Raw genomic sequence first — 142,836 nt, 5'->3', positions numbered from 1 at the left:
TTTAACAACTTTCAGTATATTATCCTTTCAGTGTGCTAAACTTGTTCACTCTTATTCATCGGAGATGATCAGTTTGTATTACATAACTAAACTGAAGTGTGCAGACCTGTATAACAATAAACTTTTACTCTACATTGCAGTTTTACTCAAACATCACTTTTAATGCCTTTCAATATTGTAGCCAATTTAAATATTTTGACAGGGAAAGCCTGAAAACAAATCAGAGTTCATTTACTCATGTAAATACACCAGAGATTCTGACAACAAATTGTAGAAAAATAGAAAAAAGCTTACTGGTAGAATCAGGTGGTGACTGTATGGTGGGTCTAATTACAGAAGGCACCATACATGAGCAACACTCTTTGGTGTGGAAGCTGTTCCTGAGTGAGGAAGACCTAACCAAGCCCAAAATTATTAATACTCATGGCAAATGTTTTCCAAAATACTCCTTGTACATTGCTTTATTATATCTTGAGAGATTCCTCCCCCATTTCCTACCAGAAACAAACTTCTTGGCAGAATAAAAAATAATAATAAATTAAAAACTCCGTCAAACCATTTCAAAATGAAATCAGAGCACGAACACTGATGTAGGAAGCTATTTGAGCGACAACTATTTTATGAGCTGTTGAGACATTTCAGGCTGAGAGAAAGCAAGACTTATAAGAAGGATAATCGCTTAGCTACTGCAAAGCCGCTCCATTTGACCCTTGATGTGGGCCTTTTTCTAAGATGTTAGATTCAGAAATGTTGGCTGCCTTTCTCAGAGTTAAGCTGAGATCCTCCTGGGAACATGCACATGGAGATTGCTGCTTTTGTAATGCTAGCTAGATTTAAGGTAGTCGAAATGTGTACCCTCCTCCATGGGCTGCCACCTTATCGTGGTGGAGGGGTTTGAGTGTCCCAATGATCCTAGGAGCTATGCTGTCTGGGGCTTCATGCCCCTGGTAGGGTCACCCAAGGCAGACAGGTCCTAGGTGAGGGACCAGACAAAGAGCAGCCCAAAGACCCCAATGATGAAGGAAAACTTTGGACTTGGTGTTCCCTCGCCCGGACGCGGGTCACCGGGGCCCCACTCTGGAGCCAGGCCTGGAGGGGGGGCACGATGGCGAGCGTCTGGTGGCCGGGCTTTTACCCATGGAGCCCGGCCGGGCTCAGCCCGAAGAGGAAACATGGGCCCCCCCTCCCATGGGCCCACCACCCGTGGGAGGGGCCAAAGGGGTCGGGTGCAGTGTGGGATGGGTGGCAGCAGAGGGAGGGGACCCTGGCGGTCCGATCCTCGGTTGCAGAAACTGGCTCTTGGGACGTGGAATGTCACCTCTCTGGTGGGGAAGGAGCCGGAGCTAGTGCGTGAGGTCGAGAGGTTCCGGCTAGAAATAGTCGGTCTCACCTCGACGCACGGCTCTGGTTCTGGAACCAGTCTCCTTGAGAGGGGCTGGACATACTTCCACTCTGGAGTTGCCCAAGGTGAGAGGCGTCGGGCAGGAGTGGGCATACTTGTTGCTCCCCATCTCGGCGCCTGTACGTTGGGGTTTACCCCGGTGAACGAGAGGGTAGCATCCCTCCGCCTACGGGTGGGGGGACGGGTTCTGACTGTCGTTTGTGCTTACGGGCCGAACGACAGTTCAGATTACCCACCCTTTTTGGAGTCCTTAGAGGGGGTACTGGAGAGTGCTCCTCCTGGGGACTCCCTTGTTCTGCTGGGGGACTTCAACGCTCACGTGGGCAATGACAGTGAGACCTGGAGGGGCGTGGTTGGGAGGAACGGCCCGCCCGACCTGAACTCGAGCGGTGTTCTGTTGCTGGACTTCTGTGCTCGCCATGGATTGTCCATAACGAACACCATGTTCAAGCATAAGGGTGTCCATATGTGCACTTGGCACCAGGACACCCTAGGCCGCAGTTCGATGATCGACTTTGTCATCGTTTCATCGGATCTGCGGCCGTATGTCTTGGACACTCGGGTGAAGAGAGGTGCGGAGCTGTCCACTGACCACTACCTGGTGGTGAGTTGGCTCCGGTGGTGGGGGCGAAAGCCGGTCAGACCTGGCAGGCCCAAACGTGTTGTGAGGGTCTGCTGGGAATGTCTGGCGGAATCCCCTGTGAGACGGAGCTTTAACTCCCATCTCCGGCAAAACTTCGAACACGTCCCGGGGGAGGTGGGGGACATGGAGTCTGAGTGGACCGTGTTCCGTGCCTCCATTGTCGAGGCGGCCGATCGGAGCTGTGGCCGCAAGGTTGTCGGTGCCTGTCGCGGCGGCAACCCTTGAACCCGCTGGTGGACACCTTCGGTGAGGGATGCCGTCAGGCTGAAGAAGGAGTCCTATCGGGCCTTTTTGGCCTGTGGGACTCCGGAAGCAGCTGATGGGTACCGGCGGGCGAAGCGGCATGCGGCTCGGGCGGTTGCTGAGGCAAAAACCCGGGCGTGGGAGGAGTTTGGAGAGGCCATGGAGAAAGACTTCCGTACGGCTTCGAGGCGATTCTGGTCCACCATCCGGCGTCTCAGGGGGGGGAAGCGGTGCAGCACCAACACTGTTTATAGTGGGGATGGTGTGCTGCTGACCTCTACTCGGGACGTTGTGGGCCGGTGGGCAGAGTACTTCGAAGACCTCCTCAATCCCACCAACATGCCTTCCACTGAGGAAGCGGAGCCTGGGGACTCTGGGTTAGGCTCTCCAATCTCTGGGGATGAGGTCGCCGAGGTGGTTAAAAAGCTCCTCGGTGGCAGGGCCCCGGGGGTGGATGAGATCCGCCCGGAGTTTCTTAAGGCTCTGGATGTTGTAGGGTTGTGTTGGTTGACGCGACTCTGCAATGTCGCATGGACATCGGGGGCAGTTCCCCTGGATTGGCAGACTGGGGTGGTGGTCCCCCTGTTCAAAAAGGGGGACCGGAGGGTGTGCTCCAATTATAGAGGGGTCACACTCTTAAGCCTCCCTGGCAAGGTCTATTCAGGGGTCCTGGAGAGGAGGGTCCGTCGGATAGTCGAACCTCGGATTCAGGAAGAGCAGTGTGGTTTTCGTCCTGGTCGTGGAACGCTGGACCAGCTCTACACCCTCGGCAGGGTCCTGGAGGGTGCATGGGAGTTCGCCCAACCAGTCTACATGTGTTTTGTGGACCTGGAGAAGGCGTTCGACCGTGTCCCTCGGGGAGCCCTGTGGGGGGTTCTCCGGGAGTATGGGGTACCGGGCCCTTTGATACGGGCTGTCAGGTCCCTGTATGACCGGTGTCAGAGTCTGGTCCGCATTGCCGGCAGTAAGTCGGGCTCGTTTCCGGTGAGAGTTGGACTCCGCCAGGGCTGCCCTTTGTCACCGATTCTGTTCATCACTTTCATGGACAGAATTTCTAGGCGCAGCCAAGGTGTTGAGGGGATCCGATTTGGTGGCCTTAGGATCTCATCTCTGCTTTTTGCAGACGATGTGGTCCTTTTGGCTTCATCAGATCGTGATCTGCAGCTCTCGCTGGAGCGGTTCGCAGCCGAGTGTGACGCGGCCGGGATGAGGATCAGTGCCTCCAAATCCGAGGCCATGGTCTTGAGCCGGAAAAGGGTAGAGTGCCTTCTCCGGGTCAGGGGGGGTGTCCTGCCCCAAGTGGAGGAGTTTAAGTATCTCGGGATCTTGTTCACGAATGGGGGAAGAAGGGAGCGGGAGATCGACAGGCGGATTGGCGCAGCGTCTGCTGTCAAGCGGGCGCTGTACCGGTCCGTCGTGGTGAAGAGAGAGCTGAGCCAAAAAGCGAAGCTCTCGATTTACCGGTCGATCTACGTTCCCACCCTCATCTATGGTCATGAGCTTTGGGTCATGACCGAAAGAACGAGATCGCGGATACAAGCGGCCGAAATGGGTTTTCTCCGTAGGGTGGCTGGGCTCTCCCTTAGAGATAGGGTGAGAAGCTCAGTCATCCGGGAGGGACTCAGAGTAGAGCCGCTGCTCCTTCACATCGAGAGGAGCCAGTTGAGGTGGCTCGGGCATCTGGTCAGGATGCCTCCTAGACGCCTCCCTGGTGAGGTGTTCCGGGCACGTCCCACCGGGAGGAGGCCCCGGGGAAGACCCAGGACACGCTGGAGGGACTATGTCTCTCGGCTGGCCTGGGAACGCCTCGGGATTCCCCCGGAGGAGCTAGAAGAAGTGGCTGGGGAGAGGGAAGTCTGGGCCTCCCTTCTGAAGCTGCTACCCCCGCGACCCGACCTCGGATAAGCGGAAGAAGATGGATGGATGGATGGATGGATGGAAATGTGTACCCTGTAATTGTTTAGTTGATAAAGAAGCAGTATTAAGTAAAAATTAGTTTCTGAGCTTTACAACACGTTATCATGTTATTCCATCGTCAAAAACATTCCTGTAGTGTTGCCTTGATTCTTTCCTGCATGGTTAAGAAAGCCTTTAATCTCCATGGCAACCATTCGGATGTGCCTAAATGTTTGATCTCACGTTTGATCTTTCTCTGAGATGCAGTCTCAAAGCTGAGTTTCTGCCTCACAGAGCAGCCCTCCTCCACCACTCCTCCACTCAGCTCCTTCAGACTAGCGGCAGCAGCAATTAGCAAACACCTGGTGCACCTGCTGAGCTCAACATACAAGCTGCTTCTCGTGGAAACACTCCTAAAAACGGAGAAACGTTATTGTGATTATGTCGGAAAGAAACAGAGGCCCAGTTTCAAGGCGTTAGATTGTGAAGTCAAATTTCTAACAACTGAAGGTGACATAGTTACTTGATTGTGCTATCAAATGGCATGTATGTGTCTGGAAAATAAATAACACCACCCCTTTAAAACTTAGTGAAGTCCTATTTTGACATCAACCGATCTTTCTTGTACACACAGCTCAGAGTCAGTATCCTGCGGCATTAAGAAAAAAGCTTCAACGTTTGCGTAAATTCAACACTCAGCCAACCAAACTTCACATTGCTGTCGCTGCATCTGATGGGGCCCAGCTGAAAACACGCAGCTTGAAGTGAATAAAGTCGGCTCACGTCACCACCGTGAATAAATGTTCGGCAGCACACTTGTCAAAGAAGCTTTGTAAAGGAGTACCGTCTGCCATGTTGTGGTCAGAACATTTTATGCTCCATAAAAACATCAGTTGATACTTTCAAGGGCGCAGTTAGCATCTCACTCCTGTTCGTTCGTATTATCTCACAGCTAATATACGATGGACAGTCGTATTAGTACTGCTTTCGAATGCAGCTGTGCCTCCTCAAATACAGCTTCAGCAACCTTCTATAGTCACTCGTCTTTTTTTTTTTTTTTTGTCTGCTGTAGGTCGATGATTAACAAACCCTTAAAAAAACCCAGATGAACTAGTTGCTGTTTTGATCCGCTCTCAGATCAGCACAACCGACGCCGCGTGCAGTCATTTGTTATCACGCACGCGGAGCTCCGGCGGTGCTCATGAGCAGGCGGGAAGACGAACAGAGCTCTGTAATTAATATGTCACAGAGAAAATATTTTAATAGCTTACAAATGGGGGTGACTGTACGCTGCCCAGTGCCATTTACATGTGCTGAGGCTGAGACTTCCTGGCATGAGGCAACACATACAGCAAATTCTTAGACATCTAAATTACAGGGGACCCGGAGTGTCGCGGCTTCGGATACATGTGTGTTACCCCTGTGGTCCTCAAGTACCCCCCACACCTCCGACCCCCAAACCCCTGCTTCCAATTTGCGTCTTCCCTAATCAGTGCCAAATGCTGCTCTTTTTCTTCTCCGTCTTGGAGGATACCGCTGCACGGAGTGGAAGGAAGCGTCTTCCATTTTTGTTTTTCTCCCCGCTTCCCCTCCCTCCACAACCTTTCGCATAAGGAGCCCTTACAATTGCCAGCGCTTTTATGTGTCACAGTCAGCGGTTGGTGGGAGAAGAAGGGCCAATTGGTTATAATTAAGAGGTATTTGTTTGGAAGCTGTGGGGTGTGAAATTCTCCATGCGTATGGGCTCTTTTTCTGTCATTTTTTGTCGGTGTTCACTTGCAATGTGTGTGTGTGGGGGGGGGGGATAACCCCAGTCTGAATTAAAATGGGATCTTTTTTAAATGTGAGAGGAACAGATCTTTGCTAATTTACGGCAAAACATGCAGTCAGAGGGCCTGAGTTGCAACAGTTGGGGCACTTCTAATCTCATTTGCACCTAATGCCACAGTAAAAGAATTCCACTCTTCACCCAGCATATGCAAGCCATTATTAATGAAGTGTTTTTTTTTTGCTTGCATTTTTAATGAGAGGGAAAGCCCGTAAAAATACTCTCCTTCATACCCAAGGCAAATGCCTCGCAATTAAACTTTACTATGTGTTTGTTTTTCGATAGATTTTTAATGTCCGGCTGATGCAACAGCTTGGCAGACGTACACACGAACGAGTTAAAGTTCCTAATGCGAAGCAAACCGAGCAGCAGCGAAAGCGAAGAGGAAAGAAAAGGTTTCTTTCTTCTCTTTCTTTGGAGGAAGATAAAGCTCATGTGTTTCCTTGTATATTTTATTTATTTTTTTGGCTTATTGTGGTTTTTCTTGTCTTTTTATTGCTCTTTTAATTTGGTTGGAGCTCAGGATGGGATGTCAGCTGTTTGCCAGTTTCTAAATTTGCTGCCAGATATGTTAGTGGCTCAAATCGTAAAGGTTTGTACCTTTTTATGGCTTCACTCGTTGACCTTGATGTGTTTTTATTACAAGACGAATTGTGTATTTAAAGGTATCCGGTCAAGATGTATTTTCTGCTCAGTAATGGCAGATGACTTAATATTCTACTTAAAACAGTAGTTTCAACTTTTTTGAATAAGGTTCTGTTAAAATATCCAAATTCAAAAATACTTTATTGATCCCGAAAGGAAATTAAATGTTTCTGCAACTCATATTATTCAAGATTCTTCAAAGAGTTATTGTAAATAAGCAGGAAAGGGCTTCTGTAGCAGTCTGTGTTGCAGTGAATTTGAAGAAGCCTCTGACTGAAGACTGTTTTCCTATGATAATCTCATGAAGAGGCTCTTCAAGGTTGTCCAAAATGTTCTTAATTTTATGTAAAATCCTTCATTAAATTCCACTTCCATTAAATAACTCACCTGCAGTAGACAACATTCTTGGCATTTTAATTTTGTGTAAATCCAGATTAGTTAGTTCCAAAATGCTAAAGTGTTTTAAACGCTTGGTGAGGGATGGGCAAACACCAAAATGGACTTGTGTTACCATAAAACTATTATCTCAGAAACATCACAGCTGTTTCTGTGAACATCATTTTATGAATTGTCATGTTTGTTGTTGCTCTTGTCCTGTTTTGACAGGAAGTGGTCGTTGGAGTCTTTGCATCACCAGTGATCCTCCTGCGTGAAACAAATACTAACAACAACACTCAACAACAATCAGTAACTATCTGATATAAAAGTAAAGGAGTTAAAACTACAAAAAATATTGCAGCAATAAAAGTGAATACAACTGATTTTTTATTTTTTGCACTACTTGATCAGGTTTTTAATGTTCTGCGTTTCACACAGGAAGATTTATGGCGGTGCACCGTCTCCTCCTTCCATTTTCTCTGTAAACAATCATCGACTTGTGTGTAATTACCCATCCAATGCATACATGGCAACAATAAAAAGTCCACAAGAAGAAGTTGAGAAAGTGGAAACACTTCAGGACGACCATTAAAGGTGAAAGGTCATACGCCTGTTTCTGCTCCAGTTTCTCATGATCTGTTTTACAACTAGTAAACGAAACGCAACACTAGAAATAGTAGTGAATTTTTACTCTGTTCAGTAAAAATCTGAACCTGATAGTGCAGTAGAGAAACCTCTTCATGGCGTTGCCACATGCCTGCAGGCCACAAACTGACAACAGGTGAAACGAAGCAGGTGTCTGCTGCAGCATCTCAAACAAAACCCAGCTGGAAACTCTTTCATTTTCCTCTCAATCAGCATACAGGCGACGGTAAGGATGATGCTTCGACACTCTACAACTTTAAAGTACATTATACATTTACAAAAAGCGTTGATGAGTTAATTTGCGGAAACCCCAATGATTTTATTGAAAATACATAATCCTTAGTGCAGGGATTTTATTCCCCTCATAGAAGAAATTGTTCAGTTTGTTGCTGCAATAAATGATGAATATGTTTTAAGTTGTTTTACACACCTTTACCTGTAGTGCCGTAATTGTTTTATTTTGTACTGCTTAAACTAAGTTTGTATTAAACTCCGTCCCATTTCAATCTAACAATTCAAAGAATAAAACAACAATTATTAGCTTTTTTCCCCCTTTTTTTGTAGCTCTACGTGTTTCTGTTTTCGACTTATTTCCATTTACCTTGTTGGAGGTTTTCCCTCAGCAAACTTTTGTTGCTGCCGTCGTCTCTTCCTGATGGCGCAAACAACAGGCTCGCTTCTTCTCATCTCCAGGGGAAGTTACTCAGATCAACAGAGCAGTGCATCTCTGCAGTGATGCTCTGCTCGGTGCAGTATTTGTGTGTCAGAGCAGGGGGGAATTACTGCCACAGTGTCATTTTGGTCCCGCTGACACGGCAGAAAAGCGTCTGGGTCACAGAGTCAGCTGGCACCAGAGCTAATGGGCCTCTGTGCATATGCGAGTGTGTGCGTGTGTGTGAATGTGGACACATGAGGGTCTTTTCTGTGTGCGTTTGACAGAGAGGCCCTCCCCGGACCCGTCCTTTGCTCCTGACTTCATGCACAATGAGCTGCGTTCTGAAACATGGAGCCGCGCGATGACAGGCCGATCGGCGGGAGACAATGTGCTGTAATTTGTGAGGGGCCCTGCAGCAGGAGGAATGATGGGTAATTAAGAGGAAGACACTGAGGGAGGCTGCAGGGGGGCTCTGTTACAGGCGAAGGGCTGTGTGTAGCGACAAGCCAACAAACCCTCCTCTGGTTCTCCGGTAACACGCCGCTTCGTTTCACACTCAGATACTAACGCAGCTCTCAGGCTCTTCTCCGCTTTTCCCACAAACATGACTGTGAACTTTTACTATGTTTTTAGAGCAAAGTTATAAATAGAAATACCATAAACATAAGGGGTTTTCTGCAAAAAACAAAGTTTATTTTTGCAATACTAGTTTTTTGAGGCACACATTTCTGCATTTATGTAAGACCTTATTAGATGTTTTCTTAGAACATTAAAACTTTTTTGCCAGCAAAAAGTGAAACTGCTCTGCGGCCACTGCCGTTTCTTTTTAAATAAAGGCTCAAAAATATTATTCTGCTCAACAATAAATTAAATAAAGCATGTTTAAATTAAAAAAGTCATCTTATTTTTATAGAAAAGTGGTCTACAAATCATTGAGGATCTGTAACAAAATAAGAGGATCTTTTGCACTGCTAGCAGAAAGGCTGCGTCCAAGAAAGGGTCAGTTACACAATGGAGCAATAGGGCCACACTATGAAACTAAGAAAAATTAAATTGTTAGAACAAAGTCATAAAATTATGAGAATAAAGTCAAAATAATACAAGAACAAAGTGTCACAGCTTTACCCTAACATAAATTTATTCTTGTAACATTGACTTCATTCTTGTAACGCTCCGACTTTATTGTCATATTACTTCACGACTTTATTCTCATTATATTGACTTTGTTCCCAAAATTTAAATTTTTTTCTTAGTGTGGCCTTAATACTCCATCGTGTAATTGGCATCATCTTCATCAAATTCGTACCATTTTTTAATTGTACCATCAGGATGCAAATGGCCGACAGGCCGCGCGTTCAAGAGGTTGAGCTGAAGGAAAGCAGCATGACCCTGAGCTTTCTTTGTTTAAAGATTCCTTCACTTACGTGAAAATATTGGACTGCATTGTGTTATCAAGTCACATTTACATACTATACGTATGAAAACGGCCCTATTGGTTTGTCTCCTGCTTTGCACGTTAGCAGTGCAGTGCAAAATCTTTCATGAACTTCCACTCGTCTCATCACATTACAGCCGCATACATCAGAAGATTTTATCTGGATTTTACTTTATGTTGACAATAGGTCAACATAAAGCTGAATGGTAAAGAGGACGGGAAAGGATACGTGATTTTAAAAAATATTAAACCAATTAAAATCTGAAAAGTGTGGCGTAAACTGCCCACCTGGTTCAATACTTTGTAAAATCAATCACAGCTGCAAGTTTGTTGGGCTTAGCGCTTGTGCAGGCTACACTTTCTGCCTATTATTTCTCACAAATAGCTAAAGATCAGTCAGAATAGAAGGAGAGCATCTATGATAATAATCCACTTTTGGACTGAGAGTGGACTGTCACACTTAACAAAATAAATATAATCAGTTATATAGCCAATACACATTTCTGTGGACTGTAAATACAAGCTACAGTTTGACTGACACAGACTCCGGCTCACAAGACCCAAAGAACGACTTAAAGAACGGTTTCTGTGGCACTTCAGAAAATAAGAGAACATTTTACCTGAAGGTTTTGAGGGCCAATCCCAAAGCCAATACGCTGAGTGACGATATTGGATACAAGCCAAACTGAGATAACCTTGAAAACACACTGGAGAAATGTTACTGTGATTCTCCTCCTGCTGGTAGATGGTGTTTACCATCTACTGACAATATCCAGAGTGGTAGATATTGATGCATAAAATTCATGACTTCTGCTGGGTTTCCCGTCTTATCATCTTATGTAATTTCATCCATTTGAACACCAAATATATCCTCAGCCCAGCACCAAACTGACCCAGAATAATAAAAAAAGCAAATTACCATTGACGTAAAAGCCAAAATGCTGTGAATGGACAGCTGAATGCTATTTAGACTTCCAGCTCAATATTGGGATAATTTAATGTTTTGTGGAAACCTGTTTCTGCTTTCATATTTTTTTAAAATTCATATAAGTTTCATATGGAGTTTCAAAGTTTGTCCTCTTTCTAATTAAAAAAAGAAAAATCACCGCTGTTATGGCTCCTTCCTGCTTTAGTGTCTTTCAGCACCTTATCATTTCCAGTTTTATTTCAACAGAAAAGTCAATTAAATCACCTGGACCATTATTATAATTGCTTTACGTTTGTTTCAGAACCTCAGTAGAATTTCATGTTCTGCTGCACGTTCTGCACTCAGTTTATGTTCACAAAATCAATGACGGCACGCTGCCTCCTTTCCCCGTTTCCATTGGAAATAAACATCGACTATGGTTTATAGTTTCATAAGACGGCGTTCCCATAAACCGCTTCGATGTTTTTGAGGTTGCAGTTGTTTTAAGATGGTGGAAGTCTGCTCTGGTCCTGGCCCCTCCGGGACTGGCGCTTAGCTTCAGCCTCCAGCTGATCTGAAAATGTTTTAAGGACTTCACTTCAGCAATTCACAATTACCCATAAATCCTGACATCTGACTCTCAAAGGTCAAATGAAAAACAGTCAAATCTTCTCCAAAGATTACAGAAGTATAAAGAAAATGTTCTTTTCAAATGACAACACGCTTTTCTATGTTTCACAGTGAGGAAGTTGTTACCGGCCACAAGTGAGTTTTCACCAGTCACTTTTTGATTAAGCTGGGAAATGGCAACATTTTAAAACTAAAAGTACTTTAACTGCTTTAGCTTTTCCTTTTATATGAATGTATAGAAGTTTGACAGTAAAATGTTTGTTATATTCATTAAAATGCAAAAGTTACCTCAAATGTTTTAAATTTAGTTAGTGTGCTTTTACTTCAGAGTGTTGGCTGCAGCAGTCAGATACTTGGTGTCGATATTATCAATATTTTTGATTGATCCACCCATCTCTAGTGGACAAATAAATCTATAACAAACTTCCAGAAAACCGCAAAACAACCGACACACTCACTTGCTTTAAATGAAGGCTTAAAGTTTCCCTTGATTCACAATTCATGGAACATTGATCAGCATATTATGAGGATGATTATTATTGATGATTCTGTTGACGGCATTTGACAGAATGTGATATCCATCGCTTGTTTCACAAGCGGTTTCTTTATGACGCCCCGTTGCTGAAACGTGTGTCAAGAAAATCCGAGCTCATCCCACTTCCCCATGCTGGAGATTTTAGTTTAACAGTAATAATAAATAAAGTTATCTTTAAAATGAATCACTCAAGTGACTTCTAGGCCCAACAGTATACTTAGGTGTCAATAAAATAAATCTGGTTGTGTGTGTTGTTTTTGTCTAAAGCAAACTTTGCTTTAATTCTACTTTTTTCTATCTAATCATAAGAAATCATAGTCAGACAGAGAGAGTCATGAAACAGGAAAAGCAGGTTTCCTGGAAAAAGAGGAAGTTTCCAGCCTGTAGATTTATAAAAAATAGCTGAGACTATTTCTTATTTTAAAGCATGAAAGTTTAAAGAATTAAATCTAAACATTTTGAGTAATTGGATAAGATTCAAAGTAAAATACTTATATTAATATTGGTTTACTTGTAATCATACTTACACTTATATTTGTGGGAACACTTATAAGAAAAACAAGTAACTGTAAACGTGGGTATCAAATAATTAGAATCATGGATTATTCTTGGTTTCTTTTCAGAAAAACATCTGTAATAACTCACATTAGGATTATAATAAGGATAATTAATAAGTTATGGTTATAAAATCATAAATGAATGATAAATCAGAGAAGCTGAAGAAAATAAATGTGATATGTTATGGTTATAAAATTATAAATGAATGCTAGATCAGAGAAGCTAAAGAAAATAAATGTGATATAAATGTGATTTTGACATTGAACTTGAAATGGTGTAAAAGGTGTAACTGCAATTAAACATCACTGATATGTTGGAGGTAGAGAGTAGGTGAAAGGTGAAAGGCAAGGAACTAACAGGAGAGCAGAGATGATCAACGCCTTATTTAGGTAAAAGGTTGTGCAGGCAATGGACAGGAGGTTGAGCAACCCCGAGACAAACAAGCACAGCAACAGTACTAGCCAATGAAAACGCACCAAAAGGTGGATAAACCCTATATAAGGTGGGTGCAAAAGAGGAACCTTTCGTTGGATCCTCCGGGCAGCTTCGAGCCAAGATCGAGATGGACAAAGAACTCTGCAGCTGAAGAAGAGCCGGGGCCACGGAGCCGAAGACTGTCCTGCCATGGGGACCAACCTGTCTGGCCCACAACATGTGGCTTCGAATCGCACTTCTCTCATCGGCTGGGTTCAGACCCCAAAGACAAAGATGAAGACAAAGGCAAAGACAAAGAAGAAGAACTGGTGCCTTTTTTCCTGCCAGCACCAAGTCCTGTGTGACCTCACCATCCATGCGGAGAGGAGGCTTATCAGACCTGCGGAGATCCTGACCTTCATCGATCGGCGTCTTCCTCCTGCTGCAGCACCTTCTTCATCATCAGGCCAGGTCTGGGGTTCGAAACGTCAAACTCCGTCCGTCTCTCTCAAAGGTTCTTCTTTTTTAGTTCTTAGTATCAGCAGTAGGGAAAGATAGACTAGATGATTGATTTTACTTATTTGATTATTTCTGCTACTGAATTAAGCTGTACTGACCCTTGCAAAAATGCCTTACTAATAAAATATTTAGCATAAAGAAAATCTAAAAGATGTTGTGGACATTCAGTTAATGAGTCACCTTAAAGTTCTTTGATGGTTGTAAAATAGCTGTGATGTTTGATTCTGGAGAGGAAAAAGTTTAAAATGTTTTTAGGTTGCTGGTAGCCCAAATTTAAAACGTCATCCTTGGGACTCGCCCGAGTCACTAAAACCTACCTGGTTCAATAAGAAATGCAAGTTGTAAAATAGAGAACGAGCGACCGTTAACAGGTGTGCTCTGTGAAACTAGTTGGCTGTAGGCTGCTCAGTCTGGCTAATTCACAGGGGGAAGAAGGGTGGGACACCTGGATGTAGGCCGTCAGAAAACCAGGCGAATCGTTTCTCGAAACCAGCTTAAACAGAGTTTACTTCAGTTCTGGACAGGGTAAATCCCAGCAGATTTAGGAAACTCAATTAACCCGTTAGAAGGAGAGCTGGTAGCACATCTCCCCTCTCAGAAGAGGAAGTAGAGAGTGAGACAGTAGAGATAGAAAGGAGGGGGGGGGGTGTTGCGCAACAACACGTGCTACACGAATAAACGTGACTTGACTTGATGGAGGTTCATAAAACCTGGTTTGGATGAAATGCATTGACCGTTGTGAGTGGAGATGCTTTAACAGAGCGGCAGGCAGTCTGCTTTCGTCTTGGCCCGGCGTTGATTTGCTGTCAGCACTAAACTTCATCTCCTTCATCAAACCGCAAGATGCTAGGAGAGTCATCGTGTTCTGACAGAATATGAACGGGTCTAAATCTAACGGGACCGCACTCTACAACTGTATGCTCAATTTTGTAATATGGAGCTAAATGCAGTTATTTCAGAACTTGGTGAGGCTAATCTGTGTTCATGTTATTGACCAGAAATTCACTGAGTAAGTAACAGTGTTATCACATGGAATATACATTATCTGCTTGAAGAATGTTTTATGTGTCCACTAGAGATGGGCAATCGATCCACAATATCGATAATATCGACACCAAGTATCACTCTCATGATAAGAGATACTTAAGTTTTTGATTCAATCTTGAAATTGTATTTTTTTTTTATTGTAGATCCTCAACTCTACCTCGAAAAGATTTAGTTGTGATTTACTCTCCAATTAAATAGTTTTTTTTTTACTTTTGCAGACAGCTCTAAACTTTATCCATATTATTTCACAGGTTTGAAGAAAACAATTCGGGAAAAAATACACACAAAAAACCCCATAAAGGTCAGAAGTTTGATATCAAACTTAAATAAAAAGTATGGGCGTCTGCATCAGATTTGGCGATACTGGTCCTGTATTGACTTGGTATCGGATGGATCCCAAAATATTCACTATTTTGGGATCTTTTTAGTTTTTTCCTCAAAACAAAAAGCAGCAGAAAGCAATCTTCTCCATTCATCAGTTAATATGACAGTCTGTCCTGAGTCACTTCATCACACCAGGAGGTTGCTCTCGTTTCGATATGAACACGTACGTGCTGCACTGAGACCTTCAAAGCTTTTCTATGGCACATAAAAACCTTTAGCATGTAAAAAAAAAAAAAAAAACTGGTTGAAACCAAACACTTACGAAAAAAGTCCAGAAAATCTCAAACATTCTCGTCTCCCGTTGCATTTTTTTCTCTTTCTCTGCAAACCTTTTCATCTCAGCGCATTACTGCAGAGACCTTACACCACAAGACCCGAGCCTGAAGGTGCACAGAGCATCGGCTCCCTTCCCACACACACCCACAAAACAAAAAAAAACAAAAAAACCCACGTCGGGCATGTCAGAACATCCTTCCCTCACATCTACCTTACAGCCTGTCAATCAGCAACGCTCTCTTTTCTCATTAAATAAATGTGCTGGAGTCACTGACTAATTGATGGCGTTACAATGTGAACTGCTTCGTAGCAGCTTTAAATTAGAAACACCCAGGGAGGAAGACAGGGCCGCGTCGGTAGTGGAGGAAAGGAGGATGGGGGAGAGAGAGCCCAGTGGAAATGTGTGGAGGAGAAAGAAGACGAGTGGAAATGAATGTAGTAGACACAGGAAAAAGAGGGGAAAATGATTACTTTTAGAGGTTTACCTGCACTGAATGAAAAGACACTTTTTTTCCCCCCCTCACTGATAAATCAAAAATAATTTCTATTTGCTAAACGCCACAATAATGAGAGAGCGAATATGTCAGATTTATTTATTAATGTTTTTTTAAATCAAGAGTTGAGGGATTACTGTCTCGTTAAACAATGAGGGGAAATCCTAGATGATGATGTCATCACGTTGGAAACTTCTGATAGGTTGACTGAGCCATTTGAGCTAATTGAAGGCACACCTGTGTCTGTGTTTCAAGGCAGAAAATTGATTATGACTCGCTCCGTTTTCCATTCCTACTGTCTGATGCAAAAAGTTTAGAAATAACAAGAACTAAACCAACTAAGGACAAGAATCCTGATCCGTTATCTGGACCCGATCACACAGACAGGAGGATGAAAAGAGAGGTAAGTAACAGACCTTATTTGGTCCATTTACAAGCTCATCGCATTATTCAATTAATCAATTAATCGCATGATAAATTAAAATGAGCTCCAGAACTTCCATTGTGATTATTAATATTTATTGAAAGTCAGTTTTTTTTTTTTGTTTTTTTTTTTACAGGCACATCATAATCCATTTTTTATGGTTTTGGTTGTAAGTTGTTTTTCTTTAGTGTTTTTGGTTGTTGTATTTTAAAATATCTTCCAGTTCCAGCATGAAGTTTTCTTTACAGCTGGCTTGTCAAACTCATTTTTGCTTTGGGCCAAATCAAGATCATAAAAGCTCTTGAAGGGCCAGAATGTATTCATAAAACCTGTTCACAAACTGTTAAAATATCAATGAATCCTTAAAATTAAATAATATCGTTAAACATCTTTTCAGTTCCTCCAGGATTTTTGTGATTTTTTTTTTATATAATAAAATTCAAAGTGTTTGTGGTACTAATTTGGAAATATTTGCTTTATCTGTGCTCATTTATGACGGTAAATGTGACTTTTTCAATAGATCATGGACTGACATTAATTAAGACTGAAGCAGCTCATTAGTACAAATCAGAAAGTTTTTGAGAAAAATCCCAATTATGTAATCCCAGTACATAATTGGGAATAAACTCCCAATTATGTATTGGTGGGAAAAAGTATGTGATTTGTTGATTTTGCATGAATTTCCACGATAATTCTTAAGAAACTGAAGGGACGGATTGATATGTTTTGGCAGTAAACCGATAGAAACTGCGTTGATTTGATTGATAACATAATATTTAAGCACACTTAGTGTTTAGTCTAGTATCTACAGGGCCACATAAAAAGCTGTGGTGGTCCAGATTTGGCCCACGAGCCTTGAGTTTGACACGTGTGCTTTACAAGATTCAAGTTTATTGGTTGTCAAAACACAACAAGAATATTAGTGTTTATTGTGATATTTACTGGGGCAATTTATCATCCAGCATAGTTTGTCGTCGTATTAATGACCCTTGACATTGTGACAGATTATTGCTGCACGTGGAGCTCGATGGCAACAGATGCCATCTGAAACTAAGACGTAGATTTGTACATCCAATCTCGACACTTCGAGAAAACAAGAGCCAACATTTATATATCCTGTTGATTTCTGCCCAAAATGTTTCTGTGTTGGTCCGGTTGAAGATTTAGTCGGACGGAGAGCAGCAGAGACAGAAAGCTGAACGAGGAGAGGAACGGTGAGCAGGGGGGACGGAGGAGGAGGAGGAGGATGAAGATGAAGAGGAGGAGGGGGACGGGGACGTTGTCTTTGATCTCTCTGCATGTCTGCCATGCTGCTTTCCTTCAAGGCTTCCTGGTAAGTTTCAGTAGACACCAGCGGGTCCGGTCTCAGCGACTGGACGCTAATGGATCAGTTAAAGGGGCCTATTCTTTATGGTGGGGCTAAGCGTTATCATCTGGGGGTTAAAGACGCTGACCATGGGGCAAACTCCTGCCGGATAGCCACTCCTCCGGGGATTACAGTAGGCCCAAATGTAGAGAGCCCAATGACAGAAACCCTGATTCTTTTCGTCTATCTTATTTGAATCTCCCATTCTTCATCTAATTTTTCACCTTCCCCCCCCCCTTAACATCTCTTCCCTCCTCACTTTTCTTTCTTCACACACCCACCAGGGAATACCTCTCGAAAGCCCCCCGAATGCTGTTTGAAACCATTTGTCAGCTGCTGGAGACAGAAAGCTGACGATGGATTCCAGAGGTTGAGCCGACCCCTTTCATACGGCCGTTTATCCGTGGGACCTGTCAGGGCCGACCGGTCCCAATACGGCGCAGGCAGGGCCCGCCAGATAACCATCACAGAGACGGCGACGAGCCTCCTGAAGAGACCGCTCCCGGCCCGTGTTTTTGTTTATCGAGCAGGCGAAGGGCTGCGCCGGCAGCTCACAGACTCCCTCTAATTGAATGTGATAGCTTGAGTCATTTAGTTAATTGGCAGCTGGTTTTGATCACGACCTGTCACACTCGCTCAGGCGCTTTACGGCATTATTTCTGCAGCTATGAAAGAGCTCACGTCTCCCAAACCCGGCCTCGACGGGGAAAACCTGACCTTTCACTCGGGTTTCTTTGTCGTCTCAACTCGTCGTCTTCCACTGACGCAAACGCAGCTTCGCCCGTTGCTTTCCAGGCCTCCGCCAAACAGGAAGAGAGATTTTGTGCTGAATTTATCTACGTGCAAACCAGCGAAGATTTTGACAGCGAAGTGGTGATTTACAAAACCAGACGCAAAGAGATATTTAGTGTATCACTTTTGGTAAAGTGAAATTTTTAATTTTTTTTATGTAGAAACAATGACGTAGTAGCGGCGGCTCGCTTCAAGCATGCCCGCTATCGATTTCTCCACTGCGAAACCACAAGAGCACTGGAGCCGATTTTATGGGCTTCTCCACATCAGTCTCACCTTATCTCAACTCTGTTTTCAGTAAACTTCAAAGGCGTACTAAAAAAAAAGGTAAAGACTGAGAGGAAATGGCAACCGGTAAGAAAAAAAAAAGCAAGAATCTGGGAGATTCTTTACTTCAGGGATTGTTTTAGCCATTAGATCTAAGCATGAGTTTTTCACAGCATGATAACCTTGAGTTAAAAGAAAAAAAACAAAACAATTTAAACAAGAAAATGCATACATGATCTACATGCTTGTATTTATTGCAGAAAAACATTTATTTGCACCAGTAGCATTACAGATGCTTAGAAATCTGATTTTTCACATATTCAGATGCAAACTCCGATCTTACGACAGCTTCAGAGCCATTCTACGAAGGAAACTACACATTTTAAAAGTGAAATGATAAGAATAAAGTAGTAAAATTCTGAGAACAAAGTTATAATGCTATGACTATATTCTTGCAAACGTTTTACGTTTCTCGTAATTTTGTTTTTTAAAATGTTTCTGAGCGCGTGCCCAATACTCCGTCGTACAAGCCAGACTATTGAAAAAAAGTCTTCACCATGCCATAAAATTAACTTAAAATAATATTCTGTTTCATAAACCTCGCAAAGCAATTATTTTTCCTCGTTAATCGCGAGGCAGAAGAAATAATTGGTAGACGAAGACACACAGAATCATTGAAGAAGTTGCGCCTTTGCCAAATTGTAACTCTTGACTTGATCAGCATAAGAATTTGGTTGCATAGCTTGCATTCAATGAGGTTTGTTCACTGTTCTACCTTCTAGGAAGCTGCTTTGCCTTCATGCACCTGCCACAGAAATGTCCAACAAGATAACAGCTGTTTTATCTAGAACTCACTCCTGAATAACAAAGGGAGGAGCCAGGACAATCTTACGCCTTCGCCTCCCTATGGAGAAAACCTTCAGGCTGAGTTGGACCATAGCTGAAGCCGTTAGTTTACACACACCGACTAAAACTGACACCTTATTTTTCATTGTACGACGTTAAATCAGACCATATTTCTCTTGCTTTAAGTCAGTGATGATTACCTGAATTATTTCTATTTACTAAATGCCACAATAACGACAGAATATGTCAGAGATTTATTTAACACCGTCTTCAAAGTCAGAAATGTTCATTTCCTCAGTATTTGACAGCAGTGCCTTTGAACTGAATGAAATGGGTCAAACCTTTCGGGTTTCCGTCCTCGAGTTTCTCAGAACGGTTTACGGGAGTTCTGGACCGTTCAAGCTGACAGAACTGGTGGAACTGAGTTCATTTTGCCGGCTGCCTCGCTCGCACGCGACTTTTCAGATCTACCCACAACTTCTCCATTGCACTGAGATCTGGGCTCTGTGATGGCCACACCAAAACATCGGCTTTGTTGTCCTTAAGCCACTTTGTGACCTGATTGGCTGTATGCTCAGGGCCACTGTCCATTTGGAAGATCCACTTGGGCCAGAACTTTAACTTCCTGGTTGTTGTTGTTAGAAGTTGCTTCAATATTTCCACATCATGTTTTTCCTCTTGATGGCGTTTATTTTATGAGGTGCACCAGTTCCTCCTGCAGCAAAATAGCCCCACAACATGATGCTGCCACCCCATGCTTTACAGTTGTGTTGATGTTCCCAGGCTTAAGGTCAAACAGTTCCACTTTAGATTCATCAGACCATGGGACATGACTCCAAAAATGACCGTCTTTGTCCCAGTGTGCATTTGCACACTGCAATCTGGCTTTTTATGTTTCTTTTGGATTACTGAAAACCTTTCATTGTGGGTAGTCACCCCGTCTTACCAACTTCGTCCAGCTTTGACAACGTCTTTGCCATTTTTCGGGGATTGATTCGCACATTTCGACTCTGTGTCTCTGGGAACCTGACTCCCTCCTGAGCGTTAACGGTGGTAGGAAATTCCCATCATCCCAACATGTGTATCACCGTTTGAACAGGCGGCACCTTCAGGCATCTGGAAATTGTTCCCACGGATAAACCGGATTTGAGCAGCTGCACAATTCTCTTCCTGATATCTCGACTTATTTTCTTTCGACTTTACAGTTGTGTCAAACCAAAAAACAGTGCGTCTCCAATTAACTCAAACGTGTCAGCTAACTTAAGTAGCTGTCTTGGATGATGGAGCTTCTTCTCGCCATTATTCTTGAGGTGTTTGACTTTTGAAGCCTTTGTGGTCTCCCGTAACGTCTCGCGGCGTCATCCTGGAACAGAACAGACGTCGAGTCCATTACTGAGAAATCACAACTAAACTTTAAGAAGGATGGAGTCAATTCCTCACAACATCTCCAGAGAATCTTCCAGAGTTAAACTCCTCAAAGCACTTTGATGAACCCTAAATGTGAAAATCTTTCTTGTAATCGTATCAAAAAAGTTACATTTGGGGCTCATTCAAAGCAGAGTTCTTTCTTCCACATGTTTTCTGTTCTCTATGCGCAAATCTGTGTCTATAGATTATTTACACTCAGGAGTTTTCTGAGGCTTAGTATTACTGATGATTTTGCTACTCTGACTCCAGTTTCATTAAAAATATATTACACAAAGATACGAAAAACTCAGGTATATTAAAATTAATAACATTTTATGATGTTCTGAAAACAATTTCCTCAGACCTGCAGCTTCCAAGCTTCTGCCTCACAGAGCAGACCTCCCTATGACTCCCCCTCTCAGCTCCTTCAGACTAGCCAGCAGCAATTAGCAAACACCTGGTGGACCTGCTCATCTGCTGAGCTCGTTATAGGAGCTACTTCAGTGCAACTGTGATAAAAACATTATTTAAGGGCTAATAAAGGAGCAATGTTGTGATGACATCCTGAAGGTGGAGTGTTGTTAAGAGCAGGAGCTTCTTAAAGAGACAGAGGCCCAATTCCAAGGCATTAAATTACAGAGTTAAATTTCTTTGAAGTCATGTTTGACATGTTCGACTCCCGGACCCAACGACGTTTACCGCATGCCTTCCCCCCACTCTCTCCCCCTTTCCTGTCAGTCTACTTTGAAAAAGGGACACTAGAGCCCACAAAATGTCCCCTTGCGGGGCGACAAAAAACAAATAGAAAAAAATATATACTGCCCCTGTAAGCCTGTTTTAAACTCTTTCACAACTTTCTCGCTGGAATGTCAGCTGTGCTTTTTGGTCTTTGTTGCATTACACATAGGTAGACTCTAATGCAAATCGGCTGACTTCTGAAGATGGCAAATGGTTATTTAGGGTGACCAGATTAGAGGTAGCTGGAAAAAAATGCACACTTTTACATTTTTATTTGTTAATATCAAAAACATGTACTCATCTCGCTTTATGAGCTGTTTTAAGCAGGTCACAAAATCCTAATCAAATACATTTAAATTTGCAGTAGCAATGTCACAAAATGTTTAAAGTTTCGTTTCCTGTCACGTGTCAAGCTGAAATGTGATGTTTTATGAACAAAACAAGCTTAAATCAAGAGAAATTGATGAACTATGATATAAAAAAAACCCAGTAACCTGTACTTTGAACTGGCCGTGGGTTATGGATCGGTTTAGAAAACTGTCTGATTATCGGCCCGGTGGCGCTTCCCTGTGTTGATAAAGCCCATGAAGCACCAGGGAATTGTGGGTGAATTAGTTTGCTGGGGCAGAAACTCCTGCAGACACCCAATTAAAGCTGCTGGCCTGCAGTCATGCAGCTTGCTCTTCCTGTTGACGGCTCACGCAGTTATTCGGAGCCTCCGGCGGCTCCTCCTGAGGTCTGCCAGAGTAAAACGTTTTCTTTTTTATTCTTTTACATCCAGAGCTATTATGAGAGCGTTTTAGGAAATCTCCATGGTTAGTTGGATTTGACCTGGGGGGGAAAAAAAAAAAAAAAAAAAAGCCAAGCGTGTGTTTTTGAAGATTGTACAACGCACTGATTAAGTTCCGTTTTGCTTCTTTTTTTTTAAGTCGCTGGAAAGTTGTTTATGCTCAATGTAAACATACATAAACATATGAGGCAATAAGTGAAATCAAAAGAACAAAAAGGTACTCAAAGCAAAATGGGTTGATTGGAGTGAAGGCTAAAGTGGTGCAAAAGATGACAGGAGATGATTGCAGGGAATCAAGCTTTCCATTCGTCTCTGTCTCTCCGTCTCTGTCACACGGCAAAACCTACCGTCTACAATTTCCAGGATGAACTTTGCAAACTTTTTTTGTCCCCCCCCTCCTCTCTTTCTCTCTCTCTCTCTGTCTTGTTGCTTTGGAGTGCCACAAGCTGTTATTACGGAGCCCTTTGTTCACATACGGGGCTGAGAAATACAATGTTTGTGCCGCTCTGCAAACGGAGCGTAAGAGTAAACACTGTTCCGCGGTGAGATGCCCGTAAGGCTCGCTAAGCGGAGTCAGTCGCTTTAAAAACTGCTGAGAGCTGAATTGTTCAGCTGTGCTTGTTTTCCCATCTCTCGTGTTATCTTCTTGACAAACGGCATGCAAAAAGTAAGAAGAAAAAGAAGAGGGAAAAAAACCCAGAAAAAGTTTAGAGCAAAGAAAAGCCAGAGCGTAAAACTTCAAAGATGAAGCATATAATTTAATCAGGTTTGGTCAGATGTCAATCAGAGTGTCTGTCTGTGTGCCGGAGGGGCTTGAAATGAAAGAGAGGGGAGTCTGGTTCCGTGGATCGCTGTCATCCCTGCAGCTACACGGCTACATGCATACCCACTTAGGATGATGGCCTGGAAGGAGTCGACAGACGCGGCGGGCGTCAGCTGATCTGTGCCCGACGGCCACAAAAAGTGGCAAACCCCGCAGAACAGCTCCTTTAAAACCCAATTATTACAAAAGGCCGACATAACAAGATTCCCCCACCACCACCACCTCCCATCAACCCTGCCACGATAAGGGACACATGGGTTCCATCACTCTTAATTGAAGCAGGGTTTCCTGAAGAAGAAACAACCCTGCAGCAGAGTCACAAAACAAACAGCTTTAAGAACAGAACAGCTGGAGTTGTGATACAAACATTTTTCACGTGGAAGTTGCTTCTTGGGGAGGCATTCGTCTTCAAAAGTCTCACGGCGAAGCAGCACAAAACGTGTGAGATTCTTTTCTTTTCTTTTCTTTACTGGACATCGTTCTGTCTTGGAGAGCGCGCCGTGGCGATAGGCTTCCAAACCTTCCCGAATTTAATTACAGGTCTGCGAAAGCGCCTAACAATGCCGCGGCGAGCACGACAATTACAGTCGCGAGCCAAAGGTCCGTCTGTCTTGCATGTCTTTCTCTCTTCTTCTTCTTCTTCTTCTCCCTCTCTCGTTCTCGTGACCTGAACCTGAAGACGTACAAGTCTGATCTTTCTTTTTTTTTTTTTAAACTGGAAACACGTGGAACAAATTTACAGTAAAGGCAAAAAGAAATAAAACAGTTAAGAGGCTGATTATGCGCACACTCAACAGAAGAAGACAGACGTTTGAGTGCAATTTCAAGAAAATCCAAGAAGCAATTTGTTTTATTTTGTTTTGCGAATAACAGCGTGTAGAAAATAATTTCTTGCCCTTTCTGAAATGGTGTGGAAACCTTTATTGGTGTCATAACAATCACACTGTAACAATTGCTGACCAGCTTTTTTTTTTGCTTGATTTCGTTCCATTTACCTTCAGCAACGAGCTCCATGGTTCAGAGCTGAATCCTGTTGCAAAAGACTTGAGATTGGAGAAGAGGTTTGCCTTCCAGCACTACGATATACGTTAGAATGGCCTAGTTAAATTCACGATTTGAATTTGATTGTAAATATGCAGCAAGACTTCAAATTCTAACTGCTGATTTGCAGTAAAAAGAGTTTAGGTTCTTTTGACGGTTTTGCAAAACTGGTAGAAATACATTCCAAGAAGTTTGCTGCTTGCAGGAAGAAAAACAAATCAATTTAATAATGCCCCAAAAAAGAATGAATTGCCAATGCTGTAACCAATTTGTCATTTTAAATTTGATAAAGCCATTAATGCATTAAATGGTAAAAATGATTTCAAGTCAGCGGAGTCTGAAGTGGGCGTGTCTGAAAGAGTAGGAGGTTCTTAAAGAGACAGAGGTCAGTTTTATGGCATCAGATACAGATATGATGTGGACTCAGATGTCTTACATATTGTGCTATAGAAAAATACATAACACCTCCCCTTAAAATCATTTCAGAACATTTACGAATATAAGCTTTTCTTGTCATTTTTTTAGTTTGTTGATTCATAAATGTTATGGTGGATGTAATACTCATCATATTCGCTCATCTAGGATACGGACTAGGCAGTTCATTTCAGTGATTCAATCAATTTCTGTTAGGTGGATTTAATAGATTGATAACTGAACATGCGATAATTCAGGAAAAGAACATAGATCATGTGACTGATGCGTCAATGTTAACTAGCCAATAACGTAACACATTAGTTACATTATTGGTAAAATGTCCTGTCATTGGCTGGTAAAACTTGAATACATCACTGGAAGTTATTACATGATTTACTTTATTATATTTAAAATGAGGGCTGTCCTGATCTGATATTGATATGGGAAGTTGGTCTGATGTCAGAAAAACAAATGGAGTATCGTATCGTATTGACCTGCATCTAAAATCTCAATATAAGCAGCAGATGGCATCACTCTGCTGCTTACTCAGTCACTCAGTATTTAGTAAATAATTTATATCCAGCAGGTTGTATTCCACCATAAAACCCACTGGTTTATAAAAAAAAATGGGTCGGTTGTTCTATTGTTCTCTGTCTGAGTAATATCATTTGATAAAGCCTTTTCTAATGTTCCACACTACGAAATAAGTCATAAAATCATGTTTGATTTGCGCTGACATCGTATCGGGTCAATATCGGTATTGGTCAATACTCAAAGCAGCAATACCTGTATTGTATCGGAAGTTATAAAGTTGTTTCGGGACACTCCTAAACATTATTTGTTGCACACACCTGTTTGCATCAATAAGTTATGACACAAAAAGTACAAAGTTATGATCCAGAGATGTCATATAAAGTGGTTTGTAAAAAACAAAAAGAAACTGAAATCCACGTAAACTTTTCTGTCCCCTTCACAATTAACCTAAAATTCCCACAAATCACATTCAGGTTTTAAAGCTTGTAACATGACAAAAAAAAAAAAGAAAAACCTTCAAGAGTTATTAATACCTCTGTGAGGCACGGTATTTATGTAGACCTGGATAAAGACGAAGGCCAGTCTGAAGTACAGTAGTTCTCTACGTCTGGGCTCATACTGTTCCTGCCAATCGTTTTCATTTTACAGTTCCTCATTTATGGGGGTATCATTACCTCCCCGGCTCCGACCTCGCGTCTTCCGAACTGCGCCGCTTTAATATTAAGTCATGTGGACGTTAAAGTCTTTTCCTTGACTTACAAGACATGACATCCCTGGAAACCTACGACCCGGGTCAAAGATGGAGCTCATTAAAGGATTGCACACAACCACAAATTTACAAGAGAAACGGTGGGGGGGGGATAAATGTTTAGCTAAGTGAGCTTCATCCACCGGGGTGGGGTGGGACCAGAGGATGAGAGACGAAAACGGTGCCGTACAGCCCGCTCAGTGGGTCTCCCCTGTCTTAGTCACTTTACAACAGGCCGGTTGTGTTTGATATCAACAACGGCTTTTAATAAGCAATAAGAGGATATGACTAGCAGGAGATAAAAGTTCGAAACGACGCACATTCTACTCTTCCTCCTCTGATGTTTAAATTAAAAGCACATTCCTCTTAAAAGGTCATATATGATTAGAAGCTGGTGCAGCTGTTTGTACACAAACGGATTTCCTCTTTGTCTCAACGGCACCAAGCTGATGCAACATTTTCCAGCATTTGCTTCTGGCATATAAAAGAAAAAAACAAAACGAAAACATAATCCTTCAAGGAATTTACCAAGCAAATCTCCAATAGAGTTGTTTGGTCTTTGCCGCAGCTACAGCCATGGGCCAAGCAGGCAGAACTATTTGTCTCATTAACTGCAGTTTGTAACTCATTAAATCAAGCCAGGGTAAGACTTAAAGACCCCCACTGACTTGCAAATTACAGAGTCACCATTGCAAACTTTAATTAGAGTTTACTAACTGCCATCAGATTTGGCGAGTTATTTTAAAAGTCAGATTTTATTATTTTATTTTATTTTATTTTTTTTCCCAACGGAAATCCCACAGAAAAAAAAAACGCTTTAGCTCCAGCATGCAACTTTACACGTTCCCCCATAACCGGTCAATAATGCCAGTTGCTTCATTTAGCAAGAGGCTTTTTATCGCACTCCCCTTCTCCTTCTCCTCCCCCCGCCCCCTCCCCATGCTAAATTACCCAACATCATGATGCAATTTGGGTTTTTTTTAATCACCATTTTAGCAGTTACAGCTCGGCTGTCCGATTTCCTGCAACAAAAGAGTGTTGAGCCATTAGCGCGAGTAATTCCACACAGCAGGCCTCCAGTTGTGGATGTGATGGCAGCAGAAGGAAAACAACAAGCTTCACCATGGAAAACCTGAGCTAATGTCCTCAATCAGCCGACCTTGTTGTGGTTCTCTCTCTTTTATTGGGGCAGTTGCATTCCGAAAGCATTATGAGCGAGAAAGATCTGCAGATGACGACCAATCCTCTGCCTCCTGTGCTGTTCTGTGCTGCGGCGCCCTGCGCACGATGGCACGCCGCTTTTTCACATTTTGTCACCTTACGAGCTAGCAGACAATCGTCAAAGGGCTTGTCTTCAACAGGTTTCACACACTCAAATTTAAGACTTTTTAGTACATTTGTAAGACCATTATGAACGGAATTTAAGTCCTATATCATGTATATTGCATATATCATACATGTACACCTCACCCTAGACACATGAGAGTCTAACGCTAGTGGGTGAAATGGCTCAGGGTTTATTTCTTTATCAAAGACAAAAGAGAAATCCAACAACTTCTAAAATTTGATGCAACTCTATTTGTGTTCACATTTTGTGAAACAGAAAGTCGCGCTCTTGTTTTCTTTGGGAAATTTGGGTGCCGTTTCCTTCAGTGTTTTTTGGTGCAGCGCCCCCACAGGCGAGGGAGTGAACAGGTTTTTCAAAGGGTTTGGATCATTTGACAAAGTGAAGTGTGAAACCAAACCACACTAGCTGAAAATGTAACAAATGTTGCAGTTTTGGTCCCTAATCGAACCGAGTTTTCAGGAGTGAAACCTCTCCATCAGTTTGTCGGCCACAGACAATTTTTTTCAGAGAATAAGTTTTCTTATTTTCTTACTACATTGCAGAGGTGGGGACTCGAGTCACATGACTTGGACTCGAGTCAGACTCGAGTCGTTAAAATCACGACTTGAGACTTGACTTGAAAAAATGCTCAAAGACTCGGACTTGACTTTGACTTTCATGCCATTGACTTGGGACTTGACTCGACTTGAAGCTGTTTACTTGAAAAGACTTGATATTTTTTACTCAAAGTCTTAAAATTTAAAACACATTATTTATAAAGTGGCGTCATTAATTAATTTCACTCATTCCGTATCAATATGCGCAGACCGTCACTATGGTTTTCCTCTCTCCTTATGTATGTATGTGTACGTAGCTGCAGCACAACCAATCAAATTAACAGGATTTGGACGTTTAAAAAAACGCGGCAAAGCTACAGAGCTCAGGGAACGAAATACGAAATAACAGCTCCAATATGCTTCCGCGAGTAATTTCTTTTGGCTACGTAGGTTATGAACTTTCGACTAAAAAACGAACTGCAACTTGTAAAACATGCAAGAAGAGAATATCGGATGGAGATGCCACGACGTCCAACTTTGTCCGGCATTTGAAGCTTCACAAAGATCGGTAGGTGGCACTTTTCTTTTGCTGTAAGATAGTTGACTATAGCTAACTTCGTGTTAGCATGTGTACTCCGGGTTAAATTGGTGATGATTTACCATAAATCCGGTCCTTCAAATGCCTCCACAAATAATGTGCACCGTGTTAGCTCAGGAAGCCGGTGGATAGTGAGCGGGGCTCCGGAACAGAAAGCAGATTCTGGACCTGAACACAGGGAACAGAGTCTCTCTGTCCCATCATGATGATGAGCCGGGTCTAGTATCATCTAAGGATGGTTGGTGTATTTGAAGACATCTACGTTGGGAAATTATATTGACAATATATTGTTTACTGCAGTCAGTGCATTAAGTCAACTGTTTTTGACTTAATGCACTGACCGGCGTGACTGTCACATGTCGCACAGAACCCATTTCCAAGTAGTATAGCTTTGCTGGGGAAAAAAAAAAAAAAAGACCAAATACAGTGACTGTCCCAAATAAATTTTGTGTTTAGAATATCTGTCCCATATTTACGGAGGACTGAAACTAACATACTTAGAAATAAAAGCAGAAAAAGAAATGCACCAGACCTTCCTGAGTTTACTTGTGATAACTTCATTTATACTTATTTCATTTTTTGAAAACTATGATTGTTGTAGTGTGGTTGTTTACTTATGAATAAAAGGAGTAAACTGAAGTCAAATGTAATGCATGAAAGGCGGTAATTTATTTTCTGACATCTGTTTACTTCTGACAGATTTGAAGAATACCAGATGAATAAGAGGATCACAAATGAACCTCAAATACATATTTTAAAAAGAACAAATGGTCTATTATTTGAATTTTATGTATAATTGCAAATTATTAAAAATAAATAAATAAAAACGACTCGAAATGACTTGAAATTAAAGGTTCCTGACTTGAGACTTGACTCGACTTTTGCCTGTCTTTACTTGAGACTTGACTCGGACTTGAGGACAGAGACTTGAGACTTACTTGAGACTTGCAACACAGTGACTTGGTCACACCTCTGCTACATTGGGTAGGCCTGTCACATAAAACCCCGCTGCGCTCCTCTGAAGTTTGTTGTTGCAGTGTAGGGAAACGTGAAAAAGTTCAAGGAGCACAAAAACTTTTATTACGCTGTGTGTTCAGGTGTGTTTACACTCTGTCATGTGGAATATAGAAATCCATTTCCCTAAAGATTTTCCAAATGGGTCTGGAGGAGAGCTGGAACATTACAGCAAGGTCAGCGGTGAGTCATGGAGCTGATGGCGGGCCGCAGGGGAGTGTGGTGCGCCGCTGGGATACTTTGCTACCGTGTCACTGTTGCACCAAGAGATGTCAGGGTCAGACTTTTTAAGCACTTCCACAAAGAATCCCCGATTCTTTTTGTTTTTCCTTCGCTCTGGTCAGCAGACGTCATTATGTTGACAACTCCTAAAGGTTGAGAGTATTTTTACATCCATGCGTCTCACCACAGCGACGTTCTCCTCCACTTCAGAATGACGCAGAAATCAAGCAAGCAAAGCCCCTCAGCGGGGCAGGTATTGAACACGGTGTGCACCTCTATGTCCCCCCCCCCAAAAAAAAAGCAAAACAGAGAGACGTCTTGTCCTGCTTAAACATTTTCTTACATAAACGCAGCCGGGGCTGGGGTGATATCTGATAAAACAGATCAAAATTACATTATTGGCTTTTATAGCCCACTGAAAACATAGCCCAAAGGTATGCTATTTGGCAGAGAGCGGCTCGTAATATGTCGAAGAATTGTTACCATCTGGCTCGACTGCGGGGAAGGCTTCTCTCTTAAAAACCTCAAAGTCAAAATGATACAAGTAAAATGCAGCATTCATAACCAGGTTGGCTTTTTATGGATGCCTGTCCACATTGATTTGGCTCCATGGTGTCTTGAGAATCAACTCGTGCACTTTAGGGATAATCATTTTTACCCCAAAAAGCAGGTCTTTGATGCCGCAGCATCCGAGTACAGTCAAATATTTCAGGCATGACAGATACTCTTTGTTTAACTTTGTTATTCTTTTTGTTTTTTCTCTTAAAAAGTGACTTCCAGTAATCTCTTTAGGCTGCAGCATTCCAGATGGATAAGGAAGAATCCAGCAGCCGACTGTTATCGGTTTGTCTGCATCAACATAACCCCCCGAATAAGAAAAAAACGTCGAACGCAACCCTTGCAGTCTGACATTTTCACCCATTTTTGCCGAGCTACGCCCTTCTAATCGCACTTCTGTACTCGGTTTCAACCCCCCATTACCTCATTATGAGATTACAATGTCAGTGTGGTCAGAGTTGTGACAATTACAATAAGTGCTGGAGTAATTTTCGGCGTTAAATGGACTCTTTGTGCTCCACGTTGCTGTGTGTTTCCGCGACCCGTCACAGGTTGAAAGAAGGCTAGTCCAGTACTTTCTCATGTGCTCAATGAAGGAAGGAAACCAGATGCATGCGTGCGTGTTTGTGTGTCCACATTGTGTTTCTTTAATCTCTACTGTCACAAATGTCATATTTTATTTGGATTTCATGTGATGGATCAACACAAAGTTGACCAAAATTGTAAAGTGGGGGACAGCGTCACAAGTTTTCTTTTTGTCTTCGCATAACTCCTAGATAGTTGCTGCAACTCAATGGGCTTCGTCTCCACCACTAGAAATTTAGCTCTATTCGTCTTCAACTCTGACCAGCCACCCTGATCTGAGCAGACCTCAAACTTCGATCCCCAATGTCTGCTTTGATGCAGTATTTGGCGTGTAACACCTTTTCAGGTGCCATGCATTCAAATTCTGCACCCTGACAATAGATTTGGTTTGTCAGATGGATTTTCACTGCCTTTTGTGTCCACATGCAGTCTGGATCCTTGTCACCTTATTTCAAAAATGCTTCCATTTTCTTTTTTTTATCCCAAAGTTATTGTAATTCATATCATGCAAGAACTTGAAAAGAGTCACTGTAGATGGTGATGATGTGGGCAGAAAAGATGCAGTAGCAGTCAGTCTTGCAGTGAATCTGGAGAGGCCTCTGACTGAAGACGGTCTCGTCATGACATGACAACCCGGTGACAGTCCACAGCAACACGTCCTGGACAACACCATCGATCGTCATCAAGCACTGCTAATCCCCCTCCTTTGCTTTTGCCTCTCCCCTTTGTCTGGTCTCAAGATTATGATTATGAAAAGAAAGAGAAGAGTGAGGAAAATGCTGATGATTGCCATCGATATTGTCACAGCAGTACTGAACAATAATTCCACGTTTTCCTACCGTCATGCAGCAATAGCCTGCATTCGCTCTGCACATTTTGCATTTTGAGATAAGGAACAGAATAGTGTTCCTTGAAATGCTCAACGATTGGTGTTTTTATTTTCTACCCCAACCTCGCTTTAACTAAACATCGCAGTATCTTAACCTCTGACCTGTCTGCTGTGTTTTTTGTGGTGTTGTTTGTTCATCAGTGTTCACTAACAAACCTCTCAGGCCTTCACAGAACAGCTGTGTTTCTACTGACACACAATAGGACTCTGCTGGAGCTAGTGGGTTGAAATTTGGTGCTATCAGATTGAATTTTTTGTGAGAACGTTGATGACCATGCAACACTTTTAATTAACTTCACCAGTCTGAGCCAGTTTGTGTTCATTTGTCACCCAAAAACCACAAGCTTCAAGGTGTTGCATTGGGATTCTAAGTGTCAAAATAGGGGGAAGTTTAAACTGCAGATTACAAGTTATTCCCTCATATTAGCAAATATGAAGTCAGAGTCACACCGATGGGTTGCCATAGGGTTGTTGTGCGTGTCTGGTAAATGGACCAACCTTACATTGCGCCTTTCCAGTCATTTTGGTGCTTTACACTACAGCCACATTCATCCAGTCGCACTCATAAACGAACACACTTTTATATTCCTATACACAAGCTGCGTCTCCATTGACCATATAAAATAAATACATTTGCTTAATGAAAACAACAATTTTGGGGGAAAAAACAAGCTCACGATTTTCACTGAAACACTTTTGCACTAGGATGAGGTGGATTTCTTTGGCTCCATCTAAATTAGAGTATTTTGCATCAGAGACCCTTTTTTTCCCGCATCACACGGGTCAAGTGGTCAACAACGGGATGTTACAGGCAGAAAAGACAAGTAGTAGGAGGCATGTTTCTTAATGACTTACCCCATGAACAAACTTATTCATATATGATTTTAATCGCATTTCTTGTTTAACAGAAACCCTGCAACTGCAAATATTTTTTTTGGGGGGGGGGGGGGGCTTTCCTCGACATTAGCAGAATATTGACAAAGTTTTGCGCAAATTTGAAGCAGAAAGGCAGCTGCTGATCGGTAGGCCTCAACTGTAATGTTCGCATGAAGCCTTTGGCTGCATGGACCAAGACTCTGGGTGGAGCGGCGCGCCCCATTGGAGGGGACAGTTTTCTCAATACCGCTTGGACCTGCCACTATTGATGATGTGTGTGCATGTGTGTGTGTGAGAGAGAATCCAGCAGACATCTACAGAAAGGCAACCCCCTCCAACCAACACCACCACCCTTCCTCTACCCTCTCACCCAACCCTTCCCCTCTGCCTCCTCCTCCTCCCCTGGCGCCCTGGTATGAGAGAGAAAGCTGTTGTTAATAAAAAGTTTTCAAATAATAGGATGAAAAGGGAGGTGAAATTGAGCGGCCCTAGCCGTATTATTTCTTCTCCGTATGGGAGCTGGCCTCTCGCGGTCTCTCCGACGCTCCCTGACCGGGAGGGGGTCGCCATAGGCACGGTGACCATTCCTGCCCCGGGGCTAGGGCAAATGATTTGCCTCTCTGAGGCTTCAAAGGGGAGCAATTACACTTAAGTAACCAAATGAATAGATAGCCCAGCTTGGCAGCAGTTTGGTGGGGTTGAGGGTGTGGGTGTGTGGGGGTGGGGGTGTGTTGGGGGAGACAGTGGAGGCCTTTGAGGGAAGAGGCACCACACCTCACGGGTAATGTGGAACAGCTCGCATCCCTGAGAGCACAGAAGAAAATAAACAAGCCGATGGTCTGCTGCTGAATTCAGAAAAAAAAAAAAAAAAAGCTGCTGAAACGTTCCAAAACCAAAACAACAACATCACCGAAGATGGTTTACCAATGCAGCCGATAGCTTTTAAAGTAATTATTGCCTGACAAAAATAGAGCGTCTACCGCTGGCCTCTGTGGCTGCACAATATCACATAAACTTATATTGTGTGGAGCATCCCATAATGGCAAACTTGGAAGAAATTAGACATCTTCTCCTGCTCCTCTGATGAGTCTGTACTGCGTTTTCCCCTCCGCAGGTTTGTTTTTCTAAGCTAATCATCTAGGCCAATCATGATCCCTCTGTTTGTTTACAGTGTAATCAATGCCTGAGCGGACTTCAAAAACTCTCAAACAAGATGTGAATCATTCTGAAGCCAAGTCAAACTGAACCAACGTGGACCGCAGGTCCTGAGAACATTGAGTTGCGCAGTCTGTGTGAGTGGCACACATAAAGTCAGCCTCTGCCCGGCCGATAAAAGGGCTTGGTGGGGCCCTATTGAGTAAAAGTGGAGACTGGGAGTTGGGTAGGGGAGCTCACCTGTGGAGAGGAGTCTATAGCTGCATAGAATGCCCAACAGCTGCCAGGGTTGTAAGTCTAGGCACCTAGCGGAGCCACAGAATGGGAAATGCAAGGGGCTCTTTGAATGCACTGCCACTTAGTAACAGAAGGCATGTGCCAAACTTGCAGAATGAGAATGAAAACTCCCCCTTTGGAGTTCACTAAATATCAGCAGCGACTCTCTTTTCATCCAGCCCCCCTGCCCCAGCCCCATCCTCTTTCTTCCTCTTTTGGTCTATTATAATTCCTCCATAAAAGAACAATGGCTGACTGAAAGACCCCCAAACCACAGAGATATACCAACAATCGGCGGGGAAAGTGGGGAGTTTGCGGGGGGGCATACTCGGCTGAAGTGTGGAAGCCATCAATTACAGAGGGCCTAAAGTTAACATCCCAGCAGGGTAGGTGCATTAGAATGCAGATATGGACAGGCCATGGGCAGCAGATGCCAAGCGGAGCGGTCAAAAGAGCAACTCATGACTCCTGACAGGACATATGCAATGTGGGAGACTCCCACCTCTGCTGCCGCCGCTGCTGCTGCCTCGGCCTGGAATCCGCAGAAGAATGGAAAATTAAATTGAATGATGATTGTAGCGGTTGTTCAAAAGAACCATTGTTCGAAACTAACCGGAATTACGGGTTCGAGAAGTGACAAACAACCGACATCTTGCAAAACGGTCGCCAGCTCGCACGGCCGCAGTGCGAGTCCCAATAAATTTCACACATCAGCAGCTGACACTGATGTGCGAGACTGCAACAAGTGTCCCTTCGAGTCCAAAACATGCCAAGATCCCCCTGCTACTTGATTCCCTCACCCCCCACACTCTCTCTCTCTCTCTTTCTCCACATCTCTCTCCATTCTGATCGGCTCAGCAAGACTCTGCCCTACAGGCTTCCTCACTCCGCTAATTTACATTAGCCTGCAGGCTATCTTCACAGTCAGGACAGTGCAGTTGTTTTTTCAGTCTCATTAAGCAATAGCACAAAAAAACAAAAATAAAGAGGGGGATCCTTAAAACCTACCTTCCTTCCCCACCCCCTTGCTAACTTTCCCATCCGAGGTTCATAGGAGACGTAAATAATGCCATAAAGAACTGGAGGAAAGTTCTAAATTATGGTTGTTTGTGTTTTCTACATCAAATAGTTTGGTATCTGAGGAAGAGGAGGAGAAGAAGGCGGAGAGGCCGCGGGGTCTCAGCCCTTGAGAACCAATCCGGCTGCTCCGTAGCGACTCTATTCAGGGTCGACTCATGCCTGTTTATTTGAAAGAAGCCCCGCTCTTTTAACTTCCCACCCTCTCCATTGTTCGGCCGCTCACGGGGAGGACTTTGAAATTGTAATCTTGGGATATTCAAACACACACATTTGTTCGGACCTTTGGTGCCTGCAATAACATTATTACTGCCAGACAAGCATTGTCAGCCTGAGCCTACAGTGCGTTAAGCCGCCGCCTGGCTTAACGCCGTCCGCCCTTTGGCGTTTTATTGGCTTGCGAGCCTTTATGTGATGAGCGAGTTTACATGGCGGGGCTAATTAGAAGAAAGTAAAACTTCAGAAAAGGAAAAAAATTATAACACTGCATTTTGTAAACCTTTGTTCAATTCAGTTTATTTATGTGGCACCGAATCATAACAAATGCCTTCTCAAGTCACTTCAGGAATAAAATATGCCAGTAATGTAACAAGTTTTCTTTTTTGTCCTTCTATCTCTTTTATATATTTTTTAAACATTTTGCTGGTAGATATTGTATTTGATGTTTTAGGGTTATATGTAATTTCTGTTTTTCCTGTTTTATGATTTACCTGTTTTTTTGTTGTTTTTGTTTTTTGTTTTAATGATGCTTCTGTCGAATGTGGTTATGGTTTCTGTGTTTATTGTGTTTTCCTTGTTTTGCAAATGTTGTTGATGCCGTTTCATAATGAGCGGTTCCGGTCTTTTCATACCCAACTTTTACAGGCCTGTTTCACTTAGTGCCTGCTTTGGAGATATTTTGGTGTGCTATTAAAATCGATCATGTTTCATATTTTTTCAGTTTTACATATTGCCATCTGGAAGGAAGGCTGTTACGAGGTCCAAATCCACGTCTTACAAAAGTATTTATAGTCTTTGAACTTTTTCAAACTTTCACTGGGATTTATTTGGATTTTATGCAACTGACTGACAAAAAATTACAGAGGTCAAAAAACTAATTTTGCTGCAATTATATAGCTGCAATTTTTGGGTGTTTGACATTTTTGTGACGCGAACATCTAACGGATTCCCCCCTCCACCTGAGCTGTGGATCTCTGCAGCTTCTCCAGAGCTGCAATCAACCTCTTGGCTGTGTCTGCAATTAATGCTCAGTTTATTCAACCTGTCAGTTTTGTTGGATGAAGAGGTCTTGGAGTCAGGGACATTCACAGATAGACACCAGGGTGGCGCTAGAGCACTTGCCCTTTTTCCTCTGAACACAAAAGTGCCCTTCTGAAATCTTTCACTTTTTCTTACTGTGTATTGTGTGTGGCCGAAGACAGAAAATAACTATGAAATTGAGATAGGTATTCAACCTGTATCATTCTGTATATATATATATATATATATATGGCCACAAGAAAAAAATCGATGTGTCACTACGATACGTAGGTCCCAATTTCCAAACAGCTGAATTGACTTTTCATCCTCTGTCAATCTGGGTCGATCAATAGTATTTTTTCAATGTAAAAATCCCGATGAGTGTGCGGTTGTGCTGCTGTGCTTTGAAGCTTTTAGTTAAAAGAGAACAAAACCAATTAGAAACCTCACAGGCAGTCAAATATGGCATTTTATCTGCTGTTTGGAATGATGCAGAAGTAACCAGGAAGAAAACTGACCTGTGTTTTTATTTTTGCAGGACTCTCACACCGTGTGTGTGTGGGGGGTGTGTGTGTGCGTGTGTGTGTGGGTGGGTGCGTGTGTGTGTGAACGAAGAATTTACCTTGGCATCCCAAAAATGTTCATTTGCTCATTTAATACATGAAGTTATTTGAGTTTTTTTAAGGACATGCTTTTAAGTATTATTGAAGTCCAGTAGAAAAACTACTATACTGTAAAGCCTTAAGTAGAACAGTTTTTATAGGAAAATGATGATCTCGTTTACATTAAATTACACACGGTGTGACAACAATGTGACACAAAAATAAGGAAACGACTCGAGTTTTACTTCATAAAGTCTTAATATATATTATTTTTAATTAAGAGTAAGGTGGAGTAAGCACCAAATTGCAGTAATTTAAACAATAGTTGCTGATTTTTGGTTTCAACCGTGCGGTAAAAAGGAGAAAATTGACGCTGCTGCCTCTCAGATGTGCTCCATTACATCTTTGGCTGCAGGGAGCGTATGAAATTGTGGTGACATTCTTGGGTTTTGCGAATGAGACCACGGAGTAGCCGCACAGAGTTCCTCGTCCCAAGCGCTCGGCCTAACTCGCCCACTCGCATTGTCTCTAGACTTTCCTCAAGAATGTGGATTTCTATGGCCGATGGCAGGCCAGATGGAGCTGCCAACTGCATTGTCACCTCTCGCGGTTTTTCTCCATAACGATCTCCGCCGGCAGCAGAGGAACGACTCAATCAGTAGCAGCAAAAGAAGAGAAAAGGAAAGAAAAAAAGAAGGAGCATCAGCATGTGAGCAAACATTAGTTTAAGCTTGAGGTCAAAATGTAGATTCCAACACCACTAACTAATGGAACCCACCCTGTTGTACGCCCGGTTTGACTCAAAAAAAACAAAAAACGGGGCAATTGTAAAACCGCAGGACACTCCATCCCCTGATTGCTTTTTTACAGTCCAAAAAAGAAGCTGTGATGGAGGCAATTTGCTTCCCCAGCTTTCGCACGGCACGAATCTTTCCCTCATTACCCGGCGCTCAAACACAGGGCACTGGGATGCCACAAGAGGAAGTGGCTTTGGCAGAAAATGTCAAACCGGCGTTTAAGTGCAGGAGCCGAGCCAGTCTGATGTGGACGGAATCAACTTGTTAAGTCAAATGAAAGGTCAAAGATATCTCCCACAGCGCTAAAAACATAAATAACTGTAATTTGAGCTGCTGGTAAAACAAAAAATTTAAATAAAATCAGGAGCTCCACGTTGGTCACCTAATGTGATGAAGGCGAAGAAATAAAAGCGTTCAGAGATGACGAAAATAGAAATAGAAGACGTAGATAGAGCAGAGTGTTGCTTTGCCACGACTTCTCTTCCGCAGTTTAGGGGAGGGAGAAAGAAAGTAAAGTAAAAAGAAAATACATCGTGTTTTTTATAAACAAAAAAAAAAGAAGAAAAAAACATGGACTACCTTTACAAATAAGCATAAACAGGTAACCTGTTTGGTAAATACAGTCCACATCTCTATATTTCAGTCTTATTACAAAGTCAGTCAGGCAGGAATACTTGCCAGAAGCTCCAAAAGACTTCAAGCAGGAAGGAGGTTTCACCTCCCAGCCAACCATAATGTTAGTACGACCTAGTCAAAGTCCAGACCCAAATTCATCGGAGAATCTATAGCAAGACTTGAACCGATCCCAGTTTGACTGAGTTTGAGCTACGCAGTAAACAAGTACTGGCAAAAACATGAGCAAATATTGAAATAACCTGCAGTTGTGACACCAGCAGGACGTGGTTATAACATATTTTGAACTATTGAAGGTAAATAAAGCAAGATTTTGAAAATTTTTTAAAAATATTTTTGAAAGCCATCTATCCATTTTTTGTCTTCCTCTATTTCATGTCGGACTATTGCATAAAAAGACGTTGGAGTTTGCAGTTTAAGAGTGAGGGTAAAGGTTTATGGCCTATGAATGCTTTTGTAACGTATTTCACAGGGATTTGGTTCCAAAGTTTGTTCTTTAAATAATGTTTATTTTTTCTCTGCAGCAGAGTTTCAAAAAAAAGCCCATGAACCATAAGTGAACATTGGCACACCTTTAAACGCACTATGGAAAGCAACAGAAATGCACTATTTGCAGATGGTTTTGATCAAGTGGGTGCTTTTGTTTTTGTTGGGAGACCTGAGAGAAGAAGAAGAAGAAAAACAGCAAGAGAATCACATGAAAAGTGTGTAGTCTAAATCTGTTTTCTCACACCACGCTACCACTTGGCCCTTGAACTTTACGGAGCAGATGAATAGTTTCATCAGAACTCCTCTGCTGCGGAGAACAGCTCATGCAGAACCAAAACGTTAAAAAAAAAAAAAGTTTCATTTTTGGAGCCAGCTGAGGGGGGGAAAGTGCTTCCCATCGAGCCCGCATCGACCTTGAGGAGCAGATCTGCTTTCAAACTCCCTAACACCTTCTGACACAACTCACTCGCCTGCATGCTGTTATAGAAAATGTCTTTTTGGGGCAATGGAGGGAGGGAGGGAGTAGAGGAACGGGGGACGAAGCTAAACACCGCTATCTTTGGGCGTACCTGTATCAGATGGATCTCCACGGACTCCCATCCCACGCTCTCTTTGCGTGTCGGGACGCACTTGCTTGGCATTTAAACACAAACCAGCTGGGCGACGAGAAGCAGCGGGGAGACAGAGGGCTGGTTTTGTCTGATAGGAAATGAAAGGAGCAGACTCGACATCAGGACTTACTCAGGCCTGACTCATTGACCAAAAAAGCTGCGCCTCTCACCTGACGCAGGCTAAACTGTTTTCTGCACCTGAGGGCTTTCGAGAGGTCAGCCATCCGTGACCCCTGAGCATAAATTCTGTCAGTCAAAGGATCGCTTGTTCTTTGTCTTGTTGCGGGAAAATGGCCGTCTCACGTCGTGAGTCAGACGTTTTCCGCTCAACGGTTCTTCCATTCAGGAAGCGCGACCATACAGTGGACAAATGAAGCTATTAAAGTGGCGAGGGAGCATCGAGACATTAAAAGGCCCGATGTTTTCCCTTCGCACCCCGGTACGCCTGGGGAGTGTGTTTAGAGTGTTGACGGCTGCTAATGCTCCGTGGAATCTCGTGTCGGTTCGGTGGCCGCAGTGTGCTGCTGCTGACACGCTTAATGAGACATCACTTTGGAGGTGCTGAAAGACAAGAATTCAGATAATTAACAAAGTGTCTTCCTGTGTTATTGCATGTTTCCTCTTTTGGAAAATGAGCTTTTTTTTTTTTTTTTTTTTTTAAACAAAGTATCTATTATAACACTTCGTCCTAAACTGCTGGAGGAATGAAACCTTGTTTGTGAAGGCTTGGGAAAGTGAGGGGAAAAGTCCGCCTGTACGCTGAAAATCTATTGGTTCGATGCTACTTCACATGCTACTGGCTGGCGTTTGCAAAAAAGCCAATCCTGTAAAGCCATTTATTTTCCGTGATACTGATTGGTTGCATGCCCAAGAGCGGAGGTAAGTAAGGCTGTAGATATTAGCTAAGAGCTAAGGCGGTTTCCATTGTGTGTATTAATGCGCATTAACATATTTTGTGTTTGAACAAATAAAATGGGCAGTTTTTGTGTTTTTAGATGCCTTCTCAAGTATTTGTGGATTTTAGCTATTTGTGTCCGGTTGTGGTCCTTAATGTCCACTATAGAAATGCACCAATACGAAAATTTGAGCCAATATCGATACCCGATATTAATATGGCCGATAACTGATATTTACCAATATTATATACATTTCGTTACCTTTCAGCACCTTGATAAACACGACACGCCGCTAACTTCACTGCTGCTTCAGTTGAACGCCCCAAAATCTTGCACTGCATCACTATCGCTGTCACATGACCAAACAAAAACCCCATGACCAACTTCCTCTGGTAACCAATGGCAACAAGATGGAAATGAAAGTTGATTATTAATATTGGGCCAGTTTTATTGATTGGACCGATACCGATATGTTAAAAAAACTGACGAATATCAGCCGATACCGATGTTAGTGCTGATATATTTAGCGTCCCTCGTCGACTGCGGATGTCTTTACGACTTACAAACATGGAGCATTACAAAGAGTTGCAGCCAACAAGCCCATTGTACCTCTGGAGGAGCTGCAGATATCAACCAGTTCAGGTGTGAGTATATCCAGACAGAACACGTGAAATAGCGTGATTTGGGGAGAACAAAAAATGCACTTTTATCCAACAAAGTCATTTGGAAAACCTGCATTTTTTTTTTTTTACTCACTTCCCATTTCAGTGCTACATGAGCTTGTCATTGTAAAGTGACAAAATATAAAAAGGTTTAAGGGGTCAGAATACTTTTACAGAGTCTGTTTGGACTGTTGACATTGATTGCACAAGTTCAAATATGTAATATGTTTTATTTTGGTTTGTAACGCGGATAAGTCGTGTAACTAAAAAGTAGAAATTCTGCAGAACAGTTGTTTGTTGTTAATTGGGGGGCCCAGAAGAACTGGGCTTGCCCAGGGCAGCATTCACACAAGAACCGCCACAGGAATCCAAAAATCTTCCCCCCACCCCCGAAGACTTTTTGCGGCGCTAGTGGCTCGTATTTTTTCTGACAGTAGGCAGACAGGAAAGAGGGCGGAAGACAAAGTCTTCGACCTTTGCCGGGACCGGTTCTCGAACCCGCGACGTCCGCGTCGAGGACTAAGGCCTCCAAGCGTGGGGTGTGCTAACCCCCTGCGCCGCCACAGCACACACCCCAAAAATAATTAAAAAAAAAAAAAAACTCTCCTTGAACTGGTCTAATTCTGCACTAGCGCGTTAGCTGCTACTCAGATCTGTAATACGGGAGCTTATCACAACAAACCATTTCCATACTCACACACACACACAACACCTTCCTGCTGTTTTATCTCCTGCTTTAGTTTAAAAAAAAAAACACATGAAGCTCTCCAGCATGAACCGCAGCAGCCTTGCCTCCTTCTTCTTCTTCTTCCTCCCTGCTCCACGCGGCGGACTATGAAATATTCTGAGGACAATTGGTTAAGTGGAGTTACCCAGTTGCCTTTTTCTTTCCGTCTTTCTTTCTTCTCCCCGAGGTATCTTCCGGTTTTTTGGGGGGTTTTTTATCCTGCCGAGCCTGGCGCCTCGCAAAACGCAACTTTGTCTGGCTTATTAAATAGTATGACCTGGAGAAAGAAAACGCCTGTTGCTTCTCAGCCGAGGCCATTGTGAGCGAGAGGAGCTGCTGACAGGCCTTAAATTGCTGTAATGCTGTGTGACCAACAGTCATACCTAATCAATTTCTATTCGAAGTGTGGACGGATGTTGTTTCTTCTTTTGCTTCCCCTTCTTCTTTCGGACAATAAAATTCTCTCCGCGCTTTAATTCATTTGATGTTTTATGGATTCAATTTGAGACTTTCTTATCGACTCATCTTACTCTGATATTATCAGTTTTCCTGATCATATTTACAGTAAAAAAACAAAACAACAACAACAAAAACTAACTCAGTACAGTTGGAAATGCGCTGTTAATGGATGTAAAATGCGCAGGGACGTCCTCCCCACTGCTTAATTGCGCTAAAATTGGTCAAAGCGACTTTGTGAGAGGCATCAATAACCCCCCGCTCTGCAGGGGGTCTGTATGATTAAAGTCCCCTCGCTTTCTCGCAGGCCTCTTGATCTGCTCCCCTCCCTACCAAACAAAAAAAAGGCGAGTGGGCCAATCGAAACCGCACGCAGAGACGTCACAAAGACAGCACGAGAAGCTGATTGGATGGCGCGGGGAGACGGGAACAGCCCCTGTCCTTTTATAGGCGATCCCCGTCCCACTTGTGCGCAAAAAAAAAAAACAACAAAAAAACTCAACTGGGCACCGCTGACAGGCGCAAAAACTCTCACAGTGGAGACCTCACGCTCGAGCCGCTGCGTTTCACCACACGGGCCACGCCGACGTGCATGGCCCCCAGCCTCTTCTGTCATACGATGAATCCTGCGCAGCCTGGGTCACCGTCTCTAGACGCCAAACTGCAGCTTCACCAAATGGAGGAGAGCGCGGAGGGCGCGGAGAGCGATGAGCTCCAGCCGAAAGACATGACCACGGATAAAGGATACAAACTGCAGCGGAGCAGCCTGCCCTTCAGCGTCGAGTCGCTGATTTCTAAGAAGAGCACCTGTCGGACTTCTTGCCCGGCCTTCGATTCGGCGCCGACGACGCCGACGCCCGGGGCCGGTCAGGGCGCGCAGTTCTCTCCGAGGACTTTTTACGCGGAGAGGAAGCTTTCCGGGGAGAGTTCGCAGGGAGTTGCCAAGAGCTCCGGGGAGGACTGCGCGCAGTTTTGCGAGAAAGAGCAGAGCACTTGGTTCCAGGCGTCCTCCTTCTCAACACCTCACCGTAAGTCCGTCCAGTCCGCGTTATGAGAGGCGCAGCGATGCTTCGTTTATTGTTTCATCAGAAATCCCCGAGTAAATTTGTAACGAGTGGGACTGAGTTGTCAGAAAAGTTCCACTCTGTAATCCCTCGTTCCTCCAGCCGCCTGTGCGCACATCCTCTCTGCAGCAGATTTTATTTTCTTTACTCCTAATCGCAAAAAAACTGTTCCAGAAAAGAATGTTTTCGTTACTTGCTTTTGCTCCAAACCCAACTTCAAATGCGTAATTTGCAGACCTGTGATGAGTTTGAGGCACAAGTTAAATTAACTGGATTAGCATCAATTAATGACAAAATAGCCAGCCCAGGCTGCTGTAAAGTACAAACAGATCGATCGTGTCAATCGATACAATCCGTTCAATTCAGTTGCATTCAGTTTAATTTGACAATCATTTACAGTTTAATTATTTTATCAAACGGTTAAAAAAGTAAATTATCAAAGGAATTCAGCTGATTGCATCCTCAAGAGCACCTTACTTCATTTATCAATAAACCATGTGTTGATTGTTGCGCACTGTTTTGCGCATTTTGTGTCTGATCAGCTGCTCAAACTAACCTCATATATTTTCTTGTTTTGTTTGTTTGTTTTCTGCATCAGGGAGCTCTAGTCCGACTCAGTGTACCCTAAGGAAGCACAAAAACAACAGAAAACCTCGCACCCCGTTCACTACCTCCCAGCTGCTGGCGCTGGAGCGCAAGTTCCGCCAGAAGCAGTACCTCTCCATCGCCGAGAGAGCCGAGTTCTCCAACTCGCTCAACCTTACGGAGACTCAGGTCAAAATCTGGTTCCAGAACCGCCGAGCCAAAGCCAAGAGACTGCAGGAGGCCGAGCTGGAGAAGTTCAAGTTGGCCTCCAAGCCCGTCCTGCCCGCGTTCGCGCTGCCTTTCCCCCTCGGAGCGCACATGAGCTCTCCGTCGTGGGGCCCCTCCAACGTCTTTCCGAGGCCCAGTCTGCCGGTCCCGGGACTGTTCAGCGGACCCGTCACCTATGGGATGTACTATTTGTCTTAGGATCTCCGGGAAGACTGCGCGAGGGGATGAGAATTTTATTTTATTTTATTTTTTTTTCAAACATGCGCGCATTTCTGGGTCTAAAATGACCTAAATTTATGTCCACTTCAGTTTTAAATTCCCAGAAAAAAAAACAAATCCTTGAAATGCCTTACCGTCAGGTGATCCACTGTGGTTCCGCAATAATATAAAAGTGGACGCTTAAATTAGTAAAAGAGAGAAATAAAACAGCAAAGTACTTATTATTCGGTGTCTGTGCCTTATGAAAGCGTCCTTATTGTCACTTGAAGTATTTTTTTTCTTTTTTGTTACCCAAAATTACCTGTGTGGTTCTCCGGCGAAGCTGCAGATAGGATTGATATTTTTAACAGCAGCTCCTGTCAAGTTTTATATTTTGTAATTAAAAATGATAATAATTTTTAAAAAAAATTTTTTTAAAAAACATAAAAAGGCACCAAATTATATTTTAGTAAATGGTATTAGTTTTTTAAACCTTCACAGTGTGGCCTTAATGGGTACTATAGTTTTTTTTTCTTCTTCTTTTTTCGCTGTAATTGTAAATAAAATGTGTAGCGTTCAAGAAAAAAAAAAAAAAAAACATTGCAGCGTCGTTGGAAGCGCAGGGAAAGTGGTATTTATTGAATGTCTTTGTATCTGTACTGTGTACATTTCTTTGTAAAGAAAACTGACTTTAGTAAATAAACATTTAAAGACTTGAAAATAACTGCGTGAACTATTAACTGTGACAATTAATTCGAGTCGGAGCGTTTGCTTCTGCTTTTGCACATCACACCTTAACAATGGCTTTTGTTTTTGTTTTGTTTTTTGGAAGGGGGGGGGGCTGTCTTTTTTTTTCAGTGGATGTTTTTTTTTTTCTTCCCACAGAGACACACAAGACATAAAAGTTTGCCAAACCTCGACTCCTGATTGCTGCTGTCAACTTTGAGGAATGCCAAACAATTGCATTTTTTTCCGTAGTGCTAGTTTTTTCTTCTTCTTCTTTCTTTTCTGAAACTTGTGTCTTAGGATCAGATATCCTCATTCCGTGTTCTGATGCGCAAATTTGAATCCTGAATGTTGAAATCTGTTTTCCTCATGTGTCTTTCGGCACTTTTTAACCGGAATCCAACAAGACCCGTCATGTTTTCTCGGGTCTTTTTCCGCATAAAATTTACTTTCAAAGCAATTAACGTTTTCATTCAGCGTTGAAATGTATTTTTCATGCAACATATGTTGTGTGAACATGTCAAAATTACAAACTTATTCGAAGTTGTCTTTAAAAATATATCCAGTGAAGTGAAAACACAAACATTAAGAAAATAAAACCTGTAATATAAAATGTTGGCAACAAGCGGGGCGTTTAAACCCACAAAGTTTCCCGTTTAAAGACGTTAGAAAATTTGCATAACTTTTTTTCTAAACGTTTAAAAGTTACGTGGTATTTAAACGATATTGGTTTTACAGCTGCACTTTCAGGACATGTATTATGGAGGACTAATGGTGCCATAATTCAACACATACAAATATGTGGCAACTGAGAGAAAGAAATACAGCAACTTAAATGTGTTAAATGTGTAGCAGATTGTGACAAAATATAATGAAAAATATGATGCATTTGTTTGCGTAAAGCAGAATTAAAACGTTTTGGTCTACAGAGAGCCAAAGCTGCCACTTTCCTAAAACAACAACAACAACAACAATCTGCTGAATTTCTACATAAATTTTAAAGGAAGCCAAAAAAAAAGTACATAAAAAAAGCGATTCAGTGTTCTAAAACTGCTACAATTTGTTAAATTAAAAGAAAAGTTCAATTAGTGTCTGTGATAAATAAATGCATTTTATAGTTATTATAATTTGTCAATACTTAATGGAATTGACAAATAATTATTTATGAAATCAATAAATTAGTATTCAAAATGTGGATTTCTTATACTTTACAAGTTATACAATCACTTCAGCATAGTGTGATTTCATGATAGTTATTCTCGAACTATCATGAAATATTTCAAGTTGTCACTTTGGTCCATCAAGCTGAACTCACAGACTTTGATAGAAGAGCAACAGCACAAGAATGAAAAAAAAAAGATATAAATGGTCTAATAATTATGAATATTTCCTTATATTTGGAGATATTTTTGTACCCAGTTTTAATTTTCTTACTCAGCTTAATAAGCTATTGGCACATTTACAGCACAACATATAAGCGTATATTCATTTTACTTTCATGTGTGTTTCCAATTGTATTTGAATGACATCTAAAAATGACTTCTTTACTTATTCAACCGTGCTACATTTAGTCCCTGATACTTGACATGATATCAGGGATTAAACAAAAACCTTTAGGAAGAATCCAATAATCTGACATTTAGGCTTATTATTCAAATTCTAAGCAAATGCTGAACTTTAATTCCAGGAATGTTGAAAACAAACATACACTATCTTTTAACTTTGATTCTCTTTCTTGTGCCTACTTAAATCGAGCCTTCAAATCTCTATAATCAGATATATAATCTGGGGTCACCTTGTAGCTGACGCCTTCCAAGACTTTCTGGAAGAACCAAGTGTGTTAAATCAACTGTAAGTGCTCAGTCGGTCCCCCAGGGGGCAGTAGTGGATATCCGCTTCTGCTCTCACTACTTCTCATGAAAAAGGACTTCCGTTGCACTGATCCGTCACAGTTATCTGCAGCGAGGTGAGTACACAACTGTATTACAGATTGAAGGATTGACGCGGAATAATTGTGTAGAAACGGTCGTGTTTTTTTTCCACGGCTGTATCTTTATACAGAAAACAGTCGGGTGAACATATTTGTTTTGAGACACGGCTCTCGTTTTAAATGGAAACGTCTGACCTTGGCTAGCAGGCTAACGGAACGAGCTAACGTTAGCCTGTGTTAATGTTAGAAAATGTCAAGGACGGCGACTTTCCTACAAGTGTAGTTCTGCATTTCATCTTTTTAAACGGTTTAGTTTTAATGTATTAACAGACACTACTTTGAGTAGTTTAATTTTAGGTTGTGGTTAAACGGCAAAAGATTGTTGCTTTTCGACCACGTAGATTATAAACATAGGTTTTATTTTTGCGACAAAAGCTAGTTAAAAGGTCCTAGCACATTTTATTCTCACTGACTTTATAGTTCTAAGTAACAGACAGGAACACACGCTTGATGGTCTTACAATACATGGTGGAAGTGGATGCATTGTTCTTTAGCCTGTTCGCACAAATAAGCACAATTATGACAGGCGCACTGTATTCCAATATGGTCGTGCGATTTAGGAATCATATTTCCTATTTATTTGTGCAAAGTTATTTCGATTAATATCGTTTTTTCTGCAGTGTACATTATTTTAAACTGTTATAGTTTGTATTTTTGACGAAGGTCGTGGTGTGCTTTTATTGGATTATCACTATGCTGCTGTTCAATTGCATTATTTTAACGAGAGACGCATTGTGTCGGTGGCCAAACCAGTAGGTTTCCAAACAAGATATCCTCCAAATATAAAACTATAGTCACAATTGATGATTTAGTCTCAAAGAGCCTTAAAGCACTTACAGAGGAAAATGAGATTCTTTCCATAGATCTGAAAATAAAACTCTAAATTTTAAGAGATGACGTTCTACGAAAATGTATTTCCGAATACATGTGAAAAATAAATAGTCTCAATAAAATCAGTCTAAAGAAGTAGTTCAGACAGTGTTTTGCTTTTAATCAAAAGATATTTTACTTTCATATATTTAAGGTAGGAATTTAAGATTAAAACTATTTCAAATATTTTGGTTACAATCTGGATCTTGTGCGGATTAAGTAATTGTGTCAGATCTGGTGATTGATTTATTTTAGTATGTAGACCTGAAAATATTAACACGCATACTGTTTGGTTTTTCTAACATTATTTACATATCTTCATAACAAATCAACCCTGTCAATGTTGCAAACGAAAAGCGACTGCAAATGGCTAAAATGTCTTTTCCAAGTGGAAATCAGGATATTCTACAATCTAAAGAGAATTTCCTCTTCCAATAAGTTCAGTTTGAGCTACACGAGCCTTATGTCAAAAAAAAAAAATGTACCCTGAGTTTTCTATGGTTATGTCTTCTCAATTTAGTAAATTTTTCCTAAGTAAAAGTATAAACTCTAGAATAAAAAAAGCTTTAAAAACTCCTAGAGACAGATTTGAGTCAATTTGTGGAATCTGTGTGAAGAACAGCTGACCTATTATAAATACAGCAACATTTTAGAGACTTTACAGTCACCTCAGGTTTAACTGGGTAGCATAACTGAGGAACATTTCAATTTAAAGAGAAGATAATGGCAACGGCATGTGTGCGACTAAGGAATCTTCTTTTTCAGAGAGTGAAGATGGCAGGCCGCCGTGCAGCCCTGAAGGCCATTGACTGGTTGGCGTTTGCTGAGCGGGTTCCTCCCAACCAGCGGGGCATGTTCAACGCTCTGAAGACTCGCACCGATGCCATCTCTGCTAAGTATGCCGCCGCAGTGGTTGATCTAATTATGACTGTGACTTATTTTTCAGAATGGGGTCGACGAAAAGTTGTTGTTTTTTCCGAGGCATGACAAAACACATAGTGCACTAAGGAGATACTTTGTGAAAAGCAAAGCAATGAATTTCATCTTACTCAATACATTTCTCAGCATGCAGTAAGAAAATGGCCCAGGTTTCTGTTTCTGGCTGGGGTGGAAGTTGCTAAAAAGACAATTCTGCTCATAGAGATGGAAAGTTTGATCTTTCAAAGTAAAGCTCACAGATACTTTTATAAGTAAGATGATCACTGTCCTAATGGGCTTAAGCTGGCTGGCAGATTAGAATTTCTTCTTCTTTTCAAAAAGTTAACAGATTTAAAAAAAAAAATTAATAATTTGAAAAAGTGGCAATGAAAATTGTTAATCTTTACATTCAAAATAATACTCAAATTATTCAGTCAATAACATAATAACCGTAGGGTCCCATATTACTACATTAAGTCAAATATTCTTGACTTTTTAATAAATAAAGCCAACGTTCTTCCAAATAAAACTGTTTTACATTCTATATCTTAACGCAAGTTATAGTCTCTCAAAATCTGGTGCTCATTCAGGAGCAAACGCCACTTTTTAGTTTCATTTGCGTACATTATAACTATTTTTCTTCTTGCTCCCCGTAAGGTTTCCATACATTTAATTGTTTACAGTTGTGTCTGCTCACTGTTCCTTCCTTTTAATCTGTTGAAACGGATTCTTGTGTTTGTTCCAGACTAGCCTCCCTGCCTGAGACTCCTGCAGCCATCGACTGGAGTTACTACAGGAGCGCTGTGGCTAAAGCAGGCATGGTCGACGAGTTTGAGAAGAAGGTAATTTTCCTTTCTAAACACAATATCGGTGTTACCACGAAATGACTCGCTCCAAAGACTAAAGAAAAAAAAGTGTGTACTTTCTGGTAAAATCCATCTAGAAATATTTTTTTAGACCTTCTATTTAAGGCGTTATGTATTTAAAATGAGATAAACGGCTTATTTTATTTGACTATATGATCATCCGGTTGAGGTACAATTTTATGAATAATCCAAACCAGCTTGTGGATTACATAGTTAAGACATTAATTGTTTTATTTTTGCAGTTCAAAGCACTGCAGATCCCTGAGCCCGTCGACACGCAGACGAGCAACATCAACACACAGGAGGCTGAAGCCGTAAGTGGCTACTTCAGAGATCTCAGTTTGGTTGTACATAAACATCTGTATGTATCTAGCATTTGAAAATTGGGACACAAGAATTTAAAGCCAGGATGTTTTTTGCAGTATTGCTAAATATTTATTTTTCAGTTTGTAAAGCGTGATCGGCAGTTTATTTTCAGACCTGTTCTTTCACTTTCTGCAAACAGAACAAGAGTGCAGTGGCTTACATTGAAGCTTCAAAGGCGCGCGTCACTACGTATGAACAAGAGGTGAGATGCTAGTTGATATAGGGACTTGATACAAGAGGAATGTCACCAGGAATGTTATTAATAAAGTTTTTCTCTGCTTTTTTTTTTTTTTTGTTCAGCTGGAGAAATTTAAGAACATGATTCCCTTCGATCAGATGACCATCGACGACCTGAATGAAGCCTTCCCTGAGACCAAGTTAGATAAGGTCAAATATCCTTACTGGCCTCACAAGCCCATTGCAAATCTGTAATCCCATTACCTGGCACACATGTCCCAATAAAGTTTATGTATTTTAAGGAGAATCATTTATCGCCTCTGTTATTTCACAACATGGTGAAAACATTTAGAGCACTGCATTGTTTGAGGAGATCCAAATTATGATTACTCAAGTACACATGTAGTGCAGGGGTGCCCAAAGTGGGTCCTGGAGGGCCGGCATCCTGCATGTTTTAGTTCTCTCCCTGATTTAACGCACCCGGATCAAATGATGGCTCGTTAGAAGGCCTAAGAAGAACATTGACATGCTGAAAAGGTTGTTGGTACCACCAGGGAGAGAACTAAAACGTGCAGGATGCCGGCCCTCCAGGACCGACTTAAAGCGCCCCTGATGTAGTGGAAAAATTGTCTGTTTTCATCTTTGTTTTGAATGTAGTCTAACAAATATAATTGGAAAAACTCAGTAGTTGTGCAAACATGAACATAGTTAAACGTTTGCGGCTTTGCAAGCCGTTCAAATGTGGTAACTTTGTGATGCAACAACATTGAAAAGTGGCTTTTCAGGTGAAACTCAAGTCCTCTGCTTTTCCGCAAAGATAAATAACTCCTGTTAAAAAACAAACAAAAAAAACTTTCTTTTTTATGGTAAAACCTTTTATTTTGCACATTTTTGATCACGTAACCAGTGATATTGAATGATTCTTATTGATCACATTTGAGTTGCTTACACTCCTTGGTAGTGCTTTCAGAACTAGTGATCCAGTTACGCTTCATTTTATTACATCTAGTGTTGGAGAAAAATAAAGATATGCAACTTAACAGTAAAAGCAGACCATTAGGCATTTACTATTTAGCCACTTTGGCTGTTTTCATAACAAAGTATTATTGACCAAAACTTAATTTTGACTTCTTTCTTATATTTAATAATTATAATTAATAAATTATAATTTATATTTCTTATATTTAATATTTACCCATGTTTTTCCAAGCTCCTCTAAAAAAGCTAGCCACTCTCCCTACAAAATGTTTATTCATTTTATGTTTGAAGTTTATAACCAATAGATTATCGCATGCAAGGTAAATTTTTAATATTATTCATGCACAATTTCAAGTGTTAAAGTGACAAGAAAGTACAGAAACAGATTTACATAAGAAACAACGGATTACATCCAAATAATGAGTTTAATTGAATTTAAACAGTCCTAGTTTAAAGGAGTCAACAGTTTCTTCTCGTTCAGGTTTCAGGCAGTTTGTTTGAGAACTGAGACCAACTTTGTCGCTTTTTGGTCAGTCAAGTGGTGGCACATAAATATAAACTTGTCATCATTTTAGATATTAGAGAGGTCATTTAGATGTTGAAGAAAAAAATGGCCTGAAATTAAAGCCTTAAGGAACCCCACACGTGATCTCTGTTTGCTTGGTGAGAAACGACATGTTATTCTGGGTCTGCTAAATAAGATCTGATTGAGTGGAGAGCAGCACCAGGAAATGCCTCCTTTGTTTCCAATATATCAATCAAAAATGTTCAGTGTATCAAAGGCAGCACTGACATCCAGTAAAATCAAGACAGAAGTTATCCATACTTCACTACCAAGATGGCCGTTAGTCAAAACGCTTACCAAAATTCTCAGTGCTTTGGTGTTGCCTAACCTGACGGGAAAACATTTAAACAGACTTTTTGTAATAAAAAACGAGTAAATTACGAAAGTCAGTTAAGTGTCCACAAGGGGATGCAATGACTTTAGTTGCAGTAAAAATGTTTTTGCAGTAGAATTAAATTGTTTTTCACCACGATTCAGTTTATCTTCAATCTTTCACTGAAAGCTACAACATATTTCTCTCGAAAAACGTGGTTCTTTAGTCTCACACCGTTTAAAGGTACCTAATAGATTACTGAATCAGGACACGACTGTTTTTAAGAAAAAACCTAAAAAGAATACAATATAATACAAATATAAAAGTTAAGAAGACACTGTTCGACTTTTTGCTCTTTTAGGTACTGTCTGGTGGCTAAATATCAATTACAGGTAAGCGCAATCTCAATAATTTCCACCGCCGTCCAATCAACGCCTGAGCTGTTTGTTTCTCTTTAAGCTCATTGGACACAGCGTCTATCTGTAACATACATGGGCGGGACATTACTGCTTCGTCCCTTTCCGTAGTTCCGATTGGTTCGGCGTCTATCTCGCCGGTTGTTGATTGGATAGATGTATTGTGGAAAAGGAGGGACTTCATATAACATAATTTCCGTTGTATTCTTCGCTTGAAAGTCAGTGACGATTGACGGGAGTGCATTAGCTTAGGTAAGTTCGACAGAAAAAAAAAAAAAAAATTATTCAATTAGCTTGTGTTCACTGCATGTTTGAGCACACGGCGATGTAACTGTAGAAGCGTTTTGTTTCCGTGTTAGCTTAAATCGGGTCTAGTGTTTCAGTAAGGTTCTCTGTCAAAATGATCTCGTGGAGGTCAAAGAGAGTATAAAACATGATTGGAAGACGAAGACAATTGTAGTAATGGTTATTACATTAACATACGTGTTTGTGGCCATCCCCAAGGACTGCCATCGACACTGACTGCATGGACACTGTTAGCCATTAGAGGTAACGTTAGCCGGGACCGGGATTGGAAGAGTGCTGCCTTTCCCCTCTGAGATGTTGAATTTGCCTGTTTTTCCTCAATGAATTAAAAAATAATAATAAAACAATGGACCAATCGAGATGCTAGAAGTTAAAATAATAAATCGATCTCGTTTCTGATCAACAAGGCCTTATTTATGTATAGGTTATTGTATTTGAGTAGTGTATAATTCTAGTTGGATCCACTTTATTCAATATTTCGCAGTTTATGGAATGGAAAACTACAAATGTTGTCTTCCTGCTTAGTGTTCCTGGACTCCCATGTTTACAACACAGCCAAACGGCCCTGCCGAGGAAATTTCCAGAGGTCAGGAAGAAAACGCCATGAGAGGAAAATATGCAAAACTGTTTTGGTTGAATGAGAAGACGAGCAGAGGGCAGATATATATATATATATATATATATATATATGCACACCTTTAGGGCTGGAAGATATGGCGGAAAAATGTATCACTATATAAGCCACAGGTGTCAAACTCCAGTCCTCAAGGGCCGCTGTCCTGCAGTTTTTAGATGTGCCACAGGTACAAAACACTGGAATGAAATGATTGAATTACCTCCTCCTTGTGTAAATAAGTTCTACAGAACCTTGCTATTGACCTTATTATTCTATTCAGGTGTGGTGCAGCAGAGGCACATCTAAAAGTTGCAGGACAAGCGGCCCTCGAGGACTGCTCGAGGGCCGCTTGACACCCCTGATTATAAGCAGGAGTTTGACACCCCTGATTATAAGCATTTCATTTCAGTCGATATTGATAATTATAGATTAGGTTTTTTTGTTTTAAATATTTGAAGTACTAACAAAACACAGTTTTTGCTCCACTATGTTATGAGGCAAGGTGGCAAGCAATTGAAACTGCTGCCGGGCAAGTTTATCAACAGGTTGTTGCTAGGTAACCAAAGGGTGAGTTGATGACACCCATCTTGTTGGCGGGGCATGAGAGGCTGAGCAGCTAAAGTCTTTCCTCTGCCTACATTCCGAAAATTTGCTGTGTAGTTCCTGATCGAAGTTTAGTGAAATTATTGAACATTCTTTCCCATAAATTATTAATTGATATTGGTCTTGTGTCTGTTGTGATATATATTGTTATTGATTTATTGTGCAGCCCCAGTTTCCTACTATCTATGGAATCTACTTTTATAAGGCCAAACACATCTTAAGGACCTGAAACTAAACGTTTGACTCTGTTGTCGTTGGTCTCATTGTTAGAAAGGTTGTTTTAAAAAAAAAAAAAAAAAAAAAAAAATCCAGCTGGTGGTTTGCGTGGGCTTGACCCTGAATTGTGTGGTCAACACTGGTTTCATTGTTTTCAAGAGGACAATGGAAGCAGGCCTGTACAGAGGGAGGCTGATGGGGGGCACAAGGGCTTGGATAATGTATTGTCCCTTTGCTGCTACAAGTCTGTGCAAAACTCCAGTGTGAAGAAACAAAACGACAATGTTGTGTCGTAAAAGGTTTCTTATGCAACTTTGTGATGTTTTTGCAGCACCTCCTGCACTAAATACTGTTTTTCAGCTCTTGTGACAACAGTGTCATTCTCTGTTTACAGTTTATCTACTGACAGTTCACAAGAAAATTTAAATGTAAACAATTTACAAGACAAACTGGACCAATTTCTATCTAGTTATTTTACTTCTGTTTGACTTAAGTTATCTGTCTGTTAAAGCCCAATCTGCTTTATCAAGTCGTTGACATCGTAGCAACCTCTCCTCCCATTCAAGCATTTGGTAAAACAGGAAACCTCAAACTTTTAAGCAGAAGAAAACTACAGCAGAACCAGGATCATTGTGAGAGCCCATTGGGCTGAAATCAACTGGGGACTGGGTTCAAGTTGTACAAAACCAACAACAGAGAAGCAACGGACCTGGAATAGAAGGTCTACACAAAAAGTTAATGGCAGCAATAGTTCCATCAGTGACTTTATCTTTGGAAAATACACAACCAAAGAGAAATGCTGAACCAGAACAACTTTCTTAGCGGAAGGGGAAAAAGGGCGCATGAAAAATGAATGACAAGCAGATTTTGTATTCATGGTACCTGAACTAAAATATATATCCGTCCTTTTTGATATTTTCTTGATATTGATTATATTTCTTGCGGTGTTTTTTTTTGTCATTCATTAAATCAAAGAGATTTGTATTGTATATTACTTGTACTATACCATCATATTGGTTATAATGTGAAGCCCTTTATTGTACACTTGTATAATAAATAATGGCTGGACTAAAGAGTACATAAAATGGCAGTGGCCTTCAAAGCCGTCCTTCAAAACAGCATCCTGTTCTATGGTTTGTTTATGAATTACAGGGTTACTCCCGTGTAACACGACCCTCCGTCCTCAGCTGTGCACTGATTGAATTTCATCCATACAGCAGCTCATTACCCCTTCCCTGCCTCCCAGTCACAGACATGCTGTAAAGTACATTAAGCAGGAAATACATCAGAGCAGACCTGACCAGAGTGCTGGAAAGTGTGCCAGTATCAGTGATGAGTACGGCATGTTTAGCAAGTTTCAGTCTAGTTTCACACAGAAACAATATATTGACTGATTGTTACTTCAGTTGACATACTTATTTATTACTGTGTGTTTTCACCTAACCATAAACTCAAAATCTTAATGTTTTATCCTCATAGTGCTGCTAAAATGAGTAATTAAAGATGTACTCTGGGCTTTTGTTTACATTGAATACGGTTGAAATTAGAATTGCTGGTAAGCTAAGTTATTAAGATGCTAATTAACTACAGATCTCTGGTTATAAAATCTTTTTAGAAATGAGATTTTGAAGGTTTAGTGGTGACATGTTTGAAGCAGTCAAACTTTTGTGGCTGGTTTCTGATAAGCCTTTGACTTATTGGTACCTATTTTAGCCATTTAATGATTTTTTCCCCCCAGAACTGCAATATAAGATATAAGAAAGAGCATTGAAACAATTTTTTATTGCCCTTCTGCAGTAACTATTTATATTATAAGAAGTAGTGTAATTATCCTGCATTTTTGTTTCAGTTGAACTATTTTAGAAGATATCTAATAATTAAATTTTTTTTATTTAAAATGATACATGGGACATAAAACAGGAAAACTCACACTAATACCTAAATGGCATATTCATACAAATTTCTTTCAATAGTAATAGAACTTGTACTGCAAAAATATTTAACTGTTTATTGTTATTTTAAAGGTTTCAGATAATAAAAAGAAGATAATATTAAAGATAAAAACAAGAAGTAGTTTCATATGGTGATTTCAGTTTCTACAAGAATGTAGCTGCTCAAACCAAGTAATTGCCCTCTTAACCACACAGTGTGTTCAGCGGCAACAAATGCCCTTTCTAAGCTATTCAGGAGTCACCTTACTAGTGTGTTTAGCATTATTGTCTCTTTCTGTAACCTCAAGTGCACTTGAGCTTACGTTCTCAATCCTGGACTTTCTTCTACAGGCTTCTCTGATGGAGAGCAGAATTTATGATTACACCAATTAAAATAATTTCACATGGTCCTGATGAAGCATAGCACACAGAGACCTTTGTACCACCACTACACTGTCATTATTCTGTTGTTTTTCTGAAATAATGTATTGATGTTCTGTCAGGATTGTAGTGGAATACACACTTTCTAAAAAGTTTCAGTTTTGTCCCGTCAGTCCACTGAAAACTTTCCCTGAAATCCTTGGGGATCATCATGTGTTTTGGCAAATGTGAGATTGGTCCTTTTTGGTTTCCACCATTGAACTCTCCCACGGACGCCATTTTTGTGAATGTCAGAGTTGTTCTTATTTCCCCAAATGAGTCGTCAGTGTGGTCTTGACGTAATTCTTTTAGATGGGCCACGCCTGGGAGGGTTCAAAGATGCTCCATGTTTCCTTCATTGGTAGATAATGGCTCTCACCGAGGGTGGTTGGAATCCCAAAGCCTTACAAATGGCTCAGATTTGTAACGATTTGGTCTCTTATTGGTTGTTGAATTTTTGGTCACGACATGATTTGTTTGTTTTTGAAGCATAATTTATGTTGCCAGACAAAGGATTTCTCTCAGAGGTTCTGGCAACATTTGCACCAGCGTGTAGCTAGTAAAATTGAACGTTGTTTTGGGTAGCCCCCCAAACACTCCCACCAAAAATAATTGCTTTTAAAGTGTCTTTATGTATGTCTTAAGAATGCTGTATGGGCAACAATTTTTGTAAGGGAAAATCCCCAGGCTAGCTTTGCTAGCTAGCTTGCTAGAAAAGCTACCAGCTAGCTTTGGGTGCTGACTAGCAAGCTAGCTCCCTGACAATTCCTTTTTGTATTTCTTCAGCTTTTCTTTTCCTAACAGTAAAATTTATTTGATCAGAAACACTTAAATGTGAAAGGGTAAGATGGAAGTAATCTTCTGGCACAAATGTTTTCTCACTGCTTTGTAATTGTGGTTTATAAATGAAGTGAAGGAAGCAGAAACTGGCAGTTGCTTCATCTTTTGTCAGAGCTTGAACAGGGAGGTAATATTTGACCCACTTTATGGGAGGAGGCTTTTGCATTAAATATAGGAAGAAAAACATTTACCTTAGGAGGTGTTGAGCTTTAAATGGGACTAATTTGTTAGTGAGATCAAGGTTTGGTTTGTGGGAAGAAAAGAAAATGCAATCAATCACCCAGTGGCTAATATGCAACATGGATTGCATCATATCTAGCAGATTTAGTGACTTTCCACATTCATTTCAAAGCACTCTGTTGCCTGCCATCAAAATAACCCCATCAGATTCTGACTCTTCAGGCTGACTCACTGGAGAGGCAAAAAAAGGCTGTGAAACACAAACAAAAATGAAATCTGAAATGAAGAACTATCTTGAGCAAATGTCTTTAAAGTTAAATCCCTTACTAAAGCGGTGCCAGCTTGTTGCGACAGTGAAGGTCGTTCCTCCTCCTCAGGAAGAGGACGGTAGTGTGAGGTACACAACCAAAAGCAGTTCATTTGTTTTATGGCTCACCCGAACAATTGATTAGATCAGCAACAAGGTCAGTAGGTCATGTGCGTTAGCCCCTGCTGTGATGCGTAGCTATGACATCCTCCTGTTTGTCTGCAGTGGCTGTTGATGGACCATCCTTATGAAAACACAAAGCTACAATGGGACAGAATACCTCAGAGCAAGAGGACCAAGAAGGACCCTTCCCGGTAGGTTTTGGACTAATGCATGTGGTTACGAGTCCAGATTGATATGTTAGTGAGTTGAGTTAGAAGAGACTGGTAGTATTCTGAGGTGATTCAGTTGTGAGGCGACAAGCATGTCATGTGACCCGTCATGATCTACAGCTTACCCAATCCTGTTGAGTCCTTGGGCAAGGCACTTCACCCGCTTTTTCTGTGGCGCTGATTGAACGGCAACCTCACTGATGATATGATTGAACAAATGATTGCAAAGTCCCCTTTAGTCCTCTAGAGAAAAAGATAGTTGCATAAATGCAGTCCGTTTCTGTCTTTTTCCCTTTCTGCCAGATTGCTTTTTTTCTTTAAATTAAACAAGATACATGTCACATTAAAGCTGAGTTTTGGCAATGAGTTAATGTTTTTTGGTGTCTGGAAAATGAGTCTTTTCAAAAACTTCCAGAATGTAAATTCACAAATCAGCAGGCAAATCAGCTGGCCCTCATCTAGCAAGCCCAGTCTGTTACCTAGCAACTGAAACTGAGCTCCAGGATGTTTGGTCAGCTGGTTTTACCGCTGTATGTATAATGGCTGCTGGGAAAGACAAGTATTTTGTTACTGACTTGCCGTCCAGAAACCACTTGCTGCATTCTTGCTGGATGCACAGGAGGCTCCACTTCTGCTTTTCAAAGACGTACAGTTGTATAATTACGCATCTGTGTGCAGCCATTCTCACGTGCCAGTGTAAACTTTGAGTTGGGGGGCGTGGCCAGCAGCAGGTTATTGGGATTTAAAGTGACAGAGGCCCTAAAGCGGCTTATTCTGAAAGGAGCCGTTTTAGGAAAGAAAACAGGCAGAAGTGAGCAGAATAATGTCTCATTATCTAAGAATGAATTTATGCAAAAAATGTAATGAGCATGTTTTGTATCGATCTATCCTAACCTGTTCAAGGAAGCATAATAATAGGTCACCTTTAACTTCACAAAACCTGGGTGTGTACTTGAGAGATCCAGAGCATGTTGCACTCCTCTCCATTTCTGTTGTACCTTTGTCCCATCCAGCCCATTTACTGCCAAATAACGTCAAGCTTGCTACAAACGTATAGATAATTGCAGATAACACTGATAAACATCCACTGGCTCTCTGCCAAAACTCTGAAGACAAATTACCCTCACTTTTAATCTTATGATGTTAAATCTTATGCTTGACCAAACACACACAAAGCAAACAGTCTTATCTCAGATCTCTGCGCTCTCAACAGACATGCTTTTCTGCTTTTTAAAACTTTTTAGTGATTGCAATCGTTTTAATCAAGATCATTTTAACCTTACATTGCCTGGAAACAGGGAAGAAAATCTCTATGTATTTTGGTGATTTTTTTTTATTTGAATTATGTCCAGCAAAAAAAACAAGAAAAGAAAGTAGATTGAGAAATATTAGATGAAATGCAAATTTCCCCCTTTCTGCCGGGCATTGCTGCCTCCAGGGTGAATTCCTGATTCCCACATGCTTTCACAGCTCAGGCAAAGAAAGACCTCCATTGGGTCCACGTTTCATGCAGCAACATTGTAGTGTGAAACCGTTATCTCGTCGGCTTATCGCGTGCACTAGCATGCCTCTGCGTTTCTCTTTTTGTCTTTCAGGACAGATTTGAAAACCTCAAGACGTTTGTGGAGGAGGAGCTACAGACGAGCATGGTGAGAGCAGTTTCATTTCTGTCTTCTTTCAGCTGCTTTTACCACTGCAGCAGATTTTATTACCTTAAGCTAAACGGTTAGTCCACCACTCTCTGTGAATTCAAGCAGATTTAATGGAGAACCTGGTGCTCTCATTTTTCTTTTGCCACACACAAATATATATATATATATATATATATATATATATATATATATATATATATATATATATATATATATATATATACAGTACAGACCAAAAGTTTGGACACACCTTTTAATTCAATGAGTTTCCTTTATTTTCATGACTATTGACATTGTAGATTCACACTGAAGGCATCAAAACTATGAATAACACATGTGGAAATATGCACTAAACAAAAAAGTGTAAAACAACTGAAAATACCCCTTATATTCTAGTTTCTTCAAAGTAGCAACCTTTTGCTGTGATTACTGCTTTGCACACACTCTGCATTTTCTTGATGAGCTTCAAGAGGTAGTCACCTGAAATGGTTTTCACTTCATAGGTGTGCCCTGTCAGGTTAATAAGTGGGATTTCTTGCCTTATAAATAGTCATGAAAATAAAGAAAACCCATTGAATTAGAAAGGTGTGTCCAAACTTTTGGTCTGTACTGTATATATATATATATATTTTTTTTTTTTTCTGTTCTCTCTCTCCAGATGGTGGGATTAGTTATTGGCGCTGGCGTCGCCATAGTCCTCATCGCCATCCTCATCTTCTTCATCTTGCGGAGGATCCGGCTCCGAAGTCAGTAAAAGCAGAGTCCCATTTCTCAGCCTGCTCTGAAAAGTAGTCATGGAACCGGCACATTATACAGCTCTGGTTCATTTTGACGTTGACCTTTATTTCGCAGACATAGAGGTTGAGGAGGCACCGAAGTATCGCTTCCGCAAGAGAGACAAAGTCATGTTCTACGGACGAAAGATTATGCGGAAAGTGAGTGGCGGGCTGGAAATGTTTAAGTTTTTTGCGTCTGGTGGCGTTCCATCCACAAACATCCATCCACGTACTTAATTCAGATTTCATGTGCTAGATTAATTCAAAGCAGAAAATAGTTGAGATGTAGAAGAAAACTGAGATGGATGTTTATTTGTAAGATTTTTTGAAAATCATGCATCTCTTTTAGTCCACTGAAATCTAAGTTTCCATTTGGGTTTGTGGGTAAAACACAACAAAACATGTAAAAATTCTAGATAAAACACTTTTTAAAAAAAAAATTCTTCTTAAAGCAAGTTTTGCAAAAACAAACATTAGCACTGGAAGCCATACTCACATCTGTTTCCCCACAGGTTTCCCAGTCTACCTCTTCGCTGGTGGGGGCTTCCTCCTCTTCTTCTCGTCCACGCCTAAAGAAAAAGCAGAAAATGCTCAACATTGCCAAAAAGTAAAAGGCTCTTCAAAAAAATTGCCCTCCCTTCTTTATCCTCCCCCTCTTTAATCTTTCTTTATGACATCGTGTGTTGCTCGTGCAGGATCCTGCGCTTCAAGAAGGAGGTGCCCATCCTGCAGGCGAAGGAACCCCCTCCCTCAGTGCTGGAGGCAGATCTCACTGAATTCGACGTGGCCAACTCCCACCTCCCGTCCGAAGTCCTCTACATGCTCAAAAATGTCCGGTAGGTTCGCGCGACGAGACACTTTTTCGCTTTTGTAGTCGCCCGCTCGTATTCTCGTTTCCTTACCTTAGCCACTTTTTGTTTTGCTACTAACCGTAGGGTTTTGGGTCACTTTGAGAAGCCGCTCTTCCTGGAGCTGTGCAAGCACATGGTGTTTCTGCAGTTCCAGCAGGGGGAGCACGTCTTCAGGCCAGGACAGCCTGACAGCAGCATCTACGTGGTTCAGGACGGAAAGCTAGAACTGTGCCTTACAGGGGTGGTGAGGCTGCAGTTCATATCGCTTCACTCTCCTTGTTCATCAGCTGTCATTTATCTAAGCTTAGCACAATTTTAGAGTTAATTTAGCCCTGAGAAATGGTAGTTTTATTTTGTTGAATGGGTTTGTCCAGATAATTAGTGTTTTGATCGAATCGACACTCATTTGCGTATAAATCTGAAGACGGGGTTTGCATGGGTGCTTGGAATCCTTGAAAAGGCTTGAATTTCAATGTGTTTTCCAGGTTTGGGACTTGCTCGGTTTCTGTATGAAGTCCATGCAAGTGCTTGAAAGTAAAACTGGACAGTTTTGTATTAAAGTTAAATCTAACGCTTGATTAAAAGCCCAAAGCTTGGAAAACATTATTTGCATTTATCACCAGATGTTTTCATACATCTAATAAAAAGAGACACATATTTTTCTTACTAAATGAAGTTAAATCAGACCAAACTTTTCGTGTTATAGGTCAGTTAGAACACTATATATATTCCTTTATTTAATCAGGTAAACCCCGTTGAGATCTAGATCTCATTTTCAAGAGGGACCTGAGCAAAATATTTGCAATACATAGCAACCTGGTTACAAGATAAAAAACTATGCCACACTATGGGAATTTTAGTTAAATTACAAGGATACATTTATAATACCAGCATAAAAAAGATGCAGTTTTACCAGGAAAACATCTTAAACATCTTAAAATTGCAACAACAACAAAAAAGTTGTTTTAATGATAAAACGGCTTCAATAGTTATCAAGCGTGATCGTATTCGCCCTGTGAGACAAAGCTACAGGCTGATGGAAACTTCTGGTCATTTTAGATTTTACATTTCTTCCATTTCTTCATAAACACACCCAAAGCTACACAGCCATATCAATCACCTTCTTACTAAGCTTTATATAGTTTGTCTTGTAATCCATTCCAGGTTTTTGTAGATCTGTCTTGTTCCTGAAGTCAGCTCTCACCCTTGGTAGTGGAGAAGTTGAGATTTAACCAATTTTTGTGGAAAAACATGCTTCCTACAAATACGTTAGGTTTAGGGTTATTTGTAAATTACTTAATAGCTTAATAGCTTTTCACCCATCTTTGGGAGTCAAAGCCTTTACAGTCGCAGAGGATTAAATCCCGGGTGTCAGCATTCTTAAAAAGTCTTAAATTTATCTATCTAAAATCAAGGCTTTAAAATGGCCTTACGGGGTCTTAAAAAGTCTTAAATTTGAGTCTGTGAAACCGGCAGAAACCCTGCAGCCTCTTTCACTTACAGACATGCAAATTTATTAATAAAAAATACAAATCTGAGATTGATTTCATATTCAGCATTTGTCCTGATAAAAATGTCTTTTCAAATCTAAATTGGTAAAAAAAAAAAGAAAAAAGAAAAAAAAGTAATGGTTAAATATCTTGTCTTGCCCCCCCCAACCTGAATCTCTCCTGTTTCTCCTCCAGGATGGCAAAGAGAGTGTGGTCAAGGAGGTTTTTGCTGGAGACAGTGTTCACAGCCTCCTCAGCATTCTGGATGTCATTACAGTGGGTCACAATGCAAACACACATCTGCACACAAAGGCGTTTCTTTCCCCCAATTCCCAGAGAAACTTTTAATTATTACCCTTAAATGAGATAAAGTACTTTTATAGCATTGATTGTATATTCCTGATGTTGTTGATGTTTAGCTACTGACTCACAAAACATTCTTCCTCTACCATGAGTCACACAGACATGCCTGATTTCATTTCAATCCAAATCTAGTTAGGCTTTAGTGCTTAAATGATGTCGGCTGCAGTAACTCTGTTGAACGTCAGCAGCATCTCTGAATAGTGAATAGTGTCTGAATAGTGTAAGAATGAAGCAACATTTGTTTCCAGGGCCATCAGAAGCCTTACAGAACAATGTCGGCTCGAGCTGCAGAGGTCACCACTGTTCTCCGTTTGCCCGTCGAGGCCTTCCTCGCCATCTTTGAGAAGTATCCCGAGAGTCTGGTGCGAGTAGTTCAGGTGAGTTTAGTACTTCTCATTGCTTTATCAGCAACTAGTAGATAAGTTTTCTTTACCTGAGTGAAGCTGCCCCCCTCCTCCACCTCCTTCAAATTAGAAAGAATTGTGCAGCAAAATGTTTTGTTTGTGCCGCTATCATTTTAAAGATATTAAGAAACGTTTCCAGAGGTCATGACAGGTCAACCAGCCCACCCACCTTCTTTACATTAGATAAAATTGGTGTCAATCAACTCGACTACGTTTGTGCAGCAAAATTTTTTGTTTGTGCTGCTATGATTTAAAGATATTGATGAAAGTTTAAGGGTCATTTTAATTTAGTAAAAGTGGGGGTACTGGTTGACCTTTTGACTTTTAAGCTTTCATTAATATCTTTAAAGCCAAAGGAGCACAAGGAAAAAACTTTTGGTTGCACAAATGTAGCCGAGTTGATTGACACCAATTTTATCTGATTTGAAGAAGGTAGGGGGGGTTGGTTGACCTTTCATGACCTCTGGAAACATTTCTTAAAATTATAGCGGCACAATCAAAAATTTCTGCTGCACAAACGTACCACAAACGTTTGAAGGTGGTGGGGGCCTCATTCGGGCGCTTTCTTTATATAGCGCCTGTCACAGATGAAAAAAATCTAATTGCTTCTCAAAGATGGAGCATAAAAATTGAAAAAATAAATGAAGTAGATAACATAGAAGAATAGAAAACAATATTTGAAAAGATTTAAGAAAAAGCATGACTGAATTTGAAATGAATCGAGACTCTTTTGGTTTGAGAGTCTCAGTTGGTGTGTGTGGCGTTAAGTATTTAGCCAGGCAGCGTCCTGATAGATAAAGTCACCATTTTAAAATAAATGTGTAGCCAGTGCACGGACGTGAAAACAACAGTGATCTAAGCTCTTCTCTTTGTTCGTCTGCTTGTTGAAAATTCGTTTAAAGAGCTTTTGAAAATTAAAGGTGATTTTTTGTTGTAGAAACATGTGATAAGTGTGTTACAGTTGTCTAGACGAGAGGAAATAAGGGCATGAATAATTACCTCGAATTCCTGTTTTGACATCCAACTTCTATTGTCAAAATTTCAAATCTCAAGGTGTTGTGAAGGAGATTCAAGAGACATTGATTGGTGGAAAACAACACCTAGATTCTTTCAGTCTGGCTGGACAGACATCTTTAAATGTCCAATCTGTTGCCTGATCTCAGCAGATCAGTTGAAGAGAGTAATTATTTTCATTAACTTTAAAAAAAAAAAAAAATTTCAGAAATCTAGTAATTCAAACAATTTTAAGAAGTCAGAGTAAAATAAGTGGGCCTAAAACGGAGCCTTGAGGTACTTTTTTTTCTCCTGCTTGTTTCAAGGTGATGCATAAATGACTTTCCGTTTCCTTTCTGTTCAGATTATCATGGTGCGCCTCCAGAGGGTGACAGTCCTGGCCCTGCACAACTACCTGGGGCTGACCAATGAACTGTTCAGTCACGTGAGTTATTTGAGGCACAAAACACACTCAGTGTAGTGTCTGTTATTTTGTATCTATATCTAGGCCTGTCGCGGTAAACAATAAATCAATTTATCGCTTGATAAATGAAAATTATCATTTTCATTTGTCGGCTTTGTCGTTCCTGCCTTTTTCTCTTTCTATTGATGAAAAATGTGTCATATGTTGTGTTTAGTTTTTATTCAGGTGCATTTTTTGTTAACGGAGCCTGAGAGTCCATTTTATTTTTGTTTTTCAGTTGTTTTGTTTATTTTGTTTACCAGTTCCAGTGTTAAGTGTTCTTTTGAAAACAGGCAGGATGCGCTTATGTCCTTATCATTACATCCGCTTAAAATGGTCTTCAAACAATGTCATCGTTTATCGCAATAATCTTTGAGGCAATTAATCGCTCAGCAAAATTTGCTATCATGACAGGTCTATCTACATCTGATGGAGGTAATTTTAGTCACAGGTCACTTAAAAAAAAAAAATCTTACCAAGTATTTTTGGTATGGTTTCTATTGTAATATCTCAGTACACTTGAAGTAAGACAAAACTAACAAGTAATTTTTCAGTAAAAGATAGGAGCTTGTTTTAAGCCAACAATTCCTAAATATTGATGAAAAAGTACAATAAGTGAAATAATCTACCAGTAGGACAAGACATTTTTTTTCCATATTATAAGTTACGGTAAGTCACAAATGGTATTTTTTCATCAACTTTAAGGAATTGTTGGCTTAAAATAAGCACCTATATCTTAGTTTTCTTATTTCAAGTGTACTAAAATATTTAGAATTTAGACCAAAAATATATATGTATGTTTTGAGATAAACATATACTGCACATACACTGTATAGAGTAGACATATAATAATTTTTCCTCACTGTCTGACATTAAATCACACTAAGTGAATGTAGAAGAAATTGTAACTTCAGGGCTTTTCAATGGAACACATAATGGAACCTACATGAGCCATACTGTATTAATTTCCTCTTTTGATAGGTTCTAACTAAAAGATTTTATGCCTCATGCATGTTTTCCATGTCCCGTGGTTTCACAGGAAATGCTTCCTTCCCGTCTCCCGCCGACGTCTCCCCACGCGCCTCGCGCCAGCCCCATCCGCCACGGGAAGCGATTCGGCAGCCTGAGCGTTTCAGAGGAGCATCGGGAAGCTGCCGTTAAAGGTGAAGCTTCAGGTAACGTCGTTATGCTGAGATTAGCATAATGCCACCGTGTTGGGAGGGGTGGATCAGTAGCACAAACTGCAGCAGTTGGTAGAAAACAAACTATTTAGAAAAACAAAATGTCCGTATAGTTTAGAGATAATAAAAACTCATGCTGTAGGTTACCTGTGTTGGGAATTTCTTTTCGAAATGTTAATTTTCCATTTTCCTCTTTTTCTCTTACTGTATCCTTCCACTGCAGAAAGACAACCTGCCGCAGCAAACAGACAATAGGGAACTAATGACGTGTAAAAATGAATGAATAAAACTAAAACCTCTCCCACTAGGAATCTATTTATTATTTTGACAAAAATATCTCTGATATTAAGAAAGAACTGGCTATTTCTGAATAAAATGCAGCTTCTAGCATGCTTAGTGCTTACTATATTTTTCTGCCATAAAATCACTGGAAATCTTTTTACTTCGCACTTATAAATGGACTAAAAGGACTGGAAACGCTTTTAAAAAAATGTCTGGAAAAGTTATTTCCCAGAATTTTTTTTTCTTGTTGTTTTCTGTTGTTTTCATGCTTTTTGTTTAATCACAGGGGCGGACCAAGGAAAAGAAGGAGGTCCACCAAATCTCAGCAGGACAATTTCCATGCCGGTGGACATCTCTGGTGAGAGATTTTTGGTCATTATTTAACGGTTTTCCAGTTTCACCAATAACAAGTTTGAATTGTTATTCACTTTTGCAGTTTTCTCCTTGACCTATTAACAGGTCGGGTTGTTTATTTGCAGTCTGCATGTTTGAGATGTAACCCAGCTGAGAAAAATTAAAGAAAGAGATTAAAGATGTCTCTGTGTAACCATGGAAACATCAGGTCTGCTTTGCTTGGTGGTGTGGTATGTTTAACCAATCTCTGGGCCTTTTTATCACATGTATTTAAGCCCTAAAATCATTTTTAATTTCCCCTTTATGGACTTTATAAGATGAACTGATTGCTGCTCAAAAGACAATATTTTCAATCCAGATTGCTTTTTTCTAAACCGTTCCAACTGCAGTTCTCTCACTCGGTCATTAGCAAGTAATGACTTGTAGTTTTATGGTTTTATGACTAAACAGATGGTGAGATATGAAGATCGGCAGAGCGAAAAGCTTAGCTTGGCAGAATAAAACGAGACGACTGTGTGATGTGCTTTTTGAAGTTATGACGCATCACAATAATCTTAATTTGTTCGCAGCAGATGTGCTGGACAAAACGTCAAGAAAGCAAGCATCGATGCTTTCGCTTAGATGGAAACTCTTTTTCTTATGCGTGTTTGTGTGCAGAAATGACTGAATTGTTTTACTTTTGTTTTTTTTAACCAACATTAAAACAGTTTTCTTGTTTTTTTTGTGCAGGTATTCAGAAAAGTGTGAAGTCAGATTTTGACATGGCGTTCGAACGAGGACGGATTTCTGCCTCTGCTGAAGACGGCAACACACCTCCAACCTTCAGTCGGGTCGGTGCACAACCCAAATAAGATCATAAGCTCACTTCTGGCTTCTTCGCATGAGTAAAAGTGTATTCAGTTTCGCTTGACAACAAAACCTGAAGCCTCTTTTAACTTGTGGTAGCGAGGAAGCAAAGCGACTCATCCAAATGTAGCATTTTGAAACGATTGTGTTTCTTTGCAGTCCGTTTCCCACGAACAGCGTGAGAGGAAAGTGACGGTGGAAGAAGTTCCATCAGGGATCTATTTGTATCCTGAGGAGGAATCGGGCGTGGACAACATCTTCACTCCGTCATCCAGTCGGTGCAATGCTTCGCTCTTTGAGGAAGCTCAAAAAGAAGTTCTCAGACTCATGCAAATTGAGGTATGGTTTAATTTTTCATTCAGTCACAAAACACTATTTCTTTTCTTTTTTCTTCTAGAATTTCTAAAATTTTTTGTTGTTGTTTGACTGTCCAGTGAGTCGCCACGATAAAAGCGAAACCAGATCCTGGTACATTTCATCCTCAGTTTTATAAGTAGCACCTGAGGGTCTTTCTTTCTCTGCAAAAAGTAAAACTGTACTTAATTCAGGGTGTCCGTGCATCCTTAAAAAGTCTTAAGTTCATCTATCTAAAATTGAGGCCTTAAATTGTCTTAAATCCATTCAAGAAAAATGTAAGTAGGCCTTAAATATGTTAATAAAGTCTTAAATTTTGTCGTGGCAGGGCTCTACGTAGGTTTTTTTTATCACTGGATTTTTCTGTCAAGCAAAAGTTTGAATTGTGCAGACGTTTTCACTCACTGCTTTCTGCGACTCAATACAGTTAAGGCTACCGGTAACAAGCTAGACTTGCTTTCCAGCTAGCTAGTTAGCTAGAGAGTCATATGCCATGTGAGAATAGGCACAAAAAAGACCCAGAAATTTCTCAGCTTTGGTGCCCTGCGTTTCTTCTGCACAGCTCTGTTGTGATACAAGTCTTAAGTTTTATTCATCATGGTCTTAGAAAGGTCTCAAAAGGTTTGAGTTGGTGAATCCTTCATGAACCCAGTAATTACTCATTGCTGTAACATCATATCTTCATTTAAATAATGAAATAATTGCCTCGTTTGCTGTCGCATATTGTTGCTTGTCTGACTGAATTCAAAGTCCAAATAATTAGAAGCTGTAAAATCTACTTATTAAACAAGTTGATGGGTCCTGGCTGTACTGAAATCACTCTATACTATGGAAACCCAAAGTGTGCTTTGGTGACAAAAAACAATCCAGATTTTTCTGAAATTAAATATTCAAAAACAAAAAATTTGATCAATGGATAAAACTGAATTATATGCCAGCCCTAACATTTGCATATAATGTGTAAATGCTTTTATTTTGAAATGTTTGGACTGAAAGAGGCCATTCTTACTTTGCCTTTGCAGTTTCTTCTTTTTATGGGTGTAATTTCTTTTGACATTCAACCCATACCACTTGCTAACATTTCCTATGCAGAGACTAGTTTGTTTACCATCACATTGTCTAAATTGTTGTTTGCAACCAACCAACCAATGCACTGATTAAAATGTTTGCTTGGATCCAAAAATAAAACTTGTTTTTTTCTGTGTGTGGCCATTCATGTATCTGAATAATGTGTCTGCAATCAGACTCCCATGTGAAGCGTCTCCAAAGTGTCATGCACGCGCATTTTGTTCGACTTTATTTTCCTCCATCTTCGTCTTGACGCCATGTCTCCTCTCTTCTAGGATCCAGGTTTGTTACGTGGGAAAGCTTCTATGCACCACGCGAAAGCTGGAGCCGTTTTAGCAAGACAGGGAGACCAGGTACTTACCCTTCCAGACTCCGTTTGATCATGTTTGGTAACTGGCACGAAAACAATCTATTTCCGTTCGTGGTCCCGCAGGATGTGAGCCTGCACTTCGTCCTGTCTGGTTGCCTGCATGTTTACCAGCGAATGATCGACAAGCAGGAGGCTGTCTGCTTGTTTGTGACCCACCCAGGAGAAATAGTAGGCCAGCTCGCGGTGCTCACCGGAGAGCCCCTTATCTTTACCATTAAGGCTGTCCGAGACTGTACTTACCTGAAGATCTCAAAGTCAGATTTCTATGAGTGAGTTTTTTCCTCTTTTCTGTGGCCAAAGTAAACATGTTTGAAAAGATGCTAGTTATGAGCTTGGTTTAGAATCATCAGCATGTTTTCCTCTGAATTAATCTTCTTAGCCAAAGCAAATTGTCTTTTTATTTGTCGTTGGTGTTCACTATTGCCCTTCGTTCAATCACTACTCCGCCTCGTTTCTGCCACCTGCAGGATTATGAAGGAACAGCCCAGCGTGGTGCTGAGTGTGGCCCACACTGTGGCCACTCGAATGTCAGCTTTTGTCAGGCAGATGGACTTTGCGATCGACTGGATGGCTGTTGAAGCTGGCAGAGCCCTCTACAGGTTTGTCCAGGTTTTCCTCACACAGACGCACAGAGACATATTTGCATTTATTTGCAATAAAGAAAAATATTACATAAACATATTTTGCTTGCTGTTCTCACAGAGTTCAGCTGCATGTTTGTACAATCTTTACTGATGGATGATGCTTCTTGGTAAACTAGAATGAAAGCTTCCATTTTTAAAAGAAAAGTGGAACTTGGGCAACTTTGTTACAATATGAAGGGATATATTTACTTTCTATCACTTTAAGGATTATGATTTAAAGCTACCGGTAATTAAAAACTTTCCAATTTAGTTTCTCAGGGAGTTGCCATATTATCTGTCTCTTTAAAAAATTGAGATAAATTAAAAGGAAAAAAGTATTTTTATTTATTTTTTGGTACAGAAATCTTAAATCCACATTGTGGATTTAAGATTGACTTGCGAGTTGTCCAGCAGACTGTCACTATTGCATTAGTTTGAAATTTCCCCTGTCGTTTCTACCGCACTTTTTCCACCCACTTAACTTTCCATTATTATGGTTAGAAACAGAACTTGATTAACTTCTTTTGTGGCTTACCTGTGATTATTTAAAAATTATTTTGCGGTTCTAATTAGATGTAAGCTGTTAGCATGAGGTCAAACAGTTCCACTTCATCAAACCTCAGGACGTGTCTCTAAAAATGAATATCTTTGTCCCTGTGTGCATTTTTGAACTTCAATCTGGCCTTTTTGTGTTTCTTTTGGATTACTGGCTTCCTCCTCGCTGAGTGTCCTTTCAGACAATATCAGCACAGAACATGTTTTACTGTGAATAATCACTCTTACCAGCATGAGCCAGAATCTTCACAACATCTTTTCCTTTTTTTCCCCCTTCTGAGTCAATTTGCACACTTCAGACGAAAATCAATTCATTTCTGGGACGCCGAAGCCGTCTGCTTAGCAAACTCATGTTGGTAATTCTGACTGATGATAAAACAAGAGAAGTTTGATCTTTTAATTTGGTGCAGAACGTCTGGTTTTCAGCTGTATGTGCTGAAACCAAAGAGAATATCATAGCTATCACTACTCGAAATGAATCCATATCGAATTAATTAAATGAATGTTTCAATCATATTCAGATTTACTGAGATGCATCAGTATTAAGACTCTTTTAGTGTTTTACTAGCGAAAACATCTCAAATCGCATCTGCATGTTTCGCATCGTTTGCAATGATGGCGGCTGTTTCACTGCAGACAAGACGACCAGTCGGACTGCACCTACATCATCCTGAACGGACGTCTGCGATCGGTCATCCGTAAGGCGAACGGCAAGAAGGAGCTGGTTGGGGAATACGGCAGAGGAGACCTCATTGGCGTCGTAAGCATGTCTGGTTTTCTCTTCTCTTGAGCAGACGCTCGGCTCTGAATCCAACTCTGGGTTTTGGAGCAGGATCTTGTTTGTCCTCCAGGTGGAGGCGTTGACCAAGCAGCCCAGAGCCACCACCGTGCACGCCGTGAGGGACACGGAGCTGGTCAAGCTGCCGGAGGGAACGCTCAACAACATCAAGAGACGATACCCGCAGGTGAAACGAGCGCGTCGTTTGAAACGCCGCGATCTCCGCAGCATTCACACACGGTTCTGAAACGTCTAACTAGGTCTGGATAAGTATGCTTAAAAAAAGGAAAACAAGTAGGTTTCAGTCTTTTTTTGCTTGTGTTGTTTGAAAGATTAGAAAATAAGGAGAATTTCTTATAAATGAGGCACTCTTCACTTTTTATTGAAGTGGTACCTTTAATCTTTGACTTGCAGCGCCACAATTTGAATTTTCATTAAATTCTTTGATTGCTTTGCTTGTTGAGAATCCACAAATGCATTCATAAATAAATAAAAAAAACAGGATAAAACGTACAACTTTTTTGTCTTGTAGACCTTGTTGTTTCAGAGTTTTGAAATGAACTTGTGGTTCTTAAATTATTGGAAAACCATAATTAATTAATAACATTTCTATTATAATTTACTTATTTTACAATTCAGTTTCATTTTTGAGAGCTTTACTTGTTTTCCTCTGTTGCTCAGCAGGCAGGGCGATTGGTCTGCAGCTGGTTGCTATGAAGGTTACCAGAGATTTTGGGTCTTTCTGATGATCAATAATGACTAGTGTCACTTCTCTCCTTAACATGATAAAAATAAATAAATAAATACTTCAACAATTACATTTACGCCACATGAGATAAATCTGTATAAAATATTTCCAAATTTTATTACATAGGTACATAGGTGCTTTTTGAGTTGCACATCACTTTTATTTTTATTTATTGACATTTTTATGTTGTCACATACATAAATACTTGATTAATTTATTGAATTGTGTAATTTCATGGCTGCTCTTCTGGTTCACATGTTTGTTTTCTTGTTATTTTTTTTTTTCTTTTTTCTTAGGTAGTGACGAGGTTGATCCACTTGTTGGGCCAGAAGATTCTGGGGAACCTGCAGCAGGGTCGGGGGCCGTTCTCAGGTCAGAGGATGACCAAACACACCTCCGTCTCTCTCTCTCTCTCTCTTTGTCTCACTCTTGCTCTCTCTGACTATCTGTCTCACTCTCTCTCACACACTCTTTGCTCCCCGCTCACCAGGTTCGGCGCTGAGTTTGCCAAGTATGAGGAAAAGTGCAGATGTCACCAACCCTGCTAGTAACCTCTCCACCGTGGCTGTGCTTCCTGTGGGTGACGAAGTGCCAATAAGCGCCTTTAACTTGGAGCTCAGCCACGCCCTCAGTGCCATCGGTAACTTCCCCCCTTTCACTTTCTGGACATTTTTTTCTCAATTATTTCATATTGGCGTGTTCTCTTAATCTTGTTTTGGTTTATTTATTTTACCTTGTCCCCGTTTGACACTCGAAGGGCCCACTCTGCTTCTCACCAGTGACATCATCAGGGAGCGCCTGGGAGCCTCTGCTCTGGACAGGTCAGTGTGGTGCTCAGGGAAGCATTTCCCTTTTCCAGTACTTTTTCTTACTAATTACAAACATGTTTTCCAGAAAAATTTAAAACATTTCTACAATTGAGCAAATTCTCTAATCCTTTTCATATATTACATTTTTTGAAGTTTATCCATAGACCCTTCACTGTCTGAAAAAGTAAGGAATTTATTTTCCATATTTTCCAGACCTGGTGAAAAATGTAAAATGAAAACTGGAATGTGAATTTAACTTGCTTTGTTTAATTTCTTCAGATTTGATACGATACCTCTTTGTCTAAATCAGACGTTTGCTATGGATCCAGTCCAAGGAGTCATTTTGCCCTCGGCTCACAGACAAAAACAATTGAGATGCATTTTCTCCCCCCAGATATAATTTGTAATTTTTAAAGAAGCACTATTTTATTTCTATTTTTAAGTTTTAAAATACAAAAAAAGACCCATAAATCTCGAAAAAAAGAGATTGAAACATTTTCTTCCATAGGATAATGATATTTGTGGATTTTTTTTAATCACATTTTTCAAATAAGAAAGATCAAAACATATATTAGTTGTACTTTTTGGTCATTCTGTTTTCAAAATCGTATGCAATTAATTCCATAAAAATAACTGCTTTTGTTTTATATCCATGGTTTAAAAACACGACAGTATTGGCCGTCGCTAACCACGCGAGTAAAACGAAATTATGAAAACTAGAGAGCCACTTTTTTTTTTTAAAAGAAAAAGGCTTGCAGCTGTGCATTTTAAAAGCTCAAACATAAAAACATTGTTTGTTTGTTACATTGTGTTCCACTTCTCTCAAATTTAGATTATTACAGAGTGAAGGTTATCCTGCAATAGTCAGCCCCGCCCACTCCTCACTACTCCCCAGGGCTGTCTACTGACCAGTTCTCCGTCTAACAGGTCCGGAAAATCTCTGAGTCCTGGGTATTACCCTAAGAGTACTCTATAAGAGATAATCTATTTAAACTGGTGGCGAAAGTGATTCGTCTAGCTCTAACTACCTCCAATCCAGAAGTTATGACCCTTTACAGTTAAGAAACAATCAGCTGAGTAGCCCTCGCAGCTGCATAATTCCAATAACCACTTCTGTTAACGGTAGCCCACTTTCTAAATCATAACTTGCACTTGGAACCGGCTAGATTATGTTTAGTGACTTAGATGTAAGTCCCAGGGTCATTATTTACTCTCACCAAAGGAAATTATGAAGCCTCCTATTTACTGGAATCATGTACATTAGTTTTACCTTAATTAAAAGAACTGGACAAAGATTAAATGACTCTATTAATTCCAATGTCCACCAACCTCATTAGAATTTTATAGTATAAATTTATTAAGCAAGCTTAAGCAGGGATATGCGACATACAAATCAATAATCAATCGTATATAATTCAAAAACAGTGTAATAAGATTTACATGTACAATCATACTACCCTATCTCCTTTCCCTAATTTAAGTCGCATGTTCTGAAATGGAATTTCAATGAGCAGACTCAACTCATACCCCGGTGATGGTGGATCTTTTGGCAACAGGATTTTCTTGCGTCCTTGGTTGAGGTCTTTGCCTGGTGTGGAAAAACCCCCCTCAGAAAGGAAACAAAGCAGAAAGGGTCTGAATCCTTTTGCAAAACCCAGTTCTTTATCCCTGAGGGACCTTTGTCCTTCCTCCAAGTCTTGTTGCAGAGTTTGAAATTGCTGGGTTGAGACGAGACCAACGGTCGAATAAAGAACCAGAGATGGGGCGATGGGACCCAGTCCTTTCTTAGCGGTGTGAAGTCCGAGCTCCCCCGTGGTTCTGAAGTGCGGTCCGTAGCTCAATCTGCTCATGCAGGTTGTCTCATCTTCTGCGCCGCCGGACTGGGAACAACTGGTTCCTCTTTTCAGCCCCTTTTTATGCATCTCTCCACCATGTGTGTGTATGGGGAGGTTTGGTCTACGTGACTTGCTTCACATCTGCTGTCTCTCATGACAAAGTCCCCACATTGCCCAACCTGTTTTTGCTGACCGTAGTGGAAGTTCCCGTACTTCCTCATTCCCCGTTGTCTCAGCCAAACTCACCGCACCATCCATCCTGTGCGCTCTGGCCATCTGTTCAGAACTGCTTGCGACATTTCCTGTTACCAGGGCTGTACTGCATTTCTCTCCGTTCTATAATTCCCTATCATTTATTATAATTCATTAAACACATTCAACCTGTTGTTAAACCTGTTTGATTTGATATTTCAAATGATCACAACTTCACATTCATTGACAATAAATCACATCTTTTTCTTATTGTTAATCATTAACATAATCATTACATAGTTAACTCATTACAGATCATTAATCAGAGATTCTTTGCAGAAAGTTATGGAGTGATTACTTATACTCATATTATTCAGACTTATTCAACTTAATTAACTTTTAATCAAACTACAGGATTACTTTATTTCTTCCAAGCCATTATGCATCTTTTTCTGCGTGTGCCTGGAAAGATCTCATACCCTTATGCCAGTTTTCTTGACAAGAGCCACAAATGGGCGTGGGATCCACAAATTCAGATTATATTCAAACTGTTTGCGAATGTTTTCGTGTACTGTAACTCCAAAACACAACAAATCCTAACATATGCAAAAGAAAAGGCAGCTTGGGAAGTTGAATGTACCTCAGAGCAATGCTTAATGACAGGCTATTGGCTTTTCACAGCAGCCAATCCAGGGGCCCCATTCATTTTCCTTGGTGCTGATTGGCGGTACCTGCAAGAGCTAAAATAAGGAAGAGTGCAGGTGTTAGCTTTGGTAGTAGTGCAACTATAGTTGGTTTCAGCCAAAGCTATTAATCACCACTCTGGAAGATCCAAAGAGAACTGTCCGCCAGGTTAATATTTATGCAATGTTAAGTTTTGTAAGGCTTTATCATGGCGACATTATTTCACTGACATCTCGGACCTTTAAGCCCTTGTTTTCCTTTAATAACCTTCAGTGTTGCTGGAATAAAAAGACGTTCCTCATCTTCCCGTTGATTTCAGCATCTACGAGTACCGTCTTTCTGGCTGGCTGGCCCAGCAGGAGGACATCAATCGAATCGTCCTGTACCAGACGGACAGCAGCATGACGCCGTGGACGCAGCGCTGCATCCGGCAGGCTGACTGCATCCTGATAGTGGGCGTGGGGGATCAGGAGCCCGCTCTGGGGGAGGTGTGTGTCCGCCAGCAGAGGACTGTAAGGGCGACAACTGCACTGTAACGCTTCTCTCCTCTCGTCGTCGTCCCTAAAGTTGGAGCAGATGCTGGAAAACACGGCCGTCCGCGCGCTAAAGAAGCTCATCCTACTGCACAGAGAAGACGGACCCGGTCCGTCCAGAACCGTGGAGTGGCTCAACATGCGCAGCTGGTGCTCGGGTCATCTCCACCTGAAGTGTCCCCGCAGGGTCTTCTCCAGACGTAGCCCCACCAAGCTGGTACATTTTTGTACACTTTAAAAAAAAAAAAAGAAGAAGAAAAAAGTTTTCTGAATCCAAGAGCTCATTTTCATGCATTGCCGTTTGTATTTTGTCTCCTCAGAGGGAAGTTTATGAGAAGGTGTTTCAGAAAACGGCGGACAGACACAGCGATTTCTCTCGGCTGGCCCGAGTTCTCACTGGAAACAGCATCGCGCTCGTGCTGGGTGGAGGCGGAGCCAGGTGAATCTGAGTAGCTAACTAGCTGTTTAAGGAGCTGACTAGGTAACTGGATGCTAATATACATTTGCTAGTGAGGTAGCTTCTTTTGCATCTATCACAGATAAAGTGTAACTTTATTGCCAAATGGCTGAGCAATGTTCGTCTTCACCACTGGCTCACTTCTGTTACCAACCTGTACGATTCTACAGTCATTCTATGCTAAAATATAAATATTTCATAAAAAACTTTTCATTTGTACATTTCTATCATGATACAGCAGGGTTTTCCCCCAGTGTATTATAAACCTGGCGGCCTGCCATGCTTTACTAGCCCCCCCGCCAGGCTAAGCATCGCTTGTTTTTAAGAACATAATAAAAAATAAAAAAAAGCTTTTTTTTCAAATCAAGCCGGATTGCAAGCTTCTCTGGAGCTCTTAGCTTTTCACTGGCGGGGCAGATTTATTCCTAAACTATAGGTTTATAGAAGACAGGTTTATACGTTATGCATTTAAAGCCGACAATCACACAGCCGAAGCCTCTGCGCGTTACCTTGCACGCTGTTGCTGCTTTATTTTTGAAGTTTACCTCAGCGGGGATCGCGCGCTCCTCCTTTCATTCAAACTGGACACAGGCTGACATGTATGGATATTTACATCAACTCCCTGTGATGAATTATGTCTCTTTGCAGAACTCTGCATTGAGGTAAGAGTTTAAAACTCACCATTTTAGCTCTGGTTGCGCAGCTCTATGTGAATCATAGGAATAACTTGTAGTTGTGCGTTGAGGGAGCAGTGAGAATGAATTATCTTTGTGAACAAAGGATTTTGTATGGCGTTTACATCCCAGCACGGTGTCCAGCGCCTGGCTCTGTCTGCGCTGATAAAGTTTGTCTATGGTCCCATTTGGCCGGTCTGTTAACGAACCAGCGCTAACCTCATCATATCGCGCTCTCCTCGTAGTCACGCAACACGCTGGTTTTATTATTATTTCTATTATTATTTTTCTGGTTACACGAAGCATCAAACCATATCAAATGCATTGACCACTTAGTCAGACAGAGTTAATGCGCGTGGCCGCGTGGAGATTTGAGAAACTCGAGCAACCAAAACATTTTCTGTGATTCTTATTAAAAACGCAACAGACACAAAATGGAAGAGCTACTAAAGCCACATTAGCAGCATTTAATTAAATCTCCTGTTTGTTCCGCATCTGTGCGCGCAGTGCAGTGGAAATAACTCATCATGCAGGGCCGGTCCAGGGCTGTATGAGGCCTTCAGCAGAATTTGACTTAGGGTCCCCTCTTGTTGCTAAAATCATCAGCATCTCTAACAGCTTCTGTATAGGTCTTAAATTTCATTCGTAGCGGTCTTAAAACGTCTTAAATTTGAGACACGCTGTACAAACTTTCTTAAATTAATCGACAATAATTTCTTATTGTCGATTAAGACAATAAGAGCATTCTTACATTTAAGTGTATCTAAGATTGTTTTTAAATTAACTAAGTCCCGTAGTTTGAGGATATTTCACTGAATAAACAATCAATTACCAGGATATAAGATTTTTCTTTTTCACATTTGTTGGATGCATTAAAAGAAGAGGTGGTTGGGTGGATGTGTTTTATAATCTGTAAATCTATCAAAGAACACACATTTTATTTTTAAATATGACATAGTTCTTGAAAATAATTGATCCAAATCAGTAGTTTTGAAACGATTAATTGGATTAATCGTTATTAACTGAGTATTGAAATAATCGTCAACTAATTTAGTAATTGATTAATCGTTAACGGGAGTATACAGACTCAAAAAGCAAGCTGTTTGAGGAAAGAACAGCATATTCAGATCAGCAACGAAGGCAAAACTGCACAAAATAAATATAAATTTTGCATTTAAGATATAAAACCTCTGTCTGAGATAAATGACATAATTTTAACTTTACCCGGTTCAAACTAACTACAATTTACAATAACGTAAATGTGTTTTGTATTTAAGATATGTTAATCTTATTTGAAAAAGGAATTTATTAATTTTTCATTTGAATCTTTTCATGCATTTTGAATATCGTTTAGAAAAGACTTGAATGGAAACTCTGCAGACTGTTAATTTTTTTTATTATTTTTTTTATCCAATTAATCGTCAGAATACGGAATAGAATAACTGATTACTAAAGTAATTGTTATTTGCAGCCCAAAAATTCATCCTGGCAGATCAGATTCAAGAAACAAACCTGAAACTTTAAAAAGAAAAGTACTTTTAGTGCATATCTAGTTAATCAACGATTATTTTGCGCAAATAATGTGAAAATTGACTTCATCTTATACATCCTGTGCATTTTGTCCTGCAGAGGCTGCTCACATGTGGGGGTGATTAAAGCGATGGAGGAATCCGGGATTCCCATCGACATCGTGGGCGGCACGTCCATCGGCTCGTTCATCGGAGCGCTGTATGCCGAGGAAAGGAGCGCCGTTCGGACCAAACAGAGAGCCAAAGAATGGTCCAAGGTTCGGTGCAATCCCTAGCTGTATCCATTCTTGTTCCATTTTCTTATACGTAGTGGCTAGTTTACATGTGAGATGGAAGCACGTCACCAAGAAGCATTAATGTGTCTGAGCGATGGAATAGAAGTTGATGTGTCTTTGTTTTTTGATTTAACAGGCGATGAATTCGGTATTTAAAACGGTCCTGGACCTCACCTATCCCATCACTTCCATGTTCTCCGGCTCGGCCTTCAACACCAGCATCTATAATGTGTTTGAGGACAAGCAAATTGAGGTAAGAGATGGTTTCTTTGTTCTCTAGTAAGAATTTTCATAAGTAGTCGTTCCTGATAGATTTCCCACTCGCTGGGTTTGTGCCGGTGCTTGAAATCCTTAAAAATGCTTGAATTTCATTCTGGTGTTCTCAAGGTTTAGAAAGTTTTTAGAAAGTCCTTGAAACTGTGTGGGTTTGGAATACAAAACCACACTGTAAATGTACTGACAGTTGAAACCAGATATTTAAAGATAATAAAAAGACACTTTTTTCACTCTGTCGAAAGTTAAATCAGACTAAATTTCTCTTGTTTTAGGTCAGTTGCAATTAACAAAAATATTCCTATTTGCTAAATGCCAGAGAACTTAGCAAGAGCTAATAAATGATGTTATAAAAACTGTCTTCTTTAATTCATTTGTGTTGTTTTTATCTCTAAAGTGGTCCTGGGAAAGCTTGAAAACTTACCTTAAAAATCCTTGAAAAGTGCTTAAATTTTACTGTGAGAAAAAAGTACAAACCTTCATTCTGTGAATAGAACAATGCTGAAAAATACAGCAGCAGTAAAAGACCCTGTCTTTGACCTTCAGGACCTGTGGCTCCCATACTTCAACGTCACCACGGACATCACAGCGTCGGCCATGCGCGTCCATCAGGACGGTGAGTCGGAGCCGGGCTGAGTTGAGCGCGTTACAGAACCAATGCAATGGCATGTCGCTGCAGTCAGTCAACCATCAAAAACTATTCTGGACAAGTTTTGTATCTGCTGGTGTTAAATCTAAAAATAATAACAGTTTGAATAACCTGGAGCACAAAACGGACAAAAACCCGACTTTTAGACTGATTGGGCTTAACGATGGCAGAGATTTGTTTTATGATTTGTACTAAAGACTGAAACTGCTGTGTTCATAACCTCCACTGAGGCCAAACACCTGCAGAAACACTTCGGGGAAGTATAAATCACACTAGTAAGAGTTTGCTGGATGGCAAGAAGAACGTTTTAAAAACTTAAAGTGAAACGTAAAATATTAGAAATGAATGAATAGCTTCTGGAAGGTCCATTGGAGATCTGCATGTTCAGCAGAGGTCAGACCAGGCCAGAAGGTCAACGTTTCGACCATCCTTCAGGCAGATTAACAGGAGCGCTTGAAAATCAGTGTTAGGGACGACTTAATGTCAGGAAGCTGCAGCAGCCAGCGCAGTCTCTCTTTCACTGACGTTAATTAAGTTATTAGAAAGAGATTCACAAAATAGTGTTCACAGCCTTTTGATGCAGTTTTACAAGCTGCACGTGAAGGTAGGCCGGGACTAAAAATGAAAAAACGTCACTTGAATTGGGACTGCGTGGCTCTCTAATTGTGAAGCTGACATGAAGTTAGGCTGGGCGATACGGTTTCAAAATATTTTTTTTTTATTTATTTTTTTTACCAGATAAAATTTTTGATTTTTAAGAATCCCCCACGCCCCCATCATTTTCTTTTCTAAAAAAGAAATTACAAATGACAGGAACTATTTTCAAAAAAGTGACTTTTGTTTCAATTATCCCTTCTGTGAGCTGCGAGGATATAGTCACAACATTAGCAGAATAAAGACAAATGTATTTTGTTTTAATCATGAGAAAAAAGCTTGGATATATTTTTGTTATTTTTTCTGTTGGAGTTTTCATAAAATTACTACTTCATTCTCCTAATATCACGACTTTATTCTCGTAATGTTAAGACTTTATTTTCATATTATTTCAACCTTGTTCTCGCGTTAAATCATACTGTTAGAAATAAGTTTGTAGCATTATGACTTTTGATTTTTTTTTTTTTTTTTAAATCTGAGCCTGATTCTTACATTTTGTCGTAAAGTTGGCCTGATTTCAAAGACAAATAAATGGAAGCTGTGAAACACGCTCTTCAAACAAGATGGCGGCTCTAAGCGTGCTGACATCACTCTGCACCATGGAAACCCACAGAGTGCATTGGTGGGGAAAAAAAGCCAGATTATTCCAAAAATGTAATCTTCAAACACCAAAAATTTGATAAAATCGATTTATCGCCCAGTTCTAGCAACTGTTACTCCAAAATTTATCTTCGTTAAAAGATCATGATTAGCACAGTAATATTGATTAATCATTGCCCATTAACCAGTTTTCTTTCTCCATTTTCTTATTAATAAATTTTCGAAACTGTGATTCACCTCCGAGAACCTCAGGCACTTCGTCTCCCACCCTGACTTCCAAAGACTCGTCAAGTCTTGTTCAAGTCTCTCGTTAGCGTTTGGATGAAGTGGAGGTGGTGGACGTTAAATGTTCTCCCCATCAAACAATTTAACAGCAGACATCAAAGTCCAAAACAACTTTAATTGACATGTTCACTGTTTGCGATCCTGCACGAATAATCCTCTAATTGTGTTTGGATTAGCTTCAGATGAAGAGCTAACCTGTTATATGCTGCATTTTCTGAATGTGTAAAATCAAATCCAGCGCTCTTGACTTCCAGTTAACGTAATGCTAAGCTATCCTTTGCAGCATTGTGCGTCACATTGACATCTTGCTGCTTTAATTGCATTTTAGCTGCTGGTTTTATGGAGCCTTAGCGCTGGATTTGATGAGTTGGTAGTCCTGCAGGAATGCTGCTGATGTTTGCATCTTGGCTTGTGTTTGGACTAACTGCTGAAGCGAAGCCTTTTCCTCTGTCACTGCTCCCGTTATGTGCTTCTTCTAGACTCTTTCTTCCTCTTCTTTTCTCACGTCCTCTACCCTTCCTTTCTTTTCATAAAGTGCTAATGTTTTTTTTTTATTATTATTATTTATTTTAGTGTAAATATTCCTTACTCTGATAGCCTTTTAAAGCTTCTGCCCTAGATATAACCTGTGTGGATGCTGATCCTCAATCACAAAAGACCCCTATTACGTCGGTGTCAACATGTAGGATCCAGAACACATCGCTTCTTAAATCTTTTCCATTCCCCCCCCTCCAGTAACGTACTACGTTGTTTCTGTCCTATGTTCACTTTCATTCTTTGCTTCCTGTAGTTTTTATTTGATACCATTTCAGTACTCCAGGTTTGGGAAGGAAAAACTTAGAAAGCGACTTGCTTTTTTTTTTTTTTTCTTTGGGCCGTATCCCGACGTCGAAGCTACAGAGATGGTACAAATGTTGCTAATTTCCACATTAATCTCCTTTTTATGGAAAAATAATTACATCTCTAGTAGTTCAAAACTGACGGTCTCCTCACTCACACTTTCTCTTCCTTTTTCTCTCTTTTGCCGTTGTCTGAGTGGTTCTCCCCACGTCACCCGTTTGAACTGGTCTCCTAACAACACTAATGCTATGTTAAGCTCAATTTTAAAGCGCCAATCATTCAGAAGCTGACGTTCTAAACAAGTTTTGTTGAGTAATTCTCAGTCCTCAACCATTAAGTTTGACTGATACTAATCCAATCAAGCTTGTCTTTGTTTTAGTTTATTATTCAGAATTTGTCTGCCTGTTTTTGGAGTTTTTAAAACAAATCTGGCTGCATTTGAAAATATACAACTGCAAGTTTGAATAAAAAACGTATACACCGTGTTCCAAATTATTATGCAAATTGGATTTAAGTGTCATAAAGATAAACATTTTTATTGTGCTACTAAATTTATAAATGGTATTGTGTATCAGGGCTCTTTGAATCACTATAATTAATTTCTGAGACCTGGGTTGATAATTTGTCTGGTGAGCTCAATTAAAGGAAATCTACTTAAGAAGGATGTTCCACATTATTAAGCAGGCCACAGGTTTCAAGCAATATGGGAAAGAGAAAGGATCTCTCTGATGACGAAAATCATCAGATAGCGTAGTGTCGTATGACAAGATATGAAAACATTAGATATTTATCGAAAACTGAAGCGTTATCAAACTGTGAAGAGATTTGTGGCTGATTCAGAACAAAGATGGGTTTGTACAGATAAAGACATAATGAGGAAGGTTTCTGTTAGAAAAATTCATCAGATTAAGAGAGCAGCTGTTAAAATGCCCTTACAAAGCAGCAAACAGTTATTTGAAGCTGCTGGAGCCTCTGGAACCTCAAGGTGGAGGATCCTCCAGAGGCTTGCGGTGCATGAACCTACTATTGGGCCCCTAACCAGAGCTCACAAGCAGAAACGGTCGCAGTGGGCCCAGCCGTACATGAAGATTAATTTTCAAACAGACTTGTTCACTGATGACTGCTGTGCAACCCTGGATGGTCCAGATGGACGCAGTAATTGGTGGTGGACGGCCACCACGTCCCAACACGGCTGTGACGTCAGCAAGGAGGTGGTGGAGTCATGCTTTGGGCTGAAATCATGGGGAGAGAATCATTGGTCGGCCCCTTCAGAGTCCATGAAGGTGTGAAAATGACCTCAGAAAAGTATATGGACTTTCTGACTGATCACTTTCTTTCATGGTTCAAAAAGAAGAGCCGTACCTTAAGTAGCAAAATCATCTTCATGCATGACAATGAATGCTGCAAGGAATACCACTGGGTCATTGGCTGCTATGGGCATAAAAGGGGAGAAACTCATGGTGTGGTCACCGTCCTCCTCTGACCTCAACCCTATTGAGAACCTTTGGAGTTTCCTCAAGCAGAAGATCTGAGGGTGGAAGGCAGTTCATATCAAACCAGCAGCTCTGGGAAGTTATTCTGACATCCTGCAAAGAAATTCAAGCAGAAACTTTCCACAAACTCACAAGTTCAATGGATCAAGAATTGTGCAGGTGATATCAAAAAAGGTCCTATGTTAACATGTAACTCAGTCTGTTAAGATGGTTTAGATTGAAATAGCTTTTGATTTTAGTACATGTGACCACTTAATACTGCACATTCATAGAATGACCATTTGCAGTTTTTATAATCCATAAAATGCTTAGAAAATCTGCTGTGCATAATAATTTGGAACAAAGCATTTTGAGTTTTTTATTTTTGAAGAAAATACTGTTCTCATGGGGAGCTTTGTTCAGTAAAATTTGATTTATACTCTAATAGTTCATGACTTGAAAATTATACTGACCATCATTTGCATTTAGGAAAACCTGAGAAAATATCACTTGCATAATAATTTGGAACACGGTGTATTTCAGTACACAAATGCTATACTTCGCTTCAAAACGTGCCAGACTTTCTTGATGACTTTTGAAGTGATCTTGACACAGTGGTTTCCCAAGTATGGCAATCCTTTGGTGTCAAAAATCAAATATTAACATGTTGTAAATGGCGTGATGCGCCGTTTTTGTGTGGAAACATGTTGTGAATCTAAACATTTAGTGGTGCAAATAAAGCGCGATCACATAAAAAAATGCACGGTGGCTTAAATAACGCCACCATTAACTTCAAACTTGTGCACCTTCGTTTTGTTTTTAAAATTCAGGTTGTGTATCTTCTAACAAGGAACAGTTTAAATGCATTCTTAAAAGCCAATAAAGAGAGACTTTTATTACTATGATAAGTTGACCTGCGCTGTATAAAGAGAACTGGGATGCCCCAAGACTTTTGCACATTACTGTAAGTAGACTTTAATGAGGAAACATCCCGTATCTTTCTGTTTCTTCTCTCCTTTGAGCCTCTTTAACTTTTTGTCTCTGTGTCTCAAGCGTTTCTTCCTCTCCGTCTTTTGCCTTCTTCTCTGTTCCTTTCTCTGTCCTTCTCGTTTTGTTTCTTTTCCTCCTTCTGTTTTTTTTCTCCATCTGTGACGTGGAGTCCGGCTCATATTTGATGTGATCCTCCTTGTCCATCTCCATTTCCCCGACAGGTTGCGTCTGGCGCTATGTTAGAGCCAGCGCCTCCTACACCCCCTATTTACCTCCCCTGTGCGACCCCAAGGATGGCCACTTGCTTGTGGATGGTTGCTATGTTAACAATGTCCCAGGTCAGAGTTCAAACACCCACTCACCAAAAATCACCTCTCTCTCTCTCCCCACGGTCCCTGAATCGACAGTCAACCACTTGGCTACCCTCCTCTTTACTGTTACCCCAGTTCTCATTTGTAACTAACCCATCCTTGACCAGGTGGACATTGGGAGCCCATGGTTTGGAAGGAAATACTTTATAGATGTAGTTTGAGTATCCTGTTTTATACATCCTATTCTAGGTCCCACTGGCTTTGTGATACACTCACATAACCCTTTCCGTTCTTAAATCAGTGTGTTGGACTATAATACAGCTATGCAACATTTCCGAGTTCTGAGATGTTGCCCGTGCATGTTTGAACGTCTTATGCATGACTATGAAGTTTCTTTTTGTCCAAGACATTTGAGCTAAAATAATTTATTTACCATTGGAAGCTCATGATATGACACAAAAAAAATTATGTCTATGCTGGCTTTTTTGTTTTTTTAGCATATATATATTTTTCTACAATAAGTTGAGGCTTAACAAGTTGATTTCAAAGCCCCAGACATGGAGATAGCGATTTGTTGCGAAACTATGCACGTTCCTTGAACTTTTTCACATTTTAATAGCATTTTATGTGTTGGACAAACACATAGATTAGGGCCGGGCAAAAAAAAAATCAATGGCAACACATATGGAGATAGATGCATGACCAATATTGATAGATAATACATCCTGTAGAATTTTCAATACTTTCACTGAACTCCAATCCAGAACCGCACAGCATTCTGGGTAATATAGACAGATTGAAAGGTTTAGCCGCCCAACCTCTCGTGGCCAGCTAAGCTAGGTTGGTGGCATCAACTAACTCGCTCTTTGGTTACCTAGCAACAACCTGCCCCATAACTTGCGCAGCAGCAGTTTCAGGTTTGGCCACTGTGCCTCATAACCGCTTAAAAATAAACGACTGTGTGGAGTGAAAACTGTGGATAAAACAGGAAATGTCATATTAGCAGTTTGGCTGGATATTTAAAACAAAAAACTAATCAATAACTATTAACATTGAGTAATAAGAAACCCTTATGGGGATACAGTTTTAGCCACATCACCCAGCCATAACATGAAAATAAACATTGGCCACAAATTTTCTGTTTTTTATTTGTGAAAGAAAATATTCGCCTTCAATTTCACTGTTGGTCTGTCACATATTGTCCCTATAAAATACTTTGAATTTCATGGTTTTAACATGAATAAAATGTGAAAAAGTTTAAGAATAATGAATATTGTTGCGGAGCGTCGTATGCGACTCTGAAGTCTCCTGAAACATCAAACCTGCATCGTGTGTTTTCTGTTGTTACGGATCGCTCTGCGTTTCGGAGGATCTAAATGTTTCTGTCCCCTGGGCTGAACTGATGCCGATCTTCCCCCCGGGAGCGTGTCACTCTCCTATTTTTTACTTCAATCATCTCTGCCTACAGGAACATGTTCAGCCTCTCCTGCTCAGCTCCTGTTCTCCTCCCTGGCTTTGCTTCCTTTTATCTGCATGCCAGTTCTTGAAGATCAGCTGTAAATGTGAGAATATGTGTTCTGGATCCTGTTGTTGCACACTTTAAACCCTGATCTAAACCGAACAAAGCCCTTGAATTGAAATTTAAGCCGGTTGCCTCTCTATAGTCATGTTTTAGTAGGATAATCCCACCTTAGCAATCAGCATACTACATGCACAGCGGCACCCCTCGCTTTTCTCTGTGGTGCTCCTTATCCTTCCAACCCATGCAGCGTCTAGCCTTCTCCTTCCCCCTGCTGGCTCTGAGCTGTACTGCAGGACTGAGTAGGCTGGTTGCTTCTCTGCCATGTTCACAGTATCAGACCTTGAAATGTTGTCCAGTCAACATCTGCTGCTGCTTTGTCAATAGAAACATTGCAAGTAAAGGAGTTTTGCTTTCTAGCTAGCTAGATATCCAGCTAGATTGATAACTAGATATATTGCTAGGTGTATAACTAGCTAGATATCTAAATATATCTAGATATTTAGATTTATATATCTAGATATTTGGATATGTATATATCTAAATAACTTTCTAGCTAGCTAAATATCTAGCTAGATTGATAACTAGTTGTATAGCTAGCTAGATATCTAAATATCTATCTAGATATTAGATGTTAGATGTCTAGGTAGATATAAATTTAGATATCTTGCTATATATGAAGATAGATATTCAGATCTATCTAGATCTGGATCTATCTACATCTGGTTGTCTAGATATCCAGATATCTAAACATATCTAGATATACAGATTTGTTTAGATATCCGGATATCTAGATATCTGTGTTTAAATATCTAATTTAATTAGATATCAAGCTAGTTATCTAGCTACCTAGCTATTTAGTGAGCTAATTATCTAGCAAGCTAGCTAGTTATGTAGCTAGCCAGATGATTATCTAGGTATTTACTAGCTAGATAATTAGTCAACTAATTATCTAGCTATTTAGCTATCTATCTAGAAATGTACAAAATAAATAATTTCACACAATTAGAAGCAATGAAGCACTGTTGCTGGGACACCATTTGGAGGTCTGTGATAGCCTCTGTGCTCTCTTGGGGGGTTCTTGCCATTTGCTTTATTTCCTTTTGCATAAGTCTCACAGAGTCTAAAGATGAGCAGCACGGCAGTCCCAGCATACGCAGGGATCAGCTGCGGCCCTCTGGCGGCGCTCCCTCTGCTGTTTGGGTTGCGGTCTGTGTCAGCACTAATCAAATAAGCTATAGGAAACGTTATTGAGATGTTATCCCCCTCCTTCCCCTCCCTTCCTCCTCCCTGGTGTGCCAGGCTCTCTGTGGCGCTATGTACGGGCGAGCATGACCCTCTCGGGGTACCTGCCGCCTCTCTGCGACCCCAAAGACGGCAACTTGCTAATGGACGGTGGCTACATCAACAACCTGCCAGGCAAGTACAGGTGGAGTCCCTCAGGCCCCTCCCTCGACCAAAATGCTCCATGCCTCTGAATGTCTGGCCAGCTCCAGGCGGGGTTAGGGGAGGCGGAGCGATGGATGGGGGAAGCACTGTATGAGGGGGAGCCGTATTAATCAATTTACTAATGTTTACCTGTAACGGTAAGTAAGGAGGCAGGGTTAGATGAGGGTAGTCCAGTGGTGATGCTGAGTTTTCCCAGTCTAAAAAACATCAAATCAGTATACATTGTTACTTAACTCACCTAATCTCAAGTGAAATATTGATTTATTTTTGGCAATTCAGTTAAGATAATGAATCTCATATTTTACAGAGATTCGTTACACACAGTGATATATTTCAATCCGGTTTGTGTTCATTCTGTCGACTTGATGCACAGATGCATTAATTCAATTTCACATAGAAATTGAATTAAATAAATCAACTAAGGTTTTGATTATCCTATTACGTACTGAAATGCACCTCTACGTAAAGTTAAGCCTAAAATTATTCATACCCCTGGCAAATTTCAATTAAAAATTGAAGTGAGGTCAGCTGTTTCTCAAAAAAAATAAAATAAAAAAAAGGAAACTCAGTTGTGAAAATAAATATAATTGATCTGTTCCCATTATGTCTGAGTAGATTTTTACAGTGTATCTCATCTCCTGGGTTTAGATGAGAGGTGGTGACTCTTTGCCACCACCTTAATGTGTATCTCCCTTCTTATTAAGTCACTCCAAAATGTTATGGTTACTCCCATTCAGAAGGAAGTGTAGTTAAAATTGAATAGACTAATTGAAGCTTAAATCTGCCAGGGATATGAATAATTTCAGACCATGAAGGGGAATGTCTCAAATATCAAAGTCTTCCACCAGTTCAGTTTTATTTCAGTTAAATAAATGATTAAATGTTTACTGAATACAACTCTGATTTAAGGATGGGAAAAGTCAGCATTTTATTAAACTTGTAGCCATTGGTCCGGATGAATTTAAGTGGCTGAGAGGATTTTGCCCCGTCAAGCAGCCTGGTGTGGATTAATTAAAAATTGGGTGGAGAATCCCCCTTCAGTCTTGCACTAAAAACAAAAAAACAAAGAATATTTGCTTTTATTTTGCACAACACACCAGTCTGTTCTGACAAGAAAATCCAAATTTGTTAAATTGGTATTTCTGATTTGTTGTTGGGCTGGGCGATTTAGTATGCTGTCATTTATCTCCTTTTAGGTATTTACCTTTATTTATTTAACAAAAGGCATGACTGAAGAACTAAATTGGCTCATTTTTGATTTATTATGGCACCCAATTTTAATCATCGCGCCCAAACTGATTCCCAAAAATAGGCAACCCCAATGCAAATCGCCCAGCCCCATGTCTGCCTGTCATTTTGAAATTATGAAGTCAGTTTCTGTCAACTGTGAAAAAAATAAACATTATCGGTGTGTGTTGATACTTCGGTGTGTGAGGAACTTTGATTTATTCATTCATGCTATAAATAATTACATTTACCACTTGAATGCATTTAAGGCAGCAGCACCTGGCCTTTATTGGACTCGGGTTAAACCCAGACTGCTGCTTTAAGCTGTAAATACACACATTGTACAGATTAAGACTCCCCAGAGGAAATAATCAAATGAAACACTAATATTTGGAAATTATGTCTCAACAATGAAACATGGATGCTGTGTTTTTCTGACAAGCCAGACGAGACTTGAAGAAACCCCTTTTAAATCAGTATCTTACATGTAATGAATTCAGCTGTTTCTTATTGTTTTTCCTGCCACATACTGAAGGTTCATTGTTTGGGGGTTTCTGGATAGACTTCCTGTTTCTGTCCCTAATTCAACGCCACAAAATTCCAAGACAGACAGAAATGCCACGATTTGGACTCCATACCTGTCGTACTGGATATATTCAGTTTTTATCTAACAAATTGACCATAAATAATCTGAAGTACGTCGGCATAAACCCACATTTTTGTGGTTCAAGCCCATCCAGACTCTGTTCCGCCCTGAGTCGCCGTCCAAACAATCGGATCCACGAACACGGTGGTAACTTTGTTCTGCTTTTTTGCTGCTGATTTGTGTTTTTCCGGGTTGATGTTAAACGTCCAACAGCGGACATTGCGAGAAACGTGGGCACCAGGACGGTCATCGCCATCGATGTGGGCAGCCAGGACGAGACGGACCTCTGTAACTACGGCGACAGCCTGTCTGGCTGGTGGCTGCTCTGGAAGCGGATCAATCCCTGGGCAGAAAAAGTTAAGGTAAAGTACGGGATGGACTGCTGGAAAAAATAGATAGTTTACGTATGAATACAATCACAATACTCCGGCGGCATGTTGACCTAGTTTCCTCCCTCAGGTGCCGGACATGGCGGAGATCCAGTCACGCTTGGCATATGTGTCCTGTGTGCGGCAGCTAGAGGTGGTAAAGAAAAGTGCCTACTGCGAGTACATCAGACCGCCCATCGACCGCTTCAAGACCATGGACTTTGGCAAGTTTGATGAGATCTATGTGAGTGACGATTTATTCCTAGAGCACATTTAGAGCATGAGGCAGCACACCAATATTTACCATCCAGAGCTGAAGCTGGATCTCAGTGAAGTACATTAATATTAGAGAGTTAATTTAGTTTAGTAATTAAACTGTTGCGATGATGTGCTGAAGAGCAGGAGCTTCTTAAAGTGATAGGGACCCAAATTGAAGGCCGTAACTTGCAAAGTCAAAAGTCTTTTAAGTCACGTTTGGTATGTACAGTATTTTTTATAACAACTGAAGGCAACACGGTCACTTGATTGTGACTTGATTGTTTGGAGGTGTAATACACACACCTCCAAATGGAATATAAACTCAAATACTTCAGTCATTGACCATATCTTTACATATTCAATCATCCTAAAGTCCGGCCATGTTATATCTATAATTAGCTGGGGGAAAAAAGTGCTTCCTAAAATTTCCAGCATTTTTGAACGACTGTTGCAGGAGATCGGTTATCAGCACGCCAAGATGCTGTTCACCGGCTGGGCTCGGGGCGACATTATCAAGAACATGCTGAGGGATCACCGCTCGGCTGACTACAACGACAGCAAGAGGACGGACGTGAGCCCCGCTGTAACACACACACACACACACACACATCAAGAATACTATTGGTTTCCTCTAGAACATACAAGTTCACCCCAACAGATGTGGATTTACAATATAAGGAAGGTGATCCTTTTGTCTCTCAGATCGGCACATGTCCCGGAGCTGACTTCACGGATCTTGCGGAGATCGTGTCCAGGATAGAGCCGGTGCAAAGCTACGTAGCTACAGAAGGTGAAACCTGCTTCCCAGAACGGAAGAAATGTCTGTTCTGCTCTTAACGGCATGTTTCTAGAACAGGCGTTGCTCTATTCGCGTGTTAGGGTTAGGAATAAATAAGATTTGGAGCCTCTTACTTGGTCCTTTTAGTAGTAATACCAATTAAAGGGTACAGGATACCAATTAAATTAGAATTTTCTGCTACTCTACATAGCACCTGCTACTAATAAAGTAGGTGTTATTTATATTGGGGGCTCAGTTGAGTGGTCTCTGTAATGGGTGCTTTAAATCTCTGTGTCCAGCGGATGAGTCAGACTATCTGACGGAGTACGAGGAAGATGGGATGGACACCGTGAGAGAGGAAGAGGGGGATGAGGACGAGCATGAGGAAGCTGAGGACCACTCCCCAGGAGAATGGGGTCAGAATGGCGTTTTCCAGACCGTGAGTCCTGAAAAAAAATAAATAAAAGACACCAAAAAAACAAGAGATTTGTGTCTGCTTTTGGTTTCTGGTTCATGTCTGAACCGTCAAATATTCTGTAGGTTTTTCAGGGTGTTAAACTCATTTATCTAAAATTAAGGCCTTAAATTGATTTTTTTAAAAAAATGTAAGTAGGCTTTAAATACTTTAATCATAGGTCTTAAATTTTGTTGTGGTAAGAGTATTTAATTTCATACATTGTTTGTAGGAACCTTTCTATCAGGCCAAAGTTTGAGCCGTGTGCAGACTTCTTCATTCGCTGCGTTCTGTGACTCAAGGTGGTTACAGCTACCGTCAACAGGCTGAAAATACTTGCTAGCTAGATAGCAAGCAAACAAACAAAAAAGCCATTAGCAACCATCGTAGCACAAAGTTCCTACAATGAGCCACAAAAAGACTCTAGAAATGTCCCAGTTTTGGTCACTTGCATGTCTCTTGTGTATCTCTGTCGTGATATCGGTCTTAAATTTTATTCATAACATGTTTTGTGTTTTCCCAGAATGTATCGCTGTTTAAAATCATGCGATGTTTACTTACCGTGGTCAACTGGGCAACATCAGCGACAATAAAACTGAAACCATGAGTGAAAGATCTGTTTCAAAGAATAACTTCTTCTTTTGGGTTAATGGATTAATCTGTATGTTGTACTGTTTGAGTAAAGGTTAGGGCAAAAAAAAAAAAAGTTATGTTGTAACACATGTTGTTTCATTGATACATGGTGAATATCAACATGTTTGAATTTAGCACTTTAGCATTAGCTTCAGCTAAAGACATTGCTGTTTTAGCGTGAGCCAAGGCAATGTTTGATTAATTTACGCATTAGCCTTACTCATTTTCATTAGTGTTGTAGCGTTGGCCAAGCTAATGTTTATGATTATTGCTTAAGGGTTAGCATAACTAACCTCTTAGTTACCAATGGTAATAACCAATCTGAAATTCTTCGGACACTCATGCTGCAAAGCTTGAATATTCAGGGTAATATCAAAAGCATCGCCTCGTTTAGAGCCCTGGTTTTTGGAAAACATGATTGAAGCAGAAACAGGCCTCGAGTGTCACACTTTAACTGTAAAATGACTTTTTTCTGCTCTGCAGGATGAGGAGAAATCTGTGAGGCAACGGCGGAAACTTGCCAGCGAGTCAAACGCTTCAGACTGCTGACAGAAGGCCCCTGACCAGCAGAGGACAAAATTGAGGGTCAGACGACCGAGGGGCCATAAACTTATGACTTAAGACTTGAAATGTGGATGCCACACTCAACATCTGAAATTTCTGCAACGTCGGAGCAGTGTTATTTAGGGGGTTTTCTTTGTTTTTCTTTTTGATCAACTTCAAGAACCAGTTTTGTTCCTATTGTGTCGCATTTGCTTTAACATCTGTGGTCCTAAATGTAAGCAGTTTCTCCTCTTACAGACACTAAGCTGAACTGAATTTATACCACTAAACAAGCTCTCTAAATTTGACTTTAAGTTAATAATTTCTAGAAAAATACATTGGATTTGGCAAAGCGTCTCTCTATTGAGGGTTTGTTTTATTTCACCGTCCTCATTTGCTTTTGTGCGTTCGCTTGTATGGGCGTGTTTTACTTGTGCCGTTTTTATTTCAGATTGGAAAAGCTTCGATTAGCTTGTTACCAACACAGCGCTAGGAAAACACACTGTTGGACAGGCAAAGTGTAAAGGTAAATATATGAAAATCAGGTGGGGTTTACGGTGAATAAAATAAAGCAGCATTTTATTTCACAGGAAAAACGAAACACGTATATTTAGAATTCAGCAGAGCAAGGTGAACTAAAGGTGCTTTTTCCAGACTAGATCCGTTGTGAGGAAGGGATCAGAACAGACAAACCACTAGATTCTGAGCGGCCACTTGTAGGAGTCAGAAACTGTTTCATTTTAGAGATCATGTCGGAACGCGTTAAAGCCTTTTTAACCACACTACACGGCGGTCAGTGAACGCGACCGCGGCGCGTTTGTTGGACTCGCTTCACTAAACAAACAAGCGTGTTGGTTCTGTTTGCACAATGTCAGCACTCAGGGTTCCTGCGTATAACTTGATGTTCACAGGGGAAGGCGGCAAAAAAGCAAACAAAAAAACAGGTGAACAACTGGGTTTGGTTTTTTTTTCTTCTTTTTAGCTTGATTCTCCAATCGGGTGCGTGCACACACACACACCCACACACACACACAAAGAAAAAATCCCCAAATCTAATGTAAATATTTATTTGGGCACAAAAAATACGCAGAAATCCCGAGTCACCTCAGCGATACTTCTGTCTGTTAGAAACTGTAACAAGATTAAAACATGTTTAGTAACGTCAGAATTCATCCATGTATATGGGAGCGATTTTGTAAGTAAACGCTTTGCTGCATAATAGGGAACCTAAACCAAAAATAATAAGTTGTTCTCTAAACACCTCTTATGTTTGTTTCAGCATTTGCTGGTCTGTTTTGTTTTTTTTATTAATTCTATTTATTTTTTAACTTATGCGTCTACCACTGGCTGTGCAGTTTAACGAAAGGCGGTCAAGTGTTGTTTTAATTAACATGGCTTTAGCTTTTTGCACTGAAATGTTTGATGTACTCTTTGCTAGGACAAGGATTACAAAGAGGATGTAATTTATGATGCATATTGGGAAATAAACATAACATTTACCCTGACCTGCTTGAAAATGTTGTCTTAAATCACTTTGTTTAAACGATGATAAAACGCAATTCACACGGTTCGCTGGTCGGTTGTGGAGGTCGATGTTTGCTTTTCGACACGTGCAGCTGAAGTTCTCCACACGCAGTTTGCAGTTTGGTTTTTTTGGGATCACATTAGTGCATTTCTCAGAATTGAAATGTCGTAAACCACGTGTTCAATCTTCATATTGCGTCACTTTTTCATATCAAAAACGCAATCCAACCTCAGGATTGCACTTGAAAACGTAAGCTGAAAACGCCCGGCCAGTACCTCTTCCTGCGTCTTCTGTTAATTCATATTTGACATTTTTAGCAAATTCAGTAGTTCAAGGTGCTGAACATGATTAAAGCACAACATGATAAACAAAAAGAAACAATTCCAATGCAGCGGCAGAATAAAGAGAAGTCATGAAAACTGTGATCTACTTCCCAGATATTTCTCTATCAAAGGTAACTCTAAACAAGCGGGGTTTTAGCTGTGATTTAACGGCACTTAGTGTTTCAGCAGTTTTGCAGTTTTCTGGAAGTTTGTTCCAGTTTACAGGAGCTTAAAAACTGAATGCTCCTTCTCCGTGTCTGCATCTGGTTCTGGGGGTTGCACCTTTAAGAACGAGTATGTTCACACATGGAAAACACTTGACCAGTAAAAGACTTTTCATATTTTCTCATCATGATTACTAAGTTAGTTTGTGTAAGAAGTTCTGTCTGTGGGAATCTGACCTGTTGCTGCCGTCCCGATAAAATAAAAATAGCCAAATAAAAATAGCTTCGATCATGATTATGAAAGCTTTGGAAACTTCTGGATCCGTCAAAAAACACGTGGGTTGTTGTTTGAACAGTGGGGGAGGGCGTGGAATATGCTGAACTTGGGAATATTCCCATCTGGAGTTAAAAAGAAAAAAATAAAACACTCCTGGTGACGCCTGAGCGGCAATTCATGACACGCCATGTGATGCTGATTAATCTATTTTACACACATTATTATTATTTTTTAAATGCTCCAAATGAATAAAAATATACTTTGCCGAGAGTCAAATTATTGTGTTTTACGAAGTCTAACAAGATTCGTGGTGTCTTGGAGAAACTTTTCACAACTCGTGATTGTTTCAGATTTTTTCCATCTGTTCCAAAATCTCCATTGTGCTTTATTTTATCAGCCCAGTCCTCCACAGCGTCGCTGCTCCAACACACCAGAATGAAATGGCTGAATTCCCTCAACAGCATTTAGTCGTTCAACTCTGTAGAGATGGTAACGCGCCATTTTTTTTAGTGAGCTCAAATAGCCTCTAACCAAATAAAACGTTCTTATCTGAAGAAGGCAGAACAGAAAACAAGATGGCTACCAGCGGAACACGTGAACAGAGTCAGCTGTGTGCTGCTACATAAGGAGGACTGTGTTTGGGTTTTCCTCAACAGGTTGTCCTGCTCCAGACATTTCTCACCATGAACTCCGTCGGATTGCTGTTCTGCTTCAGCCTGCTGCTGGTAGCTGCTACCAGTCAGGCACCAAAACCCTGCTGTGAGTGTTTCTGGGAACACGGGGAATGTTCTGATCTCTTTTCTATTTGGAGTCTGTCGCCGTAGTTTATAGACAAAACGGTGAAAACGTGTTTAGGTTATTTTTGTTTCCCCCAGTTAAAGGGGGAAATTGATCAAATCAGTTTGATTTGATTTCTCATATCAAATTGAGAAGCCTCAATTATATATATAGAGGATGAAGGATATGAATATATATATAGAGGATGAGGATATGGTTGTGGAGAAACCTCATATCAAATTATCACGACATCATGACGGTTTTAATAAACATTAAAAAAAAAACCGTTTTTGTAAAAGTTACACAGTGCAGGTTTAAGCTGTGTAAAAAAAAAATAGTGTTACATTTTTAAATGGATTTGGATTAAGAGCATTTCTCAATGATTTTAATTTGTTTTTCCATAGTTGCTCCAGAACTGTTGACTGGTGGCGTTTCTGTGGTGCGTTCACTGACTTCTCGTATCCTTTTTAAGATTTTTCCTGCTGGACTCTCATCTAGATTGAAAGTTTGGATCTCTGAGTTCTTACTCGCGTTCTGCCATTTGAATCTCTTCACCAGATGACCGCCGGTGGATTAATGACAACATCAGGAGCAGTCGCCTACGACGCCCTCGGACAGAGGCTGCGGGCCAGACACTATGGCAGCTTCGGGAATCTAACCGTGGCAGTGGACGAGCTGATGCTCTACCAGCAGGTTGGTTAAACTAACCTTTTATCTGGAGGAACCTCCCACAGATTTTTTTTTTTCTGAATTTATTTTCTTTCCTTTAGAGATCTTCAGTGTTTGCATCTGACTACAAAGATTTTCTGTTGTTTTTTTGGGGGGGGGGGGGGGGGGGTTGCAATTAAACCGTGAATTGGAAATAGCTTTTCTTTGCACCTGAGATATGTTGTGTTTTTTCCAGTTATATGTTATTATTTTAAAACAACACTTTGATTGGCACAGAGAAACACAAATGAGGTTTTATGTGATTAATGATTAACTCATGCTGAGTATAATATGCATGAAAAAAAAACATTCATTTTTTTTTTGTCTTATTTCCTGACCTTCAGAAACATGTTTTATTACAGAAAAATGGCACCAATACATTTATAGTGTTTATTCTGTCTTAAATAACTAAAGCAAAAAGGAAAATGTGTAGGCGGGGACAGAGACTGTCTATTCAATATTACTATTGATAAGGCTATTTAAGTCAAAATCATATCAATTTCATTATTTTCATCCCAAATTTATCAATAATCTATTTTTAAAGACATTATTTTTACTCAGTGAGCTCTAAGTGCGTTCTTTAAAATGATAAAAATCGCCAGTGTTTTGCATTAGAAGATGTTAGGTTGACAGGAAAAGTAAAAATATTACTGGGTAATTACAAATGTTACGGGAAGACATTGTCAGTGAAACGCTATTTAAACCCACAACTGTAGAGTCTTAAAAACAACAGCAACAACAAAATATAATAAGTATGAAGTTGTGATGACTGCCCGCATCTGTTCTTTCAGGAGGTCATGTATGAAATCAATTGGAGCGCTCAGACGTGCAGGAAGTTGCCCCTGGATACCTACTTCATACCCATGCAGGTTCCTGAAGACGCTTCACTGCTCGGTCAGGCGATCCTGGGCTCCAGCTCCTCTTGGGGGATGGGTCTGCTGACCAACACCTGGGTGGGGCAATTTCCCAATAACGGTGAGAATGAACCCTGACCATAAAAAAAATAATTTCCTCTATCAAAAAGGGTGGTAGCAGTGTGATGATCTTGGGCTTAAAATGCTGATTCAGGACCCAGATGATATGCCCGAATTAAAATAAACAAAACATTGGATTTTCCTGCAGGAAAATATATTTGGTTTGTGACCTTAAGCCAAAGCACACTCAGGTTTGTGCAGCAGAACAATGACCTAAAGCACACCAGGAAGTCCACCTCTGAATTATTTTAAAAAAAAACTTCTTTGGAGTGGCCTAGTTAAAGTCCAAACTTAAATCCAATTCAGAAGCTGTGGCCAAACCATAAACTGACTGATAATGCTCAAAAATATTGGCTTTGCAATACAAGCTCTCCTTGAACTAACGTCATTTTTGGATGCAACATATAAACTCGTGTTTCATGTTTGTGCAGACTCGTATTTACTCACCTTCACTGAGATCGGCTGCCTTCCTGTGACTTTGACAAACTACTCTCCAAAAATAGGATGGACCACCATCAGGTTGGACAAACACAACCACACAACAACCAGCCCAATGCAGAACATCAATACATCTATTTTTTCTACCAAAATTAAGTAATCCGTCGCAGTAAGAGATTAGTGGTTTTAAAAAAAAGAAAATCCTACAGAAATCTATCTCTAGCTAATAGTTAATAGACAAAGTGTAAAAGATTGTCCTTTTAAAATTAAGTTTATTAAGGCAAAATTGACTAATTGTTTTTTTTCCCTGTGTTTCAGCACCTACAACTGGGTGATTGGAATGTCTAATCCAGAGGATTTCTTCCCTCCTGCTTTCTGCTACGACGCAAAAATGGAGAAATCTGCCAAGCCGCAAACCTTCTTCTCTGCCATGGAGTCCCTGGCCATGATGGTGCAGTCTATGAAGTGAGCACCGGGATCTTCTTAAAAATAACTTTCAGATTATGCTGACGCTATCTAGGAAGTGCTATCAATAAGAATGTTCAAATAGAAATCAAATGAAACATAATTTATGGTGTCTTTATTGGTTTTCACTCGAAAAACATGGCCGAAAACGAGTATTAATTTATGAAAATGATGGACAAAATATGTTTCGCTTCGTAAAACAAGAATATCAGGAAATGTCAGGATTACCAGGAAATGTGGTGACCTTTTGGTGACCCACGCCAAAGCAGTCTGCGCTAGTTCTGGGCTTATCGATCTAAATATCGATACTGTCGACACCAAGGTGTCATTCTGATGACATCGATATTTCTGTCTGCAGTTTCTCTCCCTTATGTCCAAATCACAGAGTTTATGCAGGAATTAAAATGCCAAATATCAATACATTGTCAATTTTAGCAGGATTTTATACCTTTGTAGTGTTTGACAATTTTAATAGGGCTGAATATGATAACGCTTGTTTGTTAAAAATAGTACTGCTACTTAGGTTGTATGCAGACTACAGTTAACGACTTAGTTAATAAACATTTGTGTGTAGTAAAGGTAAAAATTTAACCATTTTATTTATTTTCTTCTACATTGCTATGTTATCCATTAAAAACAGTTATTTGCCAAAAGTCTTTGCCCTGTATTTGATCATAACCATAAATAAGTGAAGTCCAATCATTACGTTAGTCAGTGATAATGACATTTCAAGATAAAATGATCAGTACTGGTATCGGTTTCGGATCCGATACTGGTCTCGATATTCGTATCGGCGATACTTTCCTTGTATTTATATAGAATCAAATCTATACCAAAACTCCCATTATTCAAATGACCCCTTTATCCATGACATGACACCAGTGGAATGGGCTGGTCCAGAGGCACCCAGCAGTTAGCCACGCTAACAGTTAGCCACGCTCACCAGCTAACTGATTGAAGAAGGCAAATTTTTGCAGGTGAAGTTTTTGCTGTTGAATTTAAAGGGGAAAAAAATCTTGTACATAATTGCACGGTGTTATAAATTAAATTTCTAAACAGTCTGACTCTTGCGACTATATTTCTTCCACACATTAATAACTGAGCGACGGTTCTCTTATTCATTAGAGGTTCGTCGCACATTACCTCTCAGCCTTGAAGACTTCTTCTAATCATCGTCTGTTTGGTCAGATGGTCGTCCGTCCTCGCTGTCTAAAATTACTCATCTGCCTCTTGTGATTAACGCGATGCGAGTCTGCTCTGCAAGCATCAGCTGCAATAATAGCATTGCCACTCCAATTATCAGACTAATCGTTCTCTGGCTCTGCGGCTGTGTAGGAGAGGAGACGCAATTTACTGTACCTGAGTATTAGTGTGGGAGACGCTGAAACCATGATTGTTAATTTTCACACTGAATACATTTACAGGCCTCTATTTTAACATAGATTCTATAAATATTGAAGCACCAACTTCAGCCAGAGGCCACACTCTATGAATCTACCACAAACTCTTAAATTAACTGTCCTCCTCAAGACTGTGGAAATCTTTTTCTTACATATTTTTACCCTCCACTCAACTTTCCAGTAGTAGTTTTGACTTCCAGTGGTGTTTCGATTTTATTGGTCTGCAATATTAAATTCATTGTTTTACATCAGATGCATCATTGTAATGAATGGGAACATTGGGATTTTTCGCCATTTCAAAAGGTGACTAGGCAAATTCCTCTCTGTTCATTTTGGCCCAACTTTAAATATCTGGGGAAAACAATTTTGCTCCAACAGTTTAACGTGTTCATGTCAAGATATTTATAGATATATATTGTTTATCTAAACAAAAGCACATTGATTGCTAAAAAAAAAAAGTATGTGTAAGCCTCACTGTTAAGCTACCAAATGTAGAAAAGTATTTTTATTCTATAAAACAGAAATTAAAGGACAAATTAAACAATGTTCACGTTAGACAAACTTGAAATAGACACTTTGTTTTTGGCAGCTAGATTAGTAAAAGCCTGAAATAATAAAAGTTGTCTTAAAGTTTAAAAGTTTAACCAAATACAGGCAACAAATGATCAGTCAGGTTTTATGTAAAAGTGTATTACCTAATATCAGTCAGCAGAGGGCGGCAGTGTTGTTCTCTACCTTCGACTTCACGGTAACCGTGTAACTCGCTTCATCTCTACCAGACTGCACTTTAAGTTAAAAACAAACCCTATTTTATTTAATAATCTCTTTTTTCAAAATGCACTTTATGTACAGCTTTTTTATTATTAGATTAGCATAATCTTTCCTTAAAATTTTATTGGAAAAGGATGAATGTCTTCCAAAAAGAAAGGAAATGATGTTAAATGCTTTGACCAAAGGCCAAGATTGAAAGTTCCTGTCAGTGCACAGTGTGATAAACTAAGTGTGCTTTTTAATTTTTTTTTTATGTAGAAAGCATCCTACCATAAACATGTTACTATTGCTAAAAAGATTATTATTATTATTATTAATAGGCCTTCGCAGCGCTGCTTCTTTTTGTTATGCTTCCGTCAAATGAATTGGCTTTTTGGGGGCTTTATCGTATTTAAAAACTCACCAAAGTTGGTGGACTTGTCAAGTCTGCGTGAAATTTACGTATTTTAAGGCCATTGCAAAAATCACAACAGAAACGGCTCAACGGCGCCACCTAGCAACTTTCAAAATACCGTCCGCTTTGACCTTGCTTCATCGTAGAGACATTAAATTTGGTACACTTGCAGAGCTCACCAAGACGCTCAGAACATACAATTAATGTCATAGCGCAAGTTAAACAGGAAGTCGGCCATTTTGGATTGAAGTTCTGATTTTGATCCCATTTTGTCCGTTTACAGCCTTCGTATTTGATCGAACTCCTCCTAGAGATTTCGATTGATCGGCTTCAAACTTGGTCAGATTATTCACAAGGCATGTCCGATTAAAAAGGATCAAAACAGGGGTCAAAGTTCGCCTACTCGCCATGAAACACAAAACTGTTGTATCTGCTACACAAAAACTCACAGAGGCATCAAACTTTCAGTGACTGATCATCATCGGGTGCCCTACAATACCCTATGGTCAAATGATGACATCACTTAAGCCACGCCACCTGAGAACAGGAAGTGTCATGTTTTACTGTGAACGGTAGCTATCTTAGCCCTTTGACCTAATCAACATGAAACTGTGTCCAGAGACAGAAGACATGTTGGTGTGATATATCTTACCTTACATATGAACGCTTGTCTAAGCATTCATTTGCTTAGACAAGCATTTGTCTAAGCAAATGGTTGTCTAAGCATATCTAAGCATTCATATGTAATGAATGCTAATATATATATATATTGAACACATTTAGTTATACAAAAGCCTTTTTTGGTAACAACAATTAGGAGACATGAACCATCCTTTGTTGGTTCTGGGGGTTGTTTTTATTTACTCTGACTTCTTTCCATGGATTTTTAATTTGATAAAAGAGCGATGACTGGCCCAGCCGTTCTATATGTTTTGCTTTATTTCCACAAAAACAACCGAGAGTTTCAGAATGTAGCTTTAGCTTAAAAATCCACACTGACTACTTCTTCTTATCGTTAACAGCAATGTCCAATCAGCCTTCAGTTTTATGAGATCTGCTGGTGCAATGCGCTTCATGTAAAATGCACACTAGATTATTTTGTCCCAGCATTTCACTGACTTGTTAAAATATTCTGTAGGAAACTTTTAACAAGCTAATTCTCACATATAATATTCTCACGTATAATAATGTTTTCACCCTTTGACTTGAACGGCATTTACCAAAACATTCAGAAGTTTATGCATGCAACTCCATTGACTTTAGATTGTTTTGCAAACAGTATGGCTTTTCCATCTCTTTGCTTAAAGAAAAACGGTTTCTAAATACTGAGAGATGTCAGTACTTATTCCCTTACCTGTTCCAATGTTTTGTCCAACTTTTTGTTAGGTTGATGTTTTTCTTCTCTTCTATATGTGGATAACTTTTACTGTTGCTAAAATCTGGTGTGGATTTTAAGCCATTAGATGAATATTTAAACTAAGAAAAATGTTGACATGTTTGATATTTTACCCACTGAATGCAGTTTCAGCTTTGTTGCGTCTTCCACCTACACATTCAGACAACTCTTTGACATTTTACTCTTCTTTAGTGAACATCTCCAAAGGCATGTTTAATATACTGAAAGGCTGAGTGCGTCCTCTGTTTCTTCTTCTTCCAGTAACGACACACTAACCCAGCGAGCGTCACGAATGATTCTCTTATTCATTAGAGGTTTGTCGCACATTACCTCTCAGCCTTGAAGAGTTGTGAGTCGTCTTCTTCTAATCATCGTCTGTTTGGTCAGAGGCGGTCGTCCGTCCTCGCTGTCTAAAATTACTCATCTGCCTCGTGTGATTAACGCGATGCGAGTCTGCTCTGCAAGCATCAGCTGCAATAATAGCATTGCCACTCCAATTATCAGACTAATTGTTCTCTGAGCGCGCTGGCTCTGCGGCTGAAATGTGTGCAGGACGAGAAGCTGCTGAATCTGATGTTCCTGTTGCAGTAAGAAAAGTATATATTGTTAATTGTCCATTCCACTCCTAAATATTGCCAAAATTCACCTGAGCCTGAATGTAGATGTAAGAGACACAACAATGCTTAATCATTTTTGTCTCAATGACAGTCAAAGGCAAAGCCTGTAGGAACACAAAGCAATTCCTTCAAAACTAATGGTCTAAATTTAGATGGAAATTAAGAACTGGACACATAACCAGAGAAATCGAGTTAATTAACATATAATATGAATTATATTTATATGTGATACGATGCCGTGATTTTGTTTTGCAGAGAAGTGCAGCTATTGGAATAAAGATTTTAAACCTGCTCTCATGTTGGTCAGTTTGCCTCGAGAATTATAGCTTTACAAAAAACACTCACATTGGCAAGTATGTTTTTGTAATTACATCATTTTGAAAAAAAAAAAAATCGAACTGGATTTAATTTGTTCCAATCTAGATTAAAATAACACTTAATTATTCCTCGGAGGAGAAATTTCAGGGTAATTTGTCAGATTAAAAACACAAAGACAGTTTAAAACAATAAATTGTCATTTTTTTCTGTTAATATTAGTGATGCAACAAGTAGCTGTGTTTATTAGATATTATATTACCAGCTGCTGGTAATATAATCTGCTGGGAACACATACATGTGATGCACAAAAGAGAAAACTCATTTTCTACCAGTCTTTTCTTCCTTTAGATCTTAGAGAGTTGACGGATCGACTTCACGTCTGGTGCAAGATGGCTTATGAAAACTTAGGCTCTTTGTGTGATGCTGTCAAACTTTCACATCCACAACTTGTGGCTTAATCAGATCTGTCCAAATTCAAGTTACCCAATGCTTTTTATCCTGTAATGTCCGTCTATTGAGCAGGGTCACCTGGGTTCAGACAGCTTGAATATTATAAAGCTTGAACTTGATATTGTGAGCTTGTTCTGGAAGACGGCCTTCTTTAGTTTCTGCGGTTGCATGGTGGACGCATTTTAAATATTAGTTTAAGACGGTCTTTACGCCATCACCCAAAATGTACATATAAAGTCTTCCTGGATGTATTCTCATGTCCTTGTTTGACTGTTTACACATAGGGAAAGGAAACAGGAGAGTTTTTTCCACCACTTTCAGCCTCATCATGTCGCGTTTAAATACACAAGAAGTCACGCCGGCTTCCCTCCTCCAGTCCGATTGGTCCAGTTGTAAGGGACTCTGTTTATTGTTAAATGATTGATCAATCCTCTGTAAGATGTTCAATAGTTGAGATGTTATTTTGCAACCTAACCCTCTTCACAGCGGACATGTCTGCTGCTTTCCTTTGTCGTCATGATTCTTCTCCCATTTTCTCTAACAAATTAACTCAGAACTGCTAGAATTGGGATGTGCTGTGGTGGCACAACCCACATCAACAGGCTTTAGTCCTCGATGTTGCTGTCGCAGGTTAGATTCCCGGCCTGGCGACCTTTGCTGCATGTCTTCCCCTTCTCTCATTACCCACTTTCCTGTCAATTAACTATCAAATAAAGGCCACTGGAGCCAATAAAACAAAAAAAAGAACTGCTAGAATTATTCGTGTAATAATGTAACTATAATTGGTATCTCCTATTTGTCATTTAAAGAGGCAGTATTATGTGTTTTCCAGCCCCAGTAAAGTGTTTCATATCAATCAAGTATCTGTTGCCTTGAGTTCTTAAAAAAACTCTATATATCAAACGAGCCTTTAAAAAAATGTTACTTTGTAATTTACCGCCTTGAAATTTGGCCACTGTCTCTTTAAGAAGCTCCTGCTCTTTCTTAAACCCCGCCTTCAGGAAGACTTCACAACATGGCTTCTCTATTAACCCTTTAATGTTTCTACCAGTGTTGCACTGAGAAGTAGCTCGTAAAATGAGCTCAGCAGATGCGCAGTTCCATTAGATGTTTGCTAATTGCTGCTGGCTAGTCTGAAGGAGCCGAATTGTCGAGTCGCGGGAAAGGGCTGCTCTGTGAGGCGGAAACTTGGAAACAGCAGCTATGAGGAGGAGCTTTGTCCGCGAAGGCGGAGGTAGGTCCAACCAGGCGTTTTTGCACAGACGAATGGTTGCCATGGAAATTAAATGATTTCTCAAAATCGAGGCAAAACTCCAGGTATGTTTCTGATGAGGGGATAGCATTATGACATGATGTAAAGCTCAAAAAATCAGATTTTACTTGATACTGTCCCTTTAATAAAATGCAAAAGTTTAATTTCAGCACAAGGGAGGGAAAAACAGTCGATGCCTTCCTGAACTTAACCCACAGCACACAACACATGCCCACACTCCGTGTGGTTTTTTTTCTTTTCAAGTGTACTTTTTGAGTATCCATCCGCCCTGATCAAAGAGCTCTAATTACACGCATTAGTGAATAATGAGTCCAGTGAGTGGGTACTACACGCACAAAGGAGGTACAGTTTGCGAGGTTCCAGGTTTCACTGTTTGCGCATGAGAATTTGTGGGAGGATGAGAGCTGACGGTGAACCTTGGAGTCCGTTCCAGCTCGCGTTGCGGCGGAGCGTTGTTTTTCCACCGTCACCCTGTTATTCTGCACAGGACGGCTAACGTCAGAAGATCACACCAATTATCCTCTTTTCACTGATGGAGGAGGTTCTGCATCTGCATACTCTTTAAAGTTAATCCACTCTAATCCACTCACTCTCTCTTTGCTTGTCAATTATGCTGTTTTTTTTTTATCTCCCCTCCAGCTCCCAGTATATTTATCTACCAGGAAACTTAAGAGTAAAGAAAAAAACAAAACATTTTGCCAAAGAGTCTAATATAAATGAATGTTTGAGCAATCAACTGAGAGTGGGTGCTGTGGTTTGGGGGCGTCACGACATCCAGCTCAGCGGCGTTCAGTATTAAAAGTTGCTTAGGGTCTCTCTCTCAACAAAAAACAAACTGCTTGATTGGAGAAAAAAAGATTTTTGCAAGATTAAAGGGGAATTATTTATTTTGCAGGTACCTGGACCCGTTTTAAATAATCGTTCAATCCTTCAGTTTTTATTTTAAAAAACTGTATAGATAAAACATGGCTTAAAAGAAATTTATTCTTGCTATTTGATACCTTATAAATAGGCCTCTGTCTCTACAAGAAGCTCTTTTCTTACAGAGTCAGCACATCATCGCAACAGTGTTTCTCCATTAAGCCATTAACAAACTGTTCTTAGGAGCCTCGGACTGAGAAGCCGTTCCTATGTTAAACTCGGCAGGCTCGCGGATCCACCAGGTGTTTGCTAATTGCTGCTGCCGCTAGTCTGGAGGAGCCGAGTGGGGAAGAGGTGCTCTAACGTGCTATAAAGCTCAAAAAAGTTGATTTTACATAATATCACCCACCTTTAATGGATGAATGTTCAGCATTTTATCGGGAACCACTAAGGCTTAAAGAGATGCGAGCTCTTCATCAAATGTTTCAAAAGTTCCTGAGTGGAAAAAGTTCTCCAAGCACCCGAACTAAAAACAAAGAAGGACAACCTCGGGATGGCAGAAATGAAAAGCAAGCATATACATCTCGGATTTTCCTAACTATCACTTATGGGGGCCAACAAATCCCAATAGAGTATTGAGTTCAGACTGAGGTGTCTTTAGGCCACTAGTGGCAAAATGTCTGAAAATGTGGGGCGTGCCGTGGTGGCGTAGGGGTTAGCGCAACCCGTATTTGGAGGCCTTGAGTCCTCGACGCGGCCGTCGCGGGTTCGACTCCCGGACCCGACGACATTTGCCGCATGTCTTCCCCCCTCTTCTTCCCTGTTTCCTGTCAGCCTACTGTCACATAAGGGAGACTAGAGCCCACAAAAGACCCCCTGGAGGGGTAACAAAAAAAAAAAAGTCTGAAAATGTATTTTTCTCTCCCCCCACCCCCACCCACAGTAGTCCATGTCCCGTCAAACCAGTCGGTAGACGATGCTGCAGCAGATATGTATCCAAGAGGGTGACTGGAATGATAAGTACACATTAGCTGACCTTATTAGACATTTCTTCCCCACACAGAACCAGAGACGATCCTCCAGTCTTTGACCAATTAAAAGAATAGAAATCTCAAAAATACTTTTAACGAGGAACGTGTACTAGCAGCAGTAACCCGGTGCACATTTAAAAATCCTCTGAGCCCAAATCATGAGTTCAAATGAAGGATTACTGTCGTTTAAACGTGTAATTAAAGCTGATGCTGTGCATGACCTGATTCAACAGCCGACTGAACGTCCTGATGTGGTGAAACATATTTTAGCTAATTAATTTAGAAAAAAAAGAGACATCTTGTGCAGATGGTATGCTCTTAATCACTGTCATTTAAAGAATTTTCCACAAAGAGAAAAATAAATATTTATCAGTTCAGACATAGCATCTGCACAATGTAGTCTGACATTATAATTAGGTAATTGCTGCGACGTTTTCGAAGAATTTATGCAAATTTTGTAACAGTGAAACTAGACTTTGGCAAATAAGAGCTTCAATTTTTTTTTTCTAATTTGCATTCATTTCATTCCTAGGGGAAAAAAAGCAATTTTGTTAGCCTGTTTAGCGACATCATTTATTTTTTTTACTAAATATGGGTATTTTAAGGAAAACACAAGCTACCAAACCGCCTCGGGGCTTCCATCATTTGTACGCCGACTTCTCTCATCTGTGTGTGGTTTGCCAACCTGCACTGAGGCAAACAAGAAAACACTCCAAAGAGCTGCTGAGACTACCCAACAGATCACAGGATGCCGTATCTCCTCCAGCAAGAATCCTTACAGTTCCTCTTTTTCTGACCAACAAGCTGAGCGCTTTGAATCAGCCCAGACACTTCCTGTTTGAACTGCTGCAGAGGCATTAGGAGATGTGGAAATGTTCTTTTAGCATAAGTTTGGCCATAGCTCTGACATTAATCTATACTTGATCCAGTTTTGCATAAAGACCAACATAAATAACTAATCTTTTTTTTGTTTTTCTTCATATTTTGGCTGGTAAAATTAGTGTATGCGTGTGTTGGACAGGTTGCTGAATGTACAGAAAACCTGCAGAAGGTTGTCCCAGAAAACCTTCAGGCGGGGCAGGAATCTGATTCCTCAGATTTTATGCTTAATTTGGAGGAACATAACCAAGATCACCATTGACATCTTCCTAATATAATGACCTAAGTAAAAAGAAAAAATAGTCACCACTTTTTTCTTTCCTAAAGATGTTTTAAGGCACAAAAAAAAAAATCACTTTTAGAAAAAGTGACTTGGGCAATTAAATTAAGTAGGTGACAAAATTCATTACTGATTCTGAACATGCGAGACAAACTGATTTTAAAACCTCCATAGAAAATATATAGAGGTTTACTAAACAAGTAAAAGTTGATCTTGTCTGATTGGACACCTTTGTCTCTTTTTTTACAGGCATTCATGGAGAAACAGTAGGTTTCTCTGCAGGCTGAATCCTCTTAGCAGAGAGACGGGAATGTGAAAATTTGATTCATGTACATAAAAAGATGTGACAAATAATTTTTTATTTTTTTTTACTTTTGTAGTCATTACCAGCTTTACTGTGGAAAAACACCAACTGTACAGTAGATTTGCATGTTGAACTGTTGTTTTTATATTTTATTATTTATTACAGACTACAGTAGTTTTTGGATCTTAGTCAAACCATTTCAACCAGTTCAGTTTCTGTTTGGAAATCCTGAAATACCAAAAACATCAAGAGAGAAGGTGCGACGGGTTATCTCAGGGGTCTCAAACTCAATTTCCCCGGGGGCCGCTGGAGGTAGAGTCTGGGTGAGGCTGGGCCGCATTCACACACACGGTCTCCTCAGCCGAACCTTCCTGATTGCCTATTGCCATATTTGGCCGTAGTCAGGCGCTGTAACAGCCGTAATTGTGTAGTGTCTCTTTAAGATACTCTAGTATCGCTAATGATGTCAGAAGTATGCGCCACGGCTTCTCTGTAGAGAGCGTGGGAGAAACGTGCTAGACGGACATGTTAGCTCCCTAACTTTTTAATAATGTTACGGGTTGTTTGGACGCTGCTCAATTTTCATGTCTGATAATATAGCAGCCGTTCAACCGGCTTTGTAAGGTTGGTGAAGAGCGTATTTATTAAAGGACAACACTGTGGAATTCCCAGTACCAGTGTGGTTGTGAGTTTTTGACCGTCCTGACGAATCTGCTGCCTCCTCTCCTCCCTTAAACACAACCCAAGCGTTACAGCGCCTAACCTTAATTACGTTACACTGATCAGCAACTTCCGGGTCTAGACTGGATGCTGAAGCACGTGAAGCGGGAGCGGCCGCGGAAATTGCGCATGTACCGCATGCAAGTAATGAATAGGCCCGGCCGATGTCCCGCCCCCGAGAGCAATATACTCCACCGTGATTGGTAAGTTCGTTCAGCTCCGCACACAACACTGAAAAGTGCCAATTGTATCAAACTCGCGGGCCGCACTAACATTACACTTTCATATTAAGGCGGGGGCCACAAACTATCTTCCCGAGGGCCGCAGTTGGCCCGCGGGCCGTGAGTTTGAGACCCCTGGGTTATCTGGATGTCTGAACATCAATACTGTACATGTTTCCTTGACTTGCAATACATCCGTTTACAATATAAAGTGTATATTTTGCCAAAAAACATGCTGAACGGTACAGACAAATATCTGAGGCATCCTTGTAAAATGTCTTTAAAGGTCAAACTCAGACCAGAGCAAAAGTATTTTCTAGCTTGACAATCTGATTTTCTGCACTCAGAAGAAAGTTGCTGTTGCCGACTGAAGGAAAACAAGATCTCCAGAGAAAACGTATTGTTTCAAGAAAATCTTATCTCTGAGTGCTCCATCTGAGCCTGATATCCCCTCACAGACGGTGACTTTTAACAAAGTTTAGCAGGATTAAAATCGGCTTTCCTCAAATTCCTTTAAGTAAATCGAGCCATTAACAAAACAGGTTGACAGCATTTTTCCTGTCATCTTGAATTGGACCATTTTTGAAAGTACTGTTCTCAAGAAATGTGTGTTTTTACATATTTTATTCAAATACCTTGGTCACTTTACATTACAATTTAACTTATTAAAATTAGTTTAGACTAACGTAACAAACAACCAGTCATTTTTTAAAGAAAAAAACCCCCATTTGTTTGAGAAAGTGATGTTTAATTCATTTGCAGAATTAGAAATCAATAAACTTATGGATGACTGATTGTTAGCTTATTAATCAGTCACAATGATTTAGTATTATGAGGAACTAAGATAGTGGCTAGAACGCAACAGGAATCTCTTCCCTGATGCGTGACCTCATGACCTTTCTATTATTAAAGTCCTTAGCTTTTTAAGAACGATTAAGAAATAAATGGGAACTGGTTCATTCTGAGACTCCGTTCAGATTGAGCAGGTGGTGAACTTTGAACACCAATTCAGTTTTAACACTGTGAACTCAACTTGTAGCTAGTTCTTGATGAGGGTGAACAAAGACGCCCCATTCCTGTTGTCCTCCAGTCAGCAGAGCAAACCAAACGTTGGTCTGAAATCTTTGCTTTCTCTAAAATCATAAAATCTTTATCAGGATCCTTGCAGGCTCTGGACACCAGCAGGCTGTAGATTAGGCAGGCCTCTCTAAAAAAGCAGTGAAAGAGTCAAAGCACAACGAGATAAAAAACAACTAGTGTATCTTGTTTTCATGTCAACATGTTTGTAACCATCATGTTCCAAAAGCAGAGCAAATTCTTGATATTAATTGGCAAAAAAAAAAAAAAGAACTGGACGCTTTATGAAAACAACGAACGTAGCTGGTGGAAAAATGTAGCTGTTGAGGCCAAACCAATAAAATTTTTACTTTTTTTTTTCCATTATTATTTTTGACACGTCCATCATACTGTAACCTCGCCTGGTTTTCAATTCACCTGGAGGCGCATCACAGAAAAACCCCACAGGGGCGTAAAGGTCAGCTGTTGCCTTGGCATCTTTCTGTCAGAGGTACAAAACTTTGAACCTGTATGTTGTTTTATTTTATTTACTTTTTATTTTTTGCTTTTTCATTTCTCTAAAAAAGTAGACAGACACCGAGTATGAAAGCATCCCAAACCGGAGTCATCTGAGGCCGAGAACGTAAACACGAGCAATCGGTTACCTGGAGAAGTGGAATTGGGCCGTTTGTTGTTGTGTGTAAGTTTGGACAACATGACGTTTTGAAACCAACCAATTCACGACTTTAATTAAGAATCTATAGAAAACAGACTGATGTTCAACAACGCAGCTAGAAACCTTCAATAAGACGACCAGACAAAGACAGAAAATCAAAGTTGTGTAAAATAGATCTCGCCCTCTATAAGACAAAATGTCAGTTTGTTTTTCCAAATCGGCATTTCATCGTAAATTGTGAATTAACCGGATAAAGTCCACCATTACCACCACTGGCATTCTGTGCACATGAGATGTCATATTAAGTGTAAATTTACACAATAGAATATTGCTAAGGCACTCATTGTACGACCATTTGTGCTTTTCTTGACATGTTCAATTCATGTTTGTTCTATAGTGTTATTGTCAATGCGGCTGCATAATTACCCCAGGAACTCTGTTTGTCTTTAGGATAATCAGGCGGTGAAAACAACATGAATCAACGAATCGTAAACCAGTTCAGACGAGGATGGACATGTTTTACTTTCAAGAACCAATTAAATGAAACCTGCCAAACAACTTCTGCGACCGGAGATCTCTCTCCCGACTCAGGTGAGAGATCATTCCCAACTCCGAAGTGATGATGCTTTTATCGGGTACAGCAAGTTTTCCTGAAACATCCCACTCTTCCCAGCCTTATCTTATTGCTGGGTCATATCCTCACCTTTACAGGGAAGTGAGGTCTGCAGTGCTTCGGAGGGTCTTTCGTGACTTCCTGTACGGGTTGTGTTGCTCTTTCAGCCGACTTCATCTCGTCAGCGAAGTTCTGTTGAAATGAATTTTTGATTTGTACACGTCTTGAAGTAATCAGGCCTGGGTGTAGCTGGAAACTTGTAACCAAAAAGAGGATTAGTGACATTTGATGGATGGCTTAAAAAGGCGGTGCGATCGTAGTTTCACATTGTGCCAGGTTGGTTTTGTAGCATGTGATTGGTGGTCGTCTCTAAGCTGCCGGTGTGATTAAGCTGACTTCAGTTGAACAGTGAAGGGTTTTATTTTTGATCTGCCCATATCACAACAGCCGCATCAGGAGGAGCCTTAATCAGATCTCTAGACGCAGCCTCTTTCATAGACCTCTAGACAGCTCGGTATCATATTTGGTATTATCTAATGTATAGATTTGAGTATTTTTTTCTGTAATATTTTAAATTTGAAACCTCTAAAAGTCATTCAAGTAACTTCTATGTTACATGAATGACTCATAAATTAGACTTTGTTAATAAACCAAGTTCAGCTGCCTAGTTCATTTCAGCAGCAAGGCAGTTCAAATCGCTTTACATCATAAAAACATTATGACGACTGGGCTCAAAATGAACTCTCCTGTTATTTTTCTAAGATTAAGTGCGAATTTGAGATTTATTGCCAGGAATCGCATGTTGAATTTTTAAGGCGAGTTCTCCTTTAAAAGTTTTATGCACTGCTCCTGAAACTTGCATGAACTCCTTTAGTGAAGACTATTTCTGCACCATCAGAGACCTGTTTTCAAATAAATAGTCTAATTTATTCATGTGATTGAGATTTAGGTGGAAACATGAGCCATACAGTTTAATTACACAGATGCACACATATTTCTAGAATTAAATTTGTGTATAAAAGCAATAAAAATGAATTTAAAAAAACCAAACAGAAGACACATACACGCCTGCAAATTTCAAGAGAATTTTATTTTCAGAAGCTTATATGTTAGACAGGTTGAGAAGCCCACATTAGTGTTTAAAAATCGGAAACTCGCTCCCATTTCAAACGGTCGCTTGGCTGCAAAAACGCACTGCAGTAATTTGGACAAAAGTCACACTTGTAAAAGCATTAGCATGGCTACAGAGCCATCCCAGGCAAATAGTTACAATGTTAGAATACTAGTTACAAAGCTGTAAATATGCAAATGCGACTGATAAACCAAGCCTCTCACAAATGTCTCTTTATATGTTACACATTCTCAGATGGAATGAGCTCAACAACAAAGAGACTTTTGTTTAACATGGCACCGCCATCTCTCAGATGTGTCTGCTAGATAAAAGAGCACGGCATGCACATATTGTCATCCCAGACACTTTGCTTTGCAGCTTAACATTAACCAGTTTGGTCACTTGTTCACGCTGTGAGAATCTGTTGATTTATGCTTCTTTGCTCAGTGGGAAACCAGTGAGAGATCCGGCTGGACGTCCGTCATCCAGGGTTCATCGCTCAGCGTGTCAACGAAGCCCGACGAGCAACAGGCTCTAGGACAACTTGAACTTGCGTACATGTGTAAACGCTGCGCTGTTTTTCTTTTCTTCTTCTTTTCTTTTCGTTTATGTTTGCACTCAGAATGTGTGTTTGAGCATGATTTCTCTTTTGTGCCCATTTGGGAGGACTCAGTTTCAGGACAATCAGAGATTAAAAAGTTCCCTGCAAGAACTCAGTCAACACTGACAGAAACGTTTCGGAGTTATCCTATTATTTTATCATTTTTTTGTGTGCAAAAAGGGACAGGAAATGGTTGGGGAACTGCAGCTGAAAAAACAGTGAAATCAGTAAAAAGTAAAAGAAGAAAAAGCCATTAGTTGTTAAGATTTTACTCAATACTTTTCTAAAAAAAAAATTTTTTAAATGAAGTTAGTGGGACACTTAAATTTATAAAATGAAAAAATTTGATAAATACGTTATGTCACACGCACAGAAGACATTATTATGTACAGTTCTTCTCCAATTGTATGACCGTGGCACTATCACAAACTCAATATGGAGGGAAGTCATGAACCCAGATCATCTACAAACAAACAGAGATGCAGAATGTTCCCTCATCTTCCTCAAACACATAATGGCCCAAATATGAAAAACAAGTCGGCTCTGGAACAACACAACAACCCAATCTGTTGGCAGAAGCAAAAGAAGTAATGGAGACCGACTATTCTTAACCTCGGCTCCACTTAGAGAGCCATTTCAGCAGCTGCAGGAACAGAGACAAACACAGGGACACGAACGCAGAACTTAAACAGATACGTGATGATCAACGAGTCGGTAATGGCAGGTGGTTGATGGACTGGTCCCATTATTCCTCCCATCATCTGCGGCTGGCTGCTTGTGTTACAGTCGCAGCGGAGGCAGGTGTTTTTGGGTTCAATCCAAGACCCCTTTTGGTTCACCCATAAACAAGAACTGAAATGGCTTGTTTGTTTTACCAATCTAAAATAAATAAATGAAATAATCAAAACAGCTGTGGATATTTTTGCCAAACCTCCTACAGATAACAGATGCTGTAAATTGAAACCATAATGCCCGATTTGTGCAACATAGCAAAGTGTTAGTTCTCTAAATGTCTCATTTCAGTGGTTTGTACTTCTCATTGAGCTTGTGTATGTTTTCATTATCACTACAGCTTGAACTTTTTGTTTGTTCCAGACAGTCTGTTATCAGTTCAGACGATGGGCAAATGCTTACAACGCCTCTATTGCCTCACATGAAGAATACTGTAGGTTCGGACCTCGTTCAGGGTCGTTCGAGTTCTCAGCTCTCATTATCAAGCCAACATTAGGAGACCCTAAGTTAATATAAGTGGCGTGTTGGTCCAGTGATGGACTTGGAGGATTAAGCAGACTGAATCCCAACTCTCGCCAGCGACCCCCTTTCGTTCCCCTTTGACCTTTCCTAGGGTTTAATGAGTCTTTTGTTTTTTCAGTCGAATGTCAGCCAACCTCCAGTACAAGACGCTGAAGAAACAACAGTCCTGATCTCCAATGGCAAGTCTTAATGCTGCTAGTTATAAAAAGCAGGAAAATGCAGGGTGAGGTACAACTATCCCATCAAATGTTTGGACGTCCGTGTAACGAGACACCAGAAAAAGCGCCAGAGTGACCAGATTTTTTCCAAGCTGTTTGAAACAGAGTAATGACATGCGTCCGTCTCCAGCCTGTTTCTGTACAGTCAGTCACCAAGGTTTCTCGTCACTTGGTCACCTGCTGGATGAGCAGTTTGGACTGTGAGGAGATGCTTTGTTTGTGCTAGGACGGTGCTGATCTTTTGTGTAGAAGGTTGTGTAAAGATGGATTGTGGCTTCAAGTACTTTTGAGCTCTCTCAAAATTTGTTCAATTGTTGTGCTATTATTTGTGTTTTCTGCTTTAACTCCTATTTCTACCTTGATCTTAATGCATTTTTCTTTTCGTTGAGCGTGGCATTAATGTCAGAAGTGACCACCACACTGGTCTCTTTGGCAAAGGGCTCTCTACAGTTTCTTATGTGGTTGAAATAGTCCATTACTCTCACCAGTCTCAAAGTCATCACTCCTCATCTTCCTCATTTTCTTGGTGGCTCTGTGTCCTTTTCACCTCAGGCATGTAAAAAGCCTGGACTTAATGAGCTGTACGAATCTTATGTTCAACAAGTCTAGCATTTTATAGTCTTTTGCAACACTTTTGACTCACTGGGTTAGCGTGGAATGGAAAACAGACAATCACAATTGAAGTCTCTGAAATATGAAGGTGGCAGTGACTGAAAAGTCTCCAGCTGTGACCAAACGGTACTATGAGCGCTCAGAGGCTGCGGGCCGCATTAACCAAGACTGAGATGTGAGCCGTTATTGAAAATGATGTGCGAAAATTTCCCGTAGAGAGTAATATGTCTGACGGACAACCACCAGGAACTCGGTGTCTCTTGTACACAGCATTTCCTCAACAGTGAGCCAACATCCATCATCCCTGCTTATTACCGCCGCCCCAACTCCTCTGCTGCTGAATCTGCTGATACAGAGTTTAGGTTTCAGAACAAACCGATTTGATGCAAGCGCAAGAACATGGAGAACACGATGCTAATCAGACGTACTTTAGATAACATGGTATTGGTTACTGAACTCTTTCTTTCTCTCTCTTACGTCTTTCCAATGGCATAGACTGGATTGATGACTTCACTATAGGCCAGGGGTCTTCATCTCTGGTCCACAAGGGCTAGAGATGAAACCAAACGTTTCAGGGCCAGTGTCGTGAAACGTTTAGATGTGTCCAACACACCTGAATCAAATGAATGAATCACCTCCTCGCTACGCAGTCATTTTCTCCTTGATCTCCAGTAATTTTCCTATTTTTTTGTCTATTTCATATCTTTTAAAAAAAAAGACTGAACTTATACCATTTTGTTTCAGTTCACTTTTCTTTGTAGTTAAACATTTTCATTCATTTCCAAGACTTTTGTCTTCTGTAATTTCAATTAGTTGTATATTTCTTTCTTAACATTTTGTGTTATGCACCAATTCCAGTAACTTCCAGCCGACTCATACAAAACATAACAGAATTTGATCAAACAAATGTTGGTAGAGCTGCTCTCAAACAAACTAAACAACCTCCTAAAGGTGTTAAGTCATTTCCTCTCTGTTAACTGTGCAGAATGTAGAAAATGACTTCGAAAAGACTTTATGAAAAAATAGCACAAGTAAAAGAAAAATGTACAATAGCCTATTTTTAATAGATGATGTCTAACTCAATCTAGATGACGTCTGTATTTAAAGTAAATGTTTTTTCTCTTGCTTTTCTCTTCAGTCATTGACTTGGTTAACTTTGTTTTTGTATTTCTCTAATTTTACATGCATCCTCAATCAAAGTGTGGTCCAAAATGTTCCCATATTCCTCCTTCCTGACTTTTACACCTCTAAGTTTTGCTTTTCAAATCTGAACTTTTCATTTTTTCCATTGGAGACATGTTTTTGTTTTTTTTCTCCATGTTCTCCAGTGTAGCATTGCCAAAGCTGCACAGCATGGATACGGTCCTGCCAAGCCGAACACTCAGCACTAGAGGTTTGATGCCAAGCTCTCTTCAAGGGAGACTGTAAAACATCTCTTTGTCGCCCCTGGCATTATGAAACCTGTTCTCCAGTCAGCCTACTCCTCTGCTCCTCTTCCAAACTTTGTTCCCCGCTCAGGCTACTGAGACAATTTCACTGCTTTGTTGTGTTCTCCGGAGTTAGCCACCGCTTTGGGTGATGCGTCGCTTTCATTGCTGATCATGACTGTATGCTTGGCTCTTGGCCATTAAAGTGATTTGGTGCTGGTGCCATCTGAGGGTCCATCTGAAAAATGATTCCTTATTTGTCCCTACATATTGGCCTTTCCATCACAGTCCTCTTGCGCTTTATTCATCCCGCTCTCTCACGCGGGATCACCAGCGCTCTGTTCTTTATTCCTTTTCGTTCGGGGAATAAACTTGCCTAATAATAAACACTAGGTAACTGTCGATGATTGCTAAAAAAAAGAAAAATTTTATTATGCTTTAAAACGTTTGCCTCACATCAGATGTGAACTATTCATTTGCTAAAACCTAAACAGTTCACTTCTGACTCTGACTGAATTTCCCAGACGCTAAATGTCCTTCGGCCTCTATTCTTTCTCCTCTTCACTGCGTCTGAGTTATAAAGCTCCATTCTTCACCAGATTTTTCTTCCTCCCTCCCTTCCAACTGGAAAACATTTTCTATTTATGCAGACATTTTCTCACTCTGTCAATTCAAATTGCCAACTGTGAATTTGCATCTAATTGGGACTTTTCGTTTGCTTGCATCCATGCCACTTCCAAAAATGCACTTTGCATTCTGTGTGAAATCTGTTTGACAGGTGTAATTATGCGAGTCCTGCCTCTTGAAATGATTGGTAGCACAAAATGACAGGACCGTTTTCTCCCACCAGGTGTGATCATAAGAACGGGAAAAGCATTCATCTATACACTCTGAATATTTTTATTATAGAATCTATGCATGAGAGTTAAATTGGTCGTCTCTGTAAGGGGGAGGCAAATCCAGGACAGAGAATGGTATTTGAATATGAATCAATATAAAGACCTTTTTAGTTTAAGTATTATGAGGTTTTAGGCCTTTAGGAAACGAAGAAGGAAAAGGTCTGTATATTTTCATACCAAGTTTTATTTTTTCCATACCTTTGAGGACTGCGTAGGAATCCCCTCCACTGATGTTCTATCAGAGCAGCATTTAGTTTCTACTCACATTGCAAAATGAGTAGAAAGTCATTCTGTCACAAGTAAACTTCATAGCATTGAACTGGTGCATTACATATATGTCTGAAGGAAACGTTAGCGACTGGGCAAAATTTAAAACCTCAACAGAGTCCCCACCTCCAGGAAGCAATCATCTCTTAATACCCGAGAGTCTAGACTCTGGAATAAACGAAGGATAGAACAAGTGTATGCTCTTTTCCAGGCAAAGGCAAACGGTTTATTTTTTAACATAACATGGTTTTATGTCTTAAACCCAGCTCAAATAATTTTAAGATATTTCATAACAATAACAATAGGGCTGCACCGTGGTTAGCAGAAAGAAGATCCTGGCGGCTGGGGGAGTCTTTCTGCATGGAGTTTGCATGTTCTCCCTGTGCCTGTGTGGGATTTCTCTGGGTACTCCCACAGTCCAAACACATGACTCTTAGGTTAACGGGTCTTTCTAAATTGTTCTTAGGTGTGTGTGTGTCTGTGTAGCCCTGACAACCTCTCTAGCCGTCCTGCGGTCTTAGCGCAACGTTCAGGAGGAGCGCGGAAAATGTCAAGGTCAGACGGCAGGGAAGCAGGGGGTTATCCCATCAGATAGATAGTTAATTTCCAAAACCACTGAAAAACAAAACTTTGTGAAAGCGCACACGTGGTCGGTGCGGCCCTGCCGGACTGCGCACAGAGTAAAAAACTTGTGGGGTCTAAATGACTCCATATCTTAAAACTGAGGAAGAGCTAGGGTGTACACCACCTTGTGTCCAGTGGCAGCTGGAGATAGACACCACCCCAATGCAACCCTATCTATATTTAAAGATGATGGATGAATAATAATAAATTTGAAAAAATTCCAATATTCTGTCAAACATGTATTCTGGTTTTCATTAGTTACAGGCCCTAATTATCAAAAATGAATACTTCTCCCTGTTAGTGATAGTTAAGTGTCAAATGAACTAAATTAACTTTTTGAAGATGTTATAGATCTTTGAGGTGCTTTCATTGCCTTGCACGGTCGCCCCTCGCATTTCAGTTTATATTTTCACGCCGCACTAACAAATCCGACAAGTTTGATCCCTGTACTTATTCTCACTGACTCACCCAAAGAGGAGGACGACTGACAGCCTGCAGATGGTGCCTAATCTCCCAGAGCAGCCCGCATACCTCAGCCAAACCTTCCACGCCGAGCCCCCGATGGTCCGCAGCCAGCAGAATAACATTTACAAGGAAATCCCCCCACCTGGCCGCCACCATCCAGACACAGATGGTGCTTACGGTTTCAGTTTGTGAAGCAAAAAGGATGCGACAACCGGCACCGTCGGCATCCGCGCGTTTGCAGACATAAGGAGAAGACGGTAGGATGTGATGGACCGTCTCGCTGAGAGTTGTGGGATGTGTTTGTTCTCAAGGCCGCCAGAGGTTTCTGACTTCTTCGGTGAAAAGGTGCTGAAAGCAGGATAATAGTTGCAGGCCGGCTTCACGGTGACAGAGCACTTTGAGAACGAGGGAACAAAAGTCAGTTCAATTTTCATCTTGTCTAGCTTGTTACATTGCAGGCTGAGAAAGCTAAATTGGCAAATTGGAAACTGTAGTAAGAAGACGAAGAGGAGGGGTTGCTTTTTAAATTAGCTTTCATGATAAGAAATCTTTCACCGGCGTAAAGATGTGGGGCGGTTTGACAGCTTGTAGCCAAAGAGTGGCAGGAAGAACATTACCCAAGCTGCGACTTACCAAGGTGCGACTTACATACAGAGAGATTTCCAAATGCTACAGTCAGCTAGGATTCGTTTAGTCGCTGATGTGGTGCGGCCTTCGTAGTAGAGGTGGGCGGATCGATCCTAATATCGATACCGACGCTGGTATTGATATTGAACGATAGTCATGTAAAAAGATCTATACTCAAGCTCTTTCTCTCTCACGCCTGCACTGACCGCTGTGCATGACCGCGGATTCATCAAAGTCTACTCTCTGTCAGAGCAGCGCTGCGCTGTCACACCACACAGCGGCGCAGCGCTGCTCCACCCTCTACTGGAGCAGCGCAACTGCTGTTGTTGCACCGTCATGCGACTCAGTGGCGCCAGCCAAACAGAGGAGAGCGTATTCTTTATCTAATTTTCACTTGTTGATTTTATTTAGTTTGAAACCAGAAGTGCATTGAGGGGAATAAATATTTTATTGTATTGTTCAACTTGAAAAACAGAATAAGTTTGAAACTGTTTACAGTAATGGTTGTGGTGTGTTAATTTTGTTTTACTGTGGTTCGTCAGCCTTCTACAGTATTTTGTTGTCAAGTAAAATGTTTGGCGAAATTCTCTCCTACGTCTTATGGATCTGTTGGATCTATGAAGCTTAAATATGAAAAAGTATTGGTATTGGTATTGACATCAGCGTTTCTGGCCCTGTGTTTACTTGGTATTGGAATCGATACCAAAATTCCCAGCATCACCCACCTCTAGTTCCTAGGCACCACATCACACATCGCATGCTGAGCTGACTTTTGTTTTCCAGGTTTTCTATCTTGTGAACACCTGGAGAATTATAAATTTACTTCGTTACTGACCATACGATACAGAAGTGATGTTGAAATCGTTCTCTTTTGGCGCTTTTTCGAAGAGGAAGAAACGGAGAGGAAAGATCTTTGAAAGCAGAAAGGCTGAGGAACCATTTTGTCTGATTGTAGAACGCTAAAACACTTTAGCATGGCTGCAGCAGCGCAAGGTTCAAGTTTCTCCCAACACAGTTGTATCTTGTATTTTATTTGACACTGATGTGGAACATGTTTCATTTAATGAAAGTGTTTTTGCAACCAAATTACTCTGTTAAAAAAAAAAAAAAGTTAAATAAAAAAACTAAATTCACAACTTGCATGTAATGCGTACAGCTGAATCTGAATTTGTCAATATTGTATTGTATTTGTGTGGACTGGATTATTTTGGTCATACATCTTCTGATAATCCGGTATGAATTGGACCTTTTTCTCCTTTAAAGAGCCTTGAGATGTCACAAGGTAGCGCTTTAGAGTTAAACTGAGTTTAACTAATTTGCTTTATGTTTCCTCTAAAACTTTTGATTACAGAAGGCACTTTTAGGCTGTGTCTTTTTCATAAACTTGATTTAATTTTCTCGGTCAGGGCAGACGTAGACCGAAAATCCATCTTGACGTCTGATAGAGGCTCACAACTGCATGGTGGTGATTCTGTTTTTTTTGTTTGTTTGTTTGTATCTTATTTCTTTATACACAATTTTAATAAGTTAACATATTTAAAACTCACCAACAAAATTCTGCTAATGTCAACCCAGTCTGAATATTCAGTGGAAACAAAAGTGTAAAGTCTTGATTATATGTGGAAAGAAAATCCTTTTGACTTTGATTTCATAACCACTGTGTTTTCTCACTTGTGCAATAAGCTCAAATCAATAACAAAGCCAAAAAGCTGACAATGTCTGTTATTGTAGTACAACTAACCAGACTGTAATCACATGTTTTAAGAGAAGTGATGCTTCTGCTAATATTGAACCTTGTTAATCTACATTTTCTTCATCAACAAGAGGTGGAGATGTTTGACACCCCACGGCTTCCTAAAATGTTAATTACATTCGAGGTAATGCCAGAGAACGCCCCCAGAGTGCTTCTTTCATCTCTTCCTCTACATGACGCTACTTCACTGATTCAGGCACTGAAACGCTTTGACTGCGGCTGCGAAGAATTGGATTTTACAACAACAGCATGTATTAATTTAGAAAGAACAAAAAAAAAAATATCTTAAATGTCATAATTTCCAAAGTAAAGATGTTGTTTGCTTTGCGAATCATTTTGGGGATGAAGGCAAGCTGAAGTTTAAGATCCGGTTCCACAGCAGAGATAACTATATCCCCTTCTATTTAAAAAAAAAAGTATTTATTCACCAGTAAACCTGCGGCCTGAGAGCGAATCGCTCCATCAGGAGCATATGGACCAATCAGATCTCTGATGTAGGATCATCATATCATGACCTCCATAAAATAACGGCCAAAAGATGATTTAGGCAGGAAACTCACTTTGGGAAAAATAACTTTATTCCAAGAAGGTGATATGTGAAAAGGAGAATCTTGAACTCTATTCTGAATTTAACATTGAAGGGAAGTTAAAATAGCAGAAATTAAGTCTCTGTGTTTTGTTTTTCACAGAATTTTCTGATGCAATGTTTCCAATAAGCTGAAGGTTTTTAACTACATTTTATTGACAAGACATAAAACTTTGTGGGTTTGACTCAACTGGCTCCTCTTGCTTCAGAAATGTACATTTTAAAATGGATTATATGCCTTGAAAGTCAATTAAATGGACAATTATGATTTATGCATGCTTTTTACTTTCTATGATTTCATTTATCATTTTGTGTGCTTCATTAACGAATTCGTTTATGACAAAATGCAGAGGATTGATGAGATAGTAAAGTTCAAAGAAAGTGATTTAAGTGTAAGATTTGATCAGGCATAAAGTCCAGAAGAGGATTTTTTGAGGATTTGAAAATAAAATCTTTGCTCCATAAACATAAAATTGAAGCAGATGCTTTCGTTTCAATACATTTAAAACAAGTTATTATCCCTCTTTGAGAGAGGAGTTGTTTTTCTTTTCCAGCTTTTGAGCTTAACTGGAAGAATCAAACTACTGGGAGGCACAAATTCCTGGGGGTCAAAAATCTGTTTCCTTTCCCCTCCACCCAAAAAAAAGAAAGAAAGAAATTCAGATTTTATGTGAGAGTAACCAGGCAACTGAAGTCTCTATGATTATTATTCAAACCACTTACTTCTACTGGAAAACCATTTCACAGCGAGGCCCAACGACGCAGGCTTTCAGTGAAGCGAACCAATGAGGCTGAAACATTGTTTCTAATCCTCACATTTACTGTTTTCTGCATCTTACCTGTGATGAAGAAGGGATGTTGAAAAGACGGAAGGTCACTAAATGATGGTTTGGGGAAGAAAAGCAAAACGTCTGTTTTTACAATTTAATCCATAAAGTATTATTTATTTTCCAAAAGCAGAATGTTCTGTAAAGTGCTCCTAAACTACTTTATGTATATTGGCATTAAGCATGTTCTACGACTTATTGCTAAGATCTTCTCTCTTTGTGGTAACATCGCTTGTATGAGTCAATTTAACTATAAAGAAATGCCATTTCTTGAGCTGGAAAAGTTTGTAATCTAAACTTTGAATTTACATAAAATATGAAGCGTATTAGTATTTGTACTTGTTTGCATCTTTTGTACGATTTTAATTTTGTTTAATAGGATCTGTTTAATAGCCTCATTCAGATCAATGTCACAGTCATGAAATCCATCTCGTAAAAAGTTTTACCTTGAAACAACCTTTTTATATTTCAAAAGTTGAGGGAGGAAAAAAAAACGTTTTAAAATGTTTTGTCAAATGGAAGATATTTGCTTGACACTGGTTGGTATGTGATGATGCAGTCGTGTTCATCGCTCAGCGTAAACTACTTTAATCAAATTTCTTCTGTTCTCTAAATGCATTCCCTTTAAAGCTCTTTTAGTTGCTGTTTTCAAGAACGACTATATTAACATTATGCATGCATAAAGTACCTTGGAGAACTATTCAGACCTACTCATGGTCATAATCGTGAAGCAGAAGGGTAAAATATATTTTTAATTCATTGCAAATAAAAATCTAAGATGTGTGATAAGGGTTAATATTCATCCTCTCTTACTCATGTACCCTTAAATGAAATCCATCGCTGAATTGGACAGAACAGAGTCCAGCTGATTTGTTTATTATGAAACTATTTTGAACGAAGAGAATCATGAAGACCAAGAAAAACAGCAGTAGGATCGAGTGTAAAGTCTAAAGCAGGATTCGTGTCAGGATCCAGGCCTGGTTAGTCTTTTCTTCCAGTTGCTTCTTGTTACTTAGATTTGGTTTCATGGTTGATTTTCTAGTTGTTTTGCTCATTACCCTCCTCTTATGTTCAATAAGAAATCGTGCAACGCAACATGAAAGACAATCTTTTCTTTTTTGAGATGAATTTATTCCTTCAATTCTATTTAGCGAGAGACAGATTGAGTTTAACTGGTGAAATCTCTTAAGCCTTTGTAGCTTTGCAGATATTTCCACTTATTACACCATGATATAGAAACTTGGTAATGTTGCTGTGAAGTCCAGACGTTGAAGCCCTGCTAGAACCAAGGATGAACAATAATCGTGTGTAATTCATCAGAAAGAGCCCAGAGGGGCCGACTACTGCCTGGTTAGGGTTTGTGCTGTACTTTTAAACTTTTTGTTGGCTTTACTCCAAACTCCAGCTGAGTTTTACTTAAACTTGTTTACATCCCCTTCAATGTGAAATAACCCACTAAAAGAGAAGATTCACTAAAAGAACAGCTGAATAAGCCAGTGAAGACCAGCACCAGGCACTGAAATATACTGACAGATGGATTTAGGAAGCATTTTTGTAAAGGAGAGGGGAGCTGTTGATCATCCCTGTGGGGCTCAGAGCAGCAATCTGTGGGAACGTCTGTAACAGTGGAAAATACTTTTGGCGTACTCCTCCAAAGTCTCTGAGGGCGCTCCTGGTTTGTTGTCGTCTCACATGTTTAGAACCAGATAGCTGTTTTGTTGACACTGCATGACTTCGCAGCTGTTGCCATTAACCTAAGTTTATTGAAGTAAGTGGAAAGTTTGTAGTTTTAGAAAGAAAGTTCCAATCATGGGATATACCAGGATGCCGTTTCCAGAATAAGCCTAAAAATAGGGTATTGTTGCATTAGGAAATGGTTTTGCTCTCCATAAGACAGTTTTCAGAAACCTTTACCAGAAAGGATGAACAAATAGCCGCACATACGCATGATAGTCCGGTAGATTCAATACAAAATTTCAACATTTGTTTTGTTTTCAGCTGGTACGATTCACTTTCACACTATTAAACTATCCAAGCCCTTTGAAAAACCTGTTCCCCTCCTCGCCTGTGGTGGCGCTGCACCAAGAACCACTGAAGGAAGCGACACATAAACCTCAGAAGAAAACATGAGTGCAACTTCCTTCTTTATAAAATGCTAATAAAAACGGAGCAGTATCAGATTTTAGTAGTTGTAGGATTTCTCTTGTCTTTGGCAAACACCACAAGCCATTTCTTATATTAGTACTGAACACACAAGTTTGTTTTTGCTTTTGTTTGCCCAGAATGCAGTGCGTCATAGTCCGCTTCCTGCTTTTGGAGCGGTCTTCTGTCTGCTTGCCTCTCGTACGCATTCAAACTAAACCAGAGTTCACTTCAACCGAACCGAGATGCAGGTTTTTAGACGGACCAGAGTTCTTTTTTTCCCCTCTGGGTTTCCAGTAATAATGCCACCACTTTTTATAGTGAGATTCTGAATGGGACTACACTAAAACTAAAGAGACCCGTTTTTATAGTGCCAAGCCTCGTCTAATCAAACGAGAAGCTGATAATCAGCATTTCTTCCTTGTGTTGGTAAAAGGTCACATTGGTGTCTCCCTCCCGCTCCCAGTTGTTCTCTCCTCCAGCCTTCTCTAATTGTGCTGTAAAGTTGACTCAAGAAGTGAAGCTCAAATAGAATTAGCCCCGTTCTGCCTCATTTGGCAGAGGCAGAATAATCTAGGCCCCCTCCAACAGCAGTGAGCTCTGTGGTCTGACGTTCACTGGTTAAACAGATACTGGTAAACGGAAAGGAGGCAAAACCACAACGTTCTCCTCCAGCAAAACTCTTCCGCGTTTATATTTTTTTATTTTTACAAAGTTGACAATGAATCGTCTTGTTTCTGGTTGTGTGTCTGATAAAGTGAAATTGATCAATTTTTCAGGGCCATAAACAGATGACGTTTTACTCATCAAGTCCCTAAATTAAAAATTATGCTGTCTCATTTGATTTGACTCATTTACAGGGAAAACATTGAGCTGCAGCTTAAACTGGGAAGCGGACGTTGATCACAGACACTTAAAGTAACTATAAATCACGTAATTAAATTATAACAAATTAACTTTCCGTATTCTAACGGTCGTTAAAAAATACATTAATTAATAAAAAAAAGTAAAACAACTTTGTAAAGATGAAAGAAACTAAAAAAAAATCATATCTAATGAATGAAGCGGCATATGCTGCAAGGCTGTTGTAATATTTCTTTAAATTAATTTTTTCCTTATATCCTTGATATATATCCTAATTATCAATAGACTAAAACATGTAACGTACACTGCCATGAACAACTTTATGCCCCTTGCAGATTTAATCTGTTCTTTCTGTAACACTACTATCTAAAGACAGGAAGTTGTCATATTTCTGTCTTTTGGATAGTATTTGCCTGAACATCTTTGGCAGGAAGTTCAGTGCTCGTATATATATATATAAAAAAAACCAAGTGTTAACCTAATTATTAGCTGAAGGAATCAGAAAATAGTTAGGACTAGGTACTACTACTAGTCAACCATCATTTTGACAGTTGTGTAACTTTCATCACTGCTCTTCCTTCAAAATCTTTTGACGTGCACAAAAAGTCTCCACATGTCAAAGCTGGAGATTAGTCTTTGTAAGCTGGTATCAGGCAGGCAGAAAAGCAATTCTGGGCCTGTATTTACTTACAGTCCTGCATCTTTAGTTACACAATAGGCTGACCGGGCTATATGAAATGATTTGTTCTGGACCAGCTGTTTCCTCAGGTTAGTCATTAGTGCCTGCATCCAGTCGAGCTATTACTGGAATCAAATAAATCACAAGAGCTACTTTTTCCATTCTGATATGCTGATGACAGGAGGGAGGGTTGAAATTTGAAGCAATGTCAGTGATACCAATGCAAATAAAAAAGATCACATTCAAAAGCTTTCAGGTGTCTAATTTTAGCAATATAATGTGAACAGTACACAATGAAATTAACGTCATTATCCAAATAGAGTAGAACGAGCGCCGCTTTGTGTCATTCTAGTAATTAGTTCAGCTGAATTTATGCATAAAGTGTCTGAGTTGTACAACACGCTGACTGCCTTCCCGCTTCCTGTGAGTCCTAATTCTGTTGTTCTTGATGTACTGCACTGTGTTGAATTCCCATGTGATATCGTTAATATCAGGCAGAGCTTTGTGTCTATAACCAATCAATTTAATTTCCATTTCATCTGCCCTCCTGTGTTGTTTGAAAAAAAAAAAAGAAATAAAACAAACACTTAAGATTCCAGGGCTTTTCACCAAAACGTTGCAAACGCAGCGGAAATGTAAAATAATGCAGCATGTAGACATTTTAACAACAGCAGGTTTAATTTGGGCGTGTTAGTCGGTTACCGTCTGTTGGTGACACTGAGTGGGAGCAGGTCATACGTTGCGGTGGTGAATTTGTATGAAAATCTCTACTGGAACAGGATGAAGAGGAGAGGTAGGAGGAGGAAGAGGAGGAGGAGGAGGAGGAGGAAGGGGACGAAGGAGTGAGCAGCCTGAGGCTAGTAAATAATACCGACCCGTGCAATGAGCTCCAGGCTGAACACAGACATCTTTAAACTCACTTATTGATTTGGACAAATCAGGTGGAGTTGAACCTCCGCTGTCAAATCTGGAGGTTTGTGGAAGAGAACAATGATGAAGCGTTTTAATGAAGTTTGCTGCAACTGCTTTTGTCTCATTCTGTTCCCTGCCTGACGAAGATGGATAAAGGCGTCTGTCCGCATGAACTATGACCACGAAAGTGTACATACAACTCTTGTCAAAAGGTTTCTGTGCTCTAAAAAGGTGAATATGAAATATAGTTTAAAAATGATTAGTATGCAGACCCTTGAAAATATTTTGTTTAAACATCTTTTTATTTGATCTAATAGTAGTTTTCTAAGGGGGTCTAGTATTAACAAAACATGAGCTGTAGCTACTCTTATTTAACATTTTCATTGTTTTAAAAGCCACTTTAAAAAATATCAATATTATCTCATTGTATAAAGACAGTTTCTCCTGTAACCGGTGGGTTGCCGGTTCAAACACCCACCCCGTCTGTCCCCATTGTTGAGTCCATCGTTGGACAAGACACTTCCTCTGGTACTCCTGCTGGTGTGTGTGAATGGGTGAATGATTGAATGTGGTGTTAGGTGCTTTGAAGAAATCTTGACTTGATAAAGTGCTATACAAGTACAGGCTGTTTGCCATTCACCAAAGAAATCAGTCTGGAGAGGTATACAAAATATCCATCCATCATAAACACTTGTGCAAGGTCAAGAGAAACTAGCATGAAAACATATTTGTCAGCAGATAGCCCTAGGCTGTATGCTCCACCTTTGTCTACTAAGAAATGAGGTCGACAGTAGAAATAATCTCTTCCAAAAATAAAAAAAAAAGCAGGCCTGGCTAGAATCTCCCCAAACATTGTAGGACAAGGATTTATTTAACCTGTTACTAACCACTGGATAGTTTAGGTCCAAATGTGTTTTCAAGCTGCAGCATAACTCTTCTTCACATACAAAAAAATGTGTCATTGATACATTTCCTTTTTGTACATTTTTGTTCCACTTTTAACCAGGATATCCCTTTAATACTCACAGCTGGACTGTTTTTAACACAGTGCTGAAACTACTCGTTTCAGCAGCTCACAGCTGTTAACGTTCAACATTAGCTTTAGCTGTTAACATTTTAATATTTTCGATGTTCATCTTTAAAACCAGTAAACACATGTTGCTCACTCCCAAAGGCATATTAACACTACTACACAATGTAAGGATACAAAACCGAGCTTGTATAATTAATCAGTAGCTTGAAATAAGTGTAAAACGAAATCAAAATGGCGCCCGCGGCTTCGCCCTGACTCCGTTTTCAGTCTTTTCATACAGTTAAAAACTTAGTTTATGCACCAACATTTAATTGTTTTTCTTATACGTACTTAACAACCCCTTCCATGTGGTTATAACCCATCGTTAACCTCTAAAACACATAGAAATAACGAAGGAGAGGCTGATGACCTCGCCTTTCTGTCTCACGGAGCAATGCGCCACCTTCTGGCAAGGGGGTGAAACTACAACTTTAACAAGCTTATCCCCAGTGGCATTTTCTCTCATTTAAACCAGTACAAATACTTAATGTGACTACACTTTAGTGTGTCACAATATCCCAACAAAAGTGAAAAAGATTTTGAAATGATTTGCCATGGTGTCATGAACACGTTACAAAAGCATGGCATTAACCACTGTATCGGCACTTTTCAGATCCACTGTGGTATCTCCAACCTCCCGGTGCTTCCTAATTTGTTCCTAAGAAATAATACAATTAGAAACCCATACTCTGTCCCCACAGGTCACTCAACCACATGTGAAAATCTGTAACTTCTGTTGCGTTCAGAACCTTTTCATTGACACTGTGGCACCAACACCTTTGCATCCTTTCTGTGCCCTTTCGCACCATTAATCTTGTCCTGTTTGCTCAGGTTATAATCACTCACCCAGACACCTGTTGGGAGGGTTTAATGACAGCTACTGCAGACAGACAGAATCATGTAACCAGCAGACATGGATGATGATTACTTAATGTAGTGACGATTAGCTTTCAAGCTTCACCTTCATATTTATTCCCACGTATATTGAGTCTCTGAGAGTCTTTTCCATTTTGTTGAACCTGTTCTCCTTCTTGTAAGACTTTAAAACAGACCACTCCTATTGTAAGTTTAAGCTATTCTTTCAGCAGGCTGTCTTTTCGATGTTGAACATTTTTGCCGTAGGTATCAATATTGTATTTGATGACAAAGCGAAGGTCCTTCTTCTCACCCTCGCGGTGTGTCCATCAGTCACTGAAGAACATTTTATCTCTCCAATTCTTTTTCATTTTCTTGCTCCCCTCATTCCTCTGGTAAATGGTTTTCCTGAAAAAAAAATCTCTTTTTTTCCCAGTATCTCATTTCTCTGAGTCCCCAAGCCGACATTTTCCCGCCAAGAGATTGTATTGGCTGACAAGAAAGGCAAAGTACACCTCAAAATCTGCTGAAGAAAATGTTCTGGGTCAAGAAAAGTTGCTTTAAAGGGAGAGGTATTATGTATTTTCCAGGCACGTAGTGCCATTTGTGAACAGTCAAGTAACTATATTATCTTCAGATGTTATGAAAATGGCGCATATATCAAACACAATTTAAAATAAATTTGATTTTGCATCATAACCATATCTGATGCCTTGAAAGTAGCTTCTATCTCTTTAAGAACTTCTTTCCCTTTCCAACACGCCCCCTTCAGCACATTGTCACAACAATGCTTCTCCATAATGCTGTTTACAGTCAGTTGTTGTAGTTTGTATGATAAGTTCAACAGATTCGCAGCTCCCCCAGATGTCCGCTAATTCCTACTGCCGCTAGTCTGGAGGAGCTGTGTGTGGGAGGAATACTCTGAGGGGCCTTGGGGTAAATAGGTGGGCCATTGTATGAGCAGGCGCTAAGGCGCCCTTGAATGGTTGCCACAGGAGATTCAAGGATTTCTCAAACATGAAGTTTTCTTTCTGTTAGTGTTCTGAAAAGGGTGGAATTGAGGAAAAAATTGCATACATTTAAAATTCATAAACATTTTTGAATAATTGTTGCGATTTTTCAGTTTCCAGAAATAATTTTTTACTGTCTTTGTGCTGTGCTCCAGGGCTCCACCAGTAAGGTTGTTTTAAGTGTTTAGTATAACCAGTAGATGTCAGTCATCCTATTATTGCTATGTAACTTCTTTATCTTTATCTTTATTGTCTTTATGCAATTGTAAATGAAAAATTTTAATGTATGATGATAAATGGAAATGGCTGACCTAAAAGGATTGCTAAGGGTCACAAGGTGCAACATCCTCAAATGTACATAAACAATATGGAAAATTCAATGAGAAGTAATTTACTAAATGCAGGCGCAGATTCTAATGAAACTGAAGCGAATCATCACAAGCAAATTCAAATGAATCTATTCTCTTCCTCCTCTACACTGTGACAAATGCAATCAAAAAAAGTTCACTACCTCAAAGCGAGGGATGGTTGGGCTTTGGATATTAAAAGTTCATATGCAAGCTCCTCATTTACAGCTCCAAAGTGCATTGCTGTCATGGAAACCATCTGCCATCACCATAGAGAAAAAAAAAAAAAAAAAACTAAGAAAGTGCCTCACCAGGCAGAGACGCGCAGTAAAAGGCTCTGGTTACCTTTCTGCACATTTACTTTGAGGCTAACTTTGATTCATCAGAGTATTAACACCATTCTTTATTCCTGCAAATTCAATTTTCCCACTCTGAGGGAGGAAGAAGGAAGGAGGCCATTCTCGTCTGAGTCATATTCAAACAGGAGGCAACACGGTAAATAGAAGAGATGATCTGAGCTATGTATTCTGCATGTTCAGTATGAAGCCTGTGAGACGGACAATGTAGCACGTTCCTGAACCTGAAGGTTAAAGGTTAATAACCTTAATGATGGGTTTGGCATCACCTCGCACAAAGGCTTTCTGTGTGGTACATGTGAATGTCACATTCGAGATTTCTCACTGATCTGCAAAATTTGCAGCCAAAAACTGCCTTTTAAAAAGATCCCGCAAGAAGGCATGGTGATAGTGGCATCACCTTGACAGCTTTTAACTGGATAAAATTAATTTTATTGCTTGTAGTACATGGAAAAGTTTAACCTACTCTTTTAGGTAATAGGTAATTCAGAGATTACCTATTAAACTTAACAGTGGGTATGAAATTATTTTCCAACTATTCATAATACTTATCAATGCTTCTTTCTTGTTGAAAAGGTCAATCATTGCAGTTACAACAGGGTGTCTGTGCATCCTTGGAAAATCTTTAACTTCATTTACAAAATGTAAGTTGGCCTTAAATATGTTAATCACAGGTATTAAATTTTGTCTTGGAAGTACCCTGCTATTTTATTTGCTGTGTTCTAGCTCGACTTTTTTTCTCGTAGGACTTTTTTGGCTGTCAAAAGTTTGAGTCGCCCACAGATAAATCATCATTGCCTTCTGTGACTTGAGGCGGTTGAAACTGCAGGAAAGTAGCTGCTAACAAAGCCTGGCTAGCTAGCTAACTTTTTTACATCTATCATTATAATATGCTATTTTTTGTACATTTCTGTTGTGATACAAGTCTTAATTTTAATTAATAATTGTCTTAAAAAGAGTTGGTGAAACCAGCTGTATAATTCAAGCAGAGCTTAGAAATGTCTACAGCTTAATCAAACTCGACACTTTTAGGGCTTTAATGCTGCCTTGTCTCTCTAAGAACCAGTTATGAAGCATCTAATAGACATGATAAAGACTTAGCCACTGGTAGTTCTCTGACAATGAGATTTGATTGTCTCTACTCATGAGTGAAACTTAAGGTCTCACCCGGTTATTTTTACCTTATTAATTAATGCTTCGCTCATAGATATGGACAAGTTTAGGTAAGTAGCTCTTCATAAATCTTTCTCACCTGGAAAGCAACCCAAACATTGTTATATATGTCACCAGGTGAAAAATAGGAACCTGTAAATATAGATTTTGAGAACCCTGTTTTGCTTTCATTTCATGTACTGGTTGTAATTCTTGTTTTTGTCAGCATGTGGCGCTGTGGTTACAGAGAGGTCTAAAAGTGCCAGAAGTAGAAAAAACCTCTTGTTTACGTACTCTGGCTCTTTGGGCTTTTTGCTTTCAGCTTCCGCGTTCGGGAATAAGCGGCTCGCGGTCTATTGAAAATGGTATCTTGAAAATGGTGCTTGCAGGACTTGCCCAAGGTAACAATTAATGATGTACATCAATCCGAAGCCCCAACAAGTAAACTGAAGAAAGGTTTTAAGATGTTCGCCTCGTTATACATTAACAGATACAAAGGTGAGTTTTACTTTCTTTAATTTGTGGCTAACATTAGCTTTAGCTTATACTAGTAGGCAATATTCTCGGACATTTGTCTTGTAAAAATGTGATATTTAAGTATCTAAACATTTTTTATCATTCATTAAAGGACAATGTTTTTACCATATGTTCAAGTATATTACGTGAGTTTATTGTCGTTAGTGTCAGAGACCAAGTAACGGGGATTTTACGGTTCAGGCTTTTTGCTTCTGAAGCCTGAGGAACAACAAGCCCATAGCTTAACAGTAGAGCAGCTCTGGTGTCGGAGTTCTAGTTCAGCTGACTGTTCAGGTTCAAAGTTGTTGCTTTTAGAAAAATATGGCCGTGTTCCTTAATGTCTCCGTGTTACTTCGCTTTGTTAGTTTTGCATGCTTCTTGTGAAGCAGGACGGTGTTTACAGCAGTGTGTACAGGCGGATCAGTTGCTCGGCTGTCTGGCTCTGGTCTGCTCTCTCGTTCCCATAAACTCTTTCAGGCTGAATACAGAAGTGATTCCATGGAAATAACACAGGGACGGTTCCTTCATTTACCATCCGTCTCCCCCGGTAGTTTTAGGCTGAAGAAGTTGATCCGGAGTGAATAAAGGCTGCAAATGGTGCTGTGCGGCCTTAGCTTTAACTGGTAGCGACGAATATTTAAAACTTAAAAGCCTATTATATTTGGAAGATAACAATGTTCATAATTTGCTTCTGAAATACAATTTTGTCTTTTCTAGCTGTCACGGTAACTCAAAGCGGAAGCAAGAAAGCCGCATTTCGCTCATGCTGATGTGACGTCATCGCTGTAGCTGGAAAGAGCCCATTAGGGGCTTTATACTAGGATTATACAGACCATTCATGTCACAAAAGACTATTTTTGCTCCATATATTGAACTTTATATATTTTATTTTTTACAACTCAGGAAAAATTATTCTTTTTGAGAATAAAGGACCCTTTTGATTTGAAGTTCTATGGGCTTTCTTAATTTTTTTCCCTTGAAAATATGAATGCATGTTGTAAAACTGTAAGTAGTTGTCTCTAATTTTACTTTTAAAAAATCCAGGGATTCAATCTTAATTCACGAGGACTGGTGCTAGAGACTCATGAATTAAAAGTACTGAATAATGAATATGAGAACTATGAGAATATTTGAATTACCAAACGACGCTTTTCCCATATTTTGTCTGAATAAATTAGCGCAAAGTATAAGTTTAATTGGTGTCATGTCATAGCACTTACAAGTTGAATTTAACACATTTTATTAATTAGTTTTATTCATAATGTGACTTTTAGAATTAATGCAGATGTCAAAATAAATTTATTGATTCATGTGTCTGTAATGCCACAGGTGTGAAACAAAAATATAGGTGCATAACTGTTATTTTTTATTCTATTTTACCACTTAAGGCTCTTTGTGCAGATAAAATCACAACTACAGACTGTAATCTAACACAACAGAAAATATCAATCTTTAATGTATTTCATTGAAATAAAAATCTGAACAGTCAGAGCAGAAATGACGCTTTTTAGACGGAGAGTGAAGCAGGTTTGAGAAAAATAAAGTCCAGCTGACTTCTCTTAAAACGCTCCAGACTCCACTGTGGTGTAGAAGGTTATACGCCTTTTATTTTTCATCTCTTATCTGATCGGGGTTTTTTTTCTCTGATTTGATTTGAAGGAGAAATATTGTGGATGAAGAGTGAAATGTCTTTAAGATGACAGGGGAAAAAATCTTTTAAAGCACTCTAGATGTTTCTCACCTGGGGAATCATTTTCACCACCAAACTCTACAACAGACTTAAAGTGTTTGCTGTAATATTTTTTTTGATTAAACTTCTTTCAGTCGCAAAACAGAAATTATCATCCAACACCCCAGAAGAGTTTAGGTGTTTCTGCTTGAGTGATGCATTAAAATCTACATCGAAAATCCATGATGTTTGTGTTTAGCCATTATTCAACCCCGGTGAAAAATGTTTGTTTTTACTCCTATCTGGCCTAATGTGGAGTTGAGATAATTAGGCCTTTGGGAACTCGGTAATGATCCTTTAGTTTTTTCAGCTGTGATGATTTTCAATGAAAGACAATTATGAGATACAGAAAGGGTCTTTCACAAAAGTTTGGCCCTGCAGGACCACGTGCTGTACTAATCCAACGTCTCTAAAATGTTGACGTTTCCTCTAATTTTCACCCAAACTCAGTCCTGTTGTTCAGTCTTGGTACTGAAAAATAAATTTTACAGTCAGTAGGGGTTGAAAAACCTTGGCTGAACAAGATCTCTGTGATTCATTATACAAGATTAATCAAAAAAGTAAGTAAAATGTGCTCTCATATTTTTTGGGTGATCATCACAGTGTCTAAAACGTGTATATTGATCAAAGCACTTATTTTGTGCTTTACCAATAATCTTTTGTCTACATTACTACAGCATCATTTGAAATGTGGCTGTTATTTCTGATTTCGACTGTATGTAGATCTTAAATCTCTTTTTAGATTATATTTTTAACTTAATTCATTCTTAGAAGCTGTGATTCACTTTAGGTTTACATCTATAAACAAAACCTTTTCAACTTGCAAATGATATTCATTTTCTTAATTAAAAAAAAATTTTCTCATGAAAAAACGAAGATCACCTTTCTACGTTGGTGATCAAAAGCGGTGAATTTACCGTTTTGTTTGAAGGCTTTCCTGTGTTTTTGAATTAAGTTACACCCTAGATCACATGTGTCAAACTCAAGGCCCGCGGGCCACATGTGGCCCGCTACGTCATTTTATGTGGCCCTCTCCCCCCTACCACCGTTTTACAGCCCCATTGATTGACTTAAAATAGGTTTTGAGCACGAATTGACTACAAACTACATATCCCATAATGCCTTCCGATTCTTACCAACCAACATTACGGCTTCTCGCCACTAGAGTGCAGCAGAGTCACCTCAAGCTGATTATTAATTTTCCCAGCGAATAAAACTGAAACATCGACAAGCTAACAAGCTAAAGAGCGAAGCTCCGTGATGTTTCAATCGAGGACTTTTACCGTCTACTGCCCCCTGATTTGATGCCACAGCTTCGACTCCATGCAGCTCGTGTTTTGTCCACGTTTGGAAGCACCTATCTGTGCGAACAGATGTTTTCAATAATGACTTTAAACAAGACCAAGCACAGATCGCGCATTACTGACGAAAACCTACACGCCGTTTTGCGGATTGCCACAGAATAGAACTAAAACCAGACATCGACGAACTGACCAGGGGAAAACGGTGCCTGACATCCGGCCAGAAAACATTGGTAAGCACGAACAAACTACATTTAAATAGAATGGATGTAAAACCAAAACTCAGTATACTGGAATATGCATATAGTTTATTGATGTTGCTTGTGTTTTGTTTATTTACAGAACACAACACAATGAGGATGTGTGTGAGTTGGTGACAGGGTGAAGAGGGATCAGCGTTGTGTTCAAGGACAGGCAACGTCACCTCATTGTTTTGTTCTTATGTGAAATACATGTTCGTTGTGTAATAAATAACGAAAACGTTTTGTGAATGAAGTTGAGAGTTAATATCAAAACTTGTTTTTTATTATTTGTCTGCTTATCTTCAAAGCAGACAAAGATTAATTTTCCCAGCGAATAAAACTGAAACATCGACAAGCTAACGAGCTAAAGAGTGAAGTTTAGCTGAGCAGTTTAAAAATACTGAGCACATTTTTAAACTGCTCAGTTTAAAAATACTGTAATTTTTAAACTGAGCAGTAATTTTACATCCATGCAAATGTAATATTTAAAACTTGAACACATAAAATCAGTTATTTAACAATATGAGGTGTTTAATTTATTTTTAACATTGTATTTTCATACATTTATGCTAGGGTTGCCCAAGTCTAGTTTTCCAGACCTATCACTCTGCAACTTTAGATGCGTTCTTTCTCTAACACACCTGGATCATTGACTCATTCATAGGCCTCTACAGAACTGAGTTGCTGCTAATGAGGGAAGTCAACTTTTTGTCTGGGGTATGTTTTAGCAGGGATGCATCTAAAAGTTGCAGTCTGGAGGACTGCACTTGGGCATTCCTGATTTATACCGTCAATGTGGCCCGTTGAGGGTGGCCAATATGCTGAAGTGGCCCTTGGTGAAATTGAGTTTGACACCCCTGCCCTAGATCTTTAGTTTGATCAAAATAATCTTGATGAGAATTAGTGGTAATTTATTTAATTAACAAAAACCACAAATACTAAATCCTTATCATCAATCCTCTATGCCACCTTTTGAGTAAAACTAGCTTTATTGTTTTTAGCAGAAAGTACAAAAGTTAGATTAGAATAAGGTCAATATTGTAAAATATTACGCTTCACTTTTCTTTTATCTCTTGCATCTGTAACAAGTTTTCTTCAAATCGTTTTTGTATTTCAAAGGAGGAACTGAGTTGTTTTAATGGGAGGCAGTATATAATACTGCCACTAATTTTTTTTATAGGTAAAACTTTGATGTAAGGTAATAAAATTTGATCCAGTGTTATTACTTTTTGCTCACTCCATTACTTCCAGGATATTGTCTCGCTCTCTGTCAGCATAAAGCAATATTTTTGTTCTTATAACCAAATCAAATACTTTTATATCATGCTCGTTTTGAATTGTATTTGCCTGACATAAAACGCTTATCAAAATGATTTTTTTCTCTCCATCTCGAGCGTAGTTCAGACAGCTTTTGAGACATGGTCAGATCTAAACGCGATTATTTTTGGCAGCAGATTTGTCGCAGGCAAACATTTCTAGGTATATTCTGCCTTTTTTTTTTGTTTGTGGCTCCAATAAATTCTTATTTGCAGAAGATTGTGTTTGTTCGATCATTGCTATTGACGCTGCTCTTGTGCAAGTTCAGGACCGTCGCTGATCCGCCAACATTCAATTTGAGGAGACTCCCGCTGAGTTTTTCCTAATTTCAAAACGCCTTGACAAAATAAAACTTAATTTCCATCTAAAGACATAAAAACAAAGCCCTCACATGCTAATTATTAAGGAATGAAAGGAAGAATACTTCACTTGATAAGAAGTTAATGCACTTTAATTATGACGTTGAGGTAGGAACCATTTCTCATTTCACAGAGCATCCATGGGTTGGTAGTACCATATTTAATGAAGATCAGATGAAACATGTCGGGTGTTAAAATGTTAAACTCGTGACGCCAGCGTGTTCGACTTGCATCAGCACTTCAGCATCATCAAGTGAATCACCCTGACGCCTGAGGCTCCTACGGTGTGATTTATTTTGTGCCTGCGTCTCGCGCCGCTCCTCCATCTTCCTGCCCCCCTTACCTGTAATTTTGTCTCGGCACAACCTCTTGAATAGTATTTAATCTTGTAAAAATGCATCTGGGGGCAAAGTAAGGACAAAAAAGAAATAAAAACAAGCCTTTAGGAGGAGTTGCAGAAGAGGATGTGGTGGCGTTTCCTTCATAAAAACTTGTCTCATTGTGCGTGGAAGCAGAGGAACACGCCGTACAACGTGTTGTAAATCCAATTAAAAGTCAATGTGCAACCTGTCACAAACACTGTTATTGGTCATGTGAGAGAGACAAAAACGCTGACAGATTATCTGTCGGGCGTGTCGTATTTCATTAAAGCTGCTTTGAAACAATGCCTCTGAAGGAGCGATGTCATATTTTATTAAATGTTTCCACAACTCCTCAGAAAGCATTTTAGGTGGAGGAGACAAAGACAAGATGAGCTATGAAGGGCTTAGCGATGTGCAGTCTAAGAAATATGAAGCTGGATGAAAGGAAAAGGAGGAAATGATGCAGCGGGAAGTACTTCCTCTAGAAGAGTTGATGGTTGGAAAGATTAAGTTAAATCCCTAACACAACAAAGAAACTAAATCAGAAGAATAGGACAGAGGTTCGCCTCTGACCTTAAACCTCCAACCAGAGGTACAACAGGATAGTTTAGATCAGAGCATATTTATGTTTGAATGGTTCAATAAAAACTAGAAGCCGAATTTGAATGAGAATCTTTGGCAAGTAGGAGTGAACCTAAAGATTTATCACGATATTTTGTGATACTGTTGTGATAACGATAAATGAGCCGATACAAACTATTTAATACTTTTTTTAGTAACTGTATTGTGTCGCTATTCTGCACACAATAACTGCATTTAAACATATTTTATTGATATTTATTGATGCCTTAATTGAACAGTGGAGAAAATAGTAAAAAAAAAAAAAAACAGCAATCCTGACAATACGGACTGCATTGTTTTTTTTAAAGCATCACTTATTTAAATTTTGTGTGACAACAATAAATCAGAATCTTATGCTGAGAAATGTGTGACGATAAATGATAAACGGTACAATAAATGCCCACCCTTACTGGCAGGACCTAAAAAGTGCTGTCCACAGATGCTGTTCGCCCAGTCTCACTGAGTTTGGGCCATTTTACAAAAAAAACCCCAAACTAGAATCAGTTTCTAGGTGTGTGAAGCAGAGAGAAACATGAGATTTGACTGTGATTGCAGCAAAATGAATGAATTTAATTTCATGGTTGTAGCTGGACAAAATGTGAAAATCATTCAATATGAATATTTTCTGCTCCCATCCTTATAAACAAATGCAGTAGGAGGATGAAGCAGAAATGACAACCAACAGGACTTCATCCTTTCACGTGCTGTTTAATTTTAAATGTTTTTTGACAAACTGATTTTATGATTTTAGGCTGCACTATTATGGCTCACATATTAGGCTTTGTAACTGTAATAATAGTTAATCTAAAAGCTTATTTCCATATATTCTTTTCTCTTTTTTTGCGCAACACTTCCACATGACAATAAGGCCAGAGCAATAGAGAAAGCTTCACAAACAGGACTGTAATATGTGAGCCTCTAATTATATCAGTGCGATTATTTCCGCTTTGTTTTGGGAAGAACATCACTTTATTAGTCCAAACAAATGCTCCACATGTGAGAACTAATGTTTCTTTTTACACTTTGCCATTCAGGCAAAGCTGAGGTGCAGGTGGACAGGAAACGATTAAAAAAGAACAACAGAAACTGAAAGCTAAGTGCACAATTCAACATAAAACAAAACAAAGCAGATGACAAAGCTCAGCAAATGTGTGAAAAATGTATCCTGGAATTAATGTTTGTTGATCTGCAAACGTTTACGGTGTCACATTTTTGAGACGGCAGAGCAAAGCAGTCCTCAACTCTCCCACTAGAGAAAAGATCTGCTAATCCTAAACTACTGAACATCCTCCTGACGCAGCAGATTTCCTTTTAAATATGCATTTATAAAGGCTGGATGCTAAAGTTAGCATCTGCTGCGTCGCTTCTTTTTGGGAAAAACGAAAAAACTATTTCACAGGTTTCTTTAAAGCTACACTGCATTTGATCACCTCTGGATACAAATATTAAATATTGCTATATACTATTGAATATTATTTAGCTATTCAGTACTGTCAAGCCTGAGCTGGATTATTTTTGTACTGCACAGAGATTATTTGGAAGCACGGTTTTATGAAACTTTTATTCTTAGTGTGAAAATTCAAAAAGGACGAGTCACACCTGGACTACAAATTCTTTAAATTGTAGTTTTATATATATATACAGTACAGACCAAAAGTTTGGACACACCTTTTAATTCAATGAGTTTCCTTTATTTTCATGACTATTGACACTGTAGATTCACACTGAAGGCATCAAAACTATGAATAATACATGTGGAAATATGCACTAAACAAAAAAGTGTAAAACAACTGAAAATACCCCTTATATTCTGGTTTCTTCAAAGTAGCAACCTTTTGCTGTGATTACTGATTTGCACACACTCTGCATTTTCTTGATGAGCCTCAAGAGGTAGTCACCTGAAATGGTTTTCACTTCATAGGTGTGCCCTGTCAGGTTAATAAGTGGGATTTATTACCTTATAAATAGTCATGAAAATAAAGAAAACCCATTGAATTAGAAAGGTGTGTCCAAACTTTTGGTCTGGTATATATACTTTGGTATATATATATATATATATATATATATTTTTTTTTTTTTTTTTTTTCTTTATTGTATTCATGGAAAAAGATAAGGGGGTATCGCTAAAATCTTTTTCTTGTGAACAAAATATTGTGTTTCATCTCCTCTCGAGCTGCATGTGTCCTTACAAAGCTAATTTACACTTTGGGGATTAAATCATTAATAGGTTTTTTTTTTTGTTTTTTCTTTTGGACGTCATTCATTCAAATAATCAAAACAGACTGAAAAGACTTCACTCAACAAATCTGGGAACAAAACCTTGGTCCTAAACTTTAGTCTGAATTCAACATACAATCATATTCAATAAATTAGAAATTGTGCCGATAAGGCTTTTTTTTTTTTTCAGATTAAAAGTGCATTTTGAAACTAACCTTTAAGCAAGAATTAAACATACTTTTCAATTCAGTACAGATTTCTTTAAAAATAGTTTTTTTTTGGTCTGATTGAATATTTTAATCTTAATATATAAGTGTAAAATTATAACAAAAGTGAAGTCTCAAAAACATCAGTCTTTGTAGTTAGTCTATATAATGGGTTTTATTTAGTGAATTAAGTTACTGAAATAAACTTTTTGATGTGATTTATCAAATGGGTCTGTACTGTTAAAACTACAGCGGATGTAACTGGTTTTAACAACAAAATCAAGCCAAAGGGGAACCAGTTCCTCCTCCTCCTTCTTCACAAAGAGGCACTTTGCTCACTTTGCTTCAAAAGTTGCTAACATATTTTCTCCGTCGCAGAATTAAGATTCCTGCCACGTATCCATCCTGCACACAAGGCCAAGCCCCAGATCACACCGACCCCGGGTGGTTGATGTACTTCTCCTTTGATCTTCACCTCAAGAGCCACCGATCCTTTCTGACCACAACAAGCTCCTAATGCACCAATCAGCCCATTTGGAGTCCTGCAGAGCGAAGGGAGTGAGAACAGACACCCATCTGTATGTGAGAAGCATCCATACTCCCTTTGCTTTACCTGTTAGGAGCATCCCCTCCCCCCCCTCCTACCTCACGTTGTTTTCCGAGCCTCTCTGATCCCTCCACTCTAATGCGCTATCCCTTCTCCCATGAGATCAATATTAGCCATCATGGAAGAAAAAAAAAAAAAGGTTTTTCTACATTAGTAGGCTACTGACCTGCATGCGGATCACTGTGAGCGTCGCCGCCAGTCTGTCCTCGTTGCATTATCTGCGACAAGCACAAAAGCTGTAATGCTAAATATGTCATCACATTGCACACAAATTAAACAACTGTTTATTCTAAAGAATAGGGGTTAATTTTGAGTGTTATTTAATAAGAAACTACTTTTGCTAAAAGCATCTTTTTTTTCTCAAGCTTTACAATTTTTCTTTGTAAAAAAGTTTCTGACTTATATAGATAAATAAACTTTTTAATTTCCGCTGCTTTGTGTGTGGTTTTGGGTCAGACAGGCTCTTGAGGCGAAGTGCCTGTGAACTGATTACTGTGGGTCTCTCTGCAGATGTTTGAGTTCAACCACCAGACCAGCTGCTTGACTTTGTGAAGTGCTAAGAGTCAAAGCAACATGCAACCAGCCTGTGTGTTTTGGCAGTGGCAAACCCCTTGCTGGAACAAGATAAGCAGATTGCCCTGTGGGATTTCTTCCAGTTGAGGCAAGTGCTTGAAGGATCAGGAAACCCCTCGTTCAGAGAGTAACGCCAACTTCTGGAT

The 142,836-nt window shown here is 40.0% G+C and overlaps 4 protein-coding genes across 10 annotated transcripts; all 4 read left to right on the top strand.

Annotated features, from left to right (window-relative positions):
* The first annotated feature begins 42,438 nt into the window (after window positions 1-42,438).
* Window positions 42,439-44,511, top strand: LOC116719335 (homeobox protein MSH-C). Its single transcript, XM_032561828.1, has 2 exons — window positions 42,439-42,998; window positions 43,633-44,511. The coding sequence occupies exons 1-2, from the start codon at window positions 42,563-42,565 to the stop codon at window positions 44,043-44,045; spliced, it is 849 nt and encodes a 282-aa protein (XP_032417719.1). The 5' UTR covers window positions 42,439-42,562; the 3' UTR covers window positions 44,046-44,511.
* A 2,118-nt stretch (window positions 44,512-46,629) lies between these two features.
* On the top strand, window positions 46,630-50,265 carry atp5pd (ATP synthase peripheral stalk subunit d). Its single transcript, XM_032564216.1, has 6 exons — window positions 46,630-46,737; window positions 48,397-48,527; window positions 49,295-49,391; window positions 49,658-49,729; window positions 49,921-49,983; window positions 50,082-50,265. The coding sequence occupies exons 2-6, from the start codon at window positions 48,406-48,408 to the stop codon at window positions 50,211-50,213; spliced, it is 486 nt and encodes a 161-aa protein (XP_032420107.1). The 5' UTR covers window positions 46,630-46,737; window positions 48,397-48,405; the 3' UTR covers window positions 50,214-50,265.
* A 2,116-nt stretch (window positions 50,266-52,381) lies between these two features.
* On the top strand, window positions 52,382-94,574 carry pnpla6 (patatin-like phospholipase domain containing 6). Of its 7 annotated transcripts, none has more exons than XM_032562429.1 (37): window positions 52,382-52,482; window positions 57,875-57,963; window positions 59,577-59,630; window positions 60,292-60,379; window positions 60,486-60,568; window positions 60,922-61,016; window positions 61,105-61,245; window positions 61,345-61,504; window positions 62,946-63,026; window positions 63,362-63,490; window positions 64,875-64,955; window positions 66,013-66,136; window positions 66,723-66,794; window positions 67,520-67,620; window positions 67,796-67,975; window positions 69,334-69,411; window positions 69,492-69,697; window positions 69,896-70,027; window positions 71,243-71,366; window positions 71,458-71,571; window positions 72,429-72,504; window positions 72,623-72,772; window positions 72,890-72,953; window positions 75,972-76,140; window positions 76,220-76,402; window positions 76,506-76,624; window positions 78,946-79,102; window positions 79,257-79,373; window positions 79,940-80,009; window positions 85,105-85,221; window positions 88,016-88,132; window positions 90,249-90,397; window positions 90,495-90,647; window positions 91,116-91,244; window positions 91,364-91,451; window positions 91,739-91,878; window positions 93,010-94,574. In XM_032562429.1, the coding sequence occupies exons 2-37, from the start codon at window positions 57,916-57,918 to the stop codon at window positions 93,073-93,075; spliced, it is 4,155 nt and encodes a 1,384-aa protein (XP_032418320.1). In that variant the 5' UTR covers window positions 52,382-52,482; window positions 57,875-57,915; the 3' UTR covers window positions 93,076-94,574. The 7 variants fall into 7 exon arrangements, with proteins under 7 accessions (XP_032418320.1, XP_032418318.1, XP_032418317.1 ...); XM_032562427.1 differs by having other exon boundaries at window positions 66,013-66,148; window positions 91,116-91,232; XM_032562426.1 differs by having other exon boundaries at window positions 66,013-66,148.
* Window positions 94,575-95,992: 1,418 nt separating this feature from the next.
* Window positions 95,993-98,823, top strand: LOC116719768 (ependymin-like). Its single transcript, XM_032562435.1, has 6 exons — window positions 95,993-96,117; window positions 96,540-96,574; window positions 96,694-96,828; window positions 97,635-97,818; window positions 98,249-98,336; window positions 98,574-98,823. Exons 1-6 carry the CDS (start codon window positions 96,042-96,044, stop codon window positions 98,722-98,724), a joined length of 669 nt encoding a protein of 222 aa, XP_032418326.1. The 5' UTR covers window positions 95,993-96,041; the 3' UTR covers window positions 98,725-98,823.
* Window positions 98,824-142,836: the final 44,013 nt, after the last annotated feature.

The sequence above is a fragment of the Xiphophorus hellerii genome, chromosome 5 (assembly GCF_003331165.1).
Source record: "Xiphophorus hellerii strain 12219 chromosome 5, Xiphophorus_hellerii-4.1, whole genome shotgun sequence".
Lineage (NCBI taxonomy): Eukaryota > Metazoa > Chordata > Actinopteri > Cyprinodontiformes > Poeciliidae > Xiphophorus > Xiphophorus hellerii.
This window is presented reverse-complemented; position numbering and strand designations above follow the sequence as displayed.

What these genes read in the sequence shown, in the direction of transcription:
- LOC116719335 (XM_032561828.1), top strand. Translation starts at nt 42,563, where the DNA reads ATGGCCCCCAGCCTCTTCTGTCATACGATGAATCCTGCGCAGCCTGGG. An exon ending in CTCCTTCTCAACACCTCACC is followed by an intron (nt 42,999 to 43,632) that starts GTAAGTCCGTCC and finishes TTTCTGCATCAG; the next exon opens with GGAGCTCTAGTCCGACTCAG.
- atp5pd (XM_032564216.1), top strand. Translation starts at nt 48,406, where the DNA reads ATGGCAGGCCGCCGTGCAGCCCTGAAGGCCATTGACTGGTTGGCGTTT. An exon ending in ACCGATGCCATCTCTGCTAA is followed by an intron (nt 48,528 to 49,294) that starts GTATGCCGCCGC and finishes TGTTTGTTCCAG; the next exon opens with ACTAGCCTCCCTGCCTGAGA. An exon ending in ACACACAGGAGGCTGAAGCC is followed by an intron (nt 49,730 to 49,920) that starts GTAAGTGGCTAC and finishes TTCTGCAAACAG; the next exon opens with AACAAGAGTGCAGTGGCTTA.
- pnpla6 (XM_032562426.1), top strand. Translation starts at nt 57,916, where the DNA reads ATGGGACAGAATACCTCAGAGCAAGAGGACCAAGAAGGACCCTTCCCG. An exon ending in TACATGCTCAAAAATGTCCG is followed by an intron (nt 61,246 to 61,344) that starts GTAGGTTCGCGC and finishes TACTAACCGTAG; the next exon opens with GGTTTTGGGTCACTTTGAGA. An exon ending in CATGCGCGTCCATCAGGACG is followed by an intron (nt 80,010 to 85,104) that starts GTGAGTCGGAGC and finishes TTTCCCCGACAG; the next exon opens with GTTGCGTCTGGCGCTATGTT.
- LOC116719768 (XM_032562435.1), top strand. Translation starts at nt 96,042, where the DNA reads ATGAACTCCGTCGGATTGCTGTTCTGCTTCAGCCTGCTGCTGGTAGCT. An exon ending in AGCTGATGCTCTACCAGCAG is followed by an intron (nt 96,829 to 97,634) that starts GTTGGTTAAACT and finishes CTGTTCTTTCAG; the next exon opens with GAGGTCATGTATGAAATCAA. An exon ending in GGGGCAATTTCCCAATAACG is followed by an intron (nt 97,819 to 98,248) that starts GTGAGAATGAAC and finishes ATGTTTGTGCAG; the next exon opens with ACTCGTATTTACTCACCTTC.